This window comes from Ursus americanus, chromosome 2 (assembly GCF_024610735.1).
Source record: "Ursus americanus isolate L20-20 chromosome 2, mUrsAme1.1.p, whole genome shotgun sequence".
Classification (NCBI taxonomy): Eukaryota; Metazoa; Chordata; class Mammalia; order Carnivora; family Ursidae; genus Ursus; species Ursus americanus.
The window spans coordinates 120,335-261,058 of record NC_142128.1 but is presented as its reverse complement, the minus strand read 5'-3'; the positions used below and the strand labels follow the sequence as shown (position 1 = coordinate 261,058).

Sequence of the window (140,724 nt, the reverse complement as noted above, 5' to 3'; positions counted from 1 at the left end):
GAAGCCCCGGGTGCTGCTGGGCGGCTCTGAGAAACGGAAGACGTGGTCGCTGACGTTGCTCTGGAACCGGGAGTCTGTCGACCGGCCGAGACGCCGTCGGGAGCCCGGGTGCCCCGAGCCGAGACTGCCAGCCGTGTGGCTGCCGCGCCCCCAGGAGGGAGGAGAGATGGGAGTCTGTTCCAAGTTAGGTCCAGAGTGTGCGCACGTGGCGGGAGTCCAGCCGCAGGGGCGCGGCCCCCGTGCGCGCATTTGTAGGTGGTCTGGGGTCTGCATGGGTGTCCCTCTCTGTTTATATACATGGACACCACGTATAAATACAAAATAGTAAATAAAGGCTTCCTTTCCATACAAAAAAGGTGGGTCGCCCCCGCCGCCAGGCCGCCTCGTCCATGAGCTCCGAGCACCCCCTCCCCAACCTTCTCTGGGCTCGCACACGAACACAGCGAGTCGTGTCGGACCCACTGCCGAAGGACCTCCCGTTCCCGCCGTTCCCGGACTCCAGAAGAGGCCCGTGTGTGGCTGAAGTCACTGAATTCACAGCGTGGACGCGCGTGTCCCTCCTCCACGGCAGGCCGGCGGCTCTCGGTCACTACCTGCTGGGGGGCACTCTGTGCTCGGGGCCCAGGTCGTCCTCCACCACACTGTGGGGCCCGTCCTTCTCCACGCAGTCCCTGATGGCCTGCAGCACGATACGCAGCCGCCGGTCCAGGGCCTCCAGGTGCGGCCGGTACAGGATGGGGGCCACCCGGTCCTTGCGCAGGGACTCGGCCATCAGCAGGCTCAGCCGGTACTCCTCCTTGGCCAGAAGCTGCAGCCGGAGGTAGGTGGACTTCCTGACCCTGCGGGGACAGAGAGCTCAGGCCCCCGCCTCGGGAACTGGGGACAGGGGTGGCCAGCTCTAAGTGGGCGGTGGTCCCAGGCCGGTGCCCAGCCTGCTCCGGCCCCTGCCTCTCGGCGCCACGGTGAGGGTCCTGCCTGGCGGAGCAGGCGGCCGTGTGAGGCCTGGCGGTGCCTGCGGGGACCCGATCATCCAGCAGACACGGGGCGGGAGGGACGGCCTACGCGTCCGGGAGACAGAGCCCAGCTCAGCTCCACACACCTGCCCCGGGGAGGGCGCAGCTGGCTCCGCCCCAACCCTAAAGCCCCACAGGGGGTTGCAGCGAGTGGCACGGAGCGCTGGGGGCGTCAGGACGGCTGTCTGAGCCTCAGTGTCTTCACCTGTAAGACCAGCCGTTACGGCTGGCGTGAGCCGTGTGCCAGGAGGGGCCGTGGAGCCGGAGCTCGCACTGTTCAGGCTCGCGTGCGGGCCTGCTTGCTGCCGTGCCGTGGGAGTGGGGCTTGGGGGTCGCCTTCCCCTCTGTGTCACGGCTGGCAGGGCCTGGGGACTCTGCCCAATCTGTGGCTGGGCTGGGGCTCCCGGGGGGGTGGGGGGGCCATACCTGCAGCATTGTTGTAAAGGCACCAGAATGGACAGCTCGTCATGGGAGTATTTCCCAAACCTGCCGAAGAAACGCAGAATTGCTGAAGGTGCGCCGTGCGGCAGGGAGAGCCTGCAACTCGGCACAAGGGGGACCCGAGCCTGCAGCGGGCAGCGCCCCGCGTGTGCCCTGCTGGAGCGCCACGGCCACGGCCACTGCACAGGGTGTTCCCCAAACCCTGCAGTGTGGCCTGGTCCCTGCTGTCCTCCGCGCCCGGGCTGTGTCCCCCCAGCACCCTGGCACCGTGTCGCCAGCACCCCTGGTACCGTGTCCCCAGCGCCCTGGCAGTGTGTCCCCAGCGCCCTGGCTCCGTGTCCCCAGCAGCCCTGGCACTGACCCTGGCACCGTGTCCCCAGCGCCCCGGCACCGACCCTGGCACCGTGTCCCCAGCAGCCCTGGCACTGACCCTGGCACCGTGTCCCCAGCAGCCCTGGCACTGACCCTGGCACCGTGTCCCCAGCAGCCCTGGCACTGACCCTGGCACTGTGTCCCCAGCAGCCCTGGCACTGACCCTGGCACTGTGTCCCCAGCAGCCCTGGCACCGACCCTGGCACTGTGTCCCCAGTGCCCTGGCAGTGTGTCCCCAGCGCCCCGGCACCGTGTCCCCAGCGCCCTGGCAGTGTGTCCCCAGCGCCCCGGCACCGTGTCCCCAGCGCCCTGGCAGTGTGGCCTGGTCCCTGCTGTCCCCAGCTCCAGACGCAGGGTCTGGGACGAGGGAGGCCCCTGAACACAGCCCGGTGTCCTGGCTGCTGTGCTGAGCACACGCTCACGGGTGCGGGTCTGAGGCAGGCTGAGTGGAGAAGGCACCCGGGTGGGTCGGCCAGGGTCCAGCCACAGCGCTGTCTTCTGCAGCTGGGAATCCGTGGCCCCCGCACATCAACTATGCAGGTGTACGTCAGGGCATCTGAGCACAGCGGCGTTAACCACGTAGGAACGGCGGGCCCTGAATGCACACCCGTGTCCCTGCATGCACACCGGGCACATGGCTCTCCTATGTGGCCCGGGACTGCCCAGGGCCCAGCCAGCAGTGTCCACAGGCCCTCTTTCTGGGGCAGGGAGGGCTACTTGTCCCAGCTAGCCAGTCCCACGTGACCACGTGAGGGGTAAAGTGCGCCCCACAGCCCTGCCCTTCCGGGCAAGCCGACTCTCCGGGCCTCAGTTTCCCCAGGGCAACACGAGGACGTAACAGGACCCAGCACCCAGGGGGCCCTGAGGACCAGGAAGGGGAACACTCTAGGGACTTCCTGCCGACGGGAGCTGGGGGCCAGGGGCCAGTGCCCTGCATCACACACAGCATCCCCGGAGCCCAGTCCTCCCGGGTCTGGAAGAGCAAGAACACGGCTCACCCTCTCCCATTGTCTAAGTGGATGATAAACGTCTCGTTCCCGAACTTCTCGAAAGTCTCGTAGTGATGGCGGTCCATGTTCCCTGTGGAGAGAGGCAAGCTGAGAACTCAGGGCTGTGTCCGTTCCCCATGCCTGACCCTGCACCAGAGCCACAGAGCAGAGCAGGCGCTCGGCCGCAGCGGGGTCAGAGGCGGGCGGAGCTCCCGGTGCAGGCCAGCGCGGCCAACGTACCCATGAGGAAGTCAAAAATGGTCATGTCCATGATGTCCAGGACGCGGTGGCTGCTGTCATAGGGGGGTGTCTGCTTCACCTCCTCGCAGTAGTCGGGGTCCACTTCCCACCTGCAGGGGAGCCCGTGTGAGAGGACAGGGAGGCCCGAACCAGCTCAGCACAGCAGGATTACTGCGGCGAGGACGGGGGTGCAGAGACGGGTCACCACAGAACAGTGCTGTCGGCTGAGGCTGCGTTAACGGGAGTATGGGCTGGAAGGGGATCACGCCATGTCTGGAGGCCGCCGTGAGCCCCAGATGCCAGGTTTCTGGAGGGTCACTGTGAGGAAACACCAACTCCCAAAGACCCGTCCACGGCTGTCTCTTTTGCATGAGGGACAAGAAGGGCAAGGAGTGAGAGCGGAGTTCTGACCCCGAGAGGCCGCTTCTGGACTGCAGCGGGCCGGCCAGCAGCCCTGTGGGGGGCGCATCTGGTTCTCAGAGTTAGGGAGCCCTCGTGGCCATCTGTTCACGCAGGGGTGGTCTCGCCCACGCTGGGGGCCGGCAGAGCCGGCCGTGCCTCCCTCCCTGATACTCCTTACGCCCTGCGGCCGTCGGCAGGCCTAAGGCCCCCACGCACAGTGGGCAGAAGCCCCTCAGACCCCGTAATGGAAGGAGGATGTGGCCCCGCATGCGCTGTGCCCGTCCCACACTCACTCTGCCTTCTTGCGCTTGTGGTACGAACGCCGCCAGGGGTTCCGCCACGTCTTCCTCTTGGCCAGGGACAGGTCCGGCAGGAAGGCCGCCAGTGAGCCCTCTATCTGGTCGGGCTTCCCGCACAGGGCGTGCTCCGTGGAGCAGTAGTAGGAACACTCGCCGTAGAAGCAGATGTTGTTGGCTGGTGGGGGACAGGCAGCTGGTGAGTGAGAGCGGCACCCTCCATGCCAGCCCTCCCCACACGCCCGTCTGGGCCGGCCCCGTCCACACCGCCCGTCCGGGCCGGGACCCCGTTCACACCGTCTGTCCCATGGGCCGGGACCCCGTCCACACCGTCCGTCCGATGGGCCGGCCCCGTCCACACCGCCCGTCCGGGCCGGGACCCCGTCCACACCGCCCGTCCGGGCCGGGACCCCGTTCACACCGTCCGTCCGATGGGCCGGGACCCCGTCCACACTGTCCATCCAATGGGCCGGGACCCCGTCCACACCATCTGTCCGGGCCAGGACCCCGTCTGCACCGTCCATCCGATGGGCCGGGCCCCTGTCCGCACCATCCATCCAATGGGCCGGGACCTTGTCCGCACCGTCCATCTGGGCCGGGTCCCATCCACACCGTCCATCCGATGGGCCAGGACCCTGTCCACACCATCCGTCTAGGCCGGGCCCCCGTCCACACCATCCATCCGATGGGCCAGGACCCCTTCCACACTGTCCGTCTGGGCCGGGACCCTGTCCACACCGTCCATCTGGGCCGGGCCCCCGTCCACACCGTCCGTCCGACGGGCCGGGCTCACCCACTTTCCCACACTGAATCTCACAAGTGGCTGCACCCGTGGTACAGAGCACCGAGGCCCAGCGCGGGGGCTGAGCTGCCTGTGGCCGCACAGCTGGGAGCTGGCGTTAGGATCTCACACTGGCATCGACTGAAATTCTAGAGCCGTGCTCAGTGGCTGGAAAAGGCATTCTCAGCGTGAGTGAGGAGAACGTCCTGGAACTGGTGGTGATGCGGCCGGTCACGGAATTGTACACTTCAGACGATGCATTTCATAAAAAAATAAAGCAGGGCAAATATAACTCGATTTAACCACCACGTATATGCACGTTTCTTAAAGAAGAATAAAATGGCTTGGTCGTTGGGTTGCCAAAAAAGATGGCAAGTTTTGCGGTACGTGACTCAAATCCCAGCTAACACGGGTCACCCACAGAGCGTGCGTCTCCTGCGGCCCCGTTTGCTGACTGGCTGCCAGATGCCCCGGCCCGCCCTCCCTGCTGGTCGGGGACACGACGGCACTTGTGTGTTTCCCGATGGAGCTCACGTTCTCGTGTTCACTTACTCCGTGTGTTTGCGGGGAGGCCCTGCGGAGCCTGCGTGTGTCGGGGACGGCGGTCAGAACGGCAGGCACCACGCACAAGCCCCTTCCCACCTGTGCAAATGGCCAGTTCCCCAGATGAGGGGTCTCCCCTCCTGACCACGCCGAGTCTCCGTGTCTCATGATCTGGGGGACACGGAAGGTGGCGCAGGGGCTCCCACCGCGCTGCCCTCACACAGCGAGCCCCCGCCTCGATCACCGGCCTCTCCCCCTCCCCGGGACCTCGCGAGCCCAGAGCCAGCGCTGGAGGACAATCCCGCGAGGATGCATCTGTGATCTCGGCTGCGTGTTGACACGGTGCATCCACAGCCCACCGACGCACAGAACAGCCGTGGCCGAGGCAGCGCTCCGCCTTCTGGAGGAAAATCTTCCTCTGATCCTGTCGGCGGGAGCCCTGTCCCGTCTCAGTGATGACAGTCGGGGTAGTCGGCTGCAAAACCTGCCGTCCCCGCACCCCGGGCCACCTCCTCCAACAGCCGAGAACCCGGGGAAGACAGGCCGAGCAAGGGCCCGGTCTCCGTGGAGCTGGCGACACGGGACTCTGTGAGGCCTGAGGGTCGAGACCAGGAGCCTTTCAGGAACCTGCCCGGCAGGAAGGTGGGTCCGAAAGAACAGGACGCTCGCGGTCCTTGTCCACCCTGGATGGCTCTGAAGAGTGGGTGGCCGTCTGGTGGGGCTGGAAGGCTGGGGAACCACCGTCACTCAGGAGTGGCCTGAAGACACCCAGCCTGGGACTCCCCTCACTCTCCATGTGCATTTAAATGGGACGCTGTGTCCACAGTGTGTGGGCGAGTCCCTGGGCCCATCCAGCCACCCTGGCCCATGGGGCAGGAAAAAGAGCCGGTTTAAAGATGTGGGTGGGGGCCGAGTGGCTGGGAGGGGGCAGGAGGGGTCCCCGGAGCTGCTCACGTTCTGCATCTGGTCCTGGAGGCGTTTAGGCAGGTGGGCTCCCCTTGTGGAAACCCCAGGATGGGTGCACCGTCCAGCACGGATGAGACGTCCCCACAGAACTTTACCAAAACAGGGCAAGGACTTCGGTGGGGCCCAGCACAGCCGGTTCTGACCCAGCCTGCCTCTGCACCGCTGTGTGGTAGGGGCGCTTAGCTGCTCTCCTGAAAGGGAGCTCCACATCGGACACCATCCTCTGTACTGCCCGGGCCCTGCCTCTGCCACACAGACCGCAGCTTGCCTGAGCTCGGCCCGCCTCCCGGGGCACCAGCCCTCCCTCTAGCCGCTGGCGCCCGGCTGGGCTGGGCAGGAGGGCCGTCGGCACCTTGCACATTCCCTCCAGCTCCCGGCTGGCACCAATTCCCCCACCGGCTGCTGGGACTTTCCCCTTTTAGAACGGATGCCAGACAGAACCACTCAGGCCTCTGGAGGTGGAAAGGATGTCCGCCGTGGACTAACCCCTCCAACGTGGCCGGCTCTCGAGCAAAGCTCAGCCTCTGTGGCAACGTTGCACCTGGATGGTTCTCGAAGTGCAGGCAAGGCCAAAAGGCTGCACACGCGTCTGAACAGACTTCGTTTGCTAGAATGGGGTCAAAGCGGGCTCCCGCCACCCTGTTGCTTTGGAGAAGCCCACACATTTGTAGGGCTTTCGGGAGGAGATCCGGCGGACAGAGCGGGGCTGCGTGTCAGAGCTGCACGCACAGCTGAGAAGGCCGTCGGGCGCCAGGCACCAGGACCGGGGGTCCAGCCGTCGGAGTGGTGCGACAGAAGATTCCGGCAGTCATGGTGCCAACTGCAGGCATCACGGCGACCACCACGGGGCACCCGGTGCACGGAACGCCAAACCACCAAGTGGGACAGCCGTGTGCCTTAACCTGCTCAGACCAGTAACGGACTCGTCTGTTGTTCATGAGGGATCCGCGAGCCTTCCCCCACACCCGCTGTGATGGGGTTCTGGACGCTGTGGCTGCACGGCCCCTTCTCCGAGGGCCCCAGCCAGGCTGCCTGCGCCCTGGCGAGCACCTCCAGACCCAGAAGTGGGCTCCTGAGGGGAGGCCCCTCTGCAGCAAGAAAGCAAAATACAGAAACTTCTTGATTTGTTTGTCTTTCTTGACACTTCAAGCTCCAGCTCCTCCCCTTCGTTTTGGGCAAGTTACCAAGTCGCCTCCGTCCGGGGCCCAACGACAGACGGCGGGATGAGCAAACGCCGTGGGTCCATCCGGAGCTGCAGGACTCTGACGTAAAAGGCAACGGGCCGGACCCCACACGCCACGCGGCTGACCTCAGAACGGCGCCGTTGAGCAACAGAAGACAGACAGACAAAAGCACACACTGTGTGCCTCCCCCACGTGCGCAAAACTGTAGGAAAGCAAAGTAACGCTCCGAGACAGAAGACGGGCTGCGTCGGCGGGCGCATACAGGGCAGGACGGGCCCGGGGAGGACGGAGCAGTCCGCGGTTTCTCTGCTCCTCAAAACTCCTGGAACTTTGCACTTGGAAACCGTTCACGGCGTGTCAATCACACCTCAGGGCACCCACTCAAAAATGGGGACGAGGAAACAACGTGCCCCACACTCCTGCCTCAGAGTTAGATGCGGAACCCACAGCCGGTACGCAGCAGGGCCGGCATACAGCAGGTGCTCAGTAACTCACCTGTCGCCTGGCTGTGGTAGCGTGGCCCAGAACCTTCCCGCCGTGCCCCCTGTGGGACCTCCCTGCCAGCCCCACTGGCAGGAGCAGCCCCGTCCGGGGGTCTGGGGGCTGCCCACACGGGAACGGGATCGTTTCTGGCTGAGGGGACGTTATCCAGCCGAGCGGCCCCACAACTCGCCCAGGACAGGCACGGAGAGCGTCCACTTGACATGGAAGGACACTGGCGACTGATACACTGGGTGGTGGCCGAGGGGCCACGGGCATGTCTTATCTTCATTTCTGAACACTGCCCACCCCTGCCAGGAAGGCTGCAACAGGACTGGCAGAAGCAGCGGCCACGCAGCCTGCGGGTCCTGTGGGCATGGCCCAGCCTGGCCTCCGAGGGGGCGGGGGGCGCTGGCGATGCAGGTGCTGGGGACACCAGGCAGAAGACAAGAGATCCCGAGGCCCTGACGGGCTGAGGGGGAGGACGAGCTCGATGTCTCGGGGGCTCCGGCTGAGAGCACTGGAACCCAAGGTCGGGGGGGCAGGTTTCTAGCCGTGGAGAAGGATCTTTCCAGAAGCTCGGCTGTGCAAACAGGAGCCGCTGAGCTCCCCGTCGGTGGGGGTGTGCAAGCTGCAGCTGCGGGTAGGCTTAGACAGGGCCGACCGAGAAGCCCCCAGAGACCCTGCCCCTTGGTTCCCAGTCGCGTGCTGGACACTCTGCGGGCACATCCCTCCTGCCGCGTGGGGGACTGCTGTCCCACTTTCCTTTATGACCGGGCTCTGCGAAGGGAGCCCTGCGGGGATGCGTGGAGCCTCGGACGACAGAAACAAAGCTTAATTACGTCGTGGGGCTCGAGCCCCGCAAATCTGCGAATGCTGTTAAGAAAACACGCGGCCTGAACCACCACCGAAGCCGGGTGCCGGGGGTCTCCAGACGCAGCCGATCGAGGGCCTTCTGTGGGTCATATGTGCATGGGCACGTGGTGTGACCCCGGCACTCCTGCACCCTCGCCAGGAGGAGGGCCTCTACCCCAGGGTGGGTCCGTGTGCACCCCTGTACTCCCCTTCTCTGGCATCGCTAGAAACCCCAGCACCTCCAAGAACCACATATAAGGGGCAACATCCCTGGCAGGGAGAAGGTGTTCCCCACGCTCAGGCCGGTGGCAGCTCAGCACAGGCCCGGTTCAAGGGAGGTACTCACAGGGACTGTCGGACGGACGGACGGACGCCAGAGTGCAAAGCACCTGGGGCAGCTGGCTCGGTCGGGTATGACTTACCGTTATGTGTGTACTTGAGATTAAGGGTATGAAGTCCTAAGGTCTGCATGAACGTCACCTTCTCTATAGCACGGGGCACACGCGGCCCCGTGCCGACCCCCGAGGACCAGCGGGGGCCCCGCTCCAGTCCCGCTCCAGCTGCGGAGCTGAGGGCAGGGACGCGGCCCTGTCCCTGTCCCTGTCACTAGGTGAGGGTCTCACTGTGGTGTCTTCATCCGGGAAAGTGCAGAGCACAGGGCTTCCTCCAGCCGGACCACCTGGAGGAGACGCTCCAGAGAGGCTGGGAGTTTCCAAAAAGGAACTCATTTTGCCTTTTAAAATAAACAATGGTAGGAAAAAACCCCGTGTGCCCAGACCAGGGGATCGAGTCAGTGACGACAACATGGCCATTTCTGGCAGCCCTTTAAAATTACGATGCAAACGCACCCGACATGGGGGGGGGCACCCCGCGCGCGGTTGAGCAGCGGGCTGGATTATGCGAGAATTCGTTCCGGTTTTTTCCTTCTATTTCGGAAAGGTAAGCAGGCTCGCGGAGACTGCGTGTGGGAAGCCTGGAGAGGGGCCTCCCGGGTGCAGGTTACCTGGGGAGATGAAGAAGGTCCTCCACAACTTCTTGTCCCTCGTCACATCCCGGATCTCCTTGGTCATGTTGACCATCCTGCCGGCCACGGGGGGGACCCGGCGGAAGTCCAGGATCCTGGCGGGAAAGTGACAGGGAAAGGGTTGAACGTCTGTGCCCCGGCCCGCGCCAGGCTGGCGTGGAATGAATACCCCTCTCTGCGTTCCGAGGCGGGGTCCCCCACCCCCTGGACTCTGGGAACTGAGCCTGGAGACAGGCCCTGCCCCTGGAGGGCACACGGCTCTGGGCATCACCATAATGACACCACCTCTGTGCTGCAGAGGAACGGTTACCAGCAGGCGCTGTGGGCGCACCATGCCTCAGTTTCTCCTCCTCTCCACAATGGGGCCCACGACAGCCCCCCCCCGGCAGGGTGCTGGGGGAGGGCTCGCCCGCTTGCGGCGCTCAGGCCCGGCGTGCAGGGTGCGGGCTCACCTGTCCAGGTGGAAGGCAGCGATCTCTGCGTTGTGCCTCTCGTAGTCCGAGAAATAAAAGAAGTCAGGCGGTGTCTCCTGCTCCCTCGTTTGCCTAGAGAAAACGGGATGAAACAGAGGGTTTATCACCGTCTGGACCCTCCGGGGAAAGGGCACGGGTGGCTCGCACCGGCTGCAGAATCGGGCTGCCAAACTTCCAAGAGTCCGTGAGCCGGTCGTTAAAGTCCCCCTTGAAGATGAGCTTGTGCAAACACGCAACGACCTGACTTACATTTGAGAAGCCTCATCGCTTCCCGCTTAGTTGATGACACCCCACTGCTTGCTCCCGCGGCGGCTGACCTCTCTCGCATCTGCAGGTGCGAACAGCGTGCGGGGTGATGCGCGTGCCCAACGCCGCCGTCGGCGACCTCTGGCTGACGGCTCGAACCCAGCCAGCGGGGAGGTACTCGCACCACGGACGGCAGCCTCTCCCAAGGAGGCTCTCCCCTCACGAGGGAGCGGCTGTGACGCCCGTCAGCCCACTGCCAGCCGGGTCCATACCACAGCCCAACACAGGCTCTCCAGGAAGCCGGGCGGAAAAACGCGGCCCCTCCCCGGGGCCAGGCAGCGTGTGGATGACGGCAGCAGCGCGGGACCCACCTGCACAGAGCGAGGTGACCTCCCTGCGGCGGGAGCCGGGGGCCGGGTTCCGGCTGCTCCCACCGTCCCTCAGCCTGCTCTCAGCCATCCAGCAGCCCACCTGCCCAGACGGCGTCCCCCGGCGAGGATGCGAGGGAGTCTGGGAGGCTTTCTTCGGGACACCTGTGGGACCCGCGTCTGAAGCCCACGGGGGGTGATCCATTCTCCAGCATTCCATCAGGGCACTGGCCGGTTAGGGCTGCACAGTCTGCCTCCTCTGCCCCCTTCCCTTCTCCTGAGCTCAGGTGAGCGCTCTCTGCTATTTCCTGCTTGTGTCCCAGTGCTCCACCCTGCGGCCTTTGCTCACACTGTCCCATCTTCCTGGAACGGCTTCCCCTCGTGTCTCCCAACGGCTAAGCCGGCATTCCCAAATGCGTGTCCCACTTGCCCAGGGACTTGTAGCACACAAGGAGTCCTCCTAGAGGTTGGAGTTTGGGTAACATGCATTCTGGAGCACCCCCTGCGGTCTCAGCAGTGCACGGTAGCACCGTAAAGGCCTTGACAAGGCCTGCAGCTACTGTTTCTTTGCACTATACTGACTACAGAACCCATTTTGTTCAGAGCACATTATCACACTCTGCACTTTTCAGAGCTGCTGGTTGAAGCCTACAATGCAAGCCATTTCCAGCTCCCGCTCAGAGGCAAACTCCTTCACAACACTTCTCCTGACGCCACAGCAAACATGACTCCAGGCAGGAGGGAAACAGAGGAAGCGGCCCAGGGTGGGTGAAGCAGATGGTCACAGGGTGCTGGCCAGGCTCACCCCAAACATACCCCTCATCACCCCATCTCCTTGGTGCCCACCCCCAACCCAGGACAATTGCCACCAGAGACCTCCTGGCCCCCTCTTCAGCTCTGCAGGAGTCCTCTCTCCTCACCCCTGCTGCCCCCAGCGTCACCAGACCTCTCCCAGACCCAGCACCCAGGACTTTCCCACCTCTGCATCTTCGCCAGTGCTGGGCTCTCCAGCTGGGCTTGCTTCCTCCATCCTTCCCAAGATTGGCCTCAGCCCCCAAGGCCTGGTAGCCTGGCAGGCCTTCCTGGCACGAGCCTTCTGTTGAGGAACTTGGCACTGCTATGTTAGACCACTGTGTGCAGGGCCTGGGGCAGGAGTCTGGGCTGAGCCAAGGGTCTGCTTTAGAACAGGTGTGCAATAAACAAATGAACTGATGGAGGAAGGACAGGGAGTGGGCACAAATCGGTCTGCAGCCTTGAGCTCTTCCCACTCTCATTTCTTCAATTTCTACCATCATCATCATCACCGTCACCACCATCACCACCATTATCACCGCGTGCAGTCGCTTCCTCTGTGAGGCTACCTACTCAGCATTTCTATTTGCCAACTCTTTGGCTTTCATTCCCTTCTCCCTCGCTCCAGCCCACCCTCTAATCAGGTCACACACCTGGAAAGCAGGTGGCTCTGAGCCCTGCGACTCTGGGAAGAGCCAAGCCACTTGCCGGAGGCTCTGTGACCAGGTTCCAAAACAGTTCCTGCTTCCTTCACATGTCCCACCTCAGGGCTTTCCAGTGACTCTGTCCCCAAGCTGTTCACACAAAGAGGCAGCTCTTTCCCCCACCCCAAGGCCATATACACGCCTTCTGCTTGGCTGTCTTAGTTTCCAAATGCCCCTCCCCAGAACGGCCCCGGAAGTGCAGAGAAGTGGCGATGAAGCACGTTTTGTCTGTGTGCTCAGTGACTGTCTCCACTCCCGAGAGGCTCGACGTGCTCATGGGGCCTCTGTGTTCTCTGGGCACGCCTCCAGATGTGGGATGTGCCTGTGAGTGGTTTCATAGGCTGTGAGCAACTGGGGTTAGGGGCCCTGCTTAACCTGTCCTGATAAGGGTGGAGCTGGGAACTCGGGGAGGGGGCCACGTGGGTGGGAAGGCAGGCTCCAGTGTGGGTCTCCCCACTGATTTGTTTTAGACAGAGCACCTGTGGGTGGGAGTGGGGGTGCCGAGGTCAGCATCGTGCAGCCCTGGCTCCCCAAGGCCGGCGGGGAGGGCTGAGTGAGTGTGCCAGACCTCCGGACCCTCAGCTCCCCAGCTGTGGAATGGGGATCGTTCTGTGCTCTGGGTTTGGCTGGCTGACCCCGGCTCCCGTCCTCAGGGTGGTCAGGACTCACACACACGAGTGGGAACCTGCAGTAGAAAGAACGGCCACAAGAGGCCCAGGACTAAGTGGTAAGGGTGCTCAGGAAGGACGAGGCTGGCTTCCTGCTGGTCTCACTGCTGTAGGTCTGTGCCCAAATCAGCAAGGGCAGTGGGAACCGACAGCCGTGCACCACCAGGGACGGAGGAGAAGCACAGGGTCCACCCGGCCGGTCACCCACCTGCAGGGTCTGGTGAGAGGACACGAACCACCAGCTTAACCCTGCAGGATGTGCTTACCAGCCAATCTCGGGGTCCGAGAGCTGGGTGTGTTCACTGCAGGGGTATGTGGGCCCTCATCAGGGCTGGGCTGCAGAGCAGGAGACAGCGCGGGGGTGGGGGGGGACCGGGAGGAGATGGGATGTGGTGCCCTGGGGGGGGGGGGCAGTCGGCCCGCTTCCTGCCACATCCTGGGCGGCGCTGGAGAGCAGAAGGTGCTGCTGCTGAACCAGCCGTTTGGGGAAAACACTTTGGAATAGTACTGAGCTCACTGCACCCGGCAGGAGACTGGACTCAGTTGAACCCAGTCACCTGGCAGCCTGTCCTTCCTTCAGGTGTCCTGGAGGAAGCTGGGCCCAGCTGCGAAGGGCAGGTGAAGGGCGTGGCCTGCCCGGGGCTCTGGGGCTTCTTCCTGGGGTGCGGGGCATGGAAATGGGGAAAGAAGATGCTATCAGACAGTCTGGGGTTGGCTCGGCACCCAGAGCTTGTGCCTGCCGTGACGAGGGGCGGGGACACCGGGCAGCTGGGGACGCGTGTTTCCTAGAACACCGTGTACCTGGGAGCATAGTGCCAGCAAGAGGAGGTCCTCTCCTGCGGACTGAGAGGGCCAGGGGACGGGCGGCAGCCCCTCCAAGGGGCACAGGGACAGGAGGAGCCTCTGAGTCTGGCCACCCCCCCCGGGGGTCACTGCCCCCACACAGGGAGCAGTCAGAGTCTGGGAGCCCCACCCGGACGGCCTGTGAGGTCAGAGCCCCACCTGGCCTCGGGCAGGCCTGAGCAGCGGGGAAATGGAAAAGTGTACGCTCACTTTCCTCAGAAAGCAGCAGCTGAGGAATCAGGCACAAACCACAGCCAAGAACACGGTTTCAGGGAAAGGCCTTGGCAGCCGCGACCAAGGGTCAGAGCGGGAAGACGGGCAGACCTGGAGAGTTCAGGAGGCCTGGATCCGGGAAGGTTTTGGTCCTGCTGTCTAGGAAGGCCCCAGAACCACACAGCTCCGCCTGGCCAGACAACCGCACTGGGCCCCACAGGCCACGAGAAAGCAGGCAGTGGAGGGCAGCCCCCAGGGGTATGCGGAGCACCCCAACACCCTCAAGCCCAGGCCTGCTAAACCCAGGCAAGGGGCTGCTCAGGACCGGTCTGGAGGCCTCCCACACTGCCACCCTCCCTGTCTCCCTCCTCTCCAGACCTGACCACACCCAGACTCCCTCCTTTAGAGCGACTTCCCTTGGCTCAGGAGGAAGCACGATGGGAGCTGAGGGCGCATTTTTATACTTAAGTGAGAGTGACTACCACGTTGAACTCTCCCAGGAAATCTATGGTCTGAATTTCCTTAAAGGGCAAAAGGAGCTTTGCAGGTGTGGTTAAGTCAGGAATCTTGGGATGGGGAAATTCCCTGTATCGTCTGGGGTGGGGTTAACGTCATCCCAAGGGTCCTCTAACGGCTGAGCTCGGCTTTGAAGAGAGAGGCTCCGGGAGAGAATCTGCTTCCTCACCTCCTCCAGCTTGTAGAGGCTGCCTGCCTTCCTCTGCGAGGAGACACATGGTCTCCCGGAGCCTCCAGAAGGAACACAGCCTGCAGATCCCTTTTAGATTTCTGACCTCCAATACTGCAGGAGAACACATTTGTGTTGCTTGAAGCCACTAAATTTGGGGCAATCTGCCGCAGAGGCACAGGGAACGAATACAGACCCTTTGGCAACCCCAAAGCAGCAGGGAGGACGCGGTGATTTAGCAACCTGGGAACGGTTATGAAATCTGGGCTATTTCCTCAGATCTGGCCACGCCATCACTCTACGTGTATTGGACTTTGAAGAACTGACTCGGAACATTCTGAGAAGAAGGTGCCTCTGTTTTCACGGAAGCCAAAGAGACACAGAATCCAGTAAGGACCACGTGAGTCCCCCCAGGCTCTGATCCTTGTCCCTGTTTTAACAAGGAATTCTGAGGTCAGCAAAGGAGAAAAGGCGCGTGCAGAATCACGCAGCTAGAAATGGCAGGTGCTGGGCTCTTTCTGCAGGGACGCCCGGGGGCAGACATGGCTCCAGCTCTGGGTCCTAGGGCTGCCCCAGGGCCCGGAGCTGGGTCCGCTGCCGGGCTCCCTTGGGGACTCGGGGAGGCTGTATGCAGGCCTAGAGGTGCGGCTGCAGGAACAGTCCCGAGTCCCCAGGAAAGTCCTGGCTCCCAACAACTGTGAGCTGGCCCTCAACACAGTGGGATTCCTCCCTTCCTCCTTCACAAGTAGGCCCCCCACCCCCGCCCAGTTCCCACTGTCACTATTAACATCTCAATGTTCTTTAACTTGTGGGAAAACAGAAAACTTGTGCTTGGTTAAAAATAGAGGAAATTGGCAGCTTTTTATTGAGCCGAGCCGTGGGGGAGGAGAAGCCAACAGTATGCAGCTCTTACTATGAGCTAGGCAGTGTATGCGGATTCACTCCCTGCACCTTCCTGGCGGCCTGGGCAGTGTCCCCGTCCACAGCCAGATCACAGCCAGCAGAGGGCCTGATTCAGGGCCCTGTGCTCGGGGCCATGTTCCTGCTTCAGCCCCACGGTGCCCCAGAAGGGCACTGACGTGGGGGGCTGGCTGGGGAGTGGGCTGGGCCCCGTTCTCCCCACTGACACCTGAGGAAAGCAGCTGGAGGAGAAGGGTCAGCCTGCTCTGACCCCCCACCCTCTGCAGGCTGGCCGGGGACAGGTGTGCCCACAGCTCCCTCTGAGCAGTGTGGCCGGTGCGGCAGCTCAGGGGTGATGCCTCTGGGAGCAGCAAGGACCCGTTGTCCTTCCCCCTGCTGCTATCGCCACCGCCTTGCCGCTGGGCTTACGGAGAGGGAAGCAGGCATGCAGTCCCACGTGGGGGAGCCAAACGCCCGCCCGGTCAGTGGGCGCCCCACGGCAGGCATGGGGGCCGAGGCCATTCGCACGCAGAGCAAACTGTCAAGTCAGACTCTGTGGGAGGGTCACCCATGTGACCGCTCGGGGCACAGACAGCTGTCACACAGCTGTTTCGGGCATCCTCGTCAGAGCTAAGGGCCCCCTGAGATCCCTGAGCGCAGACGGGAAACTGAGGCCCAAAGAGAGGAGGGCCGCACCAAACCTTCCGTGTATCAGGGAAAAGCGCCGTCAGCCAAACCCTGCAGCACAGAAGCAGAGAGGACAGAACACTGGGGAAGAGCTGCCAGGAAGCCCGTCTGCAGATGTCCCAGCATGCACCGCTCGGCCAGAAGCACGCGTGTCCTTGCTGGCCCCACGGCAGGCTGCCGGGGCTCCCACGTGCCGGGCCCCCTGCTCATCGGGGCTCTCCACCAACAGCCTCACCAGCTGAGGACGGACGGTGGCTGCCTGGGTGACCGCCCGGCCCCCGGGGACCTTCTGCCTGAGGGGATCCATCCAGGGCATGTCTGTAATGTCCGTAACACCCACCCAGCGGTGTCTCCCACCCGATCACCATGAACAAGGCTGCTTGTGGCACGCCCATCCTGAGGGCACCCCACTGCACTCCCACGGGCCTCATTATCACTACGCGCCCCCCTCGCGGCCACCCAAATCCCACTGCTCACAATCTGTCCATTGTGCCCTCAACAGGCAGAACTCGATGGAGCCTGTGTGTTGGTGCCCCAGGCCCTTTGCACGTCACTGTTGTCCCTGGAACTCTCTGCCCTTGACCGTCTCTTCTAAAGAACAGACTCAGCCTGTCACCTGACCACGTAAGTAGCTTCATCGGGGTGGTCCCATCACCGTCTCTGGTTCCTCCGCTTCCCTCTCACAAGGACCCACGAGGCTGCATTCAGGGCCCAGCCAGCTAATCCAGGCTCCCGGGACTGGGGTCTGATACCCCGGGGACCCTGGTTCTCACGTCCAGGGATAACCTCAGGGACACCAGACACCAGATAAGGTGAGTGCCTCCCTCTTCCTCCTGAACACACAGCAGATCCCTGACTCACCAAATGAAAGCACAGAAGCAAAAATTAGCCTTTCTCTCCTGGATAATTTTCCCGTCACTCACACAGCAGAAAACCACCACCTTGTCATTAAAGAGATATATTAAGCTGTTTAATATCGGGTTTTCGGCTGGCGGATGTTCTAGAAGGGGAGAGGGGGCCTCTCCCTGGCAGCTACTTCAGCGTGACCTTTCGGCCCTGAGGCCCACGGAGCATTTCCTGCTAATCTTGGCCCCATGTGGGGGGGGGGGTCTGTTTGGTAAAACATGCTCGCCATATTCAGACCCTCTGGATGTGACCCGTGCTGTCTGAGTTCCAGCAAGTTCTGGGGCCTTGTGTCGAGAGAGGGGGCGCGGCCAGCACCCCAGTCAGTGCCCGCCGGGCCCATCCGTGCTCACCACACCTGCGGCACCTGCACGCCAGGGAAACCTGGAGACTGAGGGCAACAGAAAGCCCTGGAAGAAGGGGGAGGCCCCGGTAGACTCGTCGTGGGGCTGGGAGACCTGCATAAGTGCGCCGAGCAGAAGACACCCTCACGTGCCCTTAGCCCTGGAAGCAGCCTGTTCACAAGAATTTGGGGGTGTGAAGGTTACAAGCACTTGTAGTCCCGTCATGAAGACGGGCCAGTGCACTGGCCTCTGTGGGGCCTGGAAGGGAGGACACCCTGGGCGCAGTGGGAGCAGGGCTCAGTCACCGGCTCTGGTCCTGTCTGTCCATGAGATAACCGGCCGAGTGCCCCGTTCAAGGACAAGGTGGCCGAGGGAGGGCCCGTGGGTTCACAGGACCTGAACCTGTCGCGATGGCTGGGCAGGCCCTGACCATGCCTCAGCCACACTGCCTGAGTTGGGGTGCTGTCCAGAGGGGTCAAAGCCGGTCCTGGGGGCGCAGCTCTGGGGAAGGCCTTGGCTCTGGCAAGTGGTGGCCGGTGCCTGCTGCTTCTCTGTGGGACGTGGTCATTTCCGTGGCTCACACCAGCTTTGGAAACCATTGCCCGCCGCTGAGAGCCGGCCGTGTGCAGCCTCCGTGAACGCTGTCCCTGCCACTGTCTCACAGCCGCCACAGTGCCGGCACTTCAGCTGTGCAGGACAGGGGAGGGGGCCTGCAGCCCGGGGACACAGACCTGCCCTGGTGTTGCCGCACTGAGCCACGGCGCTGGCCCCAGGGGCCACCTTGGAGTGCCACAGACTCCTGAGCCCCCGTAGAGCGGCCTCCGGCAGACACTCTCGGCATCTGAGCTTGGCTGCTGAACCCTCCTCTCCAGCAGCCACTGGGCAGGAGGCACCAAGCCGAGACAGGGCCCAGGGCGGGGCTTCCTACCAACCTGATTTCTGTTTTTGGCAAAATTTCTCTGATGGCCACAGGCCTCACGACGACCACGGCTGGCGCACGGCTGCCCCTCCTGGCATTGTGTCAGTGAAGCACAGACCTGCACGTGCTTCCGGAGGCCACACCGCGAGCCTCGGCCCTTGGTTCACCGCAGGTGCCTTGCCGCCACGCAGGTGACCACGGGGAGCCTCCAGGCCCCCGGCGCCTGCCCTGCCCACAGGTCTCTTCAGGGTGAGCCGCACAGGACAGAAGGCATGCGTTGATCTGCTTGGGTGCCAGAATTAACCCTCTTATGGCCAACTCAGCGAAAACCAATTTAAAAGTGTTTCGAAGTGGGGCTCCTGGGTGGCTCAAACTCTTGCTTTCGGCTCAGCTTGTGATCTCAGGGTCGTGGGATCGAGGCCCGTGTGGGGCTCCGTGCTCAGCAGGGAGTCTGCTTGGGATTCTCTCTACCTGCCCCTCCCCCCGGTACTCGCATGTGCGTCAGCGCTCTCTCTCAAATCAATAAAGAGACCTTTAAGATAAAAAGCGAAGTTATTTCCATTTAAAAATACTTGCAATGACTTAGACTGGATTTCAAAAGTAAAGGGGGAAAACAATTCGTTTAAGATCTGCTGTGTTTTAAGCACCGTCCTGCCAGCTCCCCCAGCATCCGTGCGGACGAGCAAGGGGCGACACTAGACGGAGACGGTGCCTCTTGTCCAGCAGCCCTGGAAACACAGGCGTGAGCGTCTTTGTGCTTTTAAGGCCCTGGGGTCGTCGTTCTCTAACAGGTGGTAGCGAGCTGAGATTTTACCACGCTCCCCATCCGCTGAGCCGCGGAATGACTGTCCAGCACCAACGGGACTGCTCTGAGACACAAACGCATCCGGGGGGTGGGGCATTCCCACTCATCCTCCACGCTTGCAAACACGACCTGAAGTCTGCAAAATTCCCTCTTGGCGTGTAAGAAACAGCCAGACTTTTGAGAAGTCCCTGACTTCCACTTCCCTCTGCAGCACAAGGAAAATGAGAATCACCTTCTCCTTCCCTCCTTGTAATCGTCCCTCTCTTTCAAGACAATTGGAATGCCGGCCCGCACGCTGGCAGGCACCCCCAAGACCATGATAACCAGAGAAAAACACAAGAAGACACCCTCGATACTGCTGTTTGGGAGAACACTTTTGGAAACCATGACTTGCCTTTAAACCAAGGGGCTGATCTTTGCCAGTGGCCCCCAGGGACACAGGTGCCACAGTGAGGCGGGCGGCTGGCCTGGAGGGGGTGACAGGTCCGGCCTGGTCGCTCCGCGCACTGACTTCAGCCCCCTGTCAGAACCACGGGCGCAGAGCAGGTCCGGGTACGGAGCCACGCTCCCTGCAGGGTTTATGACGTCCTCTCCACTGACCTGTCTGCTTGCCAGCTCTCTGCAACTGCCCTGGAATTGTTAATCATTTCCTGTCCTTTTTATTTTGTTAAGCAGAGGAATTCCCAGCTGCCAAGTGAGAGCAGGAGAGGACGGTTAACTTCTGAGGGCAGTCTTGGCTGACGGTAGATCAACGGGGTGCTTGGGAAGCTGGACTGACCTCAGCTGCTAGGGAGGCCTGGCCACTTTGGGACCACGGAGAGCGTTAGCCGGCATGCGTGCCCATGCCGGCCACATGGGGCCACACACACAGCCACGGAGCCACAGTCCCTGGGGCCACGGCGTAGCGTCATGCGGTTGTGTGGCCGTGGGCGGCCATCCCTGTGCTGAGACTCTGGGTCCCCCTCCGTGGACGCGGTGCTGAGACAGTCGTCATCACGTGCTCGTCTGAGCCAGCTCCCAGGGGCGTATGGCCCTCTTGGAAGATGAGTCACGCTCTCCAGTCTTTCCGGTAGGCTCAGCTGGCCGAGGGCAGAGCAGGGCCCTGTGTCCTCCAAAGCTGTGTGTGGGGACACCAGGACCCCGGGGGAAAGGCTTGCAGTAGACCACGGGGGAGCGAAGCAGGGGCTGCCGAGGGAGAAGGCCCTTCTCCAAGGCCCCAGATGGTGCTCCTGGCCACAGCCCCCTGCGGATCAAGGGAGCCCCCTTCGGCCCCCAAGGCTGCTTCTCCCGTTGTCTCCTCTCAAGCTGATCAAATCCAATGCATCCAGCAGTGCTAGGTTGCCTGGGACCCCTGCCCTCCGTCCCTCCCCACCATCAGCACCCCGGACCTGGCCTGCCCTGTACTCACAGGGACGTCGTCCACACCCGCGCCTCCCGCCCATGGCCCACACTGGCCTGCGCCTCCCTCAGAAGCACCTCGACGGCAGCACGGCCGCATCCCTGCACGTTCCCCTGAAGTCCTGCCACAGCCATCCGCGGGCTCCCACACACACCCTGGGGTCCACCACCCGGAATCGTCCTTCCCCAGAGCCTCTCTTGGCCAACGCTGTCTCATCCGTTGAAGCCCACACGACAAGATCTGCCCCATCCTGGCCTGGCCGAGGAGGCCGCCACTTGCTGCCTCCCCTGTGTCGTCAGGCGTGCAGGGAGCCCCACAGGAAACGAGCCGACGGCCCTAAGACCTTGCTTTCCTGAGGGCGCCCCGCGGAGCGCCAGGCCCGTCCGCTGGGTGAAGCCGCCCTTGGCTCCTGTCACAGGGAGGGCAGCGGAGCTGGCCTGTTCTGGGTCCTCAGCCCACCCTGCCCTTCCCCGGCCTCAGACGGGACCACAGGCGGACCATTGCTGGAATGTTCTGCCCTAGACTGGTCTGGTTCCCGCCGTTCAGACCTCAGCGTCCTTGCCACCTCCTGACTCGTGGCCAGGAGCAGAGCCCGCGTGGAGTGGGCGCTTTCCCAGTTCCTGGGGGTGGAATTTGTAAGCACCAGCCGGTAGGCTGGGTTGCGCAGCTGGAGCCCTCACCACGGGTGTCCCTCTGAACTGCCACGTGTCTACTGACACCTCACTAGAAGTCAAGCTCCCTGCCAGGCTGGACGGTCCTCCTCCTGTCCGAAGGCCTGCCGCAGGCACCGAGGGGTGCGTGTGGACTCTGCGCCAGGCCGGTGGGGTTGCAGGGGCAGGACGAACTCGTCGCCGGGACTTAGGAAGGCTCAGCTCAGCAGCAGCAGAGGCAGCAGGGACGTGGGGCTCAGTGGGTCAAGTCTGACCAAGGATGGTGGCCCGGCTCCCCACGGGGGAGGATGCTGGAACTCCTGGAAGCCGGTCAGAACGAGGGTGGGAAGCGGGCTTGGACACTGGCCCAAGCTGAGTGTGGACACAAAGGGGTCCTTGTTCACCTCTGGTCAGGCCCAGGCCTCTGCTGGCTCCACACCCAGTCACTGGCTATTGGGCAATCAGTTTGCCTTTGGGGCCTGGGTCAGGGTACCGGTGGAGAGAAAACACGCATTATTTACCAGCAGAATGACAAATCCTTGAAACTCCTGACTGCTCACTCACTGGCCCTCAAAATCTTTTTATTTCCCTAAGCCTTAGGCTGTAGGGCATGTGCCTAGAACTCTTCCTGCCCTCAGGGAGAACTCCTATTCACCCTGCAAGACCCAGCTCAAAGGTCTTCTTCAAGGTTGTTTGGCAGCCCAGACTCCTTTTTCCTGCCCTCCCACCTTGTATGGCCTTGCCTGGGTCTGTGTCCAGGTCTGTGACCCCTGGAGCTGTTTCTGCAGCGTGCCGGGCACCCAGCACAGTGAGCGCCGCACAGGACAAGACCACAGGTTCTCATGTGATCAGCGAATCGTTCTCAGGACCATCTCTTTTCAGAGCCTCACCTGCTGTTCACACAGCCTGGTGCCCACCCTCAGGCCTCTGGGGTCCAATGTGTTCAATGCCAGCAGGGTGTCAGCTGCCGACCACAGCCCCCCTGGTTCCCTTCTAGGCTCAGGACAGCAGTGTTCACGCAGGAAGATGGCCCCCCCAGCAGGCTGGCTTCTGGGAGCCAAGCCCCCGGTGGGACATGGATCATGGAGGAGGCCTGAAGGTCAATGGTCGGTTAGTGGTCTCCAGTGCGTGGCTCCCTGTGTGGCCCCAGCACCCCCGGGAAAGTCGATGGTAAGTTCGAGAGTCTCCCTGCTGAACCTCCTCGCCCCGTAAGCGACGAACTGGCCCCACGTCCCCTTAGGCCCTCGGTTCATTGGGGAGGCCCTGGCCTGCAGCCCGGAGCAGTGCCTGGGTCACGGGGATGGGGCCCTGCTGTCCCCGCGGTACACGCTGTGCCTGGTGGACCATGCTGGGTCCGCACAGGAGGGAGGCTGGTGCTTCTGCATTTAGAAACACCGTCTCGGCCTGCACACTCTTCCACCACTACCTCTGTGTGCATCTCGGCTGCTAGGCATTCCTGGGCCCCAAACAGCTGTTTGCAGATGGTTTCTCTGGGACACACACACGTTTCTGTTCTTCGCAAGAGGAAAGCAAAGCACATGGCCAGTCTGCAGGTTCTGTGGCAGGCACAGAGCACGTGGGGGCTGCAGCCCGGCCACTGGGCCAGGGCCTGGGATGGCGGAAAACAGGTAAATCAAAGCGGACGGGACGCGCACCATCCACATAGCTAAGCAGCAGACAGGAGACCAATCAGAGTACGGAGGCCTCTTCACCCTGTGTGGAGCCCCCGGAAATCCACAGGCTGGGAGGCAGCCCCGTCGGCTGGTGCCTCTCTGCAGACACCCGGGTCCCAGCCAGGTGGACTCCGGGACTCCCAAGACGGCCTTGCTCAGCCTGATGCCGCTTGAAGGGCCAGGACCTGGCGTCCCAGGCGCTGGACTCGAGCCCTGGCTGGCTGCCCACTCCCTGTTGATACTTAAACTGTCCGGATCCTCAGTTTCCTCCTCCTTGAAGGAGAGTTGGCAATAAAAATAAAGCCTATTCCTGTGGTCAGAAAGGTCAGCTGACTTGGTGCGAGCCGCGTAACCGTCAGCTCCCTCGTCGTCAGCTCCCCTGTCACCTGCTCCGGAGCTGAAAACCCAGAACACAAAGACAAGGAAATGGCCTTCTGGACGGCGGGCCAAATGCAGCATGGCAGTCCTGGCCACACGCTCTTTCTGCAGCAATGTCACGACATTCAAGAGAAGGGGGAAGAGAAGCCGACGGTGGGAGGAGCGGGGGCACCCTCCCCCCCCCCCAGGGACAGTCGCCACCATGCGTGTCAGCACCGCGTTGAGATGTGCGGACACAGGTGGTCCGGACGCCGTGCAGCGGTTCTCCCCGAGCCAGGAGCCTGCAGCAGGACCACAGGGAGTCTCCTGGCCACCCAGGCAAGGGGAGTGGGGACCCAAGGGCCAGCCCTTGGGACCAGCACATTCGCCGCTGTGACCCCTCCAGGCTGTGTGGTCAACCTCCCGCCTGCCTGTGAGGACCCTGCACAGCCAGCCCTACGGCAAGGACAGACCTGGGCACAGGCTCCGTACTGCGAACCTCACGCTGGCTGCTGGACTACAGATACCGCACGGCCTGTGGACAGGACCTGGCAGGACCTACGGCAGCCAGTCTCCGCCCTCCCTGCGATCAAGCACTCACTCTGGGGATATCCCGCCTCCCAAAGTACAAGAACGGTCACGGCAGCTTCCTCAATAACAGCGCCAAACCAGAAACAACCTGCAGGCCCACAGCAGGGGGGGCCGATGAACGCGGACGCAGTCAGGTGACGGCACACGGCTGGGTGACGGCCCCGGCTGGCGGCATCTGGCAGACGCAGCGCTGAGCACAAGGCACCTGGCCTGGAAGAGAGCGTAGGGTTCCACGCACGAAAGAACCAGGGCAGGCGGTCTGCGTGCAGGAACGGGATCTTAGCAACACCCAGGACAGTGGCTCTTGACCTAATCTCATGTCTCAACACATAGAGGAGGAGGCCGGGGGGCTGGAGTGTGAACTGATGAAGAGTCTACAGGACCTTTGTCCACCCCGGCGCTGAGAAGAGGTGTTGGTGAACACGGAGACCGTGTCTGACCTGGGCGCTCTAGTGGGGTGCACTGTGCCCCCAAAAGTACGTCCGAGTCCTAGCCCTGGTCCCCGTGAGCGTGAGCTTCCTCGGAAGCAGGACTCTGCGGTGTGATGGTTAAGTGGAGGCCACGCTGGAGCGGGGTGGTGTCCTCACAGAAGAGGGTAGCGTGGACACCCACGCAGGGAGGAAGCCACGTGGCCACGGAGGCAGAGGCTGGGGTGACACAGCCACCAGCCCAGCATGGCCACCAGGAGCTGGACGAGGCCGGAGGGACCCTCCCCTGGAGCCCTCAGAGGGAGCACAGCCTGACCCCTGAGCTCACGCTTCTGGCCCCAGAACTGAGAATACATTTCTGTTGTTTCAAGCTGCCCAGTTTGCGAAGCCGTGTTACGGCCCCAGGACACTCACCCAGTGTGTACGTAGGTGTGGAATGCCACTGTTACCACCAACCGAGGAATTAAAGCAACGGCCATCCGAACGGTACTGGGGACGCCTGCGGTCCTGGGCCGGCGCGCGCCTGCCTTGAGATCCGAGTGGCTCAGATGGCACCAGGCGGCACTGAGGTCAGTCACCTGCGTGACCTGTTCCAGCCCCACCTCCTGACAGCCAGTGACCTTGGGTGACCTTGGTGCCCTAAGCCTTGGATGAGAGTCATTACACCAGACTCAAAGTGACCCATCCCAGACATCACTGAGTCTGACCTGTGGGTTTGTCTCGGCTTCCTCTTCTCTTTACTTTTGCGAGCAAGGCTAGAGCTGCACAGCTCCCGCAATCATAGCCATCACTACCGTCACTCTTGGTGCTGAGGTCGGCTTTCCCTGAAACGCAACCGTGTGGGTCAGGATATCTCCCCTTCCTCACGGCCTCTGAGGGCCAAGCCCCACACAGGCACACGAGGTGTGTTAGCCCCTAGCGTCCACGCCGCTGCTGGGCTTCAGTGCCGAGGGCCAGCTGGGCAGTGCTGGTTACGACGGGACTGTCACCCCAGCCTCCCCGGGCGCTGGGTGACCCCAGCTGAAGCGGGTCTGCCTCCGTTTCCGGCCTGCCTGAGCGGCACCAAAGACTCATTTTCCCTGTGATATGTGCAAGTCAGAACCCCAAACCCCAGAGCGCCCAGAAATACCGTAGCGCTCGAATGAACGCTGGGGAGGAAATGGCACGTCACTCCCTGGATCCCCCACCGAACCTACCACTCAGCTCAAGCTGGGCATCGACTCCCCTTCTCCCCGAGGCATGGAGGGACCCTCGGCGTCACGGGATCCAGCCTCCGACTGCAGGAGGAAACTGAGGCCCAGAGAGGACAAGAGGGCCTGTAGGGTCACAGGGCAAGGAAAAAGGAGACGGCACTCCGTGCAGGCCCGTCCTCTCCTCAAGGCTCCAGGCCGCCACGTGCACCTCTCTGCCAGTCCCCCTGCCCCTTCACTCACCTGAGTCCATACCGTCACCTCTCGTCTGACATCCGACAAAGCCCTCCCCTCTCTCCCCACCTGCACCCCTCTGCCAGCAGCAGGGGTGGCTTTCTAGCAGACTGACGTTCCCTGAAGGGAGTCCAACGTTCACCTTCTTCTATCCCTCGGGTCCCCTGGCCTGGAGTGACGGGACCTCATCCTCAGGCCTCAGCTGGAGGTCCCCTCTGAGAAGCTCTCCAGCTGCCCCCCAGGCGCTGGCCGGCCCTGGTCATACTCAAAGGTGAGGGTAGCGGCTCACAGGGCCATTGCCACTGTCTGCCCACCCCCTCGCTCGATCTGTGCACACGTGGAGAGCACCAACTGTGAGTCCGGCCCCACGGCCGGGGCCACAGGGCTGGGGCAGACACACACTGCTCTCGTCCCACCTGAGCAGCAGGACAGTGGGCTCTCAGAGGCACGAGGCCAGGCCCAGGGGCTCTGTGTGCATTTGTGGGATGGCCGTGAATGTTTCTGCCGGGAGGTGGTCACAGCTGGCGTCCTGGGCCTGCCTGGAAGGCCGCTTTCCAAGAAGCGAGCTGAAATTTGTTGTGAAGGGCCCGTGCTCTCTGGTACGTCCAAACAACTCCACCCCACGTTGCTAACCCACCAGCTCCTCACAGCTGCCTTCGGGAAACTTGGGGCCCGTGGCCGCGCCAGGCCTGCTGGCTCTGTGGAGACACCAGCACTTGCCAACTTCAGACACACACGTCACCTGGCACAGGTAACACTTATCTACAACCCTGAAAGCTCACGTACTACCACCCCAAAACAGGTACACTGGACACCCTCAAAACAAAAAGCTCACGCTTCAAAGGACCCCACGTATGGGATGAGCGTCTTGTGTGCAAAATGCATAAAGAACTCTTACAACTACTCACGAAAGGACAACCCACTAAAAATGGCAGATCTGAAGAGGCATTTCTGCAAAGAAGAGACACCAACCGCCAACAAGGACGTGCAAACATACTGGACACCATTAGTCATTAGAACCACGTGGGTCAAAACCACAAGGAGACACCACTTCACACCCGCAGGGGGGCCAGACAGGTAGAAACAGGTGCGGGCCAGGACACGAGGTCGCGCGGGACGTACGTGGAGCAGCCCCACCAACGGTTCAGTTCGGTTATTACCAGATCCAGCAACTCCAGTCCTAGGTGTAGACCCAAAAGAAATGAACACGCATGTCCACGCGAATGTTCGTGGCAGCGTTATTCGTAACAGCCCCGGCGTGGAAACACCCCAAGTGCCCATTAACTGGTGAAAGGAGAAGTAACATACGGCCTGTCTACACCATGCAGTATCCCCCGGCCGTAAAGAGGCAGGGAGCGCAGAACACCTGCCACAACGTGGATGAATCTGGAGCGCGACGCTCGGGCGAGAGGCGAGGTACCAAGAGCACGTATCACAGCGAATTCACGTGAAATTCCGAGCAGGCAAATCCATGGGGACAGAAGATGGACTGGTGGCGGTCCGGGCCTAGAGGGCGGTCCAGGGGGAATCGGGGAGTGATGGCAACACTGGACAGGGCCCTTTCTGGGGCCCCCAAGACTGTCACATGGACGGCGGTGATGGACGCGCACTTCTGTGAATACAGTAAAAGCTTCCGAGCGGTAGGCTTTAAGCAGGTGAACTGATGGCACGTGAGTTACAGCTTGATGAAGCCGTTAGAGACTTTTCTTACTTTAACCCCAACGCAAGAACGCCCAGAAACTTGAGGACTGATGTGCTAGGTCTATGTAAACATACGTAACCGCTAAACTTCAAGGAGCCACCCCCACTGCACGCAAATCACACTCTGCAGGTCCCCCAGGCCCCCCCATCTCACTGGCCAGTCCCCTTCTAGAACCTCGAACTGACAGCCTTCGAGATCGCAAGGAAAAGTACCACCATCTAATTAATTCAGAACCTTCTACTGACAACTTACAAAGCTGTTAGGAGCTCACAGAAGACAGGTTTTCATAAAAGAACGACTAATCATGCATTTTAATTTTTTAATGCTCTGGTCATAAACCACAACTGTTTTCATATCAGACCACAGGCACTGGGGGGTGGGAACGGCGTGTGCAGCCCCCTCAGGTGCTGGGCCCGGGCCCCGGGGTCCTCAGGGGAGTGGGGGCTGCCGGCAACAGGACCACAATCCATGTGGAGGAGGGTCTGGGTGCCAAGAAACGCCTGACCCAACCCAGCAGAAGCAGCAAGAGAACCAGGCGAGAGGGACGACAGCGACAGCTTGTAAACCCCGCCCTGTGCCCACCCTGCCCGGCCGGGGTCGGCTGCCCGGGAACACGCTGTACGCAGGGGCCTGGCCAGCCTCAGGACACCGACTGCGGCTCCGGTCCTGGCAGTCTAGCTGACGGGCCGTGAGCATGTGCTCACCCTTTCTGGCCTCAGTTTCCCCAGCTGCCTAGAGATCTCAACACTGTTTCCATGGCTTCAACCCGACCTCAACATCCCCACTCGGCCCACCGGGCACACTGGCCTTCGCCAAGCACCGGCACAAGCCCCGCCCCAGAGTGGGCCTGTGTGGCCTCGGCCTCCAGATGGATGCTGGACAGGCGGGACCAGGCGTCCGTCTTGCTATGAACAGGCTGGGGACGGAGAGTTCAGGGAGAAGGGGCAACGGTGAGCTCCGTGAGCCTTGCAGGGACCCAGGAGCCTGCTGTCCCACTGTGCCAGAGCTCTACACCCAGCGGCTCCCATGACCAAGGGTGGTGCCCCCACCATGGCTGCCGAAGCAGACCCGGCCGGGGGGGGTGGCTGGTGGAAGGAGGCCGGGGAGGGGGGAGGGGGGAGGCCGGGCACCCTGGACTTTGGGCTCAAACTTGGGCAGCCTACGCCACTTCTCCGAGCCCTGGCTTCCTCATCTTTCTGCGGCAGGACAACAGCAAGAGTCATAATACTTCCTGTAACTCCCGGGGGCGTTTTGAGGACGAAACAACAGATGTGTAAACCCTTGGCACAGAGCCCGGTCCAGGGAAGGCTGGGGCGGCAGCGCCCGCACACGGCAGCCTCTCAGGCAACGCTACCAGGACTGCTGCTGTTACAGCCCACACTGGGCGTCCCCGCCACAGGCGTTCACACAGGTAACCCCACGGAGGCACAGGAGGAGAAGCCTTGTGGCATCGAGGGACCCGGAGGCAGCCCTTCTGCCTCAGCTCCCCCGTGAGAGGCCGCAAGCCCTCAGCTTCTCCCCTCAACAGTGCGGCCGAAACCACGGAGAAGCCCAAGGAGGCTGGACAGTCCGCGAGGAGCCCACGCCCATCCCAGGCCTCATTTTCTTCCAGGATGTTCCACGAAGAGCCCGCCCCCAGGCTGAACACCCTCCAGCTGTGTGGACCCCACCCCAATCATCCCTCCCGAGTCGGGGGCTGCATGAACCACGCTGCTTGTCCACACTCCCGCATCCAGCCATCTTCGTGAGACAGCCAAGCCCACCGGAGCTCCCTCTTCTATGCCGATTCTCCTGAAGGACACGTGAACTTCCCTTTCTGCACAGACGCAGGGAAGGAGGTGCCTGTGCTCATGGACCCCCGACAGCAACGGGGTGGCCCACCACGCCTCGGTGTGGAGCATTTGCTCCAGACCCAGCAGCCCCGAGCTTTCGCCCTGTCCCGGTGTCCTTCATCTTGCCCGTGTGAATAACGTTCTCAGCCTGGCCTGCTCCAGGCAGCCCCAGATCATGGACAGGTCAGGTAGGTCCTCAGGGAAGCCCCTGGCAGGACGTCTGTCCAAGGAAAGCGGGCAAGAGGCCCAGAGACACCCTGGACGCAAAATCATACCTTCGGTCACAAGTTACAAACCAGCAGCTGTATTCTGTTTGGCCTCCAAGGTATTTGGAATGCTTCTCAGTTACCATCATTTTTGAAATTTGAAAATTAAGCAGAAAAAGCCATATTTCTAGCTTATCCTGAAAACTGGGTATCAGGACAGACGGCCAAGATCTGGTGAACACAAGGCAGAGGCCCCTTCCGCTGGAGCCCGTGCCTGGCAGCTTGCCCCTCCCCGCCCCCACCAGCAGCCACAGCAGCAGCTCACACGACCTGCAGGGTCCTCGTGGGCACCTGGGGGTGCGACCCACACTTTACGTGCAATGAACTCCCTCTCGCCAGGGCACAAAGGGCCTCGCGGGGCTAACGCGACGACGGAACAACCCTGGACCGAATGGGACCCCCCAAGTCCCAGCATCATCAGAGCGGACATCAAAAACATGGATGCTCCCCGTGAATTTTCTTGGGGTGGCCGGGCTTCCAAACACCCCTTCTCCAGCATTTCACAAATTTTCATGTGCCAGTGAGTGCCTTAATGTTTATTTTGGTGGCGTGGTTTCTATTTTATGCCACAGGAAACCCGGGGGGTGGTCAATCCAGCCCACTGCTAGTTTTAGAAACAAGGCTTTACTGACAGCCAGCCATGCCTGCTCTCTTACACACTGCTTGGCTGATTTGGGGCTAGGACCGCAGACCTATGCAGTTGAGACACAGACCATATGGCCTGCGAAACTTAAAATATCTGTCAGCTGGCCCTTTATAAAAAAAGGCTGCTGATCCCTGAGCCGTGCAGGAGAGGCAGAAGCCACCTCTCTGAGGAGCATTCTTCGGTGTCCATATTTGGGTCCCTAGTTTAAAACACTCGTGCTCACGGGGGTAGGAATGACGGGCCACTGGAGGAAGTGGGGCGGGGAGGACTGGAGGCCGGCGAGAGGAGGGGCTGAGGGTACAGGGCCCCGGTGCGGCTCACTTGCCTCGATGGGGAGGAAGCCCAGAGCGGTCACCCACAGTTCACCCCAAACCCCTCTGGGAGGAAACACTGTTTTCCACCAGGAACGCGGGGTCTCTGCACCCGGCACCCCGTCCCAAGCAGCCCCAGCACTTACTTCATGGGCTTGAACAGCGCTTGCCCGTAATTCTGGAACGTCATGATGAGCTTGAGCTGCGTGCCCCCCGACTTCATGGCTGCAAGGGAGAGGGAAAGAAACACGGGGTCACTCGCTGCCCTCAGGCCCCTCCCTCGGTGGGCCGGAGAGGCCGGCTCCCGCTCGGGTCCCACGGCCCCACCTGGGCCTCTGGATGTGGCCGAGGGCCCCCATTCTGCCTGGGAAGTTTGGGGTTTCCTGCAATGGTGCGGATAAACACGCCCCCCTGAAATTCAGGTGCTGGGGCTGCGGGCAGAGCCTCTTAGACAGTCTGACCCGTAGACGGAGGGACAGGCTTCTAGGAAGGGTGGCCAAGTATATGCACCTGCCAGCAACACCTCCCTCCCCTGGACACCCGCGGGACCCCCTCAGCCCTCTGCTCCCCACCCCACAGCACTGCGTGTGCTACTGGAAGCCTGAGCAGGGTTAGTCTGAGGAGACCCTGAAGACCCCACTCCTCACAGGGGGCTATCGGAGGCTCCACATGGACGCTATGGGGGGTGGAAGTCTCCGAAAGCATCACTCTGGCTTCCCACCTGCCACGCCAGCTCAGAAGGCTCAAGAATCCCTGACAATAGCTGCTCTTCCCCAGACCGTGCATCTCCTTTATGCTGATGGAATTCAAGGAAGGCAAACGTTCAAGGGTTTCCACAAGACATGGGGGTGAGAGGCTGAGCTGGCTCACGCGCCCCAGCTCCTGCGTGGCTAGGGCCCCAGACTGTGGGAGGCAGGCCCACGGCCTCTTGTATCCACGCCAGGTACCAGCTGTGCGACCGTTGAAGGGGGAACCAGGGACAGGCCAGGTGTCCCCACCGGAGTCTGTGTCCAGTGTGGCAGGACTGACTATGAACCGTAAATACCAACATGGCTTCGGTGCACCAGGACAACAGGCCTGAGGAGCCCTTGGAAAGGCCTCTCTGGGGAGGTGATGCCCACGCGGCTCTCAGGGAGGAGGAGAGGTTGGCGTGAACACACAGGATCTGAGGAAGGAGAGAGCCAGCACATTTACAGCCCTGGACGATGATCATGGGGCCCGCCTGTCCCAGGGAGTCGGAGGGGGTGGGCTGGGGGCCTGGGTGTGCGGCAGCTCTCAGGGGGTCCTTCCCACGGGGAAGCGGTGGTCGGCACTGTGCAGCAGGATAGCCGGGAACCAGGGGGATGCTGTCCCCCACTGCGCAGGGGGCTGGCTACAAGGATGGCAGGTGGAAGCCAGGGGAAGGAGGCTAAGGCAGCCATAGCAGACGACGGTGGTTTAGATGACAGAGACGGGGAAAATGGAAAAATGAAAGAAATATCATGGGGTCCAAGGAACCATTTAGTGGAGCAGATGCGGGCTGTGGCGGGAACAGAGGAACCTAGGTTGACTCTTGGATTCCAGGTCAGCAGTGGATGAATGGGGAGGAACGTGCATGGAAGTGAAGATCAAGGCCAGGTGAGTAGGGATGACTGACGGGCACCATACTGACGGTGCGCCATACTGACGGTGCGCCATACTTGGGGGCGCGACACTGGAGGGGCGCCATACTGGAGGTGTGCCATACTGAGGGTGCACCATACTGACGGTGTGCCATACTTGGGGGCGCGATACTGGAGGGGCACCATACTGGGGGTGGGCCATACTGGGGGTGCGCCATACTGGAGGGCGCCATACTGGGGGTGCGTGATACTGGAGGGGCGCGATACTGGAGGGACACCATACTGGAGGGACACCATACTGGAGGTGCGCCATACTGGGGGTGCACCATACTGGGGGTGCACCATACTGGGGGTGCACCATACTGGGGGTGCGCCATACTGGAGGGGCACCATACTGAAGGGGCATCATACTGGAGGGGCGCCATATTGGTGGTGTGCCGTACTGGAGGGACACCATACTGGAGGGGCATCATACTGGAGGGGTGCCATACTGGGGGTGGGCCATACTGGGGGTGGGCCATACTGGAGGGGCGCCATACTGGATGGGGCGCCATGCTGGGTGTGCACCATACTGGGGGTGCACCATACTGGGGATGCGCCATATTGGGGGGCACCGCACTTGGGGGTTTTGGTATGGAGGAGCCCTGAGGCTGGAGTCTCCGCTCAGCTTCCGATGGCTGGGTGCCCACCTAGAAGGAGACTTCACTCCCCCTCATCGTGGTTTCCCCCTTGAGCTAGATGGCTGCCTGGCCTCCTGCATGGGGCTGAGGTGAAGTCAGGACGAATAAGGACAATGCATGACTTGATCCGCCAGTGCCCCAGGTCGACCACAGGCAGCACGGGGGTGACATCACATTCACCCCGCAGGGCCGCTATCGCCATCACGTGGGTAATGCTTGCGAACCGCTAGAACGGCGCAGGGCCCGTGGCACACCCACGACGTCAGATCGCCACAGGACTGCAAAGAACGACCAGGGGTTCTAAGCTCCCTGAACGTCTTCGGGGGCTCTCGTGGCCTCTGTGAGGGCCAAAGCCCAGCCTCACCGCTGGGTTCCCAACCCAGCCACTTGCTCGTTCCTTCCTCTGCAACGTCTGTGGCCGGGACAGCCTGGCCGCCTCAGACGCGCCCTGGTCTTGGGGTCCAGGAGGTGGAGCTGAAGGCGGCCAGACCAGTGTGTGACTGGGTGTGTCTGGCGCTCCTCCGGCCTGTGCCCTCCCAGGAAAACCCCCCCAACAAACTCCGCCTCACTCCAGAACGCTGGAAATAACCTAAAAATGCCCCACCCGGCGTCCAGAAGCAAAATGCACGGTAATCCCTGTGATGGAGTACTAGGTGGCCCTCTTAACGGCACCAAAAGATCTCTAATGACACAGCAAACGGCCCATTATTTTATTATTAAGCAAAGCGGCTTAGGAAGCGCTTACACTCCGCGAGCCGCCTGCTCTGGGAGGCGCCTATGTGAGCGCGTGGGAAAATCTGCATGCACAGATAAGCAGCTGGGGCCCAGCGCTCACCCCCCAGGAGTACAACCACAGATGACTTCAATTTCCTTTTTTCCCTTATCTGTGCTTTCTAAATTTCAACAATGAACATTTATTACATTTTTAATAAGATGAAAACAGAAGTGATCATTAAGAAAATTAGTGGCCCGATTAAGCCCCATGCGATGTCCCCATTTCCATGTAATAACTGGGGTCACTGGATTTAATTATTCCTTCCCAGGCCAATCGGGGACAGCACATCAGCTCTTTCCAGGGCCTGTAATCCTGGTTTTCTTGAATAATAAATTATTATGCAAATCTGGTCAGTTTAGTCATTCTCGTTCTAGAAGCGAATCTCAAAGCACTGCTGACCTGTGTTTTCCGCTGCATTTCCAGCTCCTCTCCACGGACCAAGCAAGTAACTAGAAACCAATGGGCCTTCGAATCTCGGGGTGACTGAGGACTCTGGAAAGGCCAGGCTTTTGCTAACTGCCCTGCACACCACCTTTCTCTTGTCTGGGGACATGTGCCTTCCCACCTGGGTCCACCATTCACTCTGCCAAGCTGGGGTCGACAGCTGGAAGACACTTGGAATTCCGCTTGAAAATCAGGTACGGTCTCCCTGCAAAAACCCACATGCAAACTGCCCGACGTTGTGGCAAAGGCCAAGTGTTCGTTGGGGATGGGTGAGAGGCAACCGCCCCCAAGTCTGCGCTTGGAGCGGGTGGCCCTGCTCTGCTGCTGCAGAGGGGCCTGGGGAAGGGGTCAGGGCCGAGGGCCCCGGTGGCAGAGCCGGGACACTAACCAGGCCTCGAGAAGGAGGGTGTGAGTTTGGGGTTTCTTCCTGAAGCCAGACTTGAGGAATCTTGCCCCAGTGCGGGGGAGAGAGGCCATGGGAGCGGAGGCAAACTTCAGAGAGAAGCCCAGGTGGGCAGCAAGGGCCCCACGTGAGAGCTGGTGGACGTGTGCTCACCTGGTTGGGTCTCCATGTTTCTCGGGGGACGGAGGCCTGTCAAAACCTGGCCAACCTCAGCCCTGGGGGGCACCTGATGGAGCAGTGAGCCCACCGTGGGCTCGAGGCCAGGCTACGGCCGGGGTTGTCCCGGCACATATCCAGGGGCCATGTCCCCAGAAGACACTCACCCTGAACGAGCCCCACCTGCCACCTTCTCTCCATCCCCACGGGCCCACCCAAACCTGGGCCTCACTGTCGTCAAATCACTAACACACAAGGGCACCTAACTGGTAGCCTGGCTCCCTCAAGCCCCACCGACCGCGCCTCTTACATACGCTCTCCCCTCCCCTGCTTGCCTCCGACAGGCATGTCCCACCATTGAGACCACGGATGTCAGCTCTGTCTTTCCTGCTCTCCCTCGAGAGCCATATCCCCAGCTATGCGTTAATATATGGTATTAATCAGCACTGACTAGTGATCATTAATGACACGTGTCAGTAATTGCGCATGCTAACAGATGCTAACAGAACACCCTGTACTTTATTCTGATGTTCGTGGATGCTATAAATCCCATGACCACTAAGACACTTGCACACTGTGGGGTGTTGCTGTCTTTCCCCAGAACACAGCTCCCCTCAGAAGACCCAGAACGGGACCTGCATTTCTTAGGGTCCTCCTAGGAAGGATCGAGTAAACCAAGCACCGAGAGCAGCCCTGGGAGGCGAGACACAGCCCCGAAAGGTAAAGGGGTGCCACCCTGGCCGAGGACCCAACACCGCCATACCAAGGAGGCGTGAGCAGGAGACAGGACGCTGGGCTCTGCCGTTGGCCCATCCCACATCACACACCTCGGTGCTGGCAGGGACAAGTGACCTGGGTCACTGAGCAATTTGTTTCCCCTAGAAGCCAGCGTCAGCACTGCCAGGCTCCCCATTTCTAACAAGCAGCCCCTCCCCCACGTCCTGACTTTTACATGAACTAATGCTACTTCAGCGACCGGTGGCCCACACAAACAGGCCCATGTGTAAGGCACTGCCCGGCCATGCGTGGGGGCCCCTGTCACCTGGTCTGGGAAGTGGGATTCATGTTTGTCCTTAGGGACCATGGTCAGGCAAGTGGTCCGAATATGTTCACAGCCACTGCCTTGTTTTAAGGCCCAGGATGGCTCAGATCTGAGGGCTGTGACACCAGTAGCACTTAGGTCAGCTCTTCTTCCCTGCCCACACCACACGCCTCATCCCCTGGCGGGAGTGCGATCTAACCCGCGTTCTAAACCCCTGGGTGCCATGCAGAGCCCCTTCTCCTGCCCTTGGGCATCGAGGCACGTGGGCCCTCAAACAGCAGCATGGTGCGTGTCCTCCTGTCCGTCGCCGGTGGGCACTCTGGCTGGCACTGAGGGGGCTGCTCCGAGGGAGGGACCAGAGGAGGCTCTAAGGGCTGGGGTCCTCCTGCCCCGCTCGCTATGAGACCCCGGCAGCCCTCTACGAAACGTCAGACCCTCACACGCACCCCCAGGACGTTGGAGTGTAACTGCCCCCAGCCCAGACCGCGGTGTAGCCAAGCTCTCAAAGACAGCTCACTCGTATTATGACAGTTAAATTGACTTAAAAGAGAAAGTACAGCACTGCCCCAGCTGGAAACCAGCACCCTCCCTGGAGCTGGAAGGAACACCATCGGAACACATGCCTGTTGGATTCTGGGGCCCAGCTGTGGTCCGCTCGAGATGGAGAAAGCGGGTGCCCGGGGCACTTGCCTGGGCTTGTGTGCTCGATCTTGGACCAGACGGCTGGAAGGAAAACTGAGGAGGGGCTCAGCTATTTGCCACCTTTCAGGGTGCTGTCCTTCGGGGTGGGCTGGGGTGGTCTGCGTCCTTCCTCCCAGATGGCCCAAGGCGCCTCTGGCGAATTGAGCATTTTCAGTTGTCAGTCTCCAGATCGGAGAGCCAGGACCTGGAGACTGGGACCCACTGCAACCACCCGGGGCGGGCGGGGGACTGTGACCTCTCTGGGGCTGGAACTGCCTTCCCAAGGAGCCCGCCTCTGACCAATGAGACAGGGCGGCCCCCCAGGCTCTCCAGCCGCTGTCCACCCTGGGCTGCCCCAGCCACAGCCTTTGTTCCCGGAAGCTCACCGGCCAATTAGTCAGGGACCCTAGCTAGATCAGTCAGCGGCCAGGACTTCGGTCCTGCGGAGCAGTTCTCCTTTCCCCAGGCACTGACCGCAGCTGTGTTCCAACCTGGATGGAGCCGTGGTGGTGTCTTCCAGCCAGAGTGTGACTTCTTCTTAAGCATCCCGAGTACAACGCAGTTAATTGGGTCATTTATTCTTTGCACCCGTAATTGTGCACGATACCGATTGAATTATCACCGGCCGCATGCCTGACTCCAACTGAATAGAGGTAGATAACGGCCCGAGCCTCCTTAAAGGCAGGCAGGAAGGGCCGCTACCAAGCAGCCAGGAGCCTGGCTATAAATACATCTCTGTCGGCCACAGCAGCTGTACCGAAGGCCACACGGGCTTCGTGAACTGGATCGAGTGGTTCTGAACGGGGAGAGTTCACGCAACTCTTCGGACAGGAAGCTCTGGGAACCTTGCAGGAGCTGTTCCAGCAATGTTCCCAGGCTCGCGCTTAATAGCGGGGTGCACACTTGAAGATTAAAGGGAAAACCACAGGGGCGCCTGGGTGGCACAGTGGTTAGGCGTCTGCCTTCGGCTCAGGGCGTGATCCCGGCGTTATGGGATCGAGCCCCACATCAGGCTCCTCCGCTATGAGCCTGCTTCTTCCTCTCCCACTCCCCCTGCTTGTGTTCCCTCTCTCGCTGGCTGTCTCTATCTCTGTCAAATAAATAAATAAAATCTTTAAAAAAATAAAAATAAAAAAAAAAATAAAGGGAAAACCACAGCGGGGCAGCAGGGGACAGAGATCTGAGCTGGGAGCAGGCACTCGAAAGACACCCCCCCCCGCCCCCGTCTTGGAGGCCTCAGTTTCCCTGTTTACAGAAGGGGTGCTGGAAGTGGGTTGGATCTCCAGCTCTTGAAACTTAGACACTTCCTTATACCACCACTGTGGGTCAGTGTGACTTCTGTGTCTCTTTCCCATTTCAGGCTCAGGAGGATGGCATTGCTGACCCTTGACCCCTAGGTAGGCCTGGGCTCCTGTAAAGGGGCTGCCCTCCAGGGTTGCCCACAAGGCCTTCAAAGTCTGTGTCCAGCTCTGGGTCACAGCACGGCTAGGTGCAGGGGCCGCCAACGGCAGATAGTTCCTAGCTAGGGCCTCCCTTTCCAAACTTGCCCAGCTGGCTCTGCTAAGCCAAGGGCCCAGCCAGGGGTTGATGTCCCACGCAGGGGGTTGGGCTCTCAGTCAAAACGTCCAGCTGCATGTGGGGGCAGACACAGCCCCGAAAGCGTGCATCTCCAAGGGCTGCCTGCGGCCTGGCCCAGGGCCAGCCCCTCTCCTGCTGCTCCCTGTGGACCAGGGCCTTTGCACAAGCCTGAACTCCGCTGGGAGCTCACCAACGCAGCAGGGACAGTGGGGCCCAGTGTCGGCTGAGGCCGTCCACTGGCTTGTCCCACACACGCTGCTGTGGTCAAGGGGGCTCTGGCCTGCCCCTGAAGCCCTCCCCGCAGAGACACCTACTGGCAGGGACACTGCTTAGGCTCTGCTTTTACCTTCTCTTATCTCCTCACTGCAGCTCTCAGCCACCCCACGACATATGCTTCACAGGCCCATGCCCTTCACCACAATCTCTGTAGACAGAAGCACTCATGGATTTCAAAAATTTCAGATGACAAAAGGCACAGGTAATGTGTATATCCCACACATTATGCAATGGCCCAAAGGGGTCTGGGCAGAACCCATAATTACACACACTCCTATTTCCTCAGAGAACACGTGAATATTCGCTCCGAGTGAGAAAAATAAGGATTTATAAATAGCTTTGTCAGTTTAGGGTTTGCTCCCATACAAGTTCAGGGCGAGTCAGATTTTGCTGAACGAGACACATTTGGATTTCAGACTGGCAAGCCAGAGATCACAGGTCCCAGGTGAGAACCCTCTTACGTCCCACGTGAGAACCCAGAGCACCAGGGACTCGTGCACTTGCCCAGAGTGGCACCAGGGTCAGACTCAGGCCGCGCACCGGGTGCGTCAGGCAGCCTTCCAGCGCTGATCCCGTCCTGCACGGGGACAGGGAAGGACCGGCCCGGCCCGGCCAGAGCTGTCTGGGAGTGAGTGACAGCAGCACAGAGAGCCCACTGGAGACAGAGGGGCAAGGACGCACTCCCGGTCACACCACCAGGCGCGGCCAAGCCAGAACCCTAGGATGGGACCCCCAGACCCAGGCGCCGTGCACCGCGCTCAGGCAGCCTAGGCACCACCGCCCCGGGCAGTCAGACCAAAGTGGAGGGAGGTGCCTCCAGGCCAGGCCCCCGGGGGAACAGAGAGAGGAGGACCCCTAGGGTGGGCAATGTGCCTGTGACCCAAGCAGCCTGTCTTCTCTCTGTAGCTGCTCCCCAAGCTGCTGGGCCCTGTCCTCTGCACAGAGTGGGTGCCCCGGGAGGGCTGGAGGCTGTTTGCTCCCTGAGGGATACGGCGAGCTTGGCCGGCCTTGGGAATCCCAGCGGCTCTTCCTCCCCCCGGGTCCTGCACTGAGTGGGGACCCTGCCAGCACATGGTGCAGAAAACTAGTTAATAGTTACAAGCTTGGTCATATGCACCATCTTATCAGAACAAATGCAACGTACCCGAGCAGCCCCAAGCCCATTTGACAGATGGGGAAACCGAGGCAGAGAGGGGTGCCACAGACACCAGCAGAGCAGCATCCTTTAACGTTGTACTTCCCTAAAACCATTTCTAATTTTAAAACCTTGTTTTCATTGTCCCAGAAAGCCCAGCCCTCCGTGCCCCCTTTTATGACGAAGCCCCGGGTCAGACGTTTCTTCTTACAGAAGGGGCTCCACACCCCTCCTTCTAGACGGACGTCACCTCCTTTCTAAAGCCTCCTAGATTCTAAGTGAACAGTGTTCAAAGCCCTTATTCCCCCCCCTCTCCCCCCAAGGCCTCTCAGGTCAGCAGCAGAACCTCGTCGAGCTTTTCTCATCCTCACCCACTACCCAGAAAGGGGCTGAAGGGCAGGAGGTGTCCCAGAAAGTCTGCTGAACGGGTGAATGAGTCGGGCAAGGCCTGGATACGTCTTTAATGGCCGCACCTACTCTCAGGAGTGAAAAGGGCACCCCGGCCGTGGCTGTCCGCGGGACAGTCTCCGCTATGCACACAGACCGCGTCCCAGCACCACCGGGAGCCTCTGACGCCTGCGAGGGGCTGGAGGGAGGCAGCGGGGCTGAGGCGGGGCAGGGTCAGACCCCTCCTGTGCAGCCAGCTGGGAGAGGAAACACCAGCGGGCTCTGCACGCTCCCTTCAGGGAGGGAAGCAGTCACATGCTAGAGAGAAGCTACACGGGGGGCGGTGGGGGGGGGATGCCCAGCCAACAGCTCAGTACTGGGCAGAAAGAGCCGGAAACAGTCCTTCCAGGTCGCTGGAAAGCCCACTTGCCGGCCTCGCTCCCCTGTAGCAGCAACTGGACGGAGCCCCGGGATCCTGCGACCCTTCCAGCATCAGTGCTGCTTCAGGGAACCCCGAGGAGACAGTGTCTGAAACTGCCTGCTTCACAGAGTGACCCTGACCGGCCTCCCTGCACCCCTTTCCAGCGGTGTGTACCCGGACAGCTGCCTGCAAAGCCCCCAGGGCTGCTCTCTCCACCCCAGGGCCTCAGCCCACCCTCAGTGCCTCTCCAAGCCGGTGACTAATAGCGACCTTCACCAACAATCGCCTACAGGCCTGAGAGCAATGGCAGCAAACCCCCAAGCTCAGAAACTGCTGCTGACACACTTCCCTGAAATCAGTAATTGGATGCCTTTTTCTGTCCAATTCAGCAGATCCCAAAGTACTCAGCGACGGTGCCTCTGAATTACTAAGCGCACGGGCCTCCGCCCGAGAAAGAGCTGAGCCCTGGTTCATCCCCGCGCACAGGAAACGGCAGGAGCATCTGGCAGGGCTCTGGGTGCAGAGCTGGTCTCTGAGCTCGGTCCTGTGTCTCCCTGCTGCGCTGAGGGAGGCGCCCCAGCCACCAGGGGCACGTGCCCCGTCTTTACCCCTGGAGGGGAGACCTGTAGTCTGGAAAGTGCCCTCCTCAGGCGGGGAAGCAGAATGCAACACGAATAGCAGTGCTGCACCTGTCCCTCGCTCGCGAGCCTCGCGACAGCAGGCCACAACCCCCAGAACCACTGACGGCATCGGCATCGAAGGCGTCCCTCCCCTCCCCTCGGCCCTGCAGGCTGTCTCTCCAGAAGGCTGCCCTTATCAATCCCTCCAGGGGGTAATGTTCCAGCAAGGAGCAATGGCATCCCAGCATTCCTGCAGAGGAAAGCCAGCCCCCAGCACACCTGACCCCATCAGAAAGCTCGGGAAGGGCACCTACCGACGCTGGTTATCTTCTGGGCACTGAGGTCACGCAGGAGGGCCTCGATGGCTGGGTTATGTCTGGAGTAGAGCTCATACCGGTTGATGCCGATGTGAAACTTAAGCCAGTTGGGGTAGGAGTCCACTGCCGCCTCCCCCGTGGGCAAGAATTCTTCATTTTCAGTGCCTTCACGTGGCCTACAGAAAATGAAGGGGACCCGGAGTCAGCAGGGAAAGAACGGCGTGGTAAGATCTGGATGAATACGGCGGAGTTGGTGCCAACGCCAAGGTTTTAACTTTGGACCCAAACAAATGCAGATCTGTTCAAAGATGTTCTGCCCAAACAGGACCTTGTGGACGTCCCTACCTTTTCTGTGGTTGTTGTTCTAAGTAATCACACATCTTGACCGTAATTCTTACTTACCCTCGGGAGACGCCCAGACAGCTATAACTAAATCAAGACCGAGGCCAGAACATCAGTGCCAGGCCCTACCGCGTCTGTCCCGGGGTCACGGAAACAGCCCCACAAGTGTGATGTCAGCTCGGGGTACAGACCAGAGAGCCATCTTTGACCACGAACTATGTGCCCCTCCGAGACACACCCCGCCTGTCAGGAACCTTCCCTAGGCGCTCTGTTTTGGTTCCAACAACCAAGGGCAGAAATGATGCAAGAAGCTAAATTTGATTTTAACGAGAGCAGTCTTGGGTGGGGAGAGAGGAAAGAGGCAGGCGCTCGCTGCAGCTGAGGCTCAAAGTGAGGGCCTGCCGCCCACGTGGTCCGTCCCTCCATCTCTGGAGTCAAGGGGCCAGTCGGGGGCAGGACAGAGCCTATGCGCTGCTCGGCTGGAGGGAAAGCGGAACTTAGCTCTGATTCGCCTGCAGACGAGGCCCTCTGGCCCCAAGTCCTGTCCCCCAGGGGCCACATCACTGACCCCCAGTCCCAGGCTCTGTCTTTCCACAGCTCCGATTCTCAAGTTTCCGAGCATTTCCTTGAACCTGGCCAGCAGACAAGGCTCAGAGGCCACCAAACACCTTGGTGCATTTAGACAGAAAAGCCGGGGCCTGGTCAAATTTCAGGGTAGAAAGGATTTTTATAGGATGTTTTGGAAAGCCGGCCTTCCCCCCTGCGTTGCTTGGGTAACCTTTTGCAGGTCGCTATTTATTCTGGCCTTGCTGCTGGTTAATATTTCACGGCCCCAGCCGTCAGCATCTGCTTATTCTCCGCGGTGCAGCTGAGGAGGGCCTGGGGGGAAGGGCTGAAAGGAGGACAGCTTAAAGAGATGCTCCCGAGGATGCTTCACACCTTTTATGAAGCTGTCACCCAAGGCGGCTGGCACTGTTCCAAGGGCAGCTGCTGTTTGCACCCTGGCTGGGAGAACCCTTTTGTTATGCCTCATCGGGGCCAGCACGCCCCTCTGCTAATTTTGTTCTCAGCGACTGGCTTACAAGGCTCATTAGGCTTCTGCAGACTTTCCTGACGTGTCCACTAGAGAAATGTCGCGGACTATCGGAAAGCTTGGCGGCCAGCAGCTCCCCAGGGAAAGGTTCGGGGCAAGCGCTCTCATTCACTCCCTTGCCAGCTCGTGCGTGCCTTGTCTGACTCGGTTTCCGGGCCAGTGACCAGGACCTTGCAGGCCAGCACTGCTGTCCTATACGGTCGGTCCGCACTGACCCTCCCTGGACGCCACAAGGAGCAACTCCCAAACCACCCAGCAGCCCTTCTCAGGGAGGCAGGCGTTCTGAAGACAAAGCCAAGAGCAACGGCAGCATAGCCTCCTGCCCCACACAGCTCCCCTTGCGGGAGGGGAGGTGGTGACTCTGCCGTGGGGGTCCATGCCCCCTGGGGGTTCCCGAGCCCCTGGGCCTCTTTAAACAATGCCGGGATGTGCAAGGGCACTTCTGGGAAGGGGAGCACAGGCTGATGAGGGCCGCTTGAGGGTTCAGGGCCTGCCAGCACCCACCCTGAGCTGCCTCCCGCCTCACTCACCAGTCAGGGTTCTCAGCGGCCGCCTTGGGGTTGAACCTGATGTCGCTGTTGACGTTGAAGAGGACGTCGTCCTCCGTTAGCGGTGGGACCGACACCTGGTAGAGTGGGTGTTCAAACAGCCTAGCCAGGAGAGAGCTGTCCCCGCTCGGGCCAGGGGGCGGCGCCGACCGACGGGGTCCGGGGTCTCGGAGCAGCGGCCGGTGCGCGGGATCGCGGGGCCGGGAACCACTGGGATCCTGCCCCTGCAAGGCGCCTTCGGCCGGTTCGGCTGCGGCCGGCAGTTTCTCCAGCGAGTGGGATGTGAGGTTGGAGGAAGGGTCCGAGCTAAAGTCCTGCAGAATACGCAGCGTGTGTTTGTTGGGCCAGCCCGCGTCGCCGGCGGCGGAGGAGGCGCCCGGGGGCTCCCCGGGGCGGCCCCGCGCCTTGGCCCAGCCAGGCGCCGCCGCCTCGACCGCGGGTTGCGCGCACGAGCAACCGGGCTCCCCCGAGGGCCGCACGGCGTGCCGCTCCAGTTTGGGCAGCAAGTCCAGCACGATGTGCAGCGCGCAGGCCACCAGGAACACCATCAGGATGAGCACGCGGAACCTGCGTACCAGAATCATCTTCATGGCCGCGCCCGGGAGCGCGGCCTGGGACTCCGGGCGCCCTCCCAGAGCGCGCTCCGCCCGTGCCCCAGCTAGTCTTGGCTTGGCGCGAACGCAGTGCCGAGGCACAGGTCAAGGTCCATCTGGCGTCGGACAGCTACCAGCTCCAGGGCTGTCCCCCGGCCCGCACCACGTGTACGGCGCCCACCGCCAAAGAGCCCGCTCGCCGGGCCATCTCGGGGCCGTTCCCTCTCGCCTCTCCGGAGAGGCCGCGCCCTCAGCGGCCGGGCCCAGCGGCCCTCGTCCGCGGAGCTGGGTGCGCAGCCGGGTGAGGCCCCGCGCACTCAGCGGCCGGCTTGGGGTCTCTGCGCTCATCCGGCGCGCAGGGGCCCGACGCTGCGGCCCATCTAGGCCAGGGCGCGGCGGCTTGGGGGTGGCGGTGGAGATAGCGCGGCGCAGTCCCCTCCGCGACTCCGTGGGCCGTGCCAGGCGCCGGGCCGGCCAGGCGGAGAAGGGGCGGTTCCTTGGGGTAAGGCTCGTCTCTCTCACGCTGCGGTCCGGAGGCGGGGACCTGGAGCGGGAGCAGGGCGCAGGGCCGCGGGGACAAGGAGGGGGCGGGCTCGGGGTTGGGGGGGCGCACGGAGCGGCCGGGGAGGTCCCCGGGCAGGTGCAGCAGCCGTCCCCGGAGCGCAGCGCCCGCGCGGCCGAGCCTCTCGGCGCCCGGGCCGGCAGATATCCGAGAGCCGCGGAGCCGCCCCCCGCGTCAGCGCCCGCAGATTGGCGGAGACGCAGCCCCGCGAGTCACCGCCAGGCCCGAGCCGACTCCGCTCCCTCTCCTTTCTCCTCCCTCGGCCGCGCCCCGCGTTGCCTCTGCAGCTCCGGGCCCGCTAAGGAGAGGGCGCCTTCCTCCTTCGGTTGCCGAAAGAAGACGGAGAGACCCGAGAGACGAAGGCCGGAGGGCTCGGGCGCGGCAAGCCGGCTCCTGCAGGACTGGGAGCGCGCGCGGGCGCTGTCGAGGGCGGCTCTCCGGCCAGGCCGCTGTACGCAGGACCTCCGCCTGCCCGGGGCCGGCCGCCGCCAGCTGCAGCCTCCGGGCTCCTCCCCAGATGAGCCGAGGGCCAGAGCCCAGGCCAAGTCCCTCCCCAGAGCCGCTGGGCGTCTGCGCCGCCGGATGCGCTCCCCGCCCGGCGGCGACCTTGTGCCCCCCGCCCCCACCCCACTCCCTCGGGAGGCCCCCCACGCGCCCTGCTGCAGGCGAGGGAAGGAGGGGGCGACGGGGCGCCGCCGCCGGAGAGGCGAGAGGAGTTCGGTATTTCGCCCAAATAGCAAATCCGGAGGGAACGCCGGAGCAGCTCCTCCACCGGGCTGGGGCCCCACCCCACCCCAAGGGGACACGCCTGCGCCTTAACTCTGGTGGCGCGGGCGCCCCTGTGCTAGGATTCGCTTGGCACTGAGAGGTACCTGGTGTTTGCCTTGGCCGTGGCTTGTGTGTGTGTGTCTGTGTGTGTCTTTTGCTTCGCTAGATGCGCAAAACCAGCCACCCAGACCCAGGGGCGTGGCACTTCTACGTGGCCTCTTCTGGGCCCCCAGCCCCCAAGAGGAAATAGTAATGTGCACGTCAGTCTAAAGTCCTGGTGAGAAGGGTAAGTGACTCTGGCCAGGGAAGGCAGTCCAAACATACCCATCGCCCAGCAAACAGGCTGTCTGCCCCATGCCCTCGGGGCACTGCAAATTGTCAGCCTCTCTGGCAGGACTGTGGTAGGGGGTCTAGGAGGGAGCCCCTGCTTTCCTGTCCACTTGCTGTGCTGCCCTGGGCATCTCACTGTCCTCTCTGGACTTTGGTTTCCTCTTACCTGCTTTGAGGGTACTCTATCCTTGAGACTCATGGTTGAATCTCCACATCTGGCTCAGGCCCTAACATGCAGTAGGCACCACTGGCTGCTTGCTGGTGAAGGAGAGGAGTTCCCACCCAGCTGGCTGGTGACGTAAGTGTCTCTGAAGACATCTGAAGTAAGTGGAAAGGTCCCTGGGCCCTTCTGGAGCTGGAGGAGGGGCTGGACGTTGGAGGGGGCAGGGTGTGAAGGTGGGTCTGACCTGGACATGGAGCTCCCCCTCCCTCCCACACGGCACCATTTGTGTGCAGAAGAGTAACTTAGGGCAAGGTTACCCAGGGAGGCCAAGGAGAGGATGTCCAAGCTGAGATGGAGGTCGGTGAGCAAGCCCCTCACGCTTCCACTGGGGGAGCAGAACTGTGAGCCCCACCATGTCTCCTTTGGCCTTGGGGTTCCGCAGCCTCTGGCCCCTTCAGCCCTCAGGGTGGCCGTGGGGTGGCCAGACCCCATGAATCATAGACTGCAGGTAGGGGCCTCACGGGGGCTCACAGAGCACTTATTTCGAGCCTTTCCCCTGCTGGATCCTTTGGGGAGCTGGGGTGTTAGCAGGACTCCTGTTCACCACTGGATGGCTCCCTTGCATGGTTCTTGGTTCACCTCAGCTATCACCTTGAAGAGGCATTGTCTCGCTGACCAGATGGTTTCCAAGTATCCTCACCCCCTTTCCTCAGTGTCCAACTGCTCTATTTTCCTAGCAACACCCACCACTATCTGAAGGTAACATCTGCTGTTCTTGTTTATGGCTTGTCTCCCCTAAAATGCACATGCCCCTCTCCGTAAGGGCCTCCCACCATGCCTTGTGCCCTGGTGCAGAGCAGGGGCTCAGAGAAGACCACAAGCCACCATCCGACGTGGGGTCGGGCGTTAGCAGGCTAAGGTACACACAGGAAGTGGCCTACGAAAAGCGCGCATGCTACAGGGGACAGAGTACGAAAACCCTTTATACTTTGCTCTGAGGAGCAAGTTGATTTGGTTCAATCCATTCTTCCGTGGAAATCACAAAAAGCAAACACACAGACACACACACACAGACATGTGCACAGAGACACACAGACACACGCACGTAGGGGCCGGAAGCTCGCTTAGGCATCTGCCTTCCTGTCCCTGAGCAAAGGCTGGGTGGGCCAGGCGGGGCAGCTCTGGGAAGGGCCCCGGGGCTGACATGAGACCTTATCAGAGACCAGGGAAAGGTTCTGGAGGCTTTTTTCTCCCAAAGGCTAGAGCCCCAATGAACCAATGTACAATATGTCAGGTGGTAATAAGAATGTTGTCGAAAAATAAAATTGGTACAGCAGAGAGGGTGAGGTGAGGGCCATTCATACGGGGTGGTCAGGGAAGAGTCCTGAGAAAGTGACGCTTGGCTAGAAACGTGCACATGAGGAGGTCTCGGAGCGTTTGGGCAGGGGACCGGAAGTGCCAAGGCCCTGGGGTGGGAGCGTGTCCGGCTGGTTCCTCAAGCTGGACTTGCGTGAGGGGGAGACAGCCGGGCTGGGCAGCCCACATGAGGCCCGCAGCCGGCAACGGACTAGGGACAGAGAGGGACATGGTGGTCTCAGGACAGGGAAGACTGGCTTGGGGCCGTGTGGATGCAGCAACAGCGGTGCAGCCAGTTAAGGGTGGGAGGTGGCGGCTCGGACCCGGGTGGGGTGGGCCCCCCGGGTCTTGGGCTCAGACACGTCCTAAAGTAGAATAAGGATCTGCCGTGGGGTAGGAGAAAGGGAGGGCCCCATTGGGTCTGGGTGCTGCGGTTCAGGAGTCGCCAGTATACACAGAGCCACAGGTGGGTGTGCCCAAACACCGGGAACGGATGGGTAGCAGGGCCTAGACCTGGGCCCTGGGACCTCTGCCCCTGAGGCCAGGAGGCGTGGCAGGTCAGGTGAACAGAGGAGGAGCACCACGACCCAGGAGGCCACGTGGGCCTGCCGGTGCGGCCTAGAGGCTGACTGCTGGTGGTCTTACCCCCCACGGTCCTGGCGTGGGGGCGGTGAGGCTGGCAGGAGTCCTGCGTGACGCAGAGGGTGGTGGGGATCAAGGGCAGACGTGACTTTCGAGGAGTTATGTGTGCGAGAGAGTGGAGGAATGGGCCGATGGCTCGGGACAAGGCAGGACCAACCGCCCGTTCAGACCAGGGAGGGTGCCTGGACCCAGAGCTCTGGGTTCTCTAGGACGCCCCAGCGGGAGTATGTCCCCAGGCTGCCGTCCAAGGAAATCTGCCGGGGAGGCCCTGCAGGGGTGAGGGGAAGGTGATGGGCTGCAGGGGTGGGGGTGGCATTCCCGGTGGGTTGTGGAGGGAGGGGTTTTCCAAGCAGAGAGGTGGCAAGCGGCTGGGCATGGGATGTGGATGCTGGGTCTTTGGGTTCTTTGTGGCTGGGTCCCTGGGGGCAGGCAGCATGGGAGACGCCATGGCTCTAAAGTGCTGGGAGCAGCCTGGACGTCTGCCAGTCTCTCCCTGGTCCTGGGTAAAGCGCAGAGGAGGCAAGCCTCGCACCCTGAACCTCCCCCGGATGTGCGGATGTGCGACGCCACCAGCAGGCCTGCCTGAGGGCTCACCATACATACACGGCTGCTTTCAGTGACTGGAGGGGAGGCCCGGGAGGAACGGCAGTGTAGGAGAGCGTAATGCTGCCTGTTGAGTGAGGGATGGAGGACGGCGTGGAGGAGCCCATCTGTGTCGTGGGGCCCCCACCACCAGGACGAGGGTGCGGAAGACGCTTTGAGGTTTGCATAACAGGGTGAGGAGACAGAGAGGCTGGAGAAAGACCGTCCTGGGTGCTGCAGGCCCATCCACGGAGGATGACTGCTTTTCCTGCCCAAGTGGCTGGAGCACATTCCAGAAGGGGCCAGGAGGGAGGCTCAGAGGGACCCACCCACTGGGTCCTGGCACCTACCTCTCTCAGATCCTTGGTGTTTTCCTAAGGATTACTCATCCCGGACCCAGCAGGGAGGCTCCTGGGGCTGTTTACTGCAGGCCAGCCTTGGCCACAGGCTATTCTGGGAGCTGGGGGCGGACAGGCAGCAGGGAGAAGGGGCAGGTCATGGCCTCCACCGGGCACCTGTGTCCAGGCATCATGGGGTGTGCGGTTTGAACCCGTGTCTGCTGCTACCAGGGAACGTGGAACTGGACTTGGCGGGCTGGAGTGATGGGGTAATGGGCCCAGCAGAGCTTGCACGGGGAAGTGCCACCCCCCGAGAGATGCCCGTGGAGACCTGTGTCCTCTGAGCTGGCTTTGAGGGACTCCTGGGGTGGCTCGGAGCAGGGGGTGGGGAAGCGTCCAGCGGACAAGGCGGGGCCTCTGGCTCCCATACTCCCGGCCACAAGGCCATAGCCTGCGGGGTCTTTGGAAAATAGAGCTCTTTGTTCTAATTTAAAGCAACAGGTCAAGAAGCCAAAAAGGAACAAATAAAACAGTAAAAAAGCTTGACTTAAGTTTGGACACTTTGGATTACTCGAATACGTGATTGGTATTCTGTCATACGTGGAATCGCCACAAAAACTGACCATCTGTTGACTGTAAGGAGAATGTCAAGAAATCGCAAGGGCAGATGCCCTGCCCTCCGTTCCCTGTGCGTGCTGTACACGTCAGACAGAAACACGCGCACCGTGATGGGCGGTCTGTTCCTTGAGCACAACGCAGCTTAATAGAAACAAGAGCTAGGCTTTAAAAATATTTCTACCTGGAAATTAATACCACAAATAAAAACACTCGTGTATATATAATTTGGGGGTCATTAAGGAAGCCAGAAGGGAAATCACACACTAATTTAAAATGAAAGCAAGTGAAGGGGCGCCTGGGTGGCTCCGTCATTGGGCGTCTGCCTTCGGCTCAGGTCGTGACCCCAGGGTCCTGGGATCGAGCCCCACATCGGGCTCCCCGGCTGGTGTTCCCTCTCTTGCTGTGTGTCTCTCTGTAGAATAAATAAAATCTTTTCTTAAAGAAACGAAAGTAAGTGAGAACAGCGTCCACTAAAACCTGCAGGACACACCGAAGGGGCCCTCAGAGGGAAGTTGGGGTGATGACCACAGTCACTAGAGACAGTAAGGACCACACGCATGTGAACTGAGTTTTCAGGCCAAGAACCTAGCAGAGGAGCCATTTTAAAAATCCCACATGAAGAAGGGATGAACTCAGGCAGAACACGCCAAAAGCAAACACATTAGAAAGTGAGCAGGGCTGGAGGTGGCTACGAGGCTGGAAGAGGCCAGTGGGAGAGCCAGTGGGTGGTGAGGCCAGAGTGAGGGGCACAGGCGGACGTCGAGGAGGGCCCTGGAGTGAGGCGCAGGGCTGGGGGGGCATCCCTGAGGAGACGGTGCCACGATACTGGCTTGATGATGCAAACAGTAAGGGTTTTTAAAGACAAGTTCAAACAAAGATCTAGAAAATGGGGCTAGACGCATCATCGTAGAAGTTGAAAGATGGTCAAATATTTATCCCCAAACACAGAAGTCAGGCCTGCGTTGCCTGACTTTTTCAGACATTCGAGGAACAGACACTTGGCACGTTACGGGAATTGCTCCGAAGTGGAGGAAAAGCATGGCAAGTCACTGGCCACTTCCCACAGTCTTGACGCTGCTGTCCCCCCGGGAAGGCCGTCCCACCGCTAAGCAGCGAGCACTCCGTCCACTGCCCAGAGGGGGAAAATCCTCTGACTGTTCGGTAGGTGCTGAAAAATCACTTTGTAAAACTCAGCTCTTGTCGGTGTTAAAATGCTCGGCAAACCATGAAGAGCAGGACGGTGCGTCTCTCGGACTGGGGCGCCGGTGGGACCTGCTGCCCCGCCCCGCTCACCAGAGAGTTGTCAGAGACACTCCGCTCAGTGAGGAAGCGCCATGTCCTCATGAGCTGAGGGCTTCCAGGCTCCTTTCCCCCCATCGCCCCGGCTCCAGCCCTGATATCCAGACCGCTGAGCAGATTCCAGTCCCCTCCTACCCCCACTGCTCCTTCTCTGCCGTCCTCATGGTTCCTGCACCTGGAGACGCGAGCTCTGTCCCGGCACCCGTCTCCACGCACCCCTGCTGTCCCCTCCAGCCCCATAAATGTCACTGTGCACTCCCACTCCACGTGGGCAGAACGAATGCTCAACGGGCTTTCTCTGCTCGGATGACCGATGAAAATCTCAAACCCAGCATGCCCAAGACCAAAGTCTGCCCGCCGTCCCCCACCACCCACCACCCCAATGCTCCTCCTGGTCAAATATTTGCCTGGGCCGAGAAATCCTGGAATCATCCTGGACATAAATCTTGTTAATGCAGTTTTCAAAACATGTTCTTACCACCTCCACTGCTCATCGAAGCTGGTGTCAGTTGCCTGGATGTTGGGACAGTCTCTTCCCTGGTTCCCTGGCTTCCGTCCTTGCCCTGCTCTCCTCACCCCCACTGCACGCTGCATGGCACCTCAGAGTGATCCTGTTAAGACAAATAGAACAGGTCAGTATTCTGCCCAAAGCCCTCCAGTTACTCTCCATCCAAGCCTGCAGGTCCCTCTGGGACCTGCCTCCACCCCACTCCCTGACTTGTCTTGCTCTTTTCTCTCTTCTACTTCCTGGGCAAGCAGGTGCCTACCCCAGGGCCCTTGCATGTGCTGTTGAAGGACTCTTTGCCAGATGTCTGTGGGCTTGCTCCCTCGTTTCTTTTAGATCTTCACGCCCTCACTTGCTACCCCTCACCCTGCTTGCTTGTTCGGCCTGTTGCCACCTGACATCATTTATGTGGGGTCTGATTTCCATTTTCATGCCACAGATTTCGTCACATCACTTTATTTTCATCCATCAGGAGGGAACATGATGACAAGATTCACTGCATGCCCGCACCCCTGCTCTGAGCCAGGCAGGGCCAGACCCGAGCTGCAGAAGGAAGCAACTCAACACAGCAAGGTCTTGAGAGGCCCCGACGAGACCGTGTGTCTCTACTGAATAGGGGAGGAGAGTGAGTTTGCAGCCATAACCTTATATGATAAGGCGATGCCCTAGAATTTATAAAATAACCACGCTTTCCTTGATGGAAAACAGAGCGAATGTAGAGATTGACGGGGCAGGAGACAGGAGCAGACTCCAGTCTTAGTTGCAGGAGTAGCGTGGCTCAGATGTGGTTCTTAAAAACCAGGTATCGGAGTATCGCAGGTTACAAGTATAAAAACGTGCTCGCGGACAGTTAACCAAACTGCCCTCGGCAGACATTGGTGTCAATGAAGCAAGAAGCAGCTGTAATTCCTAATCACAGGGACCCGTTCGAGTCCCGTGTGCCCTGTGTGGGGATGTCACGTTCTCCCTGGGGGAGCAGCCGTGCGAAGAGGAGTGTTGACCCCTACGGCCAGTGCTGAGAACCTCCTTGGCAAGATCATGAAAATTCCAGGTGTCCTGTGTTTGTTGGGTGCAAGCCCCCAGTGGGGCCCGAGCAGGTTCCCGCGGGCCCCTCTCCTGAGGCTCCCTGTCCTCTGCACACCGCAGGCTCTGCCCCGGGGCGTGTGTTCAGGGGGGTCTCCTACAGCCCTCGCAAGGGAGGATGCATGCCCTCGTCCAACCCAGACGACAGCTGCTGGTCCAGCGTTACCGTAGAAACAGATTCAGGACAGGGCTGAGCTCCTCCTCGCTGGTAACTTGGAGATCGCACAGACAGCGGGCGTTCCCCCAGGCCCCTGCATGCCGACGCATCCGGCGGCGAAGGGCCCGGCACGTGAGTGCACAGCCACGTGTCACGCAGGGGAGAGGGTCCCGTGCTCCCAGGACTGGGGCACACGTTCCAGACGCCTTCCTGCTGCTGTTGGGCGGGGGTGGGGGGGTGCCGAAGACGGGCACCAGACGCGGAGCCCGGTCATCGTTCTGGGGTAGAATTACTGCACACAGATAAATCCTGGGAACAGCTGCCTGGAATATTCTTTATATTGGAAAGTATGCTTTGAGGTCATTACTCAGGATTTTATAGGCCGTTTCTTGGCTGAGCCCCAGGACGGCTTAGGCTTTGCAAAACGGCGACGTCGCACTTTATGAATGACAGATGGCTTTGCTCACACCTCTGCGTTATCGCTTATGGTAGTAGGGCTGTGGCGCTGCCCTGTGGCCGTGGGCACCCGAGCGGGGGCCGCGGGCACGGCCTGCAGGCCTGGCCTTGAGCAGGGGTCCCCGCACCCACGGACTGAGCTTCGTTTCCCAGTCTGTTTTCCTGCCGGTTGCGTCGCTGCAGGAACAGCCGCTGTTGGCGCCCTTGTATCCGGGCACAGCCCGGGCACAGGCCAGTCTCCACGGGTGTGGTTGCCCCCCGTCCCCGAGGCCCTTGTTCTTTCTCCTCCATCTTCTGCCCGTGACCATCTGTGTGGGCCTCTCCGGCCAACCTGTTCTCTTTACCAGAAGACAAAAATCAGTGTTTGTTGAGCTCTGCAATTCAGGCCTGCGTCCAGCGGTCAAGGCCAAAACCCCATTCTCCTCCGCCTCTCCCCTGGGCCCCTGCTGGACGGCTGCCTGTCTCCCGGGGATCCCGTAACTGTGGTTCAGATCTGCTCCCGAGCCTCCCGGTGCTGCAACAGCATTTGAAAAGATTTCTTGGTCCAGGGAAATCACTGCATTTGGTCCAAAGAGGAATGACTTGAATACCCCAAAATTCAGCTTCGGCTCTTCATCCGAAAGCTTGAAGGAGAGCTCGGCCCCCTGAGAGGGGCCGGCTTCCAGGGCCCACACTGTGCTGCTGGGTCGAGGAATAGAGGAGAAGACTTGGAATCGTCAGCCAGGGTGAGCGAGGCCGGACAAGCTGCAGGATGAAGGTCTAGAAGCAGGAAGGCAGACGTAGTGCCGTAGAGACAGGCATTGGGACAGATGTGGGGGGCTGTCCAGAAGCTTCTCAAAGGGATCTCACTTGGGGGTCAAGCCCATGTCGCTGGCCCCCGGGCTGGAGGACAGCCAAGCATTGAGGTAGCTCACTTCCCTTTGAAGCACTTCTGTTACCTGGGTCTCAGGGTCAGCACCCCAGGGACCCCTGCTGACACTCCGCCCTGAACCTCCCAGACCACCCTCCCCACCCTGTGGCCAGGTGACATCTCCTCCGACCCTCTGAGCAGAGCCTGCTCCAGGCTGCTGTCCCCTAGCCGGGATCTCAGCACGGTCTGTGCCGGTGCCCTCAGGGCAGTCTTTATTGTCTCTGGGGAGCCGAGGAGGAGCCTTGTACAGGCTGGGGGGGACACCGAGTACCCTTTAGAAAGCCCCTGGCCCCAGCTCTCGGGGGACCCAAGGGGGTGCCAAGACTGCCTTTGACCCCTCCCCGGAAAATGCAGCCCCCTTCCACGATCTGTGTCCCCCACCCACTACTCGCTCTCCAGTGTGGCTGGCCCTTCCCTGGAGAATACAGGTGCCAAGACTTTACTGTTCTCAGAGGCCCGGGCAGTTTGGACGATGCGTGGGGTAAAACGAGAAGTGGAGGTGCAGGACCCCAGGGCTGGAAGCGTGCTGGGCGCCCGTGGTGACGCCACGGCTGCGCTGACACCTGTGGACCTAGGGGCTTCTGCTCCCGTGCTGGGTTCCGCTGCCCTGCCAACGTACCTCACTCAGCAGAGGGGCTGGGGGAGCCCCAGGATGGGTGGGGTGTGGCCTGCCCAGGACCTGGAATTGCTCCGGCCTGATTCTGGGCTTGGGGAAGGAACCGGCCAGCAGTGCAGGGCAGCAGAGGCTCACATGTAACCTGGGGCCTTGCATTCCTGACTTCCTGAGGGGTGACCCCTGGACCCTGGCCTTTGGACTCCAGTGTTGCCCCCTCCCCACCAGGGAGACCCCAGAGGGGTCTGAATCCTCCTGGGCAGGAGAGGCCACGGGCCCTTCCAAATGCAGTGGCCAGATGCTGGGGTCCGGCCACCTCCCAGGCCCTGCCCTACACAGCCTTCCTGTGGGACATCCAGGAGGACGGCCCTTCTTTCACCAGCACACAGCCTCCCAAGGGGCTGCAGGATCCCTAGCCTTCACAGTCCCTGTGCAGGGGACGGGTCGGCTCAAGGGAGCAGGAACATGGGAGCGCCAGTCCTGGCACACAGCCAGATGTCTGGTGGGGCCTTGCTGGCTTCCGGCCAGCACAGGTGGCGTGCTGACTGGAGCACCTGGGACAAGCTCCACCCAGCACTGCCAGCCAGAGAGCACCTGACACAGAGCAGGCAAAGCTCCTGGGCCTAAAGCACTTTTCCAGTTCTCCCCCCACCCCCCCAAAAAGGCAGGCAGAAACTTTCTCTCTCTCTAGGCCAAGGATAAATTAGCTAAGGACACATGCAGCGCGACCATCATCTATCATCACGAGCCGGGAAGGATCCTGGGAACCTGTCCTGGCCTCGTGACTCAAGGTCAGAAGCTTCTGCCTTCCCTCATTATTTCTATTTTTAACAATTGCGTTCAGGCCTCTTGCAAAAATAGCAGGAGGTGAGAACATTTCAAGCACTAACATGCCCCTCTTTGTCAGAAAACCGCAGGGATGCAGGAAAAACTGGCCAGGATTTGGGTAGCATGGGGGTGAGTCCTCCACCGCCGGGGCTGAAACAACCCCAGTGAGGCTCAATGCACAACTGGGTAAACTGAGGCTGGCCAGAGCAGGCAGGTGACCCAAGTCGGTCAGGGAGTGAGCCCAGGTTCTGGAGGCCTGATGGGCAGGGTGCGGTGAGAATGGGCTCCCCGCACCTGTGGCTACACTGTGGCCTCCCAGCCCTGACCCTTGGAAACAGTCCTCTGGAGCTGACGGTGGCCTTGCCCTTACATGGAAGCCTTTGACTGAGCCTCTGGTCTACTCGCCCCTTTGTTAACTGCGCAGGGATCCCCAAGGGCCGGCCAGGTGCCAGAGAGTGGACAGCTGTCCACAGTTTGAGGTGGAAGAGGGGCGTGCGAAGTCGTCAGGCCCCAGGGGATAAATGCATGGGCCAGGGAGGCTGGTGGCTGACGTGGGTTGAGCACCTACTGTGTGCTGGCTCTCTGAGACTCGCTGGCCCCCTCACACCAGTCTGACAGGGAGGTGCGGAGTGCCCAGGCTCTGCCTACAGAATGAAGCCACGGTTGAGTAGCCCAGAGAAGGTGACCCCGAAGTGTGGGATGCTGCCTCTGCCTGGGATCCAGGTACTATCCAAATGTGCTCCTGATGGGGGTCCTGGAGTGGGAGGGAGGTGCCCCATCAGAATGCCCCCTGCAGGCCTGCAGTCCGGGAAGACAGACCAGCCCCCAGCCCAGGCCTGGCGGCAGCTTGTCCTCTAAAAGAGGTTATGCCTCGTGCTGGAAGTTCAGTGCCTCCATGGGAGCCCCGGGCCCCTGAAGGTGCTGCCCGCAGTTCCCTGCTGCGTGGGTCTCTCTGTCAGCAGCTCACAACATGGTGGGGCTTCCCCGGAGGGAGCAAGCTGAGGGTGAAGGGGGGAGAGAGAAAGGCACCGGAGACACAGCCTTTACTACCCAGTCTCCGAAGAAGAGCCCGCCGTCGTCGGACCCAAGTCCCTGGATCCTGGCCACGCAAAGGGGAGGGGGCTGCACAGGCTGCTGGTGTCCGGGAGGAGTTCATAAAACACAGGCGTGAGAACAAAGGGGAGGGGACCCGTCTGACCCCAGGGCCTGTCCTCGGGCCTGCACTCGGCCCTGTCCAGACAGATCCTGCCCTGCAGATCTGCACCACCTTTTCGAAAAGCTGTTCACCATCACTGACCCCACAAAGACATCACTGCACTGGAGAAACAAGCAAACAAACACATAACAACAAAAAGGCAAACTTCCGTTCTTAAAGGTATTTGTGGCATCGCCTGTCGAAGGGTATGTATCGGGGAGGAAGAGTATTTCAGCGTACAAGGGAGGGAAGGTGACTTTGGACTTACGAGGTTATTGGAATATGATACAATTGTTTACAATAATAGTTTTCAAAACGACTTCGATGTTGAGAAAATAGTGCCGATTAGATGTTAAAACAGTATTATATGTGCACTAGAACAGAAACCACTTAAAACGTCTGCACGTACTAAACCTGTTATTTGACGTGAGCAAATGTAAAAAAAAAAGTGGTAGAGTAACAGACTTTGGGGCGTGTGTTTTTCTCACATTTCTCCCTAACGAAAAGATACAGGTCTCGTGGGCGCAGAGCCTGGGGCCCCGTGTGCGGGACCCTGAGTGTCAGGAGGGTGGCACAGCCAGCTCTGAGCAGGGAGGCTGACAGTGGGAGTGAGGACCTCGGGGGAGGAGTGGGAGCCCGTCCTGGGGAGGAAGGAAGGCCCAGCCTCTGGGGGAGCCTCCCGCGAGGATTTATCATAATTAAAGAAACAAAGATCAATGATGTTCACATTCTCTCAAAAGGATGATGGAGAAACTAATTACTGAGAAAATATTCTTAAGATAATGGAAAATTAGGTGTGTGCATATAAATATTTTTACCTTTTAATCAATTGTGATTAGAAAAGCCAGAACCTTGAGCTGTTGTCTGGTGACAAGATGCATAGCCCCATCCACCGGCCTGGCCATTGCTTAACCAGGGGCTTGATGCAAGAAGCACATCATCCAGGGCTTCATTTTATGGCTCATTAGGCAAGCATAGCAGACACCCGTTGCTGCTTTTTGGCATTAAGATTTTGAAACGTATGCACCGCTAATGATGCTGGAATTAGCAAAGATCAGAGCGGACGTTAATGGAATTCTTATCCGCACAGACTAAGTGGGCCCATTTCCTCCTCCTGGTAATGGTGTGGGCGCTATTAAAAGCGAGGCTGGAACCCACACAATGAGGAAATTGCAGGCCCTGGCAGGAGGCACCTCATGACTGCCTAATGCACCAGAACCCCCCCCGCCCCCCGCCACGGCCCGGGTGCTCTGGGGGAAGGGGCGGCGGAGCAGCCAGGGCACAGGCCCACCTGTGCTCTCGGGCACCAGGGCCGGGCTGGACCGACTGACGGTTCTTGCTTTCGACGAGGCTGCATTTACAGACTTCACAGGGAGGGTCTCCCCCCGAGGGACGGGCAACTCAAGTCTATTCTCCCTTTGAAATAATCCTCTGGATTGTTAACATGGAAGTGTTTTAGATTCAATGATTTTATATTCTATTTTTAATGGATTTTTAAATAAAGGGAGATGAAACATCACAACGAGTTACTAGGGGGTTGCCAAGGGTGGGGGCTGGGAATCCTCCCCTGGCCTTTCCTCACCCCCGTCTGGTGGCACCAGGGACGCCCCTACAGCTCTGCAGGATCCGAGGGACCCTGTTAGCGACCCCGACTGTGCAGAGGGAGCACAGTTTCCTCCGGGAAAGCCTACTGTCCAACCCCAGTGAGGTTCAGTTAGGTTGACAGCTCACTGCTCAGTTTGCTGACGAGGAGCTGGTCGTTTGCCCCACTTTGCCTTGGAGCCCAGGCTCCCAGGATCCCGTGAGGTGAAGGCAGTGTAAACGAGGGGCCCGTGTCGTCCAAGAAACCCCAGTCCCCATCAGCAAGAGTGTCTATTCAGAGCACAGAGTCTTTGCAAATGGCTCAGGCCTCGTGAAAAGATGCCCATGTGGGTGGCAGTGCAATGAGAACGTTGGGCAGGTGACAGATTCACTCCCTGAGCCCGGGAATCTGCCTCCCAGAGAGTCGAGGTACCTGCTGATGAAAGCCGGTGCTGGGGGGCCCTTGGAAGCCCACGGGGACGGCCCCCAGCAGGCGTGCTGCCCACGGAGGCCGTGCCTCCTCGCTCCTGTAGGGGTGGTGCTGGGCAGCTCAGCCCTCCTGCTCCCGCATCCCTGTGCACCGTCCCTCCGGCCTTCCTCCAAGGTGGGTGTTAGCTCCTTGTGTGGCTGGCCAACAGAAGCAGCAGCTGGGAGAAATGCCCTTGAAAACGCTTCCATCGGGAAACATTCAGACACTTTAAGTATACACCTCGTATCGAGTTAAATGACTGCTTTGCCGCCTTTGATAACTATGATTTCTTTACCTCCCTGTAAACAGGGACCTGGGCTTTTTATTTTTACTTTGCAGAATAAAAGATTGCCCAGTGAATCCTTGTCCACAGCGGCCGGCGCAACCTCTCCGGCAGGCGTCGGGAGAAGGAGCAATGCAGTCCCTTGTGGGAGGTCTCTGCCTGCAAACCCCGATGCCCAGCCCCCATCCAGCAGGGACGGGACACCCACCTGAGGAACCGATGGACGGAACAGGGTGTGAGAGTCTTTGCTCCAGCACCTCCCATTCAGACCCCTGAGTCCTGGGAATGTGGCCAGGCCCATCAGCAGGGCCTGCGGGCTCCAAGGGGGTGGCAATCCGTCCAGTTCTCCAGTGTGGAGAGCGCGCGGTGCTGAGAACAGCTGCGGCCTTTGCAGCCCTGGGTGAGCTCGGCCAGGACACTGTCTCTTCTGTCCCCGCCCCCTGGTGCGGCCTGGGGCAGCTCATGGGGGCAGCTCCTGGCTGAGCCTGGCCCATCAGAGCCCCCGGTCCCTCTGGGCACGCGTCTGGTTCAGGGTGAGACCATCTCCCAGGCTGACGTGAACACACGTATGGGGACAGAGGTCGCCAGCTCCCAGGGTGACGCAAGCCCGGGGCTGCCTTGCTGCCCTCTGCGAGGGGCTTCCCGCGTGAGGCCGGTGCACAGGGAGGGCCCGTGGTCACGGTTTGGAGCTCTAAGACGTTTTCAACGAATGATTATGGTTTAACTTCCATTTGTCTGGTTTAGTTTGGCTTTGATCTTGTTACTTGGAGCCCAGAGAATCTTTAGTTCTGTACCATGTAGGAGAGATGTTAGTCTGGTTCACATCAGAGAGTGGAGGCTTAGGTGGTGCAGTGGACTGAATGCTCACGTGCCCCCAGATTCACACGGTAGCTTTTAACCCCCGTGTGCCGGTGTTCGGAGGGCATTAGTGCCTTTGTGGGTGGAAGGGACCCAGAGAGCTCCCCACCGTTCCACGAGTGAGGAGTGTGGCGAGAGGCCGGCCCTCCCTCGGCCTTGCTGGCCTTGAGCTGGGGCCTCCAGAACTTGGAGAAACAGGTGTGCTGTTTACAAGCCACCCAGGCTGCGGTGTTTTTATTAGAGAAGCTAGAACGGACCAGGACAGACAGGCAAAGGGACTTGCCGGGGTCACCCAGCTAAAACAGGTGCAGCCTCCCTGACTTCCAGGGACCTTGGTCGCTGCTCAGATGCTGTGGCTGTCAAGCTTGAATGCACGTGGGGTTCATGAAGGGACTTGTTTGATAGGGAGGGCAGGCCCACCACCGCAGCTTCTCTCTGTGGGTTCGGGCAGCTCCGAGGAGTGGAGATCTTCCACAAACAGCCAATCTCAGCAAGGGTAAATCCGCTGTGTGACATTGGCCCTGCTGGTCCCCATGTGTCTAACCTCCAGGAAGGCGTTGTCATCAGATCTGCACTGACCAGGGAGCTCCCTGCCCCATCAGCCTCCCCGCCAGCTCCCAGGCAGCTCTGTGTGGGCCGTGTTTGCACCCCGCCAGCCCCACCGCGGCTGCACTGAGGGGCTCCTGCGTGGAAAGCTCAGGTGACAGTTCTGAGGCCGAGTCTCCAACACCAGCTGGGCATCCTGTAACCCAGGTCAGTTCTGACACCGTCTTCCTGGAGTCCCTGCACATCCACAGGTGTCCTGCCCCCACTTCAGACACCTGTCCCCTGAGCCTCTGACTGACCTGTGCAACCTGGGTCCCACGAACCCCTCCTTGGATTCAGTAATTTGTGAGAGTGGCTCATAGAGCTCAGGAAACACTTATGTGCATTTACTGGTTTATTACGTAATAAAGGGTCTGCTCAAGGGTATGAATGAAGAGCCAGATGAAGAGGCACACGGGACAAGGACCCGTATGGTCCCAGGCACAGGAGCGCCTCTCCCTGCGGCAGTGGGGTGCACCCTTCTCCCTGCAGGTATTGGGGTGTTTATGGAGACTCTTCAAGCAGGCATGATCGATTATTCACTCCATTTCCAGCCCCTCTGCCCTCTCTGGAGAATAGGGTATGGGGATGAAAGCCCCAAGCTTCTGATTAAGGTTTAGTCTTTCTTGTGACTATCCAGGACCCACCAAAAGTCACCTCATCGGAACAAAAATGTTCCAATAACCCAGGAAATTCCAAGGAGCTCTGTGCTGAGAACTGGGGTCAAAGTCCAAACATCAGACCAAAAAATGCTCCCGGCACCATCGCTGCTTAGGGAAGCACGAAGGTTTTAGGAGCTCTGACTACGAGCTAGGCATGAGGACCAAAACATATATTTTTTTATTATCGTACATCACAACCCATATCGATCCTTGCTTTCTTCTTGGTGACAGTTCTCCCACCTGAATTACTGATTCATTTCCCAGACTCCCTCGCAGTCAGTGCAGGTGGGCAACTAGGTTGGGGATGATGGTGTGTAAGCAGGAATGGTGTCTGAGAGCTTCTGGAAACCTCCTTGAAGCCAGGGCGTGACCAGATGTGAAGGCTGGGGCTCCGGCAGCCGCTGTGGAAGGGAGACCAGAAGCCACACACAGCGGGATGGAGGAATTCCTGCTCGGTAGTAGGCCCACTGCCAATTTCATGCGAGCAGGGAATGCCAACCTCCATGCTTCCTTCACCGGAAAGAGAATGCATTCCGGGCTTATTTTAGCCAGTGTTATTTTGGCTTTCCGTTTATGCCGCTGAACCAAATCATAGGGAGTAACAAACATCAGTGGACACCTCTGAGATTATTACAGGGCCGTCTCCCCTACAGCGTAACTTCGCTCAGAGCCTGTATCAGAATCCTTGGTCATGTCCCAGTTTTTGTGGTGGCCCTTAGTCCCCAGGCTGCTGTCCAAGGAGTACTGCTGGCCACTCTGACCGCACTGCCTTGATATTCAGGACGCACCCTTCCCGTGTTCCAGGAAATCCACAGTACCTGCCTTTGGTTCTGACTCAATGTCCCCTGCCTTTGTCCACCCTTCACTCACAAGCGCCCCTCCCCCACCAAGTTAATGTAAAGTCCCACCTTTCTGATATTGTCCGTTTAGAAAACTCAGTGGAGCAATGGGGTTCCACACCTGGCTGCTCACCTGTTGGAATCAGGTAAGCCCTGGGCTGTGCTCCCCAGGTAAGGTCTCCTGGACCAGGGTTTTCTGCCCTGCAGACCCAGCCTCCCATCACAGCCCTTCCTTCCATGCTGCTTGTCATGCTGAGGTTTGAACAGAAACAGAACCAGGGGACAGCAGTTGCAAGAAGAGCCTGGAAGAGGGACGTGTGTTGCTGCCACCTGCCCCCAGGCTGGTTTATGCACACTCTTCGCATTATGTTGCACCTCCTGATGGCCCTCTGGAGTGTGTCATCACCCCTGCCCACGGTCGTGCAGCAGGAGCACGGCAGACCTATCCTGTCCCAAGCGCGCTCTCTTAGTCACTGCTCTGTGGGACCAGGCTTTGGACCCACGGCAGAGTCTGTGCCCAGGGGGTCCTGTACACTCACAGACACCTGCGACTTCTGTGCCCTCTGATGGACCGTGTCACCTGCGCAGGGCCCTGAGCTCCATGTGAACTGAGCCCTGCCTGGTCACCTGCACGTGGCTCCCAATGCACGGCCATACTGCTGCCCAAGAAAACCATGCCCTGCATAGAGGCTGGTCTGGAACTCTCCAGAGCACTGGCTGCAGGACACGAAGGAGAAAGAACCGGAAGGCTACTGAGGAAATCCATGTTCTCGGCTACCCTCTTTAGGAAAAACGCCAGGCAATCTTTCTTGACCTTCTGTGTCACAACAATTAAGCAGCTGGTTTATGAACCATTAAGCTGACTGTGCTCACTGATGATATTTTAGGTTCTGTTGGAATTCATAAGCTGGTTCATCTTTCATAATATCCAACAATGGGTCATCCATCACGTTTACAACTTCGGGAGAGAGCAGCAAGTGTCACATCCTGTAATGTCTCCAGGAATGTTTATTTTTTCCTTAATCACAGCCTGAAAGTGAGGCTGCCCATGTGGATGGTGGAGAGTTGGTGGGGGAGGCTCCTGCAGCTGCTGATAGGACTTGAACGGGGCCAGACGGGGAAAAGCCACAAGCAATCAGGACGCCCCACCGTGCACAGCCGTGCCGTCTCCTGGGCCAGTCCCAAGAGGAGGCTGGCTGTGGCCAGTGGCCTGTGGGGACTGTCACTAGCTGCACAGACTTCCCCTGACCACCCCCCGCTTTACGTCTTTGGGATTACCCTGGGCATTGTGAGTTGTACCCATGTCACAGACACAATCCCTGTGTATTCCAGGGGGGGAATTCCATTCAGAAGCAGCCTGGGCAAATATTCCTGCCCCAGGAAACCTTCCAAGTCCTCCATCTCTACTCTGGGGGTGGGAGCAGCCCAGCCTGGTCTTGGCATTTGCAGAAATAACCCTCGCCACCCACACCGTGTCCTGAGCAGGGACTGGTGGCCTGCCCCCAGCCCCAGCCTTCAGCCTCCTCAGGAGTGCCCGTGAACAAGTGTTTCCCCAGATGTCTCCAGAAAGACCAGACCCGGGGGTGCAAGTGGTAAGCCCGGTTGGCACTTCTCAGCTACTGCCGCAGCGACCTCTCAGCTCCCTGGTGAACGCAGATGTGGAGCAGATCAGGTCCCAGACCAGGAGAGCAGGGCTGCGGGGGGGAAGGGACGGCTCAGGGATGGCAGCAGCCACAGGCCGGGGTCCTAGAGATTCGGATGGCGAGGGAGGGGATGGGCTCACCGGAAAGGACTAGCCTCCTAGAGACTGCTGAGAAGGAGACTGTGATGTGTCGGCCTTATTTAATCTCTTGTACAAAAAGAACAGCAATTATAATTTTGAGATAAAGTTATTAGTGTAAGGAAATTTAAGTGTGGCATGATTTTAAAGAAAAAATGGCTCGTACTGAAAAATATGTGGTCTTAGTGCAGGCAATGTGTCCTTCCCGCTGGCTCAGGCTCCTGTTCCGGGGCCTGCAGAGCGGTGGGGGCACGGCTGTCCTGGCTCCTAAACACACTACCACACAGACACCTGAGAGTGAGACTTAACCATGGTTACGGAAGAGAAGAGACATCTTATCAGCTTTGCAATGTAAAAACAGCCATCTGAGAGGAGCTGGAGAGGCGGAGGGCCAGGGAGGGCACCAAGATCTCCACGTTGTCAGGGACGGACAGGACAGACTGACTGCTCCTACACGAGTGGGAATCAGCTGGCACAGCCCGGTTCTCCTGGGAGGCACCAACACTGTCCCACTGCAGATATGGGTTCACTCCTGTATTGTTTTCAGATGCTCTCTCGGCCCCGGGGGCCACCTCTGTCCTATGTTAGCGTCTTCTCTGTGCCCTTATTTGCCAAGGCCTGCTTCTAATGCACACTGGAGAACAGCATTTCTCCATTACAATCCATTTATCCTAAGGCTCTTGGCTAGTGTTATGCATATCGGTTTAAAAAATTAGCCTAAGTCGCCCCCTCCACCAAAAATTGCCAGAGGATTACTGATAAAATAGAAACCATTTCCTAAAGAAATTTCACCTAAAAATACAGCAGTTTCCACTCTCACCTCATTGTAGGAGAGGGCATTGGAGGAAAAACTGGGACCTGCAGCCAGGTGACAGTCATTTCTAATGTCTCTTCTGTGTTATTCCCAGGAATTACTCAAAAACAGATTGAACAAAAAAATCCATGACAATAGAGGGGTTGTCTAAAAAGAAATGTGCATATAAACAGGTCTTGCCAGCTAGACAAAGCCAATTTTCTGCACAAATAATTCAGATACACCAGGATAAAAGGTATATTGATGATGAGGGAACTCAGGACCAAGCCATCTGGGCTGGACACTCCTGCTGATGGATCTTAAAAAGATCGTGCGCGAGGATTCTGTGAGCTGTCTCCTCTATGTCTGTCATTCTTCCCTTGATCTCTGAAGTGCTTTCAACTCCTCGGAACTGAGTGTGGGGCTTCTGGAAGGGCTGTGGAGGCAGTTCAGTGATGGTCTTTCCACCTAGGGCTACTTTATGTGACCCTGTTAGAGTGGCCGATGAGGAACAGATCCTGTCCACGCCACATGCACTTGACTCATTCTCCACGGGCAACAGTGAAAATTGCATAATGGCATTATTAAGTATCCCAGAATTACAATTCATTCTAATCAGCCAATAAAATCTTAGCGCACTACAATCTTGATGAACCAGAACTGAGATAGCCAGGAGTGCCATGTTGTATTCCATTTTTAAGAGAAAGAGACATATCAAGCAGAAATATAATCTAAAACCAAATTATACCAGAAATTCCAGGCGACATTCTGGACTGACACATATCTATGTTGGTCTACACTGCCCTCATCTGTAATGCAGGACACATTCAAATTTGCCCGTGGGGACTTTGCTTTGGCTGCCTGGCCCCCTTCAACCTGCCAGGTCCAAGTCACCCTCCCCACCCTGGAGGTGCCAGGTCCCCTGCCTTCCTCCTGAAGGTCCTCCCTCCCAGCCTACATTTCAGCCTGGGCCTAAACTGCTCGTTCTCATCCCAAACATTGGGTTTGGGGCTGGCCGTGATTCTCAGACCTTTGTTTTCATTGTCTTGTACGGATTCATCACTCCTGCATCTACAGTGGTTAGGACAAGACATACCTCCCACCTCCTCCCCACCCCAATATCCAAGCATCCCATAATCACAGCCCCCAAATCTCAAGAAACAAGTCGTGAGAGATGGGTGGGCACCTCAGGAGGCGTGGGGTGTGAGGTAGCCCTGGGGCACCTTCAAGGTGGGCAACTCTGAACAGGAGGAGTCTCTGAGCAACCCCCCCCCAGGCCATTCCCCACCCAAAGGGAAAAGGAGGCATCACTCTGACCCCTCAGCCCCAGACTGCACAGAGTCTGTTTGGCCATGGCATGTACCTTCTCTCCCCATTATTGTGCAGGTTAACTTGCCCCCCCCCCACCTGATTGACACACCCCCTCTGTACTGCACACTGGGCCATGCTCTCTGGCTTTTTGGACCGGCCTCTCCCACCCACTTCCTGGACTGTGAATCACCATGCATTCATGAGGCCCATCCAAGAAAGGCTGCCCTTTGGAGGGCACCGTCTCAGAGCTGGAGTTGGAGCCAAGGTGGTGAGGACTTATTCTGGCCAAGCAGGCATCCCTGGGACACCCCTAGCTCACACCCAGGGCCAGCTTTCCCATCTAAAAGTGGAACTTCCCCACAATCCCTTCTGGTGCTGAGCCTGTCAGTGAACTGGCCCTGAGGGGTCTCCACTCACTCCCCAGGTTCTTGACCCCACACTCCCCACAAAGTCCAGGTGGCTGAGACCCCCTCAGAGAAACCGCCTCCCCAGCAAACAATACAAAGACCCTACAAGGCAGCAAGGACCTTCCTTGCCCTCGGGTTTTTACAACCAAAACGAGCCAAGATGATCACTGGTACGGAGGCCACCAGGAGGACATTAAAGTGTGACCCGTCCTAAGGATGTTCAAAAAAGAGCATCAGTGCGGGGCACCTGCGTGGTGCACTCGGTTAGGCGTCTGACTTAGTTCCAGCGCAGGTCACGATCTCACGGGTTCTGAGCTCACGAATTGGGCTCCGCGCTCAGCGGAGAGCGTGCTCGAAGACTCCTTCTGGTCCTCCAACTCACGCTCTCTCTTTCTCAAATAAACAAATCTTTTTTTTAAATCATGTGTTTATTTAGGAAAACATAATTCTTACGACGTCCTTGTTGGAGAAACATGAGGCTAGAAATAAAAAAGCGCAAGCACCCTGTGCACAGCCACCCTCACTTAGATGCACAAACTCAGACACCAACACCTATATGAGGCCGCGCATGCGCAGAGCAGAGTGTAGATCGGGGCGCCCCAAGATACCGCCCCATAAACCGCCGGGCTCAGGTGCGGTTCAGCGCACGCGCAGAGCCGAGCGGTGGGCGCCGCTGGACAGGCCTGACAGACAGCTGGGAGGAAGAAGTTCTGCGCACGCGCAGAGCGTGGTGCTCGAGGCGCAGAGCGTGGTGCTCGAGCCGCAGAGCCCACGGCGACCGTAGGGGGCGAGCGGCCCGGCGCACGCTCAGAACCGCACAGCATGGCTGCAACTGGACGTTAGGGAACGGAGAGAGAGAAGTGCTCCTGCGCCCCCAAACGCAGACACGGGGGGCAGCGGGGCAAGATGGTGGTCGGGGGACCTGAGGGGTGGGCCCTTTGCAGGCCGAAAACCCAGGTACAACGTGTGCCTCCGAACTGGGCGGGCCAAGTCCTCCCCTTGAGTGGCCTGGTGCACGCGGTCGGGCAGCGAAAGACTCCTGAGGAGAAAAGGTGAGGGAAACGGCACTACGCAGGCGCACTGTGGCGGCGGCCCCGGCGCAGGCGCGAACTGGAGGCCCGGGACTGAGGCCGCCGGGCGCGCGGAGGGGCGAGGAAGGCCCTTTGTCGCCCGGCGGGTGTCGCCGCTGTCGTCCGCAGGTATTTATTGGTGCGCGCCGCGAGCGACCGCCCCTGGGCGGAGCCTGCGCCGAGGGCCCGCCCCGCCTGTGAGCGTCGGGGTCCGCCCGGGCCTGTGACGCCATCGGGAGGCGACGGGAAGGCCCCACGTCCCTGCCCTGTCACCTCGCGAGAGGGGGACCCCCGCCCGCGAACGTGGCAGCCCCGCTCGCCCGCCGCGACTCCGTCCCTGCGCCGTGCCCCCCCCCCCCCCGCGTCCTGGGGAGCGTCCGGCTGTCCGGCGGCGGCGGCGGGAGCCTTCCTCTGCCCGGCTCCAGCGCCGGAGGCCGGCCTGATGCGCTTTCCCCGGGCGGGCACGGACGGCGACGGAGGAACGCGGGCGGATGGACGGGGACCGACGGGGACGGGGCGGACGGGGGCGGATGGACGGGGACCGACGGGGACGGGGCCGGACGGATGGACGGGGGCGGACGGCTGGCTAAGCCCCTGCGTCCCGAGGCGGGAAGTGTGAGCGCCCTGCCTTCTGTGTGTTCAGAGAAGGGACAGGTGGCGTCCTTACTTTCCCCTGTGGGCCTTTACCGTCCGGGGGTCGTGTGTGCTTTACTGGAATTCGGTTTTAATGACGGTTCCCTCCAAGCGGCTTGGTTGAGAGAAGTACGTCCTCAGTGTCCTAATGGAAGTGAAGAACACAGTTTATTTTTGGCATTTTCTTTCTTTCTTTCTTTTTTTTAAAGATTTTATTTATTTATTTATTCAACAGAGATAGAGACAGCCAGCGAGAGAGGGAACACAAGCAGGGGGAGTGGGAGAGGAAGAAGCAGGCTCACAGCAGAGGAGCCTGATGTGGGGCTCGATCCCATAACACCGGGATCACGCCCTGAGCCGAAGGCAGACGCTCAACCGCTGTGCCACCCAGGCGCCCCTGGCATTTTCTAATCTCGAGTGTAGATTAGGGTTCTGAGTAATCATTCCTTCACCTTTTTACAATTGCACCCCTACATTATTAAGCCATGACCTTTACCAGTCGTGTGTGAGCCCCCCCCTTGCCCCCCGAGAGTTGGTGTTAGGGCTAGATCCGGAATTTGTTACCGCTTTCCTTCCCCATTATTGTCTCTGAGGGAGTAATTGGACTTGGCAGGTCGTGTCGGATGTGTTCCAGTATGTGACTGGTTTTAAGGCAATACAACTGTACTTTTATATTCCCTTGTAAGAGGCCACACCTGCGGACAGTCCCATGTCGGGATGTACAAGGGGGGTGTGCGCTGCCCTGGGCAGTACCTGCAGCCCCAGCTTGCCCTGTCACTGGTCTCCCCATATTCCAGGTCTCCTCAGCGGCCGTGCTCCCGGTCATGGCCGCGTTCCTTCATCGGTTTTCCCTGTCTCTCTGATGCCCTTTCCCGTGCTCCCACCTTCCTCCAGCGGCACTTGGAGACCTGGCTCACATGGCATCTCTCTGTACCCTTTCCGGGCCCTGGAGAGGGCATGGGTCCCTCCTTTGTGGGCGTGCTGTGCCCCAGAGCTTGGACTTGCACGGCCAGTTACTGATGCCATTCTGTACTGATTTCGCTTTGTGTCTCCCTGCGTCTTCTAAGATACAGGGTGCATGCCGTGTCTTACTTACTTCCCGCCTCTCTTACTGCAGTGCCTGCCGCTAACAGACACAGTAAACACTTGTTGCCTGACCGGCTGAGTGGATGAGTGAACGCATTTAGTTTTCTGAAGTTTCTGTCGTGTTCAGTACAGGGAAGAGCAGTAAAGCAGGCAGCTACAGACAATGAAGAGGGTGCTGATGTTGTCGAGACAGTCTCCAAGACCGTAGACACAAGGCAAAGGTGTGACTCGGTTGGTGCTGCTGCAGAAGAGGGGAATTACCTAATGAAGAAGCGTTGAGCCACAAACTGTTTTTGTCTTTTAAAGATCAGCTCCACTGAGGTATAACTTACATAAAATGCAACCACTTCAGGTGTACATTTGGTGAACTTCGGCACTCATGAGTACCCATGTAACCATGAGCGCAGTCGAGATCTGGAACCTCTCCCTCACCAGAGATGTTGCCATGTGTGCCTTCCCAGCCAGTCCCTCACTGCCCCGTCCCAGGCATCTCCGGTCCTCTTTCTGTCCCTGTGGAGATATGTCCTGTTGTTCGTGCACCTGATTCGCGGGAAGCCAGTGACTGAGACGGGGCTTGAGGCACAGGGAGCTTTATTATCGGAAGGGCAGGGGGCGGTCCCAAAGCTGCCTTGCCTTGTCAAATCTAGGGGCAGTTTACATAGGGTTGGTTGGGAATGTGAGTATGCGAAGGGAAGTTCATGGGCTTCTTGAAACTTGAGGGGCCAGTCTGGAAGCCACTGAAGGTACACATTCTTCCGGACGGTGGAGCGCCATCTGGGACCTGGTATACGTCAGATAGTTTTAAGAAAAATGTTATCTGTTTTTCATCAGATTCTTATAATCAGTGTGCAAACTAGGGGTAGAGTGACAAGGGCGAAGTTAACGATGAATCATGCACAGGGGAACACAAAAGAACAGAACGTGGGTCTAGGTTAATAACCCAGCTACAGTACAGCTTATGATTTCAGAACAGGTTCCGGAGCCAAGCGCCTGGCCTCACTTTGTATCATTTCACATACGCAGAGTCATACAGCACACGCTGGTTAGTGGATTATTGACTCAGCAGGTCTTTGCTGTTAACCGGCCCCTTTGTGTTGCGGGGTGCTGTCAGGCAGGTTCTCTAGCCACCCTGCTGCTGAGCATGTGTTTCAGGTTGGGCTGTTGTGAACACTTCCGCTGAGGCTTTTGTGTGGACGTTTGTGTTCTCCTCTCTTGGGGAAATCATTTGCATGGGAGGCCCCCGCATCTTCGGTGAGTCTACATGTAGCATCTTAAGCTTCCGACTTGTTTGTCTTGCTGATAACTTGGACTTCACTACAGTGTAAATTAGGGTCAGTGTAGTAAGATACCACTAGACACCAAGCACAGATAGGGATGTGGAGTGTGAAATGGTAAGAGTCACTCTGGGAGAAGTTCTGGCAGTTTCTTACAGAATTAAGTACATACTTCCCTTCTGAGCCAGTAACTCTACTCTTAGGTAGGTACCCATGAGAAATGAAGACCCGTGTCTGAAAAAGACTTGTACAAAGATGTTTATAACAACTTTGTTCATAATAACCAAACTTGAAAACAGCCCCTGTGCCCATGGAGAGAATGGCTAAACTGTGTTCTATCCATACAACGGGCTGTTAAGGAAGTGAGCTACTGGGGTCATGAGCTGAGCCGAAGGCAGACCCTTAACTGACAGCCACCCAAGCGTCCCACAGCCCTGCATTCTTGATGAAAGGGAATACCAGCTTCTCCCCTCATTGCGCCAGACCTGCAGGCCTGCTTGGGCAGTAGACACGTGACTCCAGCCTCCCAGGGAGCCCCAGGTCCCTCCCTGAGCTTAAGGAGGATTTTTTTTTTTTTTGAGAGGGAGGGTGGAGAGAATCTTAAGCAGGCTCCATGCCCAGTGCAGAGCCCAAGGCGGGGCTCTATCTCACAATCCTGAAATCATGACCTGAGCTGAAATCAAGAGTCAAACACTTAACCAACTGAGCCACCCAGGCACCCCAAGGAGAAAATTTTCTAAGCAGAGCTCACCACAAATCAACAGAAATGGGGTGTGGTTGGGGATACGTTGACATTAAAATACATGGAGAAATGCTCTAGTGTTCACTTAGCATGTTTTGGAGTGAAATCAGGTGACCTCTTTTAGCATAGGTCAGGGCGTCTTGGTGAAGAAAGAATCATCATGGGGCCTTCTGACACTCAGGGTTGTGTAAATTGTGTGTAACACTGCACATTGGTTCATGCCACTCTCTGGGTAGACAGCAGAACCCGTCTCCCTGCTGTTGCCCTGCCCTCTGATTTGGGGGTTTCTCTTGCAGAGGATGGGGACCCTGCAGTATTTGGGAAAAGAAACTTGACCATGCACAGAGGTAGGCCAGGGGTCCTGCCCAGCGGGATGCTCCCCTGGGCACGGGGTTGCCCTCAGTGACATGAGGCCACCAAGCTGAAAATGAGTTTCTGCAATTTCAGTCTAAAAGGCCTCCACTGTGTGAGGATTCAGGAACTGTGCACGGGCATGGCCATCAGACTCAAGGGGTAGTGATGGCTGAGAGGGTCCACAGGGGCACGGGTGCATTGCTGTGCAGACATTCCCAGTCCCCTGCCGCCCACATTCCTGCACACACTGTGCTCACGTTGCATGCCCTCAGCTTTCCTTCCACACCCTGAGAATCATCTCAAGGTCTTATCCCATGTCTAGACTCAGGAATGCTAAGATAAAACCACAGCCCTATACAAGTTCCTCCTCCCTCTGGAGGGGCTGACTTCTTTGGTACCAAGCTAAGTGCTGCCCATAGCAGTCAGGCTTGTCTGGACGTGGCCAGAGTTGTCAGGCCACAAGCCCCTGCACCTTGGCCACGCAGACTCACGGGGTGCGTACTCAAGTCCTGCTCGAATCTTGCATACGTATTCCAAATCTTCTCTTCAAGTCGGAAGATTACCTTTAATACGAAGTGATCACCAGCAATTTGAAAACTAGACAGAGGTTCCTCTGAAAAGGCCGTAACCCTGGCAATACGAACACTGAAAAGGGACCTGGTTAGATGGGGTAGCTACCGTCCCTCCGCGTCCACTGCGTGTGACCCGCTCCCTTCGACGGAGTGCATTCCTACAAGTGCCGTAATGAGAGTCACAGTGGCCTCTGCCGAGTGCTGTCTGCTGACGAGACCCCAGCTGCCTGGGAGGGAGGGAGAGCACCCTGTGGCTGCTGTCTCCCGGGATGGCCCACAGGCATGGGGTCCCTGTGCGGCCATATGTGGGGGCTTGTGCTGAGTCACCTCCCATGGGTGTTAGCTTGCTGGCAAAGAGGGTCCCTTTTGTGGCACCACTGGGCTTACTGTCTCCAGACATCTCGACACACTGACCTCCTTGCTTTCCCTGGTCCCTGACCGTGGGATCCTGGAAGTGCATGGGTTAATGCGGTGTGAGCCCAGCCCAGAGCAGCTGCAGAGGGACGGGACTGCAGGCCTCAAGAGCAGAGCCTGGCATCAGCAGACGGCCAAGAGCAGGCACAGCTGCGCTGGGTCTGTGCTGAGTCTGTGCTGAGCCCTGACATTGGAGAGGGTCCTACACCAGCACGAGTGACCCCCCACCCCAAAGGACATGGGCCTGCACCCAGCACCTCTCAGCAGTTTGTTCCTTTATTCCATCAATCAGTGAAGCGTCTTTCTTCACTGGGATTTGGTGAAAACTTCACTGCATTCCCTTCAGGCACCTCCTGGGTCCTGGGAGGAGGCCAGAATCAGCCCTGCAGTCAGGGCTGGGCTCTCAAGCCAAGGTCAGGAACTCAGTCTCTTTCCCCTGGGGAGCCTACTTGAGGGGTCTTCTTGTCTCCACTCCTAAAAAGAGTGAGCCTGTCCCATCAGATGTCTCAGGACCCCCAACAGAGTCTAAACTCCAGGGTGGGCACAGTCTCACAGTGGCTAGATGCCTCCTCTCTGGGAGACAGAGGATGGGAAGTGACCCCTGGGAGAGCATTACCTCCAGCTGCCCAGAACACTAGCCTGGGCTCCATCCTCTGCTCCCTGTAAGTGTGGGTCAGCCTGGGCCTCTGAGGGCCCAAATGCCGTGCAGTGTCCCTGACAGAGATGTGCCAGGATCCCAGACTTGGGAGGGCCATCCCTGCCTCCAGGGCTTCAGCCGTCTGCCCCTGGCCTCATTGCCTCACTTGCAAATGGGCTTCACCCCGTGTGTCACACGCGGGCTTTCAGAGAAGGCACTGACTGTCTCATGTGCACAGGACTCCCTCCAGAAGTCAGTACAGTGCATGTGAACTTGAAAACATCCCAAGGAAACCCCATGAAAGCAAAGCAGTGCTTCTGGCTGAGTTAAGCCTGCCCTGGGTCCTTCCCTGCAGTCCTCGGTAAGAGAAAGCTGCAGTCATTGTCAGCCTGGTATTGGGTCTCTGCAGACAGGAAGTCTGAGGCAGATGCAGAGGGGAGGGAGGAGGGGCTCATGGCACCCATTTGCTTCTGTGATCACCACTGTACACGTCTGATTGGAGCAGGTGCAAGGGTGAAACGTCTCCAGATGAACAGTGTTTGTCTTCACATCATCACCACTAACAGTGGTGACCCCCTGCCCAGCAAGGAGGCCCACCTGGGTGGCCTTCCAGGAGTCACATCATGGCCCTGGCTGTCCTGTTAGAGAGCTGGGGCCAGGCAGGCTCTCCTCCTGGGTCCTGGGCACTGGTCACCCATCATGAAAGGAAGGTGAAGGTGTGTTTCTGCCCTCTGTTTTCTCTACCATGTTAGAATTCTAAAAGATGGGACATTTTCTGTATTTTAGGCAGCTCTTGAGGACATTGACGTGCCCTCAACCTCAGTCAAATTTGTAACTGGAAAAGGTCTTACTCTGAGGTAGCTGGTATTTTCCTTTCACATAGCATCCTGCCCCCCACCCCGATACTGATGAAAATTAATAAATTTCATTTTATTTTATTTAAAATACATTTACTCCTGGGGCTCCTGGATGGCTCATTTGGTTCAGTGTCCAACTCATGATTTTGGTTCACATCACGATCTCAGGGTCGTGGGGTTGGGCCCCATGTTGGGCTCCACGCTCAGCACAGAGTCGACTTGAGATTTTCTCTCTCCTTCTCCCTTTGCCCCTCCCCCCTGCACTTGTGTGCACGCTCGCTTTCTCTGTCTCTGTGTGTGTGTGTCTCTAAAATAAATAAATTTTCAAATACATTGATTTCGTCATTGCGAAAGTAACAAAAGGAACACTTTTCTGAAGCCAGCAGGATCTGTCAATTTTAAAAGCTGGTGAAAATAGGTAATAAAAAAATAGGGAAGCAAACATACTGTACATACATTTTTAACTTAAAATTTGTAGCTGTGCATTAATTTTTAACAATAAGTTTATTGAGATATATATACTTTTCATACAGAGAAAACTTCAGGTGTTAACACCACATGTTGGTAAGTTTTGACAAACGTAGAACATCGGTCAGGGTGCATAACAGTTTCCTTGCTCCAGAAAGTCCCCTCATCCCTTGCTGGTCAGTACCCTACCACACCGCTGGCCGCCATCCCCAGGTGGCCAGTTCTAGTTCCAGTTGCCACTCGATGTTTCTTTTTCTTTAATGTTTTTTTATTATATTATGTTAGTCACCATACAGTACATCCCTGGTTTTTTTTAAATGTTTTTTTATTATATTATGTTAGTCACCATACAGTACATCCCCGGTTTCCGATGTAAGGCTCGATGATTCATTAGTTGTGTACAACACCCAGTGCACCATGCAATACGTGCCCTCCTTACTACCCATCACCGATCTATCCCATTCCCCCACCCCACTCCCCTCTGAAGTCCTCAGTTTGTTTCTCAGAGTCCATAGTCTCTCATGTTTCACTCCCCCTTCTGATTACCCTCCTTTCTTTATCCCTTTCTTCCCCTACCGATCATCTTAGTTCTTATGTTCCATAGATGAGAGAAATCATATGATAGTTGTCTTTCTCTGCTTGACTTATTTCACTTAGCATTATCTCCTCCAGTGCCGTCCATGTTGCAGCAAATGTTGAGAACTCGTTCTTTCTGATAGCTGAGTAATATTCCATTGTATATATGGACCACATCTTCTTAATCCAGTCATCTGTTGAAGGGCATCTCGGCTCCTTCCACGATTTAGCTATTGTGGACATTGCTGCTAAGAACATTGGGGGTGCATATGGCCCTTCTCTTCACTACGTCTGTATCTTTGGAGTAAATACCCAGTAGTGCAATGGCTGGGTCATAGGGTAGCTCAATTTTTAACTTTTTAAGGGACCTCCACACTGTTTTCCAGAGTGGCTGTACCAACTTGCATTCCCACCAACAATGTAGGAGGGATCCCCTTTCTCCACATCCTCTCCAGCAATTGCTGTTTCCTGCCTTGTTAATTTTTGCCATCCTAACTGGCGTAAGGTGGTATCTTAGTGTGGTTTTGATTTGAATTTCCCTGATGGCTAATGATTTTGAACATTTTTTCATATGTCTGTTGGCCATTTGTATGTCCTCATTGGATGAGTGTCTGTTCATATCTTCTGCCCATTTTATGATTTATTTGTTTCTTGCATGCTGAGTTTGAGAAGTTCTTTGTAGATCTTGGATACCAGTCTTTTATCTGTAGTGTCATTTGCAAATATATTCTCCCATTCCATGGGCTGCCTCTTAGTTTTTTTGACTGTTTCCTTGGCTGTGCAGAAGGTTTCTATCTTGATGAAGTCCCACAAGTTCATTTTATCTTTTGTTTCTCTTGCCTTTGGAGATGTGTCATGAAAAAAGTGGCTATGGCTGATGTCAGAGAGGTTGCTGCCTATGTTTTCCTCTATGATTTTGATGGGTTCCTGTCTCACATCGAGGTCTTTCATCCATTTGGAGTTTATCTTTGTGTATGGTGTGAGAGAGTGGTCAAGTTTCATTCTTTTGCATGTAGCTGTCCAATTTTCCCAGCACCATTTTTTGAAGAGACTGTCTTTTTTCCACTGGATGTTTTTTCCTGCTTTGTCAAAGATTAGTTGCCCAAAGAGCTGAGGGTCCATTTCTGGGTTCTCTATTATGTTCCGTTGGTCTATGTGTCTATTTTTGTGCCGGTACCATGCTGTCTTTGTGGTCACAGCTTTGTAGTACAGCTCGAAATCCGGCATTGTGATGCCCCCAGCTTTGTTTTTCCTTTTCAACAGTTCCTTGGCGATTCGGGGCCTTTTCTGGTTCCATACAAATTTAAGGACTATTTGTTCCAGTTCTTCGAAAAATGTCATCGGTATTTTGATCGGGATAGCATTGAAAGTGTAGATGGCTCTGGGTAGCATAGACATTTTAACTATGTTAATTCTTCTGATCCATGAGCATGGAATATTTTTCCATCTTTTTGTGTCTTCTTCAATGTCTTTCAAGAGTGATTTATAGTTTCTAGAATATAGATCCTTTACGTCTCTGGTTAATTCCAAGGTAATGTATGGTTTTTGGTGCTATTGTAAATGGGATGGATTCCCTAATTTCTTTCTTCGTTCTCGTTATTCGTGTACAGAAATGCAGCTGATTTCTGAGCATTGATTTTGTATCCCGCCACATTACTGAATTGCTCTATAACTTCTAATAGTTTGGGAGTGGATTCTTTTGGGTTTTCCATATAGAGTAGCATGTCATCTGCGAAGAGAGACAGTCTGACTTCTTCTTTGCCGATTTGAATACCTTTGATCCCTTTTTGTCGTCTGATTGCTGTTGCAAGGACTTCTAGTACTATGTTGAATAATAGTGGCAAGAGTGGGCATCCTTGTTGTGTTCTGATCTTAAGGGAAAGGCTTCCAGCTTTCCCCATTGAGAATGATATTTGCTGTAGGCTTTTCATAGATGGTTTTTATGAGATTGAGGAATGTACCCTCTATCCACTCTGAAGGGTTTTAATCAGGAAAGGATGCTGTATTTTGTCAAATGCTTTTTCTGCATCTATTGAGAGAATCATATGATTTTGGCTTTTCCTTCTGGATAAAATCTAAGACACTGATCGATTTGCGAATGTTGAACCACCCTTGCATCCCAGGGATGAATCCCACTTGGTCATGATGGATAAGCCTTTTAATGTACTGTTGGATTCTCTTAGCCAGGATCTTGTTGAGAATTTTGGCATCCATATTCATTAGGGAAATCGGTCTGTAATTCTCCTTTTTGAGGGGGTCTTTGCCTGGTTTGGGGATCAAGGTAATATTGGCCTCATAGAATGAGTTTGGTAGCTTTCCTTCTGTTTGTATTTTTTGAAATAGCTTTAGGAGAATAGGTATTATTTCTTCTTTGAATGTTTGGTAGAATTCCCCAGGAAAACCATCCGGTCCTGGAGTTTTGTGTTTTGGAAGGTTTTTTATTACTGTTTCAATCTCTTCATAATTAATTGGCCTGTTTAAAAAATCAGTTTCTTCCTGTTTCAGTCTTGGTAGTTTATAGGTTTCCAGGAAGGCATCCATTTCTTCCAGGTTGTTTTATTGGCATAAAGCTGTTGATAAAAGTTTCTAATAATCCTTCCAATTTCATTGGTGTTGGTTGTGACCTCTCCCTTTTCATTCATAATTTTATTAATTTGGGTCCTTTCTCTATTCTTTTGGATAAGTCTTGCCAGTGGTCTGTCAGTTTTATTTATTCTTTCAAAGAACCAGCTTCTAGTTCTGTTGATCCACTCTACTGTACTCCTGGTTTCTAATTCATTGATTTCTGCTCTAATCTTAGTCAGCTGCTTTCTCGTGCGTGGATTAGGCCTGTCCCTCTGTTGCTGTTCCAGCTTCTTGAGGTGAGAATATAAAAACTACATTTTAGATTTTTCTATTCTTTTGAGTGAGGCTTGGATGGCTATGTATTTCCCCTTAGGACTGCCTTTGCAGTATCCCATAGGTTTTGGACCGTTGTGTTTTCATTCTCGTTGGTCTCCATGAATTGTTTAAATTGATTTTTGATTTCCTGGTTTATCGAATCATTCTTGAGCAGGATGTTTCTTAGTCTCCAAGTGTTTGAGTTTCTTCCAAATTTTTCCTTGTGGTTGAGTTCCAATTTCAAAGCATTGTGGCCTGAGAATATGCAGGGAATAATTTCAGTCTTTTGGTATCGGTTGAGACCTGTTTTGTGACCCAGAACATGGTCTATTCTTGAGAATGTTCCATGGGCATTAGAATAGAATGAGTATTCTTTGGTTCTGGGGTGTCGTGTTCTATATATATCTATGAGGTCCAACTCGCCGAGTATGGCATTCAAAGCTCTTATTTCTATGTTGGTTTTCTGCTCCGGTGCTCTGTCTATTGCTGATAGTGGAGTGTTGAGGTCCCCTACTATTAACGTATTTTTATCTATATGTCTCTTTATTGTGGTTAAGAGTTGGCTTGTGTATCTTGCTGCTCCCCTGTTGGGGGCATAGATATTTATAATTGTCATATCCACTTGTTGGATACATCCTTTAAGAATAATATAGTGCCCTTCTGTGTCTCTAACTATATTCTTTAGTTTAAAATCCAATATGTCTGATATAAGAATTGCTACCCCAGCTTTCTTTTGAGGTCCATTGGCATGAAAGATGGTATTCCATCCCTTTACTTTCAGTCTGAATGTATCTTTAGGTTCAAAAAGAGTCTCTTGTAGACAGCAAATGGATGGGTCATGTCTTTTTATCCAATCTGCAACCCTGTGGCGTTTTATGGGGGCATTTAGGCCATTTACATTGAGACTGATTATTGAGAGATATGGTTTTAATGATGCCATGTTGCCAGTAAAGTCTTTGTTTCTATAGATTGTGACTTTCTGTTCTGTATCACTCTTCGGCCCTTTTTACTTTTATAGAACCCCCTTAATATCTCCTGTAGGGCTGGTTTCGTGGTTACGAAATTGGTCAATGACTGGTGATTCTTGAAGGTGTTTATTTCTCCATCAATTCTGAATGACTGCCTTGCTGGATAAAGGATCCTTGGCTGCATGTTTTTCTCTGAAAGAGCTTTAAAAATGACCCCCCCCCCCAACCCTTTCTTTCATTCCAGGTCTGTGTAGACAGGTGTGACGTAATTCTGATACCTTTGCCTTGGTACGTGAGAAATTTCTTTGCCCTGGCCGCTTTCAATACTGTATCCTTGGATCTAAAATTTGCGAATTGCACTATGACGTGACGTGGCGTAGGTTTGTCGTGGTTGAGCTTGGGAGGGGTCCTCTCTGCCTCTTGGACACGAATTCTTGTTTCCTTTGCTAGATTAGGGAAGTTTTCAGCTACAGTTTGTTCAAATATCTCTTCTAGACCTCTGTTTTTCTCTACCCCCTTGGGGATGCCAGTGATTCTGACATTGGAACGTTTCATTGAGTCAGTAATCTCCCGTAACCATCATTCTTGAGATTGGATTTTTTTAAGTCCAGATTCTATTTTAGCTTTCTCTTCTACTAACCCATCCTCCAATTCGCTGGTACGTTCTTCTGCCTCATTCACCCTGGCTGTCAGAGCCTCTAGTTTTGACTGCATCTGGCTCATAGAATTTTTAGTTTCTGCCAGATTCGCTCTCATTTCCGCCCTTAGAGACTCTATATTCTCATTAACATTTTCGTTAATACTTTTTTCAAGTCTACGCATCATCTTGACCATTGTTACTCTGAATTCCATTTCTGAGAATTTGGTTATATCCATATCCATTAGTTCTGTGGCAGAGGGCACAGACTCATTGTCTTCTCTTTGCTGGGGGGGACTTCTCCTTCTCGTCATTCTGATGAGGAGGGGTTGCAGGGTTGTTCAGAGCCCAAATTATTGACCGGGACCCAGGCCGTGCGCCCTTGTTTTATAGGGATCTTAGGGATGTGGGCTTCTTGATTTTTCAGCCTACCTTCTGGGGGAGGGGCCTGCCGCGCCGATACTCAGGCAACCCTGTTTGGGTAGAGTCTCCGTGTCCCATGCGAGGGGGGATGGGGATGGGCACACCGTGAGCCGGTATTTCCAGGCTTTTGTTCTCCGGCGGCTTTCCCTGGCGGTTTGCTGTGCCTCTTCTGAGAGTCAGAGCAGCAGTAGCCAAATCTCAGCCTCTGTCTCAGAACAGAGGGATCGCGGACCGTTCTCCACTGATGTTCTGGCCACTTTAACTCTGTTACTGTTGGTGCTGCTCAACCCTGCAGCGTCCCAGGATGTGCATCCCACACCCGGCATCCCAGCCCTCACTTCCAGGGCCGGTGCGTCTCTGTCCTTTGTGTTTCTAACACCGCCAGCCGCCCCCGCGTGCTCCGGAGCTCCCAGTCTCAGTCTGGTTCCAGTGAGCGCACCGGAGCTCCGTTTCAGTCTGGTGGCGCACGTTCCCTGGCTCACGGTCTCAGTCCGGATGCTCTCTCGTGGGTGCCGGTAGGCGAGTCCGCCCGCTCCCCCATGAAGGTGGCTACCACTTCCCACACCCAAACGCAGCGGCTCCCTCCCCCTTCCGTTTATCTTCCGATATCTGTGCGTGGTTTCACAGCTCCCCGCTTCATACCTCAATACTCAGCACTGGAGATGTTCATTTGTAGAGATCCAGATGTATCTTCCTGCGTCTCAGGCTGATTCCGTGGATGTTCAGGCTGGTCTGGTACCTATCCAACTTGACTCAGGGGACCGGCTGAAAAAGGGGTCCCCTACTACTCCTCCATCTTAACTCCTCTCCTACTCTGGATGTTTCTATACAGGGCCGAAGACTCCAAGTAGGCACCAGTCTGAGAACTGGGTTTTTAGTCTCCGTTTTTGGTAAAAACCACATCCTTAATTCATCTTCTTAAGATGTGCGGTTTCAGTATTTTTCTAAAATGGACTGAGAAATTGAGTGACTTTGTAAAGAAATCTAAGACCAGAATTCTTCCAAATATTCAAAAATTATGTTCTATTTAAGAGTTATCTTGCCTATACATAGTTCAAAATCTGTTGTTAAAGCAACTTCAACTTGGCTTTATTTTGACTCTCCAACTCATTTATCTTGGTCGTTATAGAAACAACGTCATTTCCTCTTACATGAACAGATAGTTGGTTTACATAGTCTGAAACAAGCTATGCAATAAGGAGAGTAGGAACAAGCTGCAGGAACAGGGTGTCGGGTTACATAGTCTCCAACAGGCAGTGCAATAGGGAGAGTGTGAACAGCCGCACGAACAGATAGTCGGGTTACATAGTCTCCAACAGGCAGTGCATTAGGGAGAGTGTGAACAGCTGCACGAACAGATAGTCGGGTTACATAGTCTCCAACAAGCTGTGCAATGGGGAGAGTGTAAACAGCCGCATGAACAGGTAGTCTGGTTACATAGTCTCCAGCAAGCTGTGCAATGGGGAGAGTGTGAACAGCCGCACGAACAGGTAGTCGGGTCACATAGTCTCCAACAAGCTGTTCCATAGGGAGAGTGTGAATGGCCGCACGAACAGGTAGTTGGTTACATAGTCTCCAACAGGCGGCGCAATGGGGAGGGTGTGAACAGCCGCACGAACAGGTAGTTGGTTACATAGTCTCCAACAGGTGGTGCAATCGGGAGAGTGTGAACAGCCACACGAACAGGTAGTCAGTTTACATAGTCTCCAACATGTGGTGCATTAGGGAGAGTGTGAACAGCCGCACGAAAAGATAGTCAGGTTACATAGTCTCCAACAGGCGGTGCAATAGGGAGAGTGTTAACAGCCACATGAACAGGTATGGGTTACATAGTCTCCAACAAGCTGTGCATTGGGGAGAGTGTGAGCAGCTGCACGAACAGGTAGTCGGTTACATAGTCTCCAACAAGCTGTCCAATAGGGAGAGTGTGAACAGCCGCACGAACAGGTAATTGGTTTACATAGTCTCCAACAGGCGGTGCAATGGGGAGATCTGAACAGCCGCACAAGCAGGTAGTTGGTTACATAGTCTCTAACAAGCTGTGCAATAGGGAGAGTGTGAACAGCCGCACGAACAGGTAGTCGGTTTACATAGTCTCCAACAAGCTATGCAATAAGGAGAGTGTGAACAGATGGAGGAACAGGTTTAGGAGGAAACTACGGTGTCCCAGCCGAGCTCACAATGGTAAGTGGTCTCCTGCTTCTCGCCAAGCTCGCAACCAGGTGAGTATCAGAGCAGGACTGTTGCAGGTGTTACGTACAAACGCATGCAAGCAGAGGAGACACACGTGTATGGTGTGTTGCACCCCAGAGGTGCCTTGTGTCAGCATGTTGCCGGATGGTTTTCCTGTCTCACAAACAGCAGCTATGTCTGTGGAGTTAACATTATCACAGGGTTGGAGGGAACAGCCCGTGTGCACACCTGCGAGTGCAGGGTCCCCTGTGGGCTGCTCAGAGCTCACTGAGAGCTGGCGTACTCACGGCTTTGTTTATTCCAGCAAAGGGATACAAGTCAACATAACCCAAGAAGCCACGCAGGGCAGAGTCCAGACTCGCTCCCGGCTGTCTGCGGACAGCACTCCTTCCTGGCATCCACGTGTCCTCACTGGAGCTCAGCGTCCAAAGTCTTTCCTGGGGCTCCATCATTTGCTGCTCTTGGCCTGATCTGTCTCCAGCCCCTCTGGAGGGTGCCTCGAATCCCCCACCCCGAGTTGCAGACTTTGCCCCAGGCAAACAAAGGCATCGTCGGGCTTAGCCGTCCCCCCTCAGGAGCTGAGGGCAAGGCCAGGCCTCTCTTTGGGCAAGGTTAAGTTCTTTACCACACAGTCCTGTACAAATGCTTTCTCCCCCCTGGAAAATGGAGTCACACCGTACACTTTGTTTTGCGACCTCCTTTTTCTGTTTTTCTAACTGGATCCCTTTCCTTGGTCCACAGGACGTTTTTGGGCATCGTCTTCTTTGGGGTTCATGGTGTCACAGCTTTGTTCGCCTAGGCTGTCTGGAATTTCCATCACCACTATCTGCTCACTCTGGCAACTTTTGGGGAAGAGAATTCGGATACTGGTAAGTGAATGTGGGTGGTGTCTTAGTCTGTGTTTCAGTAGCAGACTCTGATATGAGGAATTTTTGAAAGGGATAAAAAGGGCATGTTCCCTGGGAGACCTGGTATGGGAGGGGGAGGCAGATGGGGGGTAGGCCTGAGGGGGAGTGACTTGGGCTCCATCTCCTGGAGGAGTTCTGGAGACTGCAGGTCACGGCTCACAGGTGTCCCTATCTAGCGGCAAGGGCGTTCGGGTTCATACCCTTTCCTGTCAATGACCCGTTAAGGGTTGTAATCCCCAGACAATTCCATCCTCCAGGAGCTCAGGGGAAGGCTATTCGTGTGGTCAGAGGGCAGCCCTCTGTCAAATATTCAGAAGCTGGATGTTGGGAGCGAAAGACCTGGAGCTCAGGTGCATAGAAACGATAGATGGACAGCTGGAAATGCTGCTAGCACACGGACAGCATCTACTGCAGTTAGATCCAAAGAGAACATGGCATTTGGAGGGCCTTGTACAAGTGCTTGTATCCTGGAGGAAGGGGAGGCTCTTAGTGTAGACCCCTGACCTCAAGTCCGAGTGGGTGAGCACCTCGAAGACCGGAAGCAGAAGCTCAGCAAGCACCCTCCCCCCACTGCCCCCTGGGCCCTGTGTGCTTTGGCGTTGGCCTCCGGCACTCTGGGCCTGGATGGTGGGGGAGCGTCTTTTCTCCTCTAGGTGCCACACAAGCCCAGACTTTTCCCCAGGTGCTGTTAATACACAGGTAGAAATGGTGACAAAGATGAAATGACTGCTGCCTATAGGAATGCCCCCCCATTCCATTCTCTCCATCTGCCCCACCTGCCTCACCCACCCTGGTCTCCATCAACCCCATCCACCCCATCTGCCCCACTTGCCCACTTTGGCATAGGGTTATTTGAAAGACACTTGGAAATCAGCAGGTACAAGAAGAACATCCTTATCTCCCTTTTTCTTCCTGAGAACAAGAGACAGACCTGGGGAAAGGTACCATCCCTGCCCCAAGAGAAAGGAAGTGGCCTTGCCAAGGGGATGGGAGTCCAGGCCAAGAGAGTTGTGAGATCTTGTTACAGTAACTCCCACCCAGGTATTTTGGGTACTTTCCCACCGTTTCCTCTTTTTTTTTTTTTTTTAAAGATTTTATTTATTTATTTGACAGAGATAGAGACAGCCAGTGAGAGAGGGAACACAAGCAGGGGGAGTGGGAGAGAAAGAAGCAGGCTCATAGCGGAGGAGCCTGATGTGGGGCTCGATCCCGTAACGCCGGGATCACGCCCTGAGCCGAAGGCAGACGCTTAACCGCTGTGCCACCCAGGCGCCCCCCACCATTTCCTCTTGATTCACACTAGTGTGAAACATCTCAGTTTTGCCATTTCTCTGGGTCTTTGTTCTCCTTATCAGGGCTCCCATGATATGGAAAACTTGCATTAAATGAACTTGCGCGTTTTCCTCCTGCTAATTCTCAGGCCAAGCCAGAGACCTCAAGAGGGTTGAATGCTTTTCCTCCCTACACCAGACTGAATCCCGCCAGAGCAAGTCCTGTCTGCCTTGCTTCCCTCCCGCTGAATCCTCAGCCCCAGAACAGCTTCGGCAGGACGTGGGGACTGGAAGACTGTCTGCAAGTGAGTGACCAGTGCCCACAGCTTTCTCATTCCTGCCTCAGCCCTGCCCCGGTGAGTCTGCGAGTCTTCCCTTCTGCCATGTCTGCGTTTGCTCGTTTGTGTCCTTCAGTCTGTAGGCCGGGTTCTCAATACACCTGTGTTCATGTGTCCATGAATGTGGCCTTCTACCTCAGAGCAGGACCCCAAGGAGAGAACAGGAAGGATTCATTTATCTAGTTAGAATACTGCACAAGCAATAGGCAAAGAACAGAGCAATGGCATGATGGCACCATGTATTCAATATTTACATTAAAAATTTAGGACCCTTGGGGCGCCTGGGTGGCTCAGTCGGTTAGGCATCTGCCTTTGGCCCAGGTCTTGATGTCAGGGTCTTGGGATCGAGCCCCGTGTCGGGCTCCCTGCTCAGTGGGGAGCCTGCTTCTCCCCACTCGTGCTCTCTCTCTTGCTTTCTCTCTCAAATAAATAAAATCTTAAAAAAAAATTTAGGACCCATAATGAGTAAAGAGCTTTGAAAGAGAAAACTTCAACAGACAATGACATAGAAAGACTTGGACGGTGCCTCTCACATGAGGGAACATAAATGACCATTTGGCCTGAGAGAGAAGGTTCCCCTGCACAAGCCATCAAATAAATGCAGATTGGAACGCGATTCCTTTTCTCTTATCAGAGAGGTAGAGATTATAACATAATATCCCCTGTGGACAGGGGACACTGTCAGGGGTGTAAATGGGCATCCTGTCTGCACCGAGGACCTCACAAGGCTCTCACCTGCGTGGCTCTGGGACCCCTGGTCTTGCAGGGAAACATCAACCCTCATCCAGAAATAAGTCCTTGTTACGGCCTTTCCAGAAAATGCCAAAGGGGGTTTATATTCATGGAACTTCTTCAATTTCTTCTCTCCTTTGTCCCCCTCTCTGCATGTGTGGGTCCCGTGGAGGCCGTCTGTCGTGTCCCTCTTCTCCCAGCTCCTCTGGGGAAACTGGGTGGGTGTGGGCACTGGGCTCAGTCTTCACTGTGCAGAGTTAGCTGTTTGTTCTCCAGTCCACCGTGACCTCACTCATCATGAGAAAGGGGCCATCGTCCTGAGCCCTTCCTGGGGGCCCGGGGTCAGCGGTGGGTAAGATCCTGAAACGTCAGGTTGTGGATGCTGCCCTTTACATGTTTCCATTCAGCCTAATTGCAAGGTTTTGGTTCTTGAAATCCTTTGTTTCAAGGGTTTGGTGTGTTGTACGTCAGAATCGTCCTGAAGTTAGCAGTAAACCAGACTCTTAGGAAGAAAAATCTAGGTGGAGGAAGGGGGTGCAGGGAGAGTGCTTTTGAGAAGTTCTGATATGTGCAGAGCAACCGCTTCTTAACATCCCGACCCAGGGCATTGGTCCATATCTTGGGGGGATGCTGCCAGGCTCTGCCAGTGCCCCATTTCTCCTCAGATTTTTGCCTAGTGGCCAGAAACAATTATTACGGTGTTGTTTGCCTAGTGGTGACATCTTACTTCCTTCATCCGTTCTACATTTATTAATAAGGGCTTTTCTGTAGGAAAACACTGTTCCTTCCACATTTATGTATTTATTTGGATATTTATTTATGTCAGTATGGACTCCTAGAGGTTTTGGTCTATGGGTGACTATCTAACACTGTCATTATTAATTAATTCAGGACATACTCAAAACCATTAGTTTTTCCTCAAATCATTCCAGCTTTGGTCATCGGGAGCTCTTTCAAACGCCTTGGTATTTACTTTGTGAAATCCTCAAAGCCGCCCTTCTTCCCGGACCTCCTGTGTGCAAGGGGAAGGAGATGTGGGGTCGGTTCCCCCAAGGAAGAGTGCGTCTCTAGACCTCTGGTCCTGCAGAGGTGATTTATTTCACAGACACCAAAATCTAAAGATAAACACTGATGGTAACAATCACAGTAAAAATGACCACGTATTGAGTGTATCAGGTGGAAAGCACTTTGGGCACATTTTCTTATTAAATCCTCGTTATAAATCTAAGGTCTTAGTTTCACTATCCTGACTTTACACATGAGGAAACTGAGTCTAGGATCTACAAGACCTTAAGAAGAAGAGGGGGTCCCGGAGCACGTGTGCGTTCACTTGGCCGGCCCGGCATTGACATCCGTGAGAACGATGCTTTGCTTACATGCGTCCTTTCCGAAGGCTCTTGTCTTTGCAGGGCTGGAGCTGCTGATAAAAAAGGACCTCTGTGTGTGTGTACTGGCACCCCGTTCCCAGTGGAGCTCCGGGAGCTAAAAATAACCACGTTTTCTGTTTTATACAGAAAAGAGGAAATGTGCAGTTTATTTTGTAATGTTTACTATTTCTGAAAACCTGAATTTTTTTCCACGTGTATTTTTAAAATGTCTTTGGAGGTGTCCTTGGAGAAAAAGAGACAATGCCAATTTCACCAAGGGTTCCTCCATTCTCTAATCCAGATCTTTAAGAAACAACTGCTGGAGACCAGATCCACTTGACCAAGAGACGGATTCTCGGGAAGCCTCCCAGTTGCAGATCACTGGGGGTCATCAGAGGAAAGACAGCTCCCAAAGGGCCCTAGGACCTTGGTGCCCAGGCCTCTGCAGGGAGGGGCGCATGATTCCACGGTCACCAGCCGACCGTGGGAGCCCAGGCCTCAGTGGTCCCGAGACAGGCGAGAGATGGTGTCACAGGTTGACCGTGGAGCCCGGGCCTCGGTGGTCCTGAGACGGGCGAGAGATGGTGTCACAGGTCGACCGTGGAGCCCGGGCCTCGGTGGTCCCGAGACAGGCGAGAGATGGTGTCACAGGTCGACTGTGGGAGCCTGGGCCTCGGTAGTCCCGAGACAGGCGAGAGATGGTGTCAGAGGTCGACTGTGGGAGCCCGGGCCTCGGTGTTCCCGAGACAGGCGAGAGATGGTGTCACAGGTCGACTGTGGGAGCCTGGGCCTCGGTGGTCCCGAGACAGGTGAGAGATGGTGTCACAGGTCGACCGTGGAGCCCGGGCCTCGGTGGTCCCGAGACAGGCGAGAGATGGTGTCACAGGTTGACCGTGGAGCCCGGGCCTCGGTGGTCCCGAGACTGGCGAGAGATGGTGTCACAGGTTGACCGTGGAGCCCGGGCCTCGGTGGTCCTGAGACAGGCGAGAGATGGTGTCAGAGGTCGACTGTGGGAGCCCGGGCCTCGGTGTTCCCGAGACAGGCGAGAGATGGTGTCACAGGTCGACTGTGGGAGCCTGGGCCTCGGTGGTCCCGAGACAGGTGAGAGATGGTGTCACAGGTCGACCGTGGAGCCCGGGCCTCGGTGGTCCCGAGACAGGCGAGAGATGGTGTCACAGGTTGACCGTGGAGCCCGGGCCTCGGTGGTCCCGAGACTGGCGAGAGATGGTGTCACAGGTTGACCGTGGAGCCCGGGCCTCGGTGGTCCTGAGACAGGCGAGAGATGGTGTCACAGGTCGACTGTGGGAGCCTGGGCCTCGGTGGTCCTGAGACGGGCGAGAGATGGTGTCACAGGTCGACCGTGGAGCCCGGGCCTCGGTGATCCCGAGACAGGCGAGAGATGGTGTCACAGGTCGACCGTGGAGCCCGGGCCTCGGTGATCCCGAGACAGGCGAGAGATGGTGTCACAGGTCGACCGTGGAAGCCCGGGCCTCGGTGGTCCCGAGATGGGCGAGAGATGGTGTCACAGGTCGACCGTGGGAGCCCAGGCCTCAGTGGTCCTGAGACAGGCGAGAGATGGTGTCACAGGTCGACCGTGGGAGCCCGGGCCTCGGTGGTCCCGAGACGGGCGAGAGATGGTGTCACAGGTCGACTGTGGGAGCCTGGGCCTCGGTGGTCCCGAGACAGGCGAGAGATGGTGTCATTCAGCATCACTCCGACTGCCGCTGAGCGCGATCTTCATGGAAGGAGGGGAAACATTTATGCTTTTTGCTGCATTAGTGACTGTGGAGAGGACCTCAGTTGTTTCTAGGGCTTACCCCTCAGAGATGGCAGGCTAGGATGGTCATGGGCTGGTGGTGTTCAGTGCCGTTCCCTGCCTTGCCTTCTCACCAGGACACCAGGTTAAGAAATAAAGAAAAAAGGAAGTAGAAAGAAAGAGACACAAATTGCCCATAGTACAGGAAGCTGGGACGTGGGTGAGTGGTCACAGACCACAGGGGTATGTCCAGTGAGCAAAGAGCAGAGGGACTGTGATGGGTGTGGGGATGGCGGTAGAGGAGTCCTGCCCGCTGCGGGGACCTCAGAGGGCAGGGTGGCTGGACGTCTTCTGGGGAGTGCTCCCCTGCAGTCACCGTGGTGGGCCTTTCCCGGCAGGACCGCTCCTGCCACGTGGCCGGCACCAGCAGACCTGAGCAGAGGTGCGTGGGGCATAGAGCCAGGGGTGGGCAGGAGGCGGGGGAAATACGTGGTAAGAACAATGGCAACAAAATGTGTAAAACGAACATGTGTCCTACGGAAAGTCAGTAGTAATTTAGAAAATGTGATAGGGACGAACTGAGACACGACCTCCGTAGTAACAACTCCGGAATTGCTTGGAAAGGCAGAGGCTTACTGTGGAAAATGCTCACCATCTCACTGAGGTCATTAACATAGTCTGAGTGAAGGAGGCTCACATCACCTGAAGGCAAAGACTGACTGGCAGACGGACTCATTCTTCTGGGTTTTCGAGATTTCATGTAAGTCGGGACAAACTTCCACCTGGATCTTCCACCCTGCTCATGTGATTCAGAGCTTATCTGGAAGACTGAGTGAACGTGAGAGCACAGCGTCCGAGGAGGAGAGTATCTAGGACCGATTCTTTCTCAGTCTTCAACCGTCATACAAGCTCCAGGCACTCAGTGTCGCACGAGAGCCACCATGTCTGCCAGTGGGAAAGCACAGGTCACTCCGGAAAAATCCGAATTCCCGTCATACTCTACTGAATGCTCGTAGTACCAGCAGTGGTCCACAAAGGTTATTCAGTCCGCGGTATGGGGCCGAGAAATAGACCACATATGTTAGAGTTAGATCTTCTCACCTTCCCTTAGAGTATAATACGTTCTAGACACATTAGACTTCAAAATAAAACCACAAAAGAGCAAGAAGACTAAACAGAAGAATGTTTATCACCTCTAAGGTAAAAATTACATTTTTTAGAAAAATATGTAAGAGAGCACACAAAAATAGAGTTGGCATTGAAATTATAATTTAAGACAACAACCGAGAGTGTGGGCAGTAGTTATAAAAACTTATGGACTTACTCCCCTCACGTATAAGAATTTCTTAGAAACGATTACCATGTCAACTGAGAAATGGGCGAAAGACACGAAAGACACACAAAAATGTTAATAGTAAACATGGAAAAATGCTTAGCGTCGTTATTGATCAAATAAAGCAGGCATAGATCAGAAATTGTGACTGATTTTAAGAGGATTATATGCAGTGTTGGTAAGTGAGGCATTTCCAAGTTCTGGCGGTGGAAGGATGCAAATTGTCTTCATCCTTAGTTAATGAAAGACGTTGAGTTGGCCCCTCTATTCCTCTTCCCTTTCTCGTTCGGTCCCTTCCAACAGAATTCAGGGCCACTCTCTTTGGGGGCTGAGCTCAGGGGCCGGGGCAGGACAAGGGGGCGTCCAGTGGGAGTGTAGCCAGCATGGTGGGTCATCGCTGACAGCTGCAGTGCTCGAGGCAGTGTCCCCTGGGGGGCCCGCAAGTGGGGGGGCCCGCAAGTGGGGGCGCCCCGAGGGATTGGCCTGAACACCATTTTCACTGAAAGAAACGAGGACTTTTTGGACTGACGGCTTATTTTGCTGCTGGATCAGAGAAAGAAGAGCAGGGACTATGAGACCGTGCAAGTCAGCGAGGATTGCTGTCAGAGTGATGGGAACACGTCAGATGCCACAGGAGCCCGTGTGAAGGGTCCCCTCTGCCAATTCCAGGACAATTGCAGCATCAAAATCAGTAAAGTTAGGGACAGATTGAATGTAATGGAAACCACACCTTAAACTGATGTAAAGAAATACACAAATAAGTTCAAAGTTCCCCGAGAAATGGAACATGTCAGTAGGAAATGAGTGGAGAAGCCGGGTGCACACTGGTGTCGTCAGTGATGAACAGGAGCATTGTCGGTAAGGGGCAGATTGCCACCTGATGGTGGTGTGGACGGTGCCTCGTGCAGCCTTCCTGTCAGAGATGCAGCCAGTCCTGAAGAGACGTCAGACAAACCCAGGTGGACAGATGCTCCCCAAAACAGCTGACCTGTAGTCTTCAAGTGCACCGAGGTCTCGAGAGTCGAGACAAGACGAAGAGCTCCTCCCGACGTAGGAGGAAGAGGGTGGAGAAGCTGGCACGCCGTCCAGACTGGACCCTTTTGCTCTGACGGCGGCATTGGACCAGCGGCCAGACTCGGGGGGAGCCGAGTGCTCGGTCAGAGCAGAGTAACAGGGCTAGCGAAGCATCCGTGCCCGTTTCCGGCTTTGGTTTGGACGGCTGTGCTGTCCTCATGCAGCACGGTGGCCTGGTTTGTGGGAGAATTTGGGAGTCAGCAGTTTATTTTTAGAGCAGTCAGAAAAAATCCTTGCACTGCACTCGCAACTTCTGCACGATTGAGATTGTCACACGCACGCACACGCATGCTGCGTTGAAGTGAGCAGACGTGCTCTGTGCCCAGCAGTTCTGCCTCAGGATCTGTCCTCGAACGATGACTAGAGTCCCCGCCGAGGCCGTGCCCTGAGAGGTTTAGTTCATTTTAGTGAAACTTTGGAAACCAGGTGTCTGCAAGGAGGTGCGCCCTGACACAGTCTGGCGAATGTCATTTCGTCACTGAGACTCATGTTTGTGAAGAATATTTGATGACAGCGGAATGTGTCCATGGTGTGATGTTCACAGAGGCGAGTTTGCAGACGGGTACAGCAAAAATAGTCCAGTTCAAACAAACATGCAGAGGAACGGAGTCAGGGCGGTTCAGGAAAGCAGGTGGACTTTGGATGATGTAAGGCGCGCACAGGGAGGAGGATGGGGAGGGGAGGAGGTTATGGCACATCTAGGAAGCGGACCTTGCTGCCTCGTGGCCGGGTCTTCCCTTAGGAGACCAGCCCCAGGATGAGTGCAAACGCAGAGCCTGGTGAGCTTTGGACCCTGGTAAGCCAGCCCAAGCTGGGCAGACGCCCTGGGCCGAGCGCAAAGGGAAGTGAGCCTTCCAAGGGCGTAGCTCCCGTGTGGCCCTGTGGCCTCTGGGCTGCAGCCGGGGCTCTCAGGGAGTGTTCCCCACCCTCCATGCTGCTCCTTCCCATGCAGCCACCCTCTGGAAGGACGGCACTCTTCCCCAGACTCCCTCCGTTGCTCTCCTGTCTTCAGAGAGGACCCCGTCCCTCTGTGGAAGGGAGCAGCCTCTGTGCAGGCTCCGGCTCTGGGAGGAAGTTCCAGGCCCAGCCAGCGGCCCATGCGAGGCCACGCTGACAGGTGCTGTGGACAGGTCCCTGCCGTGGACAGGCGTGCCCACCCTGATCAGTGTCTGTGTCACCAGCCCGGCCCGTCTTGGGCGCTGCCTGCGCCAGCCTGTCATTTGCCAGGAATTGGGCACATGGAGCTTCTGTGATGGGAAGGTGGTCATCAGGTCTGTTACATTCCAACGCCCGGATCTCCTGACAAGGATTGTAATCGAACCCTGATTTGCAAGGATACCAACCCTGTTCTCTGGCGGCTGTGCTGCTTCTTGGGGTCTCTGGGTTCAGTGGGCGGGGTACTGGAGGGAGGATTCAGATGCAAGAGAAGCAGCCGCACCAGCGTCTGGGCTTCCACAGCCTTAAGTGTCAGCCCTGCAGCACCTGCGGGCCTGGGGTCAGGCTGCAGGAGTTCAGAACCCAGCAGTCATCACCCTCTCTGTGCCTCAGTTTCCCCATCTCTGCAGTGGGTGTAATGACAGCACCTACTACTTCATAATGACTACAACACGTAGAAACTCCCAGGGCAGAGGCTGGTGTGGAGGGAACTCAGTCCAAAGTGCCAGCAGACTGTGAGACCAGCCTTTTGTTCTAGCGACAGAGCAGGCACCCGATGTGTGCAGGGCCTCTAGTTGGCCTCAGGCTGCTCAGTGCAGAGCAGGTGAAGGGCTCGGGGCCGGACGTATGTCACTGCCCGTGAATGACACGGGCACCCTTTGGTTACTTCGTAAAGGACAGACAGTGAGTGGGGTCCAGGCTCAGCCCCCCTGACCAGTTGGCATGACCTCCTCTGGTACACTGGGTGCCCCTGGAATTAGATCTAACCAGCCTGGACCCTGAGAGACAAGGGCACTGGGCTGTCACCTGAGTTTCACAGCCAAGGATGGACTGACGGACGCAGCCAGCAGGCCCAGCCCCTCGGCAGCTCCCCTCAGTGGTGTTTTCTGACCCGTCTGGGAGCAAGGACGAGCTGGACCCCTAGTCCTCACGACAAGATTGTTTCCCCTTCCTTGGACTCATGGGGCAAGCAGTGGAGTTGGGGTGATGGCAAGCTTGAGTGGAGTTGGGGTGATGTCTCTGGGCTCCCAGGACAGAGCCAGGCCAGGAGAGTCTCCTCCTGACAGGGGTCTCACTGAGTGGACACCCGCATCTCCAGCAGTGGAATGGGGGCCTAGGGATGTGCACTTCCTTGTCAGATGCAAGGCCCAGGCTTTCCAGCTGGGGTCTTCTGCCTACGCCCTGCAGCTGTCCCAGGCAGAGCTCAGCATGCCGAGGTGCAGGTAAGGCTGGAACTAGAGGGAAAGTTGTAGCCTAATGCGTATGTGAGAATATAGGGACACCTAATCTCTGGTAAGCTCAGCATTTGTTGTGCATCAGAACAAGGAAAATTAAAACTAGTTGACCCTTGAACAGCACGGGTTCGAACTGCACGGGTCCACTTACAGAAGGGTTTTTTAAAAATAAATACAGTACAGTTCTTTAAGTGTATTTCCTCTTCCTTATGATTTCTTAGTAACATTTTTTCTGTAGCTTACTTTACTGTAAGAGAACAATGTCTAATACATATAACGTACAGGGTATGTGTTATCAACTGTGTTGTCAGTAAGGCTTCTGGTCAGTTGTAAGCTGTTAGTGAAGTTTTCGGGGAGTCAGAAGTTACACATGGATTTCCGATTGCGCGGTGGGGAGGGGGTTTGTGCCCTAACCCCTGTGTCGTTCAAGGTCAGCCGTCTAATGTAATTCTGACACGCAATGAATCGAATGCCTAAAATTAAGAGATTGCCAATACCAAGTGTCAGCAATGGGGCACCTGTCAGGGAGAGTGGGTGTTTGTAAGTTTGTGGGGTCTTTTTATTTCTTGATCTGAGTGTGAAGAACACAAGCGTTTTCAGTTTATGAGGCTTTTATCCATGTAAGCTATACTTCGATAAAAATGTGTATTTAGAGAAGAGAAAAATGAAAACACATTGACAGTGGGAGCTTAAGTCCCTGCCTGTTTGAGGCCCCTGTGTGACTCTGGACAGCCCCTTTCTTGCTCTGGGCTTCTGTTTTCAGAGCTGCAAAGTGGAGAAGGCCACGTAGATCCTGCTGTTACTCTGAGCCCGTGAGGACACCCCATTTACCACAGTGCCTCTGAAGTGGGACCTACCAGTACCTGCGGTCCCAGGAACCTGGGGGGAGCAGGGCCACCCCGGACAGCACCCCACCTGGGTAGAGGGATGCCCCACGTGGTGGAAGGGTGGGGTGGCAGGTGTCAAGGAGCCTCTAGGCCCTGGCCTGCAGGTGTTAATACAAAGCCAGTTCTGCACAAATGCCAAGCCTCAGGCCTGGAGAACAGAGAGGACTGGTTTCCCCCCCGCACCCTGATTACACAGGAGTGTGCCCTTCTCCACTGGCCCTGCAGAAGTCTCTTCTCAGTACTGTCTATTCCTTTGGTTTTTCTCATTTTGTGCAGGACAGGAGGGTGCCTCTGAGAACGAGAGCTCTTGCCATGGCTCCGTCAGAGGGTCTGGACCATCTCAGGCTTGCATGCATGGACACAGCAGCATTTCCAGCCTGTGTCCATTTGCATCTGGCCAGCAGGCAGCATCGAGGCCCGAGTCCCTGTCCACAGGCATCTTCACCATGACCCTGACCGCAGAGCCGCATGGCCCTCAGCTGCCTGGCGTGGTCGCCCATGACTCACAGAGCACACACACTTCCACTTCCTCTGGCTTGTCTAGAGTCAGCCCATCTGTCAGGCTGATCTCATGTTCCACTTGGAGCAGTAGGGGAGAGGGGCCCCAAGTGAGCCCTCCACTGGGGGGGGGGCAGTCCGGGGCGAGGCCATAACCCTCCCCCAGGAGTACTAGGGACATCTGTGCCTGTGGTCCCGTTTCCAGTCAGACCCTTCCGTGTAGCTGAGGAGCCTCTGACCTTGGCCGAAAGCCCCATTAGTTCAGGAAACCATCAGCGAGCTGTCATCTGGCTTCCCTTCCGAACATCCCCATGCCGGCGCGGCCAGGCCTGCCGCTGATAACAAGAGAGCAGACGCGGTCCCCGGCTGAGGCGAGCTGCTCAGCCCCACAGAGGTGGCCCTGGTGCTGGCCGCCGTTCCCAGCACCCGACACCGACCCCTGACTCATTCCCTTTCCCAGTCAGTGGTCCACTCAAACAGCTGCTGGAGTTGTGATTCACTAACACACAGGTCACTGATTCCGTGCTTTTAGTGTGTTCATAGATGTGTGCAGCCTTCCCCACGGTTCACCTGGGAACATTGTCACCCCGGTGTGCTTTAGCTAGCCCCCATACTGACCACGGCGCTGGCTGGGGCTGGGGGAGCCGCCCCCAGCTTGGCTCCTGGTGCTGCAGGCCCGCCCGCCCTTGCTGGAACCCAGCTCAGCGGCAGCTCTGCTGTGCCGTCCAGGCCTGTCCATGTCCTGACACAGGGTGCCCTTAGGGGCCGGAGTGTGGGACTGGGGCCACATGAATGTAAAACACAAATCAGGCCTCATCTTAACCGCTGCAGCGCTGCCTGCCCTACAGCCCCCAGGTCATAGTGCACTTTGCCTCAGAACCTCCCATGGTGGGTACAGGCTAGCATGGGACCCCGGACCTGACGCCCAGTTAGAGTAGTTAATATGGCCCAATGTGAATCAAAACAGGCCCCCAAGGATAGAGACTTGAGGCACGTGGAGGCACAGTTATTCCACTCAGGAGCCGCTGTGGCTTATTCATCAGCTGGACGAGCGTCAGCGCCCGGCGGTGGCTTGTTACGACCCCAGCGCTGTGTTCCCACAGTAAAGCCCACACCAGTATGGTTAACATCACTGACTCCGTCTGACAGGAGCCCATACGGATGTTGCTGTTGCAGATTTGTCTGATCGGTTCTGTGCAGCGTGTGTGTCTTCACCGTGGCTGACGTCTCGGCCTCTGCTCGCCGCCGGCTGCTTCTCTGTCCCTGGGAGCCGAGGCTGCAGAGCCCTGTGCATGCTGCTGTCTCCTTCCCAGAGACATGCCCTGAACAGACGGTGGGGTCTGGGCTTGCAGGACTCAGGGCCGCAGGAGCTAGCCGTGGCTCAAGAGACTGAAGCATGCGGAGATTTCTGCTGGCCTGGTGGCAGCCCTTTGCCCTCAAACAGAAGGGACCCTCATGTGGGCTGGGCAGAGAAAGCACTTCTTGGGTCATTCTGAGGCTACAGAGCGGTGCCCAACCAGGCACAGCCCACCCTCCCTGGCCCCCCAATGTACTCAGGCAAACCTTGGCTTCTCTGGACAGACAGCGGCTCGGGGAAGGAGTCCATCTGGGGTGGAGTTCAAGCTCTATCACTCACCAGCCTTGTGGGCTTCAATGTCCATTGACCTTCAGGTGCAAGCCCCCGGTGGGGCCTGAGCAGGTTCCCGCGGGCCCCTCTCCTGAGGCTCCCTGTCCTCTGCACACCGCAGGCTCTGCCCCGGGGCGTGTGTTCAGGGGGGTCTCCTACAGCCCTCGCAAGGGAGGATGCATGCCCTCGTCCAACCCAGACGACAGCTGCTGGTCCAGCGTTACCGTAGAAACAGATTCAGGACAGGGCTGAGCTCCTCCTCGCTGGTAACTTGGAGATCGCACAGACAGCGGGCGTTCCCCCAGGCCCCTGCGTGCCGATGCATCCGGCGGCGAAGGGCCCGGCACATGAGTGCACAGCCACGTGTCACGCAGGGGAGAGGGTCCCGTGCTCCCAGGACTGGGGCACACGTTCCAGACGCCTTCCTGCTGCTGTTGGGCGGGGGTGGGGGGTGCCGAAGACGGGCACCAGATGCGGAGCCCGGTCATCGTTCTGGGGTAGAATTACTGCACACAGATAAATCCTGGGAACAGCTGCCTGGAATATTCTTTATATTGGAAAGTATGCTTTGAGGTCATTACTCAGGATTTTATAGGCCGTTTCTTGGCTGAGCCCCAGGACGGCTTATGGCTTTGCAAAACGGTGACGTCGCACTTTATGAATGACAGATGGCTCTGCTCACACCTCTGCGTTATCGCTTATGGTAATAGGGCTGTGGTGCTGCCCTGTGGCCGTGGGCACCCGAGCGGGGGCCGCGGGCACGGCCTGCAGGCCTGGCCTTGAGCAGGGGTCCCCGCACCCACGGACTGAGCTTCGTTTCCCAGTCTGTTTTCCTGCCGGTTGCGTCACTGCAGGAACGGCCGCTGTTGGCGCCCCTGTATCCGGGCACAGCCCGGGCACAGGCCAGTCTCCACGGGTGTGGTTGCCCCCCGTCCCCGAGGCCCTTGTCCTTTCTCCTCCATCCTCTGCCCGTGGCCATCTGCGTGGGCCTCCCTGGCCAACCTGTTCTCTTTGTCAATTCTTGTCTTTTTTTTTTTTTTCCCCTCTTCCCACAATCCAGGCCTGGCATGCAGGGGCAGCGGCTGCTGTCTGTAGCCCAGCGATGGTGGGGGGCTCACACTGTGGCCCAGATCTGCCTCAGCCCTGCTTTCATTGCAACAGAATTATTGTTTTATTTGTTTATTTATTTGTCAGAGAGAGCACAAGCAGGGGGAGCAGCAGGCAGAGTGAGAGGCAGGCTCCCCGCTGAGCAGGGAGCCTGATGCGGGACTCGATCCCAGGACCCTGGGATCACGACCTCAGCCAAAGGTGAAGGCAGGTGCTTAACTGACTGAGCCACCCAGGTGTCCTGCAACAGAATTATTTTTAATAAACGGATTTATTTCTCAGTCTGAGAGAAATCACTGCATTTGGCCAAAACAGACATGACTTAGTTTTTAAAATCAGCTCTGCTCAAAAAATATTTAAGGAGAGATGGGCGCACACAGTCTGGGCTGTTTAGATGAGTGGAGCGAGAGTCAGAAAGAGGCCCAGGGATCGGGCTAATCCAGGGCTGAGACTGCTGTTTTTCCAGCAGGTCACCGGGCAGTGAGTCAAGAAGCAGAGATAGGATGAGTCAAGACCACAGCCCAGAAACTGCAGTGAGACATCTTCTCTGGTGACCCAGGTGACCCTGGCCTTAGAGGAGCGGGGATAGAGGGCCTGGGGGCCTGGGAGGCAGGAGGAGGGAGGAGGGGGTGGGGACAGAGGGCAGGGGGAAGGGGGAGGGGGAGAGGGAAGGGGAAGGAGCGAAGGGGACGGGGCTGTGTGTGTCTGGAGGGTGTCAGGGATGTCCAGGTGCTGCTCCTTCCCTGACACTCACGGCCAGCAGGTGTGGGTCCCGTGAATGCACACGTGCTGCATCATTCTGGAGGGTGGGTGGACCCTGTCCCCTCAGAGCCCAACGTTTCCACGGCATTGTGCTTTGGTGCCTCAGCTTTGAACAAGGGCACAGTCAAGTGTTAGGAGTGAGAGCGAGCTCTTGGGCCCCTGGCTGCTCCTGAGAGGACCGGGGTAGAGGTGGGAGCCGGGGCCCGGCTCACAGAATTCCAGGAGCGTCTGCGTCCCCCTAGTCTGGCTGCTCCTCACTCAGGAGCCATGTAGCCAGCTGGCCACGCTGTTGAGCGGCCTCAGCCAGAGTGCCCCATCTGTGATGCGGTGGCAGGCACTCCCACGAAGCTCGTGTGCTGAGGCCCTGACATCCCAGGGCTGTGGCAGGGCAGGGCCCAAGGCACTTGGCTCTCAGCCCAGGCTCCCCCTCCCACCTCCTCCCACTGTGTTACCCAGGCAGCTCGGGGAGACCATTGGACAGCCCCATGGGGTCTGCGGGGCCCAGTACTGTCAAGCCTGCACTAGAGACAGGGAAGCTGACCTCCAAGGTCGGGGATGATGGAGCAGGCTCTGCACCCAGGCCTCCCGTGGGCCCTACTCTTCATTTCAGGGGGGACCCTGATGGCCAGGAGCACCGGGAGCTCTGGCCATCCCTCCGCCCAGAGCTTCCCTGCCCAGGGGCTGGGCCCTCCTCAAGGGAAGCCTGACGGAGCCTCCAGGGGGCCACACCTGCTTTCACCTCTGCCAGGCTGAGGCCCAGGGGGACCCTGACCCTCCGGGCTCATTAGACCAGTCTGCACGTGCACCTGGCCACATGGGCAGAGCCGGGTTGCCCCAGGCCAGGCTAGGCCAAGTCGAGGGCCGTGTGGGGAGGGCAGAGCCGGGGGCCCTCTTATTCTCACTGACCACTGCAGAGCTGTGGAGCCTCTCTGTGGTCCTCCCCTGTGAAGGTGCTGGCTGGAGCTGGGAAGCCTGCCACACTAGCGGCCGCCTTGGTCTGAGACTTCTGGAGTTGACAAAGTCAACAGCAGTGTAGGAGCAGAGGGCCCCTAACTCAAACTGGGGGGTCAGGGCAGGCTTCTTGGGGGAAGGAACACTGAGGTAGTCCTGATGGATGAGGCAGGATGGGGGCCGGAGGGAGCAGGGAGAGCCGTGTGAGGGGCACTGATGGGGGTGGGTGTGGAGGGGTTAGAGACAGCAGGGAACTGAGCAGGGGGCCAGGCCGGGGAGCGGCCATGAGATGGAGGGGAGAGTAAGTAGTACTTCCTGGCGGAGACTCTCCAGGTGGGTGTGTGGGGGGGGTATCGGCCCCTGGCCAGAGCCAGCTCTTGTGCCGAGACCGGGAATTTGAAATGGAAGGGGCCTGCCGGGTGCGCTCTGCCCCTGTCTTCTCCCTGTGGTGCCCAGCCCTCGTCCAGTGAATGTGTCCAGCGAACTCTGCCTTTCACAGGGCTGCAGTGTCCCCGTGTCTCACCCGTGCAATGAAACCATCGTGACCTCTGAAGCAGATGACACGTACACTTTCCCCAAGTGTGACTCAGCGGTTGTGAGGTTCATGCACAAGGCGGTCCAAAAGTGGATGGGGATTGCTGCCTCTGCTTCCTGTGATGATTTTGTAAGATCACGCCGCACTGAGTGCTCACAGAGAACAAGTAGGAAGTCTGCACAGAGTGCAAACAGGAGCCTTTTGAGGGCACGGGGGCGAGAAGAGCAGCCACAGATATGGGGGAATTGCATGAAGAGAATTCTCCTTTCGGCCTCGAGACGGGCCCCATGCCCTGGCGGCACGGGATGCAGAGTGCGGGGCAAACGGGTCTTTGCCGTCTGGAGAGTGAGAGCAGTAGGACTGGGGGAACTTGGCCACTGCAGGGCGAGGGGATTCCAGGAGGGGACGAGATCACGTACAGGGAGCCTGCACGCCTGCCTGCCCACCTGTCTGACTGACCGGACCACATGTGCAGAGCACCTCGGAAGCAGCCAGCCCTGGCCAGAACCTGAGCTGAGGCTGGAGCTGCGGCCCCGGGGAGCTGAGTTAGCTCCGCTGACATCACCAGCCGAGCCGAAAGAGACACGTCACTGGCAAAAAACAACAGAATCCCGAAACCAGTACTACGTTATATGTTAATTAATTGAATTCAAATAAAAAAAATAAAAAGTAAGACAGAATCCAGAATCTCCTCCAGACCACGTTCATAATGTGGACACAACTCAGAATTACTGCCCAACATGCAACAGAGAGTCAGCGGGACACACTCGTCAGAGAAAGGAGCGCGAACGGAGAGAGAGCCCAGGAGGCCCCGGTGTTGAGACAGCGGGGGCTTGACTTTGTGGGCCGGGGAGCTCGGGGCGCAGGTGCGGACGCCCTCCGCGTCACCGACACTCGCGAGCCTCTGCGTCCCTGGCTGTGCTCCTGGCTCTGAAACCTGCTCCATCTCCGAGACGGCAGTGACTCCGGCTCTGTCGGCGGGCGTGGGCGATAGATCTTTCCTCTTTATTTTTATATGTGTTTTGAGTCTTGCTCTCTTGTTCACTCCGACAAATCATGCTTCTTGACTGGCATTTGTAGAGCATTTTCTTCGAATGCTACTGCTGGGAAGATCAGCCTTAGTTCTGTATCTTGCTATTTGGTTTTTACTGTCCATCTGGTTTGCGTTTCCCTTTTCCTCTTCATCCGCCTTCTTTTGGATAATTTGAGTATTTTTTATGATTCCATATAATCACATCTTTGCTGGTTCCCTGTAACTGTGTGTGTGTGTGTGTGTTCCTGTTCACACGCATGCGTGAGGGTTTGTAGTGCGCGGTTTTAACCTCCTCCGTCTTCAGATAACATCACAGTCCTTCATGACAGTTCAGTAAGCTCCCGGCAGCACGGCGTCTTCCCCCATCCGGTCTTCATGGTGTCACCCTGTCCGCCCCTTGCTTCGTACCGGGTCTCCACGCGCTGTCATCTCCTTTCTGCTGAAGCACTTCCTTTACCATCTCTTGGTGCCGACGTGCTGCACATGGGGAACTGTTGTCGCTCCTGTAGGTCTGTGAAGCTGGATGTTTTACCTCCCTTACACCACTTGTTGCCGGCTCTAGAATCATGAATTACTAGTTTTCCAGATGATGGAAGGCAGATACTTGCAAATATGAGATAACTAGTACCAAGCAGAATAAAGACAGTCCTATAGACGTGCGTCAGAATCAGACAGATGGTTACCAAGGCCAACAAGCAAATAGCTTAGGCAACGAGAGGAAACGTGACACTGTACATACAGGGGATAATGATTTGATCAACAGCCAGCTTCTTATCAGACTCTGTGGGGATCGGAAGAGGGTGAGACACCAGAGTTAAAGTGTAGAAAACAAACAAAAGGACCTTTCAATCCAGAATCCTAGATCTCCTGTGTCCCCTCTATCCCTTATGTCCCCTATATTTCCTGTGTCCCCCTGTGTCCTCTACGTCCCCCATGTTCCCTATGTCCCCCTATATCCCTTATATCTCCCATGTCCTCCTATGTCCCCTTTTCCCCTATGTCCCTTTCTGTCCCCCTATAACCCCCCTAGCCCTTATGTGCCCTGTTTCCCTATATCCCTTCTATTCCTGTGTCTCTTCCTATATTCAGCAAGCATATCCTTTAAGAGTGACTGATGAAATATAGCTCTTCTGGATTTTAGAAAGCTTAGAGAAATTATCACCAAAAAACTCTACGATAGAAGATGCTAAAGGAAGCTCTTTGGAATGAAGGACGTTAGAGAAGGAAAAGGAGACGTAGATCCTCAGAATGGAATAAGTAGCCTCAGAAATGGTAAATATATAGGTAATTGTAAAAGGCTACTCATTTTCTTTTGCTTGCTCCTCCTGACTTCTGTATAATACACGTAACTAGAAGTCAAAGCTGGAATATCATTGGGGGTGCGGAGGGATGGACGGGTCAAGGGCAGGATCTTCAGGGCTCCAAACTACTCCGTGCGGCACTGCAGTCCTAAACACGTGTTGTACGTGGACACAGGTTCACAGGATGCACAGCCGACGTAAACTGTGAGCTTTGGGTGATGATGATGCGTGAGCATAGTTTCCTCGATGATGACACGTGCACCCCTCTGGTGGGGGTGCTGGTAAGAGAGGGGGCTGTGCGTGGGGGAGGGCAGGGCGCAGAGGGGAAATCCCAGTGCCTTACTCTGAATTTTGCTGGGAACCCAAAATTGCTCTAGAAAAATTAAGTCTTTAAGTAAAACCGTCCTATTTTTTCCTGAGGTTTGTAAGGTGTGTAGACGTAGTAGCTTCTAGAGCTGGAAGGGTGGGAGGTGTGGCCCCGTGTGGTCGCAGTACTTCCACGTTGTACTTGAACTAGTAAAATGTTAGTTGTAAGTGGGATATGAAAAGTTAAAGATGGGAAGAAAGTGGTATGACATGCAGAAAACACATCTCTTCTGAAGAAATTCTATATCCATTCATAATAAAAAAAAAAGTCCAGCAAAGTAGAATTTCTTTAAAATGATACAGGCATCTATCAAAAAAAAACTGCAGTTAGCACCAACAGCTAAGGGCTGAATGCTTTCTTTATCAATCAGGACCAAGACAAAGATGTGCATTCTCGTGTTTTATATTCAGCCTCATGCTGGAATTCTTAGCTAGTGTGAAACAGCAAAAAAAAAAAAAAAAAAAAAAAAAAAAAAAGAAATAAAAGGCATATAGATTGGAAAGGAAGAAATAAAACTGTCTTTTTTCATTGACGACATGATGTCTGTGTAGAAAATACAGAAACAATAAAACCCAAAAGGCTAGTAGAATTCATAACTGAGTATAACAAGGTCGCAGGATATGAACTCAACATACAGAAATCATTTGTACTTCTACACACTAGCAATCAATGATCGGAAATGGAAACGTCTAAGCTGCCACGGAAGAGTAGCAAAAATCACAGCATACTTCGGATCCATGTGCTGAAAACTCAAACACTGCGGGAGGAAATAAAAGAAGAATAGGGAGTTTGTCTTAGTCCGTTTCGGCTGCTACAACAAAAGGACTGGGTGGCTTACAAAGAGCAGAAATTGATTTCCCACCGTTCCCACCGGTCTGGAGGCTGGACGTCCAAGGTCCAGGCACTGGCATGGCCGTGTTCTGGGGAAGGCCTCTTCCTGGCTCGCGGCCAGCACCTTCTCTGCGTCCCCCTGTGGCGGAGGGGAGGGACCAGGGCTCGCTCTCGAGCCTCTTCTGTGAAGACACCGATTCCACTCTTGAGGGCTCCGTCCTCATGACCTCATCACCTCCCAGAGGTGCTGGGTCCTAGTGTTATTTTCTCGAGGAACCGCCGTGTCAGTGGCTTCTCCACAGGGCTGCACCCATTTGCCTTCCCGCCAACCGTGCACGAGGGTTCCCCTTTCTCCACATCCTCGCCAACACGTGTGGTCTTTAGTTTTTTTGATGATAACCATTGTAACGTATGCAAGGTGATGTATTATTGTGGTTTCAATCTGCATTTCCCTGATAATGAGCGATACTGAGCATTTTTTCGTGGGTCTGTTGGCCATTTGTACGTCTTCTTTGGAGAAACGTCTGTTTGAACCTTTTGCTTATTTTTAATTGAGCTGTTTGTTTCTTGCTCTTGGGTCGTACAAGTTCCTTATATTTTCCATATTAAGCTCTTATCAGGTGTATGGTTTACAAAGATACGCTCCTGGTCTGTAGGCTGTCTCCACACTTGTTTTCCTGTGCTGTGCAGAAGGCTTTCAGTTGGAATGAATTCCGTGTGTCTATTTTTGCTTTCATCACCTGTGCTTTTGGGGTCGTATCCAAAAAAAAAGCATTATACAGACCAATCTCAAGGAGCTTTTCCTCTCTATTTTCTTCTAATAATTTTATGGTTTCAGGTCTTAAATTTAAGTTTTTAATCCATTTTGAGTTGATTTTTACATAGGGAGTGAGTTAAGGGGCCAATTTCATTCTTCTGTGCGTGCAAAACCAATTTCCCAACACTTTGTTGAAGGAGAGTATCCTTTCCCCACTGTGTGTTCTTGCGCCTTTGTCCAAGGTTAATTTACCATACGCTCGGAGTTATTTCTGAGGTCTGTACTCTGCTCCGTTGGTCTATGTGTCTGTTTTTGTGCCGGTGCCATACTGTTCTGATGACAATAGCTTTGCAGTGCATTTTAAATCAGGTAGCGTGAAGCCTTCAACGTCATTCTTTTTGTTCATGATTGCTGAACAACTGTGCTGGTAACTCCTATCCTGCCATCTTGATTAATACTTATTTTAAGTGTTAGTGGACTAAGGGCTCCTTTTTTTTTCCTTTTTTGTCTTTCTAAAGATTTTATTTATTTGAGAAGGAGAGTGAGTGAGTGAGAGGGAGAACACAAGCTGGGGGAGGGGCAGAGGGAGAGGGAGAAGCAGACTCCCCGCTGAGCTGGGAGCCTGACGCGGGGCTCGATACCAGGACCCAGGATCATGACCTGAGCCGAAGGCAGACGCTCAACCACCTGGGGATACAGGGACAAGCAAAAGCTGCTCACCTAGACTGGGCCAAACCCTGGGCCAGGCCTCAGGAGCATGGAGTGCAGCATTGCACCATAGACCACACGCCTCACCGTGAGTTCCGGTAGGAAATCAGGGAAAGAGAAGGTGCTGAGCAGGCACGCCCGAGCCACGGAGCTAATGCTCCTGTCCCGGCCACAGGCTTGGTGACGGGCTTCCAACAAGCCCCTTCTCTTTGTTGGCGGGTTTCGCCACCTTTAGAGAAACGAGCCAGGTACGTCCACATCACGTGTGATGTGCTTACCTGAGGGAGGTATGCATTTTTCTTCCGTGCCCACAGGGCATCTGCAAGACCCCAGTGTCACAGGGCACCCCTGCCCAACCTCTCTTCAGAAAGAGCTTCAGAGGCACACCCAGGGGCTTGGGGTCCTTCGCGGATACAGTTTGAAGGAGCTCCAGCATTTGCTGGGGGCGAGCAGGAGGGAGGGAGGTTGGTTACAGCGGCGGATGGCACTGTGCCGGGGGAGGCAGGGCGCGTTCACTTTCCTGGAGCCCCTCCACGGTCGTCAGGTGGCTGCTTCTACCCAATCGTGGAGCAAAATGTATAATTTCCCCTGAAGAAATGTGATTTTAATGAGAGGCTACATCATAGTAGAGAGTCATTATTTAGATAGTATGCATGCGTCAGGATAATTTTAAATCAACCTTTAGGTCAACCTATCTTAACTCTTCCATTAACTGCTTTTGACTGCCAGTTTCAGTAGTTGATTAGCATAACGCTTGGCAATGCAATTCCTTTTTGGATCCTGTTCATTGTGATGCCAGAATCGGCTTCTGGGCTCTTTCCCTGTGCTTGTGTTGCGTGTGCGTGTGCGTGTGTGTTGTGTGCGTGTGCGTGTTGTGTGTGCGTGCGCGCGTGTGTTGTGTGTGCGCGTGCGTGTGTGCGCGCGTGTTGCGTGTGCGTTGTGTGTGCGTGTGTGCATGTGTGCGTGCGTGTGCGCGTGCATATGCGGGTGTGCTCGTGTGTGCGTGTGTTGTGTGTGCGCGTGTGCGTTGTGTGTGTGCACGTGTGTGCGCGTTTGTGTGTGTTGTGTGTGCGCGCGTGTGTTGTGTGTGCGCGCGTGTGTTGTGCGCGCGCGCGTGTGGTGTGTGCGCGTGTGTGTTGTGTGTGCGCGCGTGTGTGCGTGTGTTTGTGTGTGTTGTGTGTGCGCGCGTGTGTTGTGTGTGCGCGCGTGTGTGGTGTGTGCGCGTGTGTGGTGTGTGCGCGTGTGTGTTGTGTGTGCGCACGTGTGTGTGCGTGTGCATTGTGTGTGCGCGCACGTGTGTGCGTGTGTTGTGTGTGCACGTGTGCGTATGTGGTGTGTGTGCGCGCGTGTGTGCGTGCGCGTGTGTTGTGTGTGCGCGTGTGTGTGTGCGTGTGTGTGCGCGTGTGTGTGCGTGTGCCTGCAGGTGCATTGAGGGTGCTTTTTCCTGATTATTAGTGAATGCATTTTCATGGGACTTACTGATATCAGGGAGCCCTGACTTTATTCTTTAAAAATTTTTAAAGAAAATTTTTAATTCTGAATATTTTTAGATTTAGAGAAAATGGTGACAATAATTTCTCATGTACTTCACATCCAGGCTCCTCTGTTATTAATATCTTACTTTAGATGGCCCATTTGTTACAGTTCATTAACCAATATTAATACACCATTATTAACTAGAGTCCACCCTTCATGCAGATTTCCTTGCTTTTTCCTTAATGTCCTTTTTCTGTCCCAGGATCCCATCCAAAACACCACTTTCCAGTTAGTCATCACGTCTCCTTAGAGGTGTCTCCTCTGTGACAGACTCTCGGACTCTTCCCAGTTTTTGGTGATCTTCACGGTTTCAAGGATGGTCAGGTATTCTGATTGTGCCTCAGTCAGAATGTGGTCGGGTTATGCTGGGTGTGGGTTTTGGGGAGGCAGACCCCAGATTCTCACTGCGGCCCTCTCAGGGTCCACGCTGTGAACAGGACTCATCGCCCTGGATGTGACCTTGGCCCCTTAACTGAGGTCGTGTCTGTCTGATTTCTGCACTGTGGAGTTGTTCATTCCCCCTTTGTATGTTGTACTCTCTGGAAGGCAGTCATTATGCAACACCTTTGTTTTTGTTTTTGTTTTTAACTTATTTTTTATAGTAATTTATTATATTATGTTACTCACCACACAGTATATCCCTAGTTTTTGATGTAAAGTTCCATGATTCATTACTTGCGTGTAACACCCAGTGCACCATGCAATACGTGCCCTCTTTAATACCCATCACCGGGCTAACCCGTCCCCCCACCCCTTCCCCTCTGAAACCCTCAGTTTGTTTCCCAGAGTCCATAGTCTCTCATGGTTCATTCCCCCTTCTGTTTACTCCCCCCTTCATTCTTCCCTTCCTTCTCCTACTGATCTCCCTGCTATTCCTTATGTTCCACAAGTGAGTGAAACCATATGATAATTGTCTTTCTCTGCTTGACTTATTTCACTTAGCATTATCTCCTCCAGTCCCGTCCATGTTGCAGCAACTGTTGAGAAATCGTTCTTTTTGACGGCTGAGTAATATTCCATTGTATATGTGGACCACAACTTCTTAATCTAGTCGTCTGTTGAAGGGCATCTCGGCTCCTTCCACGATTTAGCTATTGTGGACAGTGGTGTTATGAACATTGGGGTGCATATGGCCCTTCTCTTCACTACGTCTGTATCTTTGGGGTAAATACCCAGTAGTGCAATGGCTGGATCATAGGGTAGCTCAATTTTTAACTTTTTAAGGGACCTTCACACTGTTTTCCAGAGTGGCTGTACCAACTTGCATTCCCACCGAAGTGTAAGAGGGATCCCCTTTCCCCACATCCTCTCCAACATTTGTTGTTTCCTGCCTTGTCAATTTTTGCCATTCTAACTGGCATAAGGTGGTATCTCAATTTGGTTTTGATTTGAATTTCCCTGATGGCTAATGATTTTGAACATTTTTTCATGTGTATGTTGGCCATTTGTATGTCTTCATTGGAAGAGTGTCTGTTCATATCTTCTGCCCATTTTTTTATTTGATTATCTGTTTTTGTGTATTGAGTTTGAGAAATTCTTTGTAGATCTTGGATACCAGTCTTTTATCTGTAGTGTCATTTGCAAATATATTCTCCCATTCCGTGGGCTGCCTCTTAGTTTTTTTGACTGTTTCCTTAGCTATGCAGAAGCTTTTTATCTTGATGAAGTCCCACAAGTTCATTTTTTCTTTTGTTTCTCTTGCCTTTGGAGAATGTCATGAAAAAAGTGGCTATGGCCGATGTCAGAGAGGTTGCTGCCTATGTTTTCCTCTATGATTTTGATGGGTTCCTGTCTCACATCGAGGTCTTTCATCCATTTGGAGTTTATCTTTGTGTATGGTGTGAGAGGGTGGTCAAGGTTCATTCTTTTGCATGTAGCTGTCCAATTTTCCCAGCACCATTTATTGAAGAGACTGTCTTTTTTCCACTGGATGTTTTTTCCTGCTTTGTCAAAGATTAGTTGCCCAAAGAGCTGAGGGTCCATTTCTGGATTCTCTATTCTGTTCCATTGGTGTATGTGTCTGTTTTTGTGACAGTACCATGCTGTCTTTGTGATCACAGCTTATTTGTTCTTTGAAAGAATAAATAAGATCGATAAGCCACTGGCAAGACTCATTCAGAAGAATAGAGAAAGGACCCAAATTAATAAAATTAGGAATGAAAGGGGAGAGGTCACAACCAACACCAATGAAATAGGAAAGATCATTAGAAACTTTTATCAACAGCTTTATGCCAATAAATTAAACAACCTGGAAGAAATGGATGCCTTCCTGGAAACCTATAAACTACGAAGACTGAAACAGGAAGAAATTGATTTTTTAAACAGACCAATTAATTCAAAGAGATTGAAGCAGTGATCAAAAACCTCCCCCAAAACAAGAGTCCAGGGCCTGACGGATTCCCCGGGGAATTCTACCATTCAAAGAAGAATAATACCTATTCTCCTGAAGCTGTTTCAAAACATAGAAACAGAAGGAAAGCTGCCAAACTCATTCTATGAGGCCAATATTACCTTGATCCCCCAACCAGGCAAAGACCCCATCAAAAAGGAAATTACAGACCGATATCCCTGATGAATATGGACGCCAAAATCCTCAACAAGATGCTGGCTAATAGAATCCAACAGTACATTAAAAGGATTATCCATCATGATCAAGTGGGATTCATCCCTGGGATGCAAGGGTGGTTCAACATTCACAAATCGATCAGTGTCTTAGATTTTATCCAGAAGGAAAAATTCAAAAACCATATGATTCTCTCAATAGATGCAGAAAAAGCATTTGACAAAATACAGCATCCTTTCCTGATTAAAACCCTTCAGAGTGTAGGGATAGAGGGTACATTCCTCAATCTCATAAAAACCATCTATGAAAAGCCTACAGCAAATATCATTCTCAATGGGGAAAAGCTGGAAGCCTTTCCCTTAAGATCAGGAACACGACAAGGATGCCCACTCTCGCCACTATTATTCAACATAGTCCTAGAAGTCCTTGCAACAGCAATCAGACAACAAAAGGGATAAAAGGTATCCAAATCAGCAAAGAAAAAGTCAAAATGTCTCTCTTCGCAGATGACATGATACTCTATATGGAAAACACAAAAGAAGCCACTCCCAAACTATTAGAAGTTATAGAGCAATTCAGTAATGGGGCGGGATACAAAATCAATGCTCAGAAATCAGCTGCATTTCTATACACGAATAATGAGAGTGAAGAAAGAGAAATGAGGGAATCCATCCCATTGACAATAGCACCAAAAACCATACGTTACCTTGGAATTAACTTAACCAGAGACGTAAAGGACCTATATTCTAGAAACTATAAATCACTCTTGAAAGACATTGAAGAAGACACAAAAAGATGGAAAAACATTCCATGCTCATGGATCGGAAGAATTAACATAGTTAAAATGTCCATGCTACCCAGAGCAATCTACACTTTCAATGCTATCCCGATCAAAATACCGAGGACATTTTTCAAAGAACTGGAACAAACAGCCCTTAAATTTGTGTGGAACCAGAAAAGGCCCCGAATCGCCAAGGAACTGTTGAAAAGGAAAAACAAAGCTGGGGGCATCACAATGCCAGATTTCGAGCTGTACTACAAAGCTGTAATCACAAATTTTAGAACATTTTCTTCACCTCAAAAGGAGACTCCAAACCTTCTAGCTACTCTCTGCCCCCAGGAAAGCCCTTCCCCAAACCCGGAGCAGCCACTGATCTGAGTTCTGCGTCCACAGATCTGTCTGTTGTAGATTTTTCATCAGATGCAGGCTTGTAATACGTGTCTCCTGAGACCGGCGTCTTCACAGAGCGCAGTGTTGGAGGGTCTGTCCCTGTTGTGGCAGGTCTGGCCCTTCCTTCCTCTTTCCTTCCCTTCCTTCTTGAGCTACTTAATCCCTTTTGGTGGCCCGGTAACATTCTGCCGTGTGGCTGGGCCGTATCTCGCTTATCTGTTCATCAGCTCATAGATACTGGGTTGGTTTTCTCTCTGCTTCACAGAGAGCTTCCCGCTGCGCGCTTGTGTGGGGTTGTCACGGGGACACGCGCTTTCGCTGCTCTTGCGCCCGACCCAAGAGCAAAATAGCAGGCTGGGACGCTGGCTCTGTGGGTGGCACTGGAGGGGCCGCCATGGTTCTCCACAGCGGCTGCACTGCTTTCCTGTCCCACCGGCCGCGTACGAGGGCCCCAGCAGCTCCACGTTCGCCAACATCAGTCACGTCCTGTTGCTCGGAGAGTAGCCATGTTTAGACTGTGAAGACGCATTTCAGCCTGGTTTTGATTTGCATTTCCTTAATAACTAACAGGGTTCAGTATCTTTTCGTGTGCTCACGGACCGTTTGTACATTTTCTTTCAAGAAATGCCTATTCAAAACCTTTTTCCAGTTTTAAATGGGGTTATTTGCTTGTTGTTACCGAGTTGTGTCTCTTACACATTCTGGATATAAGTTCCTTATCGGGTATTTGCTTTGCTGGTATTTTCTCCCTTTCTGTGGGATGTCATTTTGCTTTATTGATGGTACTGGTTGCAGTGTGAAAGATTTTAATTCTGATGCAGCGTGACTTTTCTATTTTTTCTTTTATTACTTGTGCTTTTGGTGTCACATCTAAGAACATAGCCTAACTCAAGGCTGTGAAGGTTTCCTCTACGTTTTCTTCTCAGAGCGGTTTCTGTCCCTGTCTACCAGGACAGCGTGCTGCATTGATTGAATTTTGGATGTGGACTCAACCACGCGTTTCTGGGGTGAATCTTGCTGGGCCCTTGTGTACAGCGCTCCTTGTCTGTTGCTAGGTTTGGTTTGCTGGTATTTTGTGGAGGACCTTTGCATCTGTGTGCTTGGGGGATTTGGTTGGTAGTTTTCCTGTAAAGACTGTCCTCTCGAGGTATTTTCTAATTTCCTTCATGATTTCTCCTTTGATCCATTTGGCTAAATAGGAGTATGTTGTTAGATGTCCACATTTCCCTTCAGTTATTGATGTCTGCAGTAATTCTCTGGTGGGTGTGCAGTCTACTTCATATGACTGTGATCCCTTCACATGTACTGAGGCTTGTTTTGTTGCCTAACGTGTGGTTTGTCTCGCAGAATGTTCCGTGTGTGCTTGAAAAGACTCTGCTCTGCTGTTGGCCAAGGGCTGTGCACACACACGCAGGTCAGGGTGGCTTATCGTGTGTTCCCACTCCTGCATGTCCTCGTTGGCCTCCGCCTAGCTCCCCTGCCCCTCAGTGGAAGTGTGTCACCGAAGGCCCCAGTTACTGTGCCTTTTTCATCCGACTTTCTGTGTCTGAGCTCCTTGATGGAAAAATACTTAGTTGGCTCTCAAGCTGATGGCCTCCCTTCCCCCATCTGATGCCTGACATCCCCTGACAGGAAGCTTAGAGTGTGCTGGGTGCTGCTTCGTGCTTCAGGTATGCTTGTAGTGTTTGCACTCCATTCCTGCGGAAACAGACCTGCAGAGCATCTGGGAAAATTGCTCCAGGACACCTGGCTGCTTCAGAGCGAGATTCTGAGGCACCCGAGTCCAGAACTTGTGCTCAGCACCACATGTCTAGATGTCCTCTTTGGGTGCCTAGATGGTGTCCTGAATGTCCCCGCACCAGGCGGTCGGTTGGAACGTTGACCCACTCCTAAGCTGCTGTGTAAGGAATTCCAGAAATAAATCCCAGTGGAAAAATAAAAAGGGGTTTTTATTGTTTTGTATCCTTCCCAGGTTTGGGTCTACACATGGCCAAAATGCAGGCCACATCTCTCCACTCAGCTCACCTTCTGAACCACAGGTCCTTGGAGCTCCAGGTGCTTTTCCTCCCTGGACCCCAGGTCCAGATGGGGGCCTAGGGAGGAAGGGGCAAGGTAAGAAGCAGCCCTCACTTACTAATGCCAGGGTCCTGCCCTGAGCCAGAGCCACCACCCAGGCCTCCCGGGAGTGGTGAGGGGCCAGGCAGGCGAGAGGTCCCTGTGCCCCATGCCCCAGTGAGGAACAGTCTTCCTAAAAAGGGAGGCAGCCGATGTGCAGGGTGTCCCCACATGGAGCCTCAGGCACAACATTTATCATCCTGGCTTCGTGGCAGGACTGGAGAGAGGGCAGGGGTGCTTCCTGAGCCTGCCCTGGCCCACAGTAACCCACTTCGTAAACAGACTCCTCACCCGGTGTAGTGATGAGAGCAAAGAGGTCTGCCACAGACCCAGCATTTGTGTCTCCCTGAATTCAGATCCTGAGACCCAGTCCGTAGTGTGATGCTATTAGGAGGTGAGGCCTTGGGGTGATTAGGTCATGGGGTGGAGCTTAGCACTTTGATAAAAGAGGCCTCAGAAAGCACCCTCACCCCTTCCACCACACCAGGACACACGAGGAGTCAGAGTCTGTGAACATCGCCAGCCGCCAGGCCTGCCGGCTCCTTGATCTTGGATATCCAGCCTCCAGAATGTGGTAAGTAAATACCTGTTGTTTGTAACCCCCCGAGCTCTGATGTTCCGTTCCAGCAGCCTGAGTGGACTCAGATGAACTCCCCATCAAGTTAGGGGGTAACTGACTACATAGACATATGGGGTGGCCAGAGCCATCTATTACTTGGAGAGTTTTGGAATTCTAATAAGAAAATGCATCCATCATGATGTGTCCATTCTCCTGCCCAGGAGCACGGAGCCCGTGGTCTGTTGACTGCTCAGTGAACACCAGCTCCGAGCATGTGCCGAGGCGCACTCGGCACCCGTCCTGAGCCAGAGATTGCTACCCCATTTTACAAACAAGACAGCCGAGGCTCAGTTGAGCTCACATCACTTGGCTAAGTGGTCACGATGAGGGCAGGCCAGGTCCCTGGTCCGGGTCATGATCACGGGTGTCTGCGTCACTGGCCCTCTCCCCTGGGAGCAGTCCTATCCTCCCTCCCACCCTAACAGACCCTGCTTAAGCCTCTCACTCCACGCAGCCCTCCTGATGCCTCCTGACCCTCCATCTCTACTCCTGGTACCCAGAGCCTGGCTCTCATTCTGAGCAGCCTTGAGTTGCTCCTGATTGCTGCCCCAACCACCCTGTGACAGGTACCAGGGTCTGGCTTCCCTGTGGTCCCACCCATGGTGCAGGGCTTGGAAGACAGAGGAGTAGAGACAGCAGGCAGCAGCCTCAAGCCGAGGTGGCCCACACCCAGGTCCCGGAGGACGGGGCTGGTAAAGGGTAGCCCATCAGCTTCTTTGGGCCTGGGGAGAAGGAAGGGGTGACAGAGCACACCACTTGGGGCCCCTTGGCCTGATGAACAGAGGCAAGATCCCATGCAGCAGGTGAAGGTGTGCCGTCCGAGGCTGGCTGGTGGCAGCCTCCTGACGCCTCTTCCTGCAGCAGCAGTGGGGACCGACTTGTTTGGATGCCGGTGATGGAATGTACACCAAGCAGGCCCTGGCCCCAGCAGATGTCTTCAGTCTGCCCTTTTGCTGAGCCTTATGCAGTGGCTACGCTGAAAACCAGAGGCGCCCTCATACCCACTTTTTCGGGGCCTCTGTAGAAGGGCCCAAGGGATGCTGCCCAGTGAAGGACCCTCTCTCACTGGAGAGGTTCCCAATGCACTTACTGATGGCCTATGAGGGTTACCCCGAACAGGAGCCCTCAGCACGTTCTGTAGCCCACAGGATCAAGTGGCCTGGCCAGGCTCACCAGCGGTGGGCAAGTCTGGAGAGCTGCCACGTCCCCTCTTGGAGAATCGGGATGGGCACGGACTCTCGGCAAGGCCCGCTCGTGGAGCACAGCCTGCTGGCTTTGACCTGCGGGAGCCCAGGAAGCTGCAGCCTGGGATTCTGACCACAGGAGCTCTGCGGGTCTTGTTGGCCAGGGGCAGTTTCAGCAGCCCACGTTCATTTCACTACAGGGGACGATGGGAAGCCAGAGGGGAAACCGGGCTTGAGCTCCAGAACCAGAGGAGAGGCGATGGGCGGGGGACCCTGACAGTGAGCCTGTCTATCCAGTCTGGGATCAACCTGGAGCTCCTCAGAACGTGTCTGAGCCTCCCCGTCCCGTGCATGCTGCCCACGCCTTCCAGGTTCACTTGAAAACTCACCTCCAGAGCACTGTGGGGAGATCGAGGGGTGGAGTGTCAAGGAGACAGCGGTCTCTGCCCACATCCTTTGTGGGGTCCGTGCCTCCAGCTGGCATAGGGACGTGGGTAGGGTGATGTCCCTCCCTCCTAGGCACGCAGACACCCCTGGCCTGAGCGGCAGGGCCACTTTGGAGCTCCGTGCCCCAGGACAGGATGGACCTGGGACTGGCTGTCGGGTCTGGTCGCTGTAGGTACAGCGGACATGCCTTTGCCCCCTTGAGCCTTCCCCGCTGGTCTTTGCTTCTCCTTCACCCCAAGGGTGCACCCTACATGTGGTGTCTTTAAAGAGGAAGCATATTTGATACCATTGAAATAGGCACATAAGATGGAGACTGGTTTTCAAACTCTGTCATTATTTACATTTTTTATTTTTAAATTTGTGGTAAAAAACCACATAAAATTTTCTCTTAGCCTTTTTAAAATGAATAGTTCTGGGCCATTGATCACATTCTCTTGGGGCCACGCGTGGGACGGTCCTGCTGGGCGGCCAGAGGCATCCCCTACCGTGGGGTCTATCAGCAAGAACCCCCTAAATGAAATTAATTCCCCTTTTGTACAAACGAAGCTCTTCAGCCTAGCACCTTCTGTCCGGTTTGGCCAAAGATGGGCCTTCAAGACCTTCGCCTGTGATGACTTGCTTGGCGCACCCGTTATGGTCACAGTTCTGTGAGTTTCACCCGTAAAACTCCGTGCGGAGAAACCACAGAGCGCCACGTGTCCTCGCTCCCTTCTTCCAGCAGCGAGCCCGGCCGGCCGGGGAGTTAAAGCGCAGGACTTACGTCGACTTTGTCAGTGTGCTGCTAGAGCTGCCCTCTCTGTATGGATGCTTCAGACGCCAGGCTGAATTCCAGGGCTGAGGTTGGAAGTGAAAGGTGTTCTCGGTAAACTTCCGGCCTGTGTGTGGAGAGGGGCTTTCTGGGGGAGGGGGTTTCAACCGAGCTAGGGACCAGGATTGTGCTGGTTAACTCCGACATCCCTTCTCTCCTCCTCCTTCACTCTGGGGTCTCGCCCAGGGCCTGGGGATGCGTGCCTGGATGCCCTCTCCCTGGGGACCTGCTCCCAAGGCTGCCTTGCGTAGCAGGTGCCGTGGGTCCCACCTAAGGAGGCTGAGCGGCTGGAAATGGCAGAGCCAGATGTCAGCCTCTTCTGAGCCATAGAGGGCGGGGCCCAGGGGAGGAAGGGAGGGAAGGGGTAGTGCCCTGGACCTTCCTGCCTGAGCGGGTGGACTGGGCTGTGAGGCTGTCCTGCAGGGGAGAGGGTGCCTGAGCCAGGGGAGCAGGGAGGGGGCGCTGCTATTGCTGGTGGACACCCGGGCCTGCCGCGGGGCTGGGGAGGAGATAGGTGGGGCGGACGCTACATCTTGTGTGGAACAGGCTGCTCATTGCCCGGGCCTGGGACCTGTTCTGCCGCCAAAACAGAGAAGGTTCTGGTTCCAGCCCAAGGTGAAGCTCCCCGGAACTGAATTCCCGGCCTGGGAGTTACAGTCTGCCTCCAAAGGGAAAGCAGTGTGGCTCCAGGAGCAGATGGTCCGTGTGAGGCCCCCCAGGTCTGCCCTCTGGCTCCCCGCCCTCACCCCCTGCCCTGGGCACCCAGATGTGGGGGCCCGTGTCTGCACACTCATGGAGAAGGGGCCTGGCTGGGTGTGGGGTGGAGAACCCTCCAGCCGGCAGCTCTGGTACACAGAGACACAGGGACGTACACAGACGTACACAGAAACACACACACACCTCTCTTCAGCTTGGGGCCCACAGCCTCCCACCCTGACCTCGTCAGTGGAAGGAAAAAGGAAAACCACCCAAGTCTGGCATCCTGGCACGTAGCTGACTGTGAAAGCTACACACTCACCACCGAAGAAAGGGCTTCTCATGTTTGTTCCTTGGATTGCAGTGGATTGAAATCATCCAGCCCCACTCTGGATTCGCTCTGGAGAACTTCACATCTCCTAAGACATGAGGCCCTGCCCAGGGCGGACGTCTGGGCTCTAAGCCCTTTTGTCCTTCAAGGACGTTTTTGGATCTGGCTGCCCTTTCCTCCTGTGGGGTTTTCCCTCCTGCAAGAACAGATAAATCACTGGGTGTGAGGAAAGAAATAGGGCCCTTACTTCTCAACCTAAGTAGAATTAGCTCCGTGTGGACCCAGGACTTCAATTCAGGGGCGTTCTTAAAAACTGTGCCGGCAAAGCGTCAGTGAGCTATTTGGGACCTTGGAGTAGGCATTTCTTAAATATGTGGTAAAGAGCTCTAACCCTAAAATGAGAGGCTGATACTTCCGAATACATTAAAAACCTCTCAATGAAAAATCACCATAACGAAAGCGAGGGGGTAATTAAAGATGAGACACTCACACCAGGAGCAGCGGGTGTGTGCGTCCGTCTGGGGAGCCATCAGTCAGCCCTCTCCTCCCGGCGGTCTGGGCGTTGGGCAGAGAGGGCTCTGCAGGGGTCGGCTCCTTGCAGGCCCTGAGAGACCCTGGGACCCACCTCCTTACGGCTCTTCCCTATGTCCTCGACTGCCCTTCCCAGGACCCAGTGCAGCTAGAGTCAAGCAGGTGGGTGAGTCAGGCTGTGGGTCTGAATTGTGGGCACCTATGTTCCAGCCATGGGGGCGTGCGGGGGCAGGAGGAAGTGGCTCTGAGTCAGAGGTCCTGTGGGGCTCGTTTTCCAGGACACTGACCTCCCTGTGGCCCCAACAGTAGGCCAGATGGAGAAGGGCGTGGGCTGTGGCTTCTGACTGTCCCGTGAGCAAGTAGACACAGGCATACAGAGGACAGAGACATAGATACACACACACACAGACAGGTATGGAAAGGAAACTTTCCCCCACTTTCTGACTCTCAGGGAGAAGGATCATGATGTCGGCAGAAACGTGGCTGTCTGAGAGGACTACCCTGGGAGCAGCCGCCACGTGCTCACGCGGCTGTCCAGGGACGGCTGCAGCCGTGCTGGGCCGCGAGGCTCCGGCGCCATCCGGCTGTGCTCCCTGTCGGAAGAAAGAGTGATGTGCTGGGGGACCGGGCATCTTCTGCAGGGAGAAGACGCCGCTGAAAACCAGCTCTGACTGGCTCTGTGTTACAAAAGCATAAAAAGTGAGTAGCTCAGCTTTCGAAGAAACCGGTTTCTTGGGGTCACAGCAGCTGTAACGTGAAGTGGGCTGCATGAGGCAGGGCACCTTCGAGGGTCTCCGCTGGACCAGGCTCAGGGCCAGGACATCTGAGCGGCCCAGGCTGCCAACCCAGCCCTCACCGTGGCAGGGTCCCCGTTGGCCCGTGAGCTGGGTCCGGGCTGTGGCCAGATCAGATGTGTGTGTGTGAGTGTGTGTGCCTATGGCGAGTGTGCTGTCGGAAACCGTGGCGTTGGCCCAGGCTGACCCTGTGCCCTCGCTGCCTTGGTTCCTCATCTGTGCCAGACATCAGGGAAGAAGGGAAGGAATGGGTGGGGCGGGCCTGGCCGTGGGCTGAGCCACAGAAAGGTCACGCTCAGGGCAAATGTCACCCCAGCAAAGGAGCAGCCTCCACAAGGCCACGTCTGCACTGCGCCCCAGGGGCTGTAATCACAGCCTTGAGCCTCTTCTCACGCCCCGGCTTCCCTGTGGTCTCTCCGGATAGCACGTCCACACCCGCACTCACACCCACTCCTGTCTGGCTCCCGCCTCCAGCCCTGTACTTTATGCTTCTCGGAGACCGGTGCTGGGTCCCTCTTAGAGCCTCTTCTCCTTTGCTCGCATTTTCTTCTTTTCTCCTCCTGACACACTTTGCTACATCGTCGTGCGAAATTAAGTCCAAGACGATTTCAGGCAGGTACTCCCCACCCTGAGGCAGGTTTTAAAATAGCGACAGGACGGACACCCGCTTTGCAGTCGAGTGCTGTGAAGACTCTGGTGGTGCTGAGTGCATTTTCCGTTTGCAGACTTGCTGGTGTGAGTCCCACGGGGAAAAGGAAATTGCTGATCTGTTTCCTCTGGTGGGTTTGCTTCCTTTAGAGGGGGTCCGAATAAAGCTCGGCTTTATAAATAAAGTAGATCCCTGCTTGTTTCTGCCCTCTTGGGAAAACTGAATGTGTAAATCCTCACTGTCCTTACCGATCAAGGCCAAATCACAGATTTCAGCTACCACAGTGGGAAGCGCCATGCGGTCATGAAGGGTGTAGGAGGGAGGCCATGCCATGGTCCCTAATGCGTCCGATCGGAGAAGGGCTAAGGAGGAGGAAGTGGGCTCTTCGGTGTTTCCGTGGACATCTCCCATCCGCTCACTTCCCGCCAGGTTCACTGTCCTGAACTCTTTGTGGAAGCTGGTATTTTTCTCTTCGGCTGTGATGCCTTCTCTTGCTCGACCTTCCTGAATCCCCTTGTCTCATTTCCATGGACGGACTGTCCTCACGGACCTTTGGTCCTTCTGCTTCATTGCAGATATAGGTCCAAACAAGATGGAAAAGGACACGGAGTCCAGCCCTTCCCTGCAGCCTGTCAGTGTGGAGCTGCCAGGGGTCCTGTGGCATTTAGGCGGGAAAGCCGCTGCGGGTGCACACAAAGGGCAGGGTCTGTGAGAGCCCCAGGGGTGGCCCCAGGGCGTGTGCGATTTCTGGAGATTTGTCTGTGCAAACGGTCAGCCGAGGGGCAGATAGGAAGGCCTCCTGACAGCAGGTCGGAGGGGACGCTGAAGGAATGAGGTAAAAGGTGTGGTGCAGGTGGAAATGGGCCACGAGCGCAGGGCCCCAGAGAAGGGACAGGCGTGTGTGAGCAGGCGGGCTGCATCCCTGCGCAGAGGGTGCCGGTAAGGCCTCTCCAGGCGGGTCCCAGGCTCAGCCTGTCGGGCTCGCCCACCCTGGGCATCTACCTGCTTCGTCCTTGCTGACTCCAGTCCCAGCAGGAGCAGGAAAGACCAGGAAGACCGGCCTGAAGCAGGTCTCTCGTTTTCTCGGGAGAAAGGACTCCTTCCGCTCCCCTCCGCTCGGACACTTGGTTTACGCCTTGTGCACACGTGTGCTGTCGTCCTGAGACGTGCAGCGTGTATCCTGCCACTCCCGTGATAGAAAGCAGGAAGGCAGTTCGTCGTCCTTTATCAGACTGGGAGGACCCTGCCTCAGGGGGTCAGCAGCTCCGACAGGTGGGGTCCACTCCAGCCTCCACCCCACCGTCCGGCGAGCCTGGCTAGAACGACCCCCCACCTGTCATGCACCCTCGCTAAGGTGTCTTCTTTGCTGACTCAGGAGACGCCCTGGCTCTCGTGGCCCTGGAGTGTCCCTTGAGCCCCTTCCCGGGGTGCACAGATGTGGGGAGGCTCCGGCCACCCTGTGGGGCAGGTCAGGAAGCATCGAGACGTCCTCGCGTTCCGCTGCCGTTGCCTTTTCTCCTCTTACAATTCTTTCTGATGGCAGTTGAGATTAGTCCTGTGCCCCTGGGGCAGTGCCCGGGCTCTGTCACCTAGATGCTAACTCCAGTGTCTTCACCCCGCTCAGTGCTCGCTGGGCTTCGCCGCGTGGCTCCTTCTGGCTCACAGTCCTCTGACAGCCGGAGTCAAAGCCAGGGCTTGGGACGCCCACCCAGCCCTGGAGTCCACGTGAGAGGTGGGTCGGGCCTCAGCAAGCGACGTCAGCGCTCAGAGCCGCAGTTTCCTCCTGTGAGAGAGCAGGACAGCACCTGCTTCGTGAGCCTGTGGGGCCTGTGGGGTTGATTATACGCTATTAACTGACAGGAAGTGCATGAAGCGGCCGTTAGCTCACAGTGAGGACCAGGGAACGGTCCTAAATAAATGTCATCGATTTACATTCTCAAGCTGAGCTCGGGTTGCAGTCTGGTTCTCGGTTCTGCGGGAAGCTCTTCCTTGGCTGAATGTACTGGGCGTTTCAGTGCCTTGTTTGCACCTGCATGACCCCAGATGAGGGACCCATCTTTTGGACCCTCTGCATTCTCTCTGTCCACCATACCCCCCTCTTGGGCTTTCTGCAAGCGTCGGGGCAGTTCGGAGATGACGTGAGATGTGCCGTTCCCCAGGACGCAGAGGAAGAAGATGGACGCCCAGGACCAGCCCCCTTCCTCCCTGGAGGCTGTCAGCTGGGCCGCGACAGGGCAGCCTCAGGTCAAGGGCGCCAGTGGCAGCTGCAGCTATGGATGTGGGGTGATGGCTGGGGGGAGCAAGTGGAATCACACACGTGTCCTCGGGGCTGTGGTTTGCACCCAGTCCAGAGGGCACAGGCCTGGGAGAGGAGTGGGCTCTTGGAGGTTCTGGCTCAGCTCCTCGAGAGTGACCGACCTCCTGGGAAGCTGGTCTCTACCGGCCCATCTCCTTGGCTTCGGGGCCCTCTGTCCCCAGCAGGCCCCGGGTGACGTGGCCCCTGGGAGTGTGCTTGGTGTGTGGGCACGTGTGCCTGGACGTGTGGGTGTGCGATCTCAGCCCTTGGGGCCTGGCGGTCCCCATCTGGGTGGGGTGTTCCAGGCTGCCCTGCTGACCACTGGCTGTAGCCCAGCACCTGGAACAGACCCAGCAGCCTCTCCACCGGCACTTCTGATGGATGAACGCCCCCTGGAAGCCTTTTGTTCCCTGCTTTCTGTGAAGATCTGAATCCTATTTCTGCTGTTTCTGATCATATTTACCTTCGAAATTAGCCCTTGGCCGTTTGGAAGCTTCCAGGTGCCGGGGACCCAGTGTCTAATTGCTGCTGGTGTGAGCAGTGATGAGCATGGCCAAATGTGGGAGCTGAGAACCACAGTGTGATCAGCCGTCTGGCTCTGCTGTGCGTGGCCCGGGGTGTGCAGTCCTCTTGGCACGTGACCTGACACACCCGTCTCCCAGTGGGGCGGAGGAGGGCGGGCAGGCGTGGGATCTTCCTGTGTCCTCTCTTACAGGGAAGACTGCTCTTCAGCGTCCCCTCTACTCACAGCTGTCCCTTGACCTCTGGGTGCACCTTGCACTCGCCCTGGACCATCAGCATCCGAGGTGAGCTCACCTGCGGGGACAGGGACCCAACACTGCTCCTCGCAGGCCACTGGTTCTGGCCAAGCTGGAGGCTGGACGGTGCCTGAGGGGAAATCTAGCGAGAGGACAGCCCTGCAAGGGAAGCAGCTCTCAGCGCTGCTTCCCCTCCTGCTCCCAGCTGTGGTGTGCACGGGCCACGGCATCGCAAAGCTCAGAGGCAGTTCCACGCAGTGTCCTCCACGGAGGGCTCCCAGGACTGGGCAGACAGAGGTCCCGCCTCCCAGGGAGTCCTGCTGCCTGGAGGTCTGCTCGGCTACACGCACCTGTCCGCCTCCAGACGCTCGCACCGTGTCTGAGGGTACAGTGTGGCACAGCTGGGGGAGGGGGGAAGGCTCTCCCGTGAGGTTGAGGTGCGAGGGGCAAGGTGAAGGGCCCCTCATCCCTAGCAGGGTGTGAACCAAGGTGTAGGTGGTATCGTGCAATGTGTGGCAGCAAATGTGGGCTCAGATCCTGATGGGCACCCCCCGCTAACTGAGTAGCTATGGGAAAATCACTTGACCTTCCTCATGCCACTCCTCTCCTGCCCTTTTCCCTCCGACAGGGAAGTTGAATGAGAAGCTCTCTGTTAAGTACTCAGGACACTCCCAGCTCATGGTGAGTTCCCCGTCCACATTGGGAAGCAACTGCTGCGGAATTGTTCTCAGCACTGTGGAGGTGCTCCCCTGAGGTGCTGACACCAGGCCTGCAGCGTGCGGCACGACTGCCCACCTGGGGCTTTGAGCTCCACCCTCCCCTGCCCCACTTGGTCTCCTTCTCCAGCCATTAGCCCTCCTTACTGCCCCTCAGGCTCACCGTGCAGTTCCCACCTCAGGGCCTTTGCATGTGCTCTGCGTCCCCGGATCTGCACTTGGCTGGCTCCTTCCCATCAATCAAGTGGCCCCTCCTCACACAGCCTGACCCACCCCCACCCCCACTGGAGAGCTAAAGCCCCTGCTGCACCCCAGCCAGCTTTACAGTCATCACCGCATTTGTTCTCTTATGCTATAGGGTTAATTTAAGGGACATGAGCTGGAGGAAGGCTGCCACTGACTCTGTTGCCATAACACGGGGTATGTGGTGCTACTGGGTAAGCATGTGCTGGGTACACTGAGTGAACGAGGAAATTATTATTTTTTTAGAGTTCACGACCACGTTGTTGTTCAGGAATAGCCCTGCCCAGCTCTTTTCCCAGGTTCAGTGTCCACTCTCTCTTCTGTGACGTGTACCTTTCAGTCTCAGTTGGGGACCCAGTTAGCTCTTAATTGGACTCCAATTTTTTTTTAAAGATTTATTTATTTGACAGAGACAGACAGCCAGCGAGAGAGGGAACACAGGCAGAGGGAGTGGGAGAGGGAGAAGCAGGCCCACAGCGGAGGAGACTGATGTGGGGCTCAATCCCATAACGCCGGGATCACGCCCTGAGCCGAAGGCAGACGCTTAACCGCTGTGCCAACCAGGCGCCCCTGGACTCCAATTTTAAGCAAACCAGTGAGTTCACCCTTTAAAAGTAACTTGAAAGCAGCTGTAGGGTAACGGGCATTTGTGTCCACAGTTTGTAGAATTCAGCTCTAAGCTCTGCACGGCTGCACTCGGAACTCTAGTGCTTAAAAATGGCTTATCCACACGTGTCCTTTGCTGGGTGAAAATAGCCTCTCGGTGTCACGTGGTCAAACCGTGTGGGTGTGCAGGGGACCTTGACTGTGTGTAGAGGACACAGAGACTCTGCCTGTGCTCAGAGCCTCTTCCCTGAGCAGGTCAGGATGCTGCAGGGGTGCGTCGTCAGTCTGGGGAGCTCCCTGAGCCGCACTGGAAGTCAGGGACCCGCAGATGGGGCTGTAATAGATTCCAAGAGGTAACTGGTCAAATAAATTTACTTTTTAACCACCGCTCCCAAATAATCCCTAGTGGGACAATTACTACATAGACACCGAGCTCTAAGGAAGATAGCTTCTAGATCACTAACATTCTGGGGAGGGGGGCTTCTGCCATCGGACGGCTTAGCTGCTGCCACACATTTTCTCTTGAGGCTGTTGCTACAACAGACCCCGCTTCTGGTCCTCACGCGTAGCCGGGGGAGGAAGCTCTGGCCACCGTGGGTCCGGGGGTGTCCTCAAGAGAGACACCCAACCCCACACGCGTTTGTGCTAAGCACAGGTCTGCCCTCTGGTGGCACTTCTGTTTGTTCCACCTGCTGACCTCCAGGGACACATCAGTCCTTAGTCCCCACCTCCTGAGGGTTGGGACAGGGGTGGCCAAGCCCAGAGCCTTGCTCCCTGCCACTGCGTTCATTCCCTGCAGCAGGGTCGCAGGGACCACGAAGTCAGCGCAGAATTACTCTCTTGAAGTTCCAGAGATCCAAAGACTAGGCGAGTTTCACGGGGCTAAACTCAAGGTGCCGGCAGGGCTGGTCCCTCTGGAGGCTCCAGGAGAGACTGTCCTGCCCCTTCCAGCATCTAGAGGCTGCTGGTCGCCCCTTCGTCCATATTCCAAGCCGTCTCCTGTCTCTGCTTACGGTGTCACAGCCCCTTCTTCTCTGTTCTGATCTTCTCACCTCCCCTTATGAGGACCCCCCCCCCCCGGGTAATTCAGGTGCTTATCTTCATCACGTCTATGGATGCCTCTGGCTGTGAGGTCCCACTGTCACAGGTTCTCGCCATGAGGGACGTGGGCGCCTCTGGGGGCCCTGATGGAGCCCATTACACCCATGTTCCGGTGTGAACCATCCTACAGGTACTTCGTCCTTGGACACAGGCTAGAGCCCAAGCTGCATGTCACAAGAGCCCGTAGTAGGGCCCTCTCCCCAGTGTTCCCGAAAGAGGTTGGCTCGCACGCTTGAGAAGGGCCTTCTCACGAGTGGTTTTTAGCCAATGGCCAGTCACTGTGGCTGCAGTCCTCCCGACCCCAAGCAACCATGAAGTGGAAAAGAGAAATTCCCCAAGACTGTGCCCCTTGCTCCTTCCTGACAGGGAGACTTGGGTTTGGTGCACAACTAGAATGGCCCGCCCCCCGGTAAGGTTCCTTGAAACTGCCCTCTCTTCTCACATCCCTGAACTTGCCAGTCATCTTTGTCAACAATGTATAAAAATACATTCAAAGATATAAAAGTTATACTCTGTTTAATTTCCTTTCTACTGACGACTCCAACTGCTAATATGGCCTAAGGGTGGTGGTCACAAATGCTGGGAGAAGTTCTTCATTTTTTAGCATATTCCAGGTGGCCTTGCCACTTACTCTAAGATGTGGAGGTGACTGATGCCAAAATAATGTTGCTAGATCTTTGACTCATTTTAATATTGGTGTTGCATGTACATTTTGAACTTAAGTGTGAAATAATAAAGCCTGATGTTTCTGTAGAGAAGAAGAAAATGGCTTGCCTGCTTCACTGTGAAGCTTGGGAAAGAGCTGACTTTGCATTCCGTGACTAGGACGCTGGGACTTTGAAGTTTCGCCCTGCTAGGCATGACAAGCCGTGACAGAGCTCTCACCGGGTCGATTAGCTAGTCACCTAGGGGCCGTGCCGTCAGCGCCAGCAGCAGGCAGCAGGGAGACGAAGGGGCCGCAGGCATTTATGCGAGAACAGAATGAGATACTAGCCCTCGCGGATGGCTTCTGGCGTTTTCCTCACTGAATCTCATGTTGGCCACCTCGGCCGGCACTTCTGAACGGCAAGACTGAACAAGAGTCTTTAGATTCTTCACAAAAAATATTGTCGTAGAAAAATGTGATGGGAAAGTAGTTTTAAAGTGTCCATACCAAGGAGGGATCTCTAGGTCTTAAGCTGAGCTTACGCTCCTGCGTTTAGTCCCCTGGGCACTTAGCCCAGAAAGCTGGGGTTTAAAAATTACCTTTAGTAATCCTTGTATGCGTTTAAGATACACAACACAGTAGTTGACATACATATGTACAGCGAAACGATTACCACAGTCAGTCTAGTTAGCGCATCGTTTCCTCACAGTTACCTTTGTGTGTGCGGAGAGCACCTTTAAGTTACTGTCTTAGCGAATTCCCCGGACGCAGCACGGTCTTGGTAACCGTATCCGTTACGTGCACTCGGTGTACTTGTGCGTCCTATGAAACTGCAGCTTTGTGCCTTTGGGCAGCATCTCCCCATTTCCTGCCTCCCCCAGCCCCTGACGGCCACTGTGCTAAACTCTGTGTCCACGAATTTGACGTTTGTCAGATCCCACATATAAACGATACCACATAGCATCTGTCTTTCTCTGTCTGACGTACTTGTTAGCCTAACGTCTTCCATGTTCATCCACGTTGCCACGAATGGCGGAATTTCCTTCTCTTATACGACTGAATAATACTCTTGTGTGCGTGTCTCCCATTTTCTTATCCGTTGTTTATCTTGTTCCCGTGTCTTGGCTGTCGTAAATCTTGCTGCGAGGAACACAGGCGTACAGATAGCCCTTTGAACCGCCTTTGCTCCTTGGCCACAGACAAATTGACTATATTTACATGGGGGTCCGTTTCAGGGCTCTCTGTTCTGTTGCAGTTACCTGCTTGTCTTTTCTTGCACCAACACCACACTGTCCTGATCATTGTAGCATTCCAGGAAGCCTTGGAGTTGGACACCATCAGTCCTCCAAATGTGTTGGTGTTTTCTGGTATCGCATCGGCTCTTCTGGGCCCTTTGCGTCTCCATAGAAACTTCAGAACCACTTTCATCAGTCTCCAGACAGTAGCTTGCTGGCAGTTTGACTGGGACTGCACTGAATCTACAGATTAAGTCGCAGTGATAACTGACATCTTGACCGTAATGAGTCTGTCTGTACTTGAACACGGACTAGGTCTTCTTTAGTGTTTTTATTTCTTTCACCAGAATGCTGTAGTCGTCCACATACACATCTTGTACACATTCTGTTAGATCTATGCCTAAGTATTTCATTTTTGAGTGCTAATGTAAATGGTGTTATGTTTTTAATTTCACATTCCATTTATTCATTGCGTATACATAGGAAAGTGACTTTTATATATTAACTGCATCCTGCAGACTTGCTATAATCAGTTATTAATTCCAGGGTATTTGGGGTTTCGTTGTGTTTTGTTTTGTTTTGTTTTTTGTCTATACTTTTAGATTTTCTGCATGGGCAATCATGCACCTGTGGACAAAGACGAAGGTTATAGGTCTTCCTTCTCAATTTGTATACCTTTTCTTCCCTTGCCTTGCCTTATTTCATTAGCAAGGACTTCTAGTACAGTATTTAAAAGGAATGGTAAGAAAGGACATTCTTGCCTTGTTCCTGATCCTAGTGGGAGAGATTATAGTTTCTTGCCATTAAGTATGTTCGCTGTAGGCTAATAGATAGCCTCTATCAAGTTGAGGAAGTTCCCCGCTATTCCTAGTTTATTGAGAGTTTTTATCATGAATGGGTATTGGGTTTTTCTGCATGTGTTGATATGGTCATATGATTTTTTTTCTTTAGTCTGTTGATATGATGGATTACATTAATTGATTTTTGAATTTTAATGCAGCCTTGGAATACCTGGGATAAATCCCACTTGGTTGTGGTATATAATTCTTTTTATACTTTTTTGGATTTGATTTGCTAATATTTTGTTGGGGATTTTTGCCCCTCTGCTCATGAGAGATAGTGTGTACTTTTGTTTTCTTTTATTTCCTTGTAATGTTTTTGTCTGGTTACGGTGTTAGGGTAATGTTGGCCTCATAGAATGAGTTAGGACGTATTCTTGAGGGTGCTTTTTGATGAGTAAATTTTGACTTTGATAAGGTTCAATTTATCAATCTCCCCCCCCCCGACTTGCATGGCTTTTTTAAAATAAATTTTTAAATTTTAGAGCAGTTTCAGGTTTACAGAATTATTATGGGAACAGAAAGTTTCCTTGTACCTCACATCCAGTTCCCGTTTTTAACATCTTAATGGTTAGTATGGTACATTTGTCAGGATTAATGAACCAACATTAATACATAATTATTAACTAAATTCTGTAGTTTATTCAGATCCCCTTAGTTTTTACCTAGTGGACTTTTTCTGTTGCAGGATCCCAGCCAGCATACCCCATAGCATTTAGTCTTCCTGTCTCCTTAGGCTCCTCTTGGCTGTCATAGGTTCTCAGATGTCCCCTACTTTTTATGATCGTGACAGTTTTGAGGAGTAGTACTCAGGTATTTTGGGGATATCTCTCAACTGAGATTTGTATGATGTCTTTCTCGTGATCAGACTGGAGTTATGGGCTTTTGGGAAGATCACGTGGTAAAGTGCTGTTCTCATCACACCATACCAAGGGCGTCTTATATCAACATGACTCATCACTCCTAATGTTGACCTTGATCACCTGGGTGGAGGTAGTGTTTGTCCAGTTTCTCCTCAAAGTGACTCTTTCCCCCCTTTCTGTACTGTAGTGTGATTTTCCAAACTTCTACTTATGGTTTGTGCTTTTTGTGTCTTCTTTATGAGGTCTTTGCCTAACCCCTCAGTTGAGAAGAAAGGAGAAGGCAAGTCAAGGCCCTCTTCATTACCTTTTCATGCGGATCCAGTTTTCCTGGCCCCATTTTCCCTGCTGAATTGGCTTAGCTCCCTCGTCAAAAATAATTTGATGGTATCTGTGAGCCTAGTTCTGTCCTGTGCTCCGTTTTGTCATCTCGTTTTACTGACACAGGTCTGTCACAAATACTGCAGCTGTAAATTTTCGTAAGTCTCCTGACTTTGTTTTTTTTTTTTTTAAGATTGTTCTGGTGATTCTTATACCTTTGCCTTCCTTCTGAATTACAAAATTACCTTGTCAATTTATAGAAAAAAATTCTGGGTTTTCAATTGGGATTTTATTGAATAAACAGGTCAATTTGGGAGAAATGGTATTCTAATAACAGAAATCCTTCAATCAAAAACATGAAGTCTCTCTCTCTTTTTTGACTTCTCTCGTGTTTTATAGATTTTGCTGTAGAAGTTTTGCACTAATAAATTTGTTAAATTTACCCATAAGTATTTGATGTTTTTGACACTATTGTAAATGGCATTTTACATTTTATTTTAAACTATTTGGCATCTGTGTATGGGAATGCAATTGGTTTTTATATATTGACTTGGTATCACGTAATGTTGCAAAATTCAAGCTTTTTTTTCTTGTAGATTCCTTAGGATTTTCTTTTCAGTTAATCGTATCACCTGCAAATAAGGCTAGTTTCACAACTTCCTTCCTGATATATATACTTTTATTTCTTTTCCACGTCTCTTTGCCCTGGCTAGAACCTCCAGGCCACTAGAAGAGAAGAGGCAAAAACAGAAACAGAAATCCTTCCCCCTTTCCCCATTTTAGGGGGAAGTTATTCAGGCTTTCACCGTCAGTTATAATGTTTGCCGTAGAAGAAAAAAAGCCTGTTTTAATAGTATTAGCTGCTTGGGAGAGCAAATACCTGTCCTTATCTGAAGGTGGGCCTCCATAATGAGTTAGTTCTAAGTGACTTCCAAGCGACCAGGCTGATGGGCTCGTGGATGCCGACAACTGGTAGATGCAGGGACATTCCTGGGCCACACAGGCTTCTGTCTGGTGTCTTTTTGGAGCCATGCAGCCAGAGGAGGAAGCAGCACCCTCGGGCCCAGTGTCCCAGCCCTTCTCAGCCCCCCTAGAGGTGCGACGAGCCTCCAGCAGTGGTCCTGGTTTTGCTCTGCTTCCCACTTTGTGATCCACTGAGACCAGGTGACCTCCGGCTTCATCGCCCAATCCTAGCTAATAAGGAGACATTTCCATGAGGCAGAGACAGACCAGAGAGCTGGCAGGTATGCCCTGGGCACCAAGCCTCCCTCTCCGTCCCCTGCGGTCCTGAAGGCAGTATGTGGCTGGGAAGCAGCTGGCTGGGCGACAAGGGCAGAGAGCTGCTGATGAGGTGGACAGAACAAGGGTCACGCTTCTGTTGCAGACACACACAGCTGCACAGGGTAGACCAAGCTGGGCCAGGCGGGTTGTGAGTCCGACGGTATTCCACATGCGCGCCCTCTGTCCCCCCACCCGCCCCCGTGCCTCAGCCCCGCTCTTCTTGTTCTGCCGCACTGAGAGAGAGACTCACCAGAGAGCCATTGCCTTCTAGTGAACAATCAAGTGTAGGGCTCTGCTTGAGGAAGCCTGCAACGAACAGAGAGGAAAAGGGCCGTTGGGTTTTGGTGTACAGATGGCCTGGGCGCAGCTTCCCAGCGGCTGGACGGGGGACTTCCGGAAGCCTCACAGCTATTTCATTTCAAGCTGAGGGGAGGGTCCTCTTGCTTGTTTTCTGCCAGATTGGGAGGCAAATGCTCAGAAAATTAAAGAATTTTGGAAGCTATACTGTCTCTCTTTTTCCCCTTTGGTAAGATGCGTAAAAGCGAAGTGTACAAATGATAAGTCCGAGTTACAGGCTGGGGAAATGAACAGTGAGCCGAGGCGCAAGCCAGCGCCGGGCGAGCAGGGCTGCTTTTCATGCAGGACTGTGGGGCTGCTTCGGGTAAAAGAAGCCGGATTTTTTTTTTTTTTAAGATTTTATTTATTTATTTGACAGAGATAGAGACAGGCAGCGAGAGAGGGGACACAGGCAGGGGGAATGGAGAGGAAGAAGCAGGCTCCTAGCAGAGGAGCCTGATGTGGGACTCGATCCCATAACGCCCGGGATCACGCCCTGAGCCGAAGGCAGACGCCTAACCGCTATGCCACCCAGGCGCCCCAAAGAAGCCATAATTCTTTCCCTTGTGCTGGTTCAGTGACACAAGCTAACGTTAGGAATGACGAAACCTATGCTAATTAATAGACCTCCTGACTGGTCAAGTCTGACCGGGAAACAAACGCAAGATGGAGCACAGGTGCAAACACTGGCAGAGACCGGACACATTCAGCTTTTCGAGGGCAGAGCTCCAGGTGCCAGTGCGGACACTGGCTGAACAGCTGACCCTCTCCTCTGAACCCGGATTGTCTCATCTACACAAAAAGAAGGAGAACGCCCTCCTCACAGGATGGTTTTTAGGTTACATTATTTACCATGTGTAGAATTCCTCGCACAGTCACAGTGAAGGGTCAGTGGAGGTCAAGTCCATCCTGTTCTCCACTGACCATGGCCAGAGCATCTTCGCATGTTAGAAGCCACGGGTTGCTGATGGAGTCCCCACTGTGCGACGGTTTTGCTGGATTTGATTGGTTCTGGACACGGGGCGTTTCCAAACCGGTGGATTTTAAGGTGCTAGGAAGGTGGTTGGCTGGCGACGGTGGACATGTGCAAGGTAATTTCCCAAAGAAATCTCATCTAGGCTAAGGTCTGCACCTCTGTGGAGCCTCTCTGGCTAGGAGCTACCCTGAGAAACATTCCAGTGACGGAAATGTCAACAGACAGCCAGGTGTCCTTCTGGGAGTGAGTGCAGAGGTCCCCTCGGCTGCGGGATACAGCCAGATCTGGGGCTCTAGAGACGCACGGGCATATCCCTGTGAGAGGAGATGAGTCTACCTGGAAATGAGGCACGGGTCCCTCCCACTTCACAGGGATGGGCCAGAAGTCTCTGACAGGATAATGTCCTGAGGGTGTGTGACCCACCTGGAGATCAAGTCCCACCTTTTCTGACCTCCTACCTCCCAAACGATGGCTTTCATGGGAGCACAGCAGGAGGTCTTCTGACACAGCCTAGCCGTTCAGAAATCCTTCAGAAACACTCGCTGAGCATCTTGTTTGGACCAGGCAGTGTGCTAGGTTCTGGGGTGCAGAGCCAGGGAGGGTGTGACATTTCATCCTACGTGGGCCAAGGGATGCCCAGACAGGGCAGAACGTTGTCTCTGGGTGTGTCTATGAGGGTGTTTCTGGAAGAGAATAGCACTGGAATCGGTAGATTGGGGAAAGATCACCTTCCCCAGTGTGCGCTGGCCTCATTCAATCCCTTGATGGTCCCGATAGAACAAAACGGTGGAGGAGGGGCAAGTTCACTGCCTCTGCTTGAGCTGGATGTCCCTCCTCTAACATTATGTTAGGTACCCTACCAACACCCGTCGTGACGTGACGCATTTCTTCACGGGGAGGCACTTCTGCTGCTCGCTTGAAGAGGGCAGAACATACTGATGAGCTCGTGGGATATCCGCGAGGTTCCGTGGGGTGGGGTCCGGAGCCGACGACCAAGAAAGAATTCTTGAGGCGTCTTTGGTGCAAAATTGGTGGTTTATTAAAGCACGGGGACGGGACCCGAGGGCAGAAAGAGCTGCTGCCCCAGGTTGTGAGGGGTGGCTGATTATATACGATGGGGTCGGGGGAGGCAAGGAAACAGGGAGGTTGAGATAATACTTGCATATGTTAAAGAGGATTCACAAGATACCGGAGGCCTTGCCCTTGTCAAGTTAAGGTTGTTTTGCCCTCTAGCAAGCCATTAACATGAAGATAGTTGGAAACTTCCTGGATTCCTAGGAGTATCTGTCTAGGGTCGCAGGTTAGAAAGACATTTAATTGTATTTACATTCCCTTCTGGAAGCTAGGTTATTGATAGAAATGCTTTTTGTAAACTGAGGGAGACTGATCTTGCAGGATTGTGGTATCTATAGGTTAATTATCTCTCTGTCCTTTAGGGCAGCCAGGAGTGCCTGCCGAACGTCAAGTACTTCCCATGGTTGGGGGGGGCTGCGGGGTGTCAGCTTCTGCTCTGTCCTCAGCCACCCTTCTGTTCCCTCATCAACACCACCCCAAAATGTGCCATTTTGGCATATGTAGTATGTTGAGTGCATATATATTTTAAATTGTTATATCCTCTTGAAGAACTGACCCTTTTATCAGAACATGATAAACTTCTTAGTTGCTTGTTAAGGTTTTGACCTAAAGTCTGAACTGCCTGATAACAGGTATCACTGCCCTTGCTGTCCTTTGGTTTCTACTTGTGTGGCATCTTTTTCCCTCCGTTCACTTCGAGGTTATGTGTGTCCTTGAAGTTTGTATGGGCAGCACATAGTTGGGTCTGGTCCCCCCTCCCCCATTTGGCCCCTCTATGCCTTTTTATTGGAAAATTTAATCTGTTTACATTTAAAGTAATCGTTGATGGGCAAGGACCTATTAATACCATCTTCTGCTGTTGTATTCCTTTGTCAGTTGATGGTTTTCCACAGTGGATTGCTCGGATCTCTCTCTCTATCATTTGTGTATGTTCGGTAGGTTTTTGCTCTGTGCTGCTATGAAGCTTACATAAAACATAGATGTAGCAGTCTACTTTACAGTGATAACTCCGATTTTATGCAAAAAGTCTGCCCTTTTACTCCCCTCCCCACACGCAGTTCTTGCTTTTGGTCACAATTTGCCTCCTTTTACATAGTGTGTGTATTAACAAGTTATTGTCGCTGTACTTACCATTAATACTTTTGCTCTAATGGTGCCTAGAACTTCCCCACTGGGAACCTGGACTTCCCCAAGGCTCCCTTGTCCCAGGGTGATTCTCTGGATTGGTGTTCTTTGGGGGGAAATGGCAGAAAACTCTTAGCTCACCATGTTGGCCGTGTCCTTCCTTTTATTTGAAGCAATTGCCATCTGCTTGTTTCCGTCACTGATTATAAGAACAGGTCCTTTATTACGCGCTCCTCTTTATGTCTGTGTGTCACAGTACGGCCCTTTCCTTAAGACTGTTGTCTTGTACACACACATACAGGGTTGTCTTCCCTTTTTGCTGTAGCGTGACGTATGAAGATGACCACACATTCTGAAGCCGGCAAAGTGATCTGGACAATCAATGGGAGAAATTCTGATTGTTTGGCCATTAAACATTTTTGTCAAAACATTAAAAACTCTTACTCTCAGTTATAAATGTATTGGAAAATGAAAAAAGTCGTAAAACTAATATTTATTTAGCATATTGTAATTTTAAGGGTTAGAACCATCGAGAATTACGTTGTTTTACTACTTTCTTAAGAGCTCATTTACCGGTTGGAAGAATGCTTGGTTTCTCATACAATTTAATATTTGCAGTAGGCATCTTTTCTATGCCTTGGAGAACTTAGTCAATGTTTCTAAGTTTGTACCCTTTGCTTTCAGTGTGTCAAATGTCTCTAGAGTCCTGACAAAGATTCTCTGCTTGACTAGACTCTAGTCGGGCTCCTGAACCTTCTGGGCTTTCCTGTGTATTTCCTTGTAAAGTTCAGTTTTAGCAAGAACTCTGCTAAGTTAGTTTAACCAGAAGCCCTCACCCTTGATATCTGGTCACCGCGGATATCTGGTCAGCTTCCTCGTTCCTCCCCACACCCAGGTGACGTCTGACCAGCTTGGCCTGAGCAAGAATCCTGATGGGTCCGTTAACCAGAACCACCCCCACCTGCCGTTTCCTGCCGGTAACTTTCTGCCCATTGGCCCCACCTGCTCCATGGCTGTGTCTCGAGTGGAGCCCAGTCTCACCCCCTGTAAACTGCTCTTGCAGTGGTCCCTCCAAGTCCCCCGACGGCCCTGAATATGGCCCGCCTTGCCATCGCCAACAGCTGTCCCCGAATGCTTTTCCTCTGACAGTTCCTCCCAAGCGAAGGCTTTTGCTGGCATCACAAGGCCTGCGACATCAGCGTCCTTCTCTCATTGACGCTGGTGAGTCACCTTCACCCAGATTCTCCGGGTGCGAGCCCTTCAGACAGGCGAGCACCCCCGCCCACGGTCAGCTTTGCTGTGTGACTCCCCTTATGTTCCACGTGAACTTTCTTTTATCGTCACTCTTCCTTTCTTTGCTCCGTGTTCATCTTTTCTGGCCAGTTCCCTGCTTCCGTTATTCATTTCTGTGAACGGCCGTGTGGATTTGTCCCTGGAGACGGGGAGACAGCGCTCTGCACGCTTTGCTGTCTGTGCGGGTCTGAGTGGCAGACGCACAGGGGGTGGCTGAGACGGGCCTGAAAGAAGTGCTGGGACCCGTCATGGCTCCTGAAGTACGTCTGGTATTTCCACTGGGATTTACGGACGGAGGGCCTGGTGACCATGCACCTGAAGTGGATGGACCTTTGGTTACTGCAACTTGGGTGTATCCAAAGTGTGGAAAGTGTGTGTGTGCGTGCGCACACGTGTGTATGTGTGTACTCAACATCAGATTATCGGGCATCACAAAGCAGACTAAGAGAAGCAGAACAGAAAATACCTCAAATTTCCCTGTTATGGAACAATGTGAATGTACAGAATCAGTGGGCTTCAGAAAGACTTGCTCGCAGGGGCTCAGGAAAGAAATGTCCGGACCCTAAATGGCTCAAGACTGGGACTGGGCATCCCGACTCCTTCAGAGACTAGAAGGGACAGTGGCACTACCACCCCAGTACAAGGGGCAAGCAAGCCGGGTGTCCACAATTGAACCCTTTTGCAGGAAGCTATTTGAGAGTGTCCTCCATGAAAGAGAAGAAGAAAAAATAGGAAGAAAAGAGATCCAGGGCAAGGAAGCACAAAGAACACTGCTCGGATGATAAGCCCAGATGGCAGCCTGGAGGGGACGACCCTAGCTCCAGGAGAATAGGTCCGGTCAGGAAAGGAAAGACGACCTGGGGTGTGTGCTTGCAGACAGGGGTAGCCCTGAAGGGATCTGAGGTGAGTTAGCGAAGGACTTCAGCCAATGAAAAGCAAGGCAGTTATTAAAGGTGGGAAAAGCAAATATCTATTTTAAAAAGAATGTAATTATAGGATACCCAGGTGTAATAATACTTGCACAGTCACAACCATGTGAATAATAGTGATTTACTTTAAAAATGGTGCTATAATTATATGAGGATATGAGCCAGAGGAGCGATGGGGCCATGCTGCCATTTTTCTATTGATAATCAAAAGCTGTGATTTGGAGCCAACAGAATAGTACTTCCATGAAGATTTTCCAGTCAAAGGTAAAATTTTAAAATTCAGGAAAAAAACATGGAAAAAAATGCACAGTAGCTCATTACCTCAATAATTAGTTCATAATAGCTTAAAAGCAACATGAGCTCTCCATCCGAGAGCTGATAACGAACAACCACATGATGACAAGTCACTTGGTGTGACGTCAGTGATGGCAACACCACGAACAGGTCAGGGGTCCATCGGGCTGCCTGAAAGGGGTATGGTGTTCAGCACAGGTCTTTTGTGGGGTGACAGGTGCAAGGGCCGAGACCACCAGGCACTCTGCTCCTGCCCCCGCGAAGCCTCTTCCTGCAGAGCAGACCCTCTGCTGGCTCACGGGAAACACCCTCTTCCTGGCAGGGACTCCCCGTGGCATCAGTGGGCACCACCCTTGAGTGACTGCCGTGCTTCTCCCTGCTGGGGCCCCGTGGAGGTGACCCCTGCACTCCCACCTCCACTCCCCTGAAGTGACAGCCCAGCCAGCATTTCAGAGCTGTCCTCTCAGGGTGGGGACAAAAGTATGCTCTGCCAGGAGGGGGTGGGCACACGAGCCAGTGGAGTGCAGCTTCAGTCCCGGGGGAAATGGCCCCTATGCCACTCCCACCCCCAAATCTGAGTAAGTTCCAAAACAGAAGTCCCACGCACAACACTGATTGCAAAAAGCAGTGGAAGATAGAGTAAACTATGTGTCCGACCAAACAAAACCAAATACGTCTCCTGTCTAATTGCCCTACGTGATGATTGGCTCGGAGAGGAAGAGCCAGTCTTCAGTGACGGAAGGTTTTGAGGTTTGGAAAGGCTTTGCCCAAAACCGTACTCAGAAATTAATATAATTCTCAAAGTTATTCAGCGGCAGACATGAAATTAGATGCATAGTCCATGAAAATTTAACTCAAGAATCAGGACAGTGATTCTCCAGACCGAAGCGGGGACAGGAACACAGAGCGACTGTGGGCTGGTTGTGGCCCAGACCAGGCCCAGCTGAGCGAACCGGCCCACAGGGCGCTGGGCCTGTGGGGAGGACAGAGGCCGATGCAGAACTTGGGGTGCCCTCCCTGCAGGGAGGAGGGAGGGGCGGACACAGAATGCCGGCTTCGGGTCAGCAGATGTGGGACGGAGGCAGGCAGGACACAGAACACAGCAGAAGGGCCCGAGTGAAGGTATTGGGGCTTGGGGTGTAGCAGAGGGGCAGGTCTCAGCACACCTGTTTCCTTGGCCTGACACACATGTCCCTGAGCCCCACCACCTGCCCTGGGCTCCTCCAGAGGGTGGCTTGGATGTCACTTCTCCAGGAAGCCACTGCCCCACAGCCCAGATCCAGCCCGACTTCACAGTGTCTCCTGCCACCTGGCTCTTCTCCCTTCCCCCAGATGTCACCATACCTCTGTTTGGGAATTATCGCGAAGCACAGTCCTGAGAGCAGGGGTACGCCTGGGTTTGCTCTCCGACTGCCCCCAGAGACAAAACATCCGACACGTAGTGGGGGCTCAGCTTGTGTCTGTGTCTCAGCCGTTGCTGAATATTGGAGCAGTCAGGTGGGAAGAACGGCACGCCTCAGGACGTGGACATCCCAGTCCTCAAAGGTGGTGAATGTGGTCCCTTACGCAGTAAAGGGGGGTGGTGAAGGTGGTGATGGAAGCAAGCCGGCTAATCGGCTGACCTCTAACCGGGGATAGCAGCTGGATAATCCTGCAGGTTGGAAACAGCAGGGAGGCCGAGTGTCTCCTAGAGCCTCTGGAGGGAACGCGGGCCTGCCCGACGCCGTGATTTCAGACTGGTGGAGCCTGACGTCCAGAACAGGGAGATAAGAAACTTCTGTTACAGGCCACAAAGTCTGGCGCGAACAGGCGCAGTCACGCGGGCGTGGGGGCAGAGGCCTCGACCGCCCTCAGAGCGGCGCTGCGTCCCCCTTGGGCCGCAGGCCCACCATCTCTCAGGGTGGAAGTGTTAAGTTTTTAGTAGTTTTTCTACGGAGGAGGATGCTTGAGAAGGAAAAGTACCCAGGCTTCTGGAAGTCAGGCTCGGAGAGGCCCATGGACGGCTTACCCGAGCGGGAGTGAGACGGCAACCAAGTGGCTTTTCAGCCCCAGAGCCCCCTCCCCTGGGTGAGGAGAGAAGACAGCTGGGGAGAAGGAGAACGCGGGGTGACCGGGCCCCTTCTTTCTCATTGTTCCTTTTCCAAAAGAAAACTCGGAACCCATGGCCCCCGTGAGCCATTTAACCCTAAGCAAACGTGGACCAGCGTCTGCGTGCCTGGTCCAGAGCCCCAGGGAGCCCTAGGGCCCCAGACCTGTCCGTGCAAGGAGCTCAGCATCCGTTTCCAGAAGGCTGCTTGCAAGACAGACTGCGAGCTGGGGCTGGCCGGGCACTCACGTGAGCCGGAGACACGCGTGCCTGTGGCGCACATACGTGCACTCACCCTCACACCCTCTTTTCAGTGTCCGCGATCCAAGGCCCCTTAGCGCTGCCCCTCTCGTGACTGGAACCCTGGGATTTGCACGTCTCAGGTCCCAGGGGTGATCACCTGCACTGGTCTCCCTGCCCACCCTCACTGCGCCTGGAGAGAGGCCCCGAGCAGGTCATGGGAGGCCGGTGGTTGGTGGTGGTGGTGGTGGGACTAAGGAGGCCCGGGGCTTGTCTGCTCTGGCTTTATCACCTGCAAATACACAACTCCTTTCTCCTCCCGTCCTTGTCAGCTCCCCAGGACCTGCTCCTTCCCAGCCTGGCTGTACCTGATGAAACGCGCCAGCCGGCCAGGTACCCTGCCCCCTCGTGGACAGTTCTTGGTTTATGTATTTGGGACGGATCACGAAAACTGCTCTACTTTTAACAGGACAGGTACCTTTGCGGAGGCTCTGAAAACACAATTTATTGCCACGAACTGTGTTGTTTCTTTGCCAAAACCTTGTAAGCAGCTCTCCCCAGCAGCTTTGGAGACAGAAAGCCCCACCTCAGCACTTCCGCTGCCCTCCAGGGAAGTGGGGAAGGGATAGCATCAAAGAGGAAGACGTCTAGAAGCTTCTGGTGCCCTGAAAGCCCGTGCGAATCCGAGATGGTTGATACGAAGCATTGGGGTTGGCTGGCCCACAGCTCTGCAGACGCTCTGGGAGAAGCGGCCGGACGAGGCCTCTGCAGACCATCCTTTCTGTCCTTCCCCTCATCTTTGTTTCAGACTGTTCTCAGGGGCAGAGACCTGCCAGGATTGTAACCTTTGAGAGTGTGGACAAACTGGTTGGATAAGGGACATTCTGAGCATGGGGGGACTGGAGCCGGGCAGGGTGGGCTGAGCCTGGGAGGCCCTCCAATGGGGCCCTTCTCCACATCCAGCTTCCTGACACCCTTGGCCCTCACCTGCCCTTCTGGGCACAGCACGTACAGGGGGCCGGGGTGTACGGGTCCAGACGTGCATCAGCGGGGGAACAGGAGAGCACCTTCGGACCCCACCCACCTCACCGCCCCCCACCAAAACGTGGTCTAGGAAATGAGAAGAAGGAAGAGTGTCTGTGCGGCTGACCCTGGGCTGCCCAGCTCAGCGTGGGCCTCTCTGAGGACGGACCCCAGCCTCGGGGTTTGCACTGCCCGACCCGCTTCTGTGGACACATGGGCGTGGACGGCCCTCAGGCCCCAGCGAGCACCCAGGACAGGTCCTGCCAAGGCCGTGCCTGACGGTCTGCTCCACTTCTGGTCAAGACATGTGGCCCAGAGTCTCTGATGGGCACAGCGGCCCCAGTCAGCTGTGGCAGGGAGGTCACAGGGGGTTTCAGGGGGCCACTGCTCAGCTACCCACCCCTGCTTAGAGGGCTGCCCTCCGTTTCAGGGTACCTGCAGCCTCTTCAGTGAATCCGTGACCCAGAGCAGGAAGCAGAGACGGGGCGGGGGTCACTAGGACCACCAAGCGTTTGCAGAGAACATGGGCACAGGTGCCCTTCAGGGCCCTGATCTAGGCCACATGGTCACTGTACATGTGGGGGTTTGCCTCCTGTTGTAGGCTTTTCACCCCTGGACCAGACATAGCTTTCCCCAGGGAGCATCAGACACTCACCCTTAGGTCAGCCTGGCCTTTGTCTTAGCCTGGAGCCCACCTCCTGGTCCCCTGACCTCAGACCACCTAGTGTCACTTTGTGCAAAGTGTCAGAGAGGCCTCTCCGTTACATAAAGAATTTGTTTTTGCCGACCTTCCAGAAATAGCCATGCGCACACATCACTGTCATTGCCAAGGACGGGCCTTCCCTTTTCCCAGGCTGACCGCACGTGGGCATGGCCCGGCTGCTCCCCCTCGGTGTGTTCCGCGTATCTAGGACAAGAATGTTCTGAAGCCCTCCCTTCACTGATGCGTGTCTGAGACAGCAGAATGTCCCTGGATTCTGCGTCCTGAGGTCCCTCCCAGATGGCCCCCGGGCACGACATTAGCCCTGTCGGGTTATGAGTGTTGTATGGGACAAGGGGTGCCTTCCTGTCCTTCACGGGTCTGCTCCTTTCGAGAGCTTTTACTCTGCGCTGAGCCCTCCGGTGGGCCCTGGGACTCCGGGAGGAGTGGGGAGGGTCGCTGGCCTTAGAGAGCACCTGGCCTGCGGGGAGAGCAGATGCCTGCCATTCCGGAACACACAAGCCCCCTCCAGGGACACCCTCCAAGGCTCGCTGGGAGACGGACCTGGAGACAAGGGAAGAGTCCCCCCCCACACCCTTTCCTCGAGAAAGCGGGTGCTTAGAAGGGGTCTAGGAGAGGCATGCCCAGGAACCAGAGCTCAGCAGGAGGGGGTTCAGACCCAGGGACAGTGGGCTCAGGGAGAGGGCAAACTGCAGGGAGTGGCTGTGCCACAGGAGGGGTGCTGTGGTGGGCAGGTCTGGTCCTGGGGCCGTGTAAACAGCAGCCTGTTGGAGGGACCACAGGGAGAACCCTGGGTGGGGACTGAGGTCTCTGATCGTGGCTGCAGCGCCCCTCCATCCTCCTCCCCAGAGATTCAGGGTCTTCCAAACCTGTGTGCATCACCGGGGGCGGCCAGACCCAGGCCCGCAGCTTCTGTGGGGCTGTCCCTGTACAGAGGTCTCATCTGTACGTGCAGATGCCCTTTCCATCTCCAAGAGGAGACACAGACGACCCAGGTACCAGAGACAGAAGCGGCGTTCCTCCCATCAGAGCACCCTTTAACCGCAGGGCTCTCTTCACGCCTGTACCGCTCTGAGAATCACACCCGGCATCAACACTACTTCACTTGAAAAGCCCCGTTCCATAATTAAGGCTTGAGGAAGAGGCGCAGAAGTGTATGGAAGCTAGTCTGCTGGAACAGGAGCAACAATCTTGGAAGAAAGGCAGGCTCCCCAAAGTTCCGAAATGGCAGCAAAGCCCCTCTGTGCTCCAAGGAGAGTGTGTGGTGGGCTTGGCAGTGGGGCGGGGGGTGGCTGATCCCAGGTGACAGTCGTCACCATCTGTGGAGATGGCCAAGAGAGGGGCTTCCACCAGCCCCAGGCGGGGCAGGCAGCTCAGAGGGCTGGGCGACAGCCTTCCCACCCCAGGGAGAAGGAAAGGCACCCCTGAGGCTCGGAAGCCCACAGAACGGGGCATCTTCCCGACGCTCACGGAGGCTTCTTTATTCAGATGGTGAATGTGGTGATGGCAGACGTGACCCGAGTGGATTTGGCGGGTCCTGGATAAACCGGCCCTGGGGACGGCAGTGGGAGATAGTGGAGGGACGCTGACGGTCAGCAAAAGGGACTGGCCGTCTCCCCTCATTGCCATGTCTCTTGGCCTACCCAGATGCTTGATCCCCCACCAAGACCAGGACCTGTTGGACCCTGTCTCAGGACTTGGCCTTGGCATTTTCTGGGAGGTGGGAGAAGCTTGTGGCTTGGTTTACCCACTGGTTGAGCAGGAATAATAGTACCAGTTGCCAAACGACTATGAACAGGTTACGATTCCGTCAGCCAAATGGCAGTGTCAGGTCGGGTCATTTAACAGAAATGGTGCGATCCCAGGGCTGGAGTTCTGTAAAAGCTCCCAGAAAAATAATTGAAAGGCAAACGAAATCAACAGCCTCCTTAAAAAGTAACTTCCCTTATGACACTGCCCCCCTCATGGCCAGTGGGCATAGAGGGCACCCACCCTCCTACCTTGCCCCCCACCCCCCCCGCCTGTGTGGGCCAGCCTGTGGTCCCACCCTTCCTCCCTCCCTCCTCCCTCCCTCTCTTCTTCCTCCCTCCCTTCTACCTCCCTCCTTCCTTCCTTCCTCCCTCCCTTCTACCTCCCTCCCTCCCTCCCTCCTTCCTTCCTCCCTCCCTCCCTCCTTCCTTCCTCCCTCCCTCCCTCCCTCCCTCCTTCCTCCCTCCCTCCCTCCTTCCTTCCTTCCTCCCTCCCTTCTACCTCCCTCCCTCCCTCCCTCCTTCCTTCCTCCCTCCCTCCCTCCTTCCTTCCTTCCTTCCTTCCTTCCTTCCTTCCTTCCTCCCTCCCTCCCTCCCTCCCTCCTTCCTCCCTCCCTCCCTCCCTCCTTCCTTCCTCCCTCCCTTCTACCTCCCTCCCTCCCTCCCTCCTTCCTTCCTCCCTCCCTCCCTCCTTCCTTCCTCCCTCCCTCCTTCCTTCCTCCCTCCCTCCCTCCCT

At 55.8% G+C, this 140,724-nt stretch overlaps 1 protein-coding gene and 1 long non-coding RNA gene across 11 annotated transcripts in view; one reads left to right on the top strand and one right to left on the bottom strand.

The window, feature by feature from the left end:
• Window positions 1-44,040, bottom strand: part of FAM20C (FAM20C golgi associated secretory pathway kinase) — a 44,205-nt gene extending 165 nt beyond the window's left edge. Inside the window, exons 1-10 of the mRNA XM_045813243.2 lie at window positions 42,897-44,040; window positions 40,929-41,107; window positions 30,562-30,640; window positions 10,039-10,131; window positions 9,566-9,681; window positions 3,751-3,931; window positions 3,056-3,165; window positions 2,825-2,906; window positions 1,440-1,499; window positions 1-839 (exon numbers count right to left, since the gene is read on the bottom strand). The exon at window positions 1-839 is cut by the window's left edge and continues 165 nt beyond it. Coding sequence (XP_045669199.2) covers window positions 590-839; window positions 1,440-1,499; window positions 2,825-2,906; window positions 3,056-3,165; window positions 3,751-3,931; window positions 9,566-9,681; window positions 10,039-10,131; window positions 30,562-30,640; window positions 40,929-41,107; window positions 42,897-43,504 — 1,758 coding nt within the window. The 5' untranslated portion in view covers window positions 43,505-44,040 and the 3' untranslated portion in view covers window positions 1-589. The remainder of the gene's footprint in view (window positions 840-1,439; window positions 1,500-2,824; window positions 2,907-3,055; window positions 3,166-3,750; window positions 3,932-9,565; window positions 9,682-10,038; window positions 10,132-30,561; window positions 30,641-40,928; window positions 41,108-42,896) is intronic.
• Window positions 44,041-66,072: 22,032 nt separating this feature from the next.
• On the top strand, window positions 66,073-140,205 carry LOC148110449 (uncharacterized). Of its 10 annotated transcripts, none has more exons than XR_015726553.1 (10): window positions 66,073-66,679; window positions 82,006-82,133; window positions 83,593-83,799; window positions 105,536-105,657; window positions 111,040-111,179; window positions 111,670-111,756; window positions 114,151-115,960; window positions 116,250-116,497; window positions 120,253-120,343; window positions 120,924-127,050. It is a non-coding gene; the product is annotated as an uncharacterized LOC148110449 (long non-coding RNA). The 10 variants fall into 10 exon arrangements; XR_015726554.1 differs by having other exon boundaries at window positions 66,164-66,679; window positions 114,151-114,294; XR_015726551.1 differs by lacking the exon at window positions 114,151-115,960 and adding an exon at window positions 136,829-140,205 and having other exon boundaries at window positions 66,172-66,679; window positions 120,924-120,976.
• The last annotated feature ends 519 nt before the right edge of the window (window positions 140,206-140,724 follow it).